Source organism: Haliotis rubra, unplaced genomic scaffold (genome assembly GCF_003918875.1).
Source record: "Haliotis rubra isolate DU_JTF1 unplaced genomic scaffold, ASM391887v1 Scf669, whole genome shotgun sequence".
Taxonomy (NCBI): Eukaryota; Metazoa; Mollusca; class Gastropoda; order Lepetellida; family Haliotidae; genus Haliotis; species Haliotis rubra.
The window spans coordinates 1-144,179 of record NW_025767378.1 but is presented as its reverse complement, the minus strand read 5'-3'; the positions used below and the strand labels follow the sequence as shown (position 1 = coordinate 144,179).

The 144,179-nt window shown below is 42.0% G+C and overlaps 3 protein-coding genes and 2 long non-coding RNA genes across 9 annotated transcripts in view; all 5 read left to right on the top strand.

Moving 5' to 3' along the window:
• Positions 1-2,779, top strand: part of LOC124257613 — an 8,686-nt gene extending 5,907 nt beyond the window's left edge. Inside the window, exon 3 of the long non-coding RNA XR_006893315.1 lies at positions 2,632-2,779. This is a non-coding gene — a long non-coding RNA (uncharacterized LOC124257613). The remainder of the gene's footprint in view (positions 1-2,631) is intronic.
• A 1,857-nt stretch (positions 2,780-4,636) lies between these two features.
• LOC124257612 (galactoside alpha-(1,2)-fucosyltransferase 2-like) lies at positions 4,637-36,677 on the top strand. Of its 2 annotated transcripts, XM_046691715.1 has the most exons (4): positions 4,637-4,790; positions 27,925-28,508; positions 30,500-30,990; positions 35,664-36,677. In XM_046691715.1, the coding sequence occupies exons 1-3, from the start codon at positions 4,769-4,771 to the stop codon at positions 30,971-30,973; spliced, it is 1,080 nt and encodes a 359-aa protein (XP_046547671.1). In that variant the 5' UTR covers positions 4,637-4,768; the 3' UTR covers positions 30,974-30,990; positions 35,664-36,677. The 2 variants fall into 2 exon arrangements, with proteins under 2 accessions (XP_046547671.1, XP_046547670.1); XM_046691714.1 differs by lacking the exon at positions 35,664-36,677 and having other exon boundaries at positions 30,500-32,237.
• Positions 36,678-45,092: 8,415 nt separating this feature from the next.
• On the top strand, positions 45,093-64,736 carry LOC124257618 (galactoside alpha-(1,2)-fucosyltransferase 2-like). 2 transcript variants are annotated; one of them, XM_046691721.1, is made up of 4 exons: positions 45,093-45,245; positions 61,943-62,012; positions 62,312-62,855; positions 64,251-64,736. In XM_046691721.1, the coding sequence occupies exons 1-4, from the start codon at positions 45,212-45,214 to the stop codon at positions 64,722-64,724; spliced, it is 1,122 nt and encodes a 373-aa protein (XP_046547677.1). In that variant the 5' UTR covers positions 45,093-45,211; the 3' UTR covers positions 64,725-64,736. The 2 variants fall into 2 exon arrangements, with proteins under 2 accessions (XP_046547677.1, XP_046547676.1); XM_046691720.1 differs by lacking the exon at positions 61,943-62,012 and having other exon boundaries at positions 62,242-62,855.
• A 1,407-nt stretch (positions 64,737-66,143) lies between these two features.
• Positions 66,144-136,163, top strand: LOC124257621. The gene is made up of 3 exons (XR_006893317.1): positions 66,144-66,213; positions 134,538-134,560; positions 135,857-136,163. It is a non-coding gene; the product is annotated as an uncharacterized LOC124257621 (long non-coding RNA).
• On the top strand, positions 101,528-134,492 carry LOC124257620 (galactoside alpha-(1,2)-fucosyltransferase 2-like). 3 transcript variants are annotated; one of them, XM_046691724.1, is made up of 3 exons: positions 101,528-101,709; positions 132,520-132,612; positions 133,845-134,492. In XM_046691724.1, the coding sequence occupies exons 2-3, from the start codon at positions 132,526-132,528 to the stop codon at positions 134,316-134,318; spliced, it is 561 nt and encodes a 186-aa protein (XP_046547680.1). In that variant the 5' UTR covers positions 101,528-101,709; positions 132,520-132,525; the 3' UTR covers positions 134,319-134,492. The 3 variants fall into 3 exon arrangements, 2 of the variants coding, with proteins under 2 accessions (XP_046547680.1, XP_046547679.1); XR_006893316.1 differs by lacking the exons at positions 132,520-132,612; positions 133,845-134,492 and adding an exon at positions 131,702-131,773; XM_046691723.1 differs by lacking the exon at positions 101,528-101,709 and having other exon boundaries at positions 132,034-132,612.
• Positions 136,164-144,179: the final 8,016 nt, after the last annotated feature.

Genomic DNA, 144,179 nt, shown 5'->3' with positions numbered 1-144,179 from the left:
CGGCCCGCTGATTCCTTAACTACGGGCCATTACCAGTTCTGTTGTCAAATGACGTCAAATGACGTTCTACAGAACGGCTTTGCTCGTCTCATCACGGGTTCCAGGAAGCACTGTGAAATCATACAAATCCTGCGTGTGGTACATTGGCTTCCTGTACAGCAACGAGTCACCTATAAGCTGCTTTCTCTGACATATTCAGTCCTGAATGATCCCACTGCCCCTGCGTATCTAAGACGCCTCATTTCGTACAAAACTTCAAATAGAACTTTTCGATCCAACAGTGCTTTGAATGATCTTGCCATCCCCAGAACCACTAATAAAATGGGGAAAGGTGTTTTCCAGTTGCCGCCCAAGTGTTGTAGAATGAACTCCCAGCTGAACTGAAAATTGCAAAATTATATCAAGGGATTCATTCCAGAAAAAAAACTTAAAACACATCTTTTCAGACAGTATTTTAGCTTTGAATCCTCGCTGATATTGCTGGAATATTGCTAAAGCTGCGTTAAACCATACTCCCTCCCTCCCTCCCTCCCTCCCTCCCTCACTAACCTTGTATAACCTCTGCTAGATTTGTGTGTTCACGTGGTTTCCAACAGGGGTGTGTATTAAAGGGGCACTGATCCGTGGCTTAAAACCCCGCAGTAGATCACGGCCACCCGTTAACCATGGCTGACTGCACTTGTAACCTAACCACAAGCAGCGGACGCATTGAAGTGTCCACCTGCCACCCAGATCTCATCCATCCGTATAACAAGTAAAGTTTTTGTTTGGAGTAATGTTTCTGCTGTTTTAAGGAAACGGAATTGGAATTTTAGAGTGCACGTTAAATGTTTTGATCTTGGTCTCCAACATTTTAATAACATACATGTTAACTATCATATTCCCTTTGTCGTTTCGGAAGTGACACGTAAATTATTTGATCGTTTTAACTCTTCTTGGAAAAATTCTATTTCAAATGTAAATGGTACAACGAGCAATGGAGGTAATAAGTTAAGAACATATGCTATCTTTAAGGATGAATATCATCCTGAATTTTATTTATTTAGCCACATGCCTCGCTCTTATAGACGTGCTTTAGCACTTTTTAGATGTGGTATTGCTCCTCCAAGAGTTGAAACTTGACGTTATAATTGTGCTCCTCTAAAGGAAAGAACATGTTTTTACTGTAATGATTTTATTGAAGATGAATTCCTCCATACATGAATCTATATTATTATCAGAAACCATTGCCTCAAAGTCTTCATAGCTCGTATCATTCATTCTAAAGCGAGGCTTTCGTACCATCGGTATGTCATTATGGGCATTTTCACATTGCTGGGTAGGTAAGATATTAGTGAAAGTACATACAAGTGGTAGGCGATTTGACTCGGTTCCGGTGAGGACTGACATATCCACCACATTAGGAAATAAACAAGAACTGATAACAAAGTAGTCTACTATACTTGTACCACTGTTGGAAATAAATGTCCAGTTAGCAGGGGTGTCACTGGTAGTACGTCCATTGACAATATGCATGTTCATGGTTTAGCAAAGGGTGAGTATCTCAAGACCATGCTTATTCACAACTGTATCACAGGAAAGTCTCGGTTTGACGTAGGAGTCTTCAGTATACAAGTCATTATCTACAGGTATGTAATTGGCATTATCATCAAAAATAAAATCATCGTCAGTTGCTGTTCTCGCAGTAAAATCTCCACATATAATGAAAGTTGAATTCACACCAAATTCTGTTTTTAGTTGGTGAAGGTTGTTCTCCAGCAAGTCGATCCCACTATCGTCCAGACCGTCGTATTCCGACGCCCCCGCCGGGTGTACGTACGTACATATATAGAAGGTAGGATAAGGGAAATCAATATTAACTAATTGAAGGACAACATAGTTGTCCCATGTATCTTTAATCCTAGAAAAATATATCTTGAACCGATCTCTAACACATACAACGACACCACCGGAATATCTGCCACGGTTGTGGCGGCGATCTGTTTCGCTTGCAAAGCAGAAATAGTTAGACAGTGATGTGCTAAGCTGGTTGGCTTCGTCTGATGCCTATGGCCTCTTGCAATCGTATGGGAAGCCACCAAAGCCCTATCTGTCAACAACAACAACTGGCGGCAAAGAAAATTGCAAGAGGCCACAGACATCAGTAGAAGCCAACCAGCAATCAATCGTGACCAGGGAACATATATGCCTAGCGCTTGGGACTTATTAATTTAAGTAACCATCACTGCTGGTCTCTTTGTCCTTGTATTTATTACTATTAGGCCTGGCTTCCATTTGTGTTCTTACCACCCTGTTATATGCCACTATTGTTACCTCATCAACTACGCCTGGATTAACAGCTGTGAGCGGTGACATGGGTTGGACTCCCCCTATCGTAAGCCAGTGGGGCAGTGTTGTCAGATTTTATAAACGTCTTTGTAACCTGGATCAATATCGACTAACGAGCAAAATCTTTCTTTGGGGTAACCACTGGGCTTTTAGAAGAAAAAGAAACCTTAATTTTAAAATTCATAAAAAGTTAGCCAATGTTGATCTTGATCACTTTATTTCCCCCACTAATATTTTTAACTCAAGGTTTATTGTACAAAGCGTTATACAGAAATTATTTGATACTTATAGACAGGAGTGAAGGAATCGGTAGGGAATACCTGTGGTCCATCTAAACAGGGGGCAAATAAGCTACGCTTTTATGGTACTTTTAAGGATGTTTATACGCCGGAATTTTACGTAACTCATCCCATGCCCCGCCCATACAGAAGTGCATATGCTAAGTTCAGATGCGGCACTGCACCAATTAATATTGAGCTGGGTAGATATAACAATATTCCACTTAACGACAGAAAATGTTTTTATTGTAAACACTGTGTTGAAGACGAAGTTCATGTTTTCATTAATTGTCCGGTTTATAGTGATGAACGTTTTAGTCTTTTAAATACATGTACTTGTGATAGCCTATGTCAGAATTTTATTAATCTTACTGATATACAAAAAACTGCTTTTATCCTGTCCAATAGCAATATCTGTTTTATAGCTGCCAAAACCTGCCATGTTATTTTAAAAAGGAGAAAATCCGTATTATATAACTTTTAATTATTGTTATTCATAATACATGTACATGCAATTTTTAAAGAATTTTAGTCTCTCATAATTCCGTATGGAATGGCCCTTATGTAAATATATGGTTAATTAGTTTGTATATATGTATAACAGGGGTGAGACTTTAATAAATAATCTGTCTGTCTGTCTGTCTGCTTTTGTCCATCCACCCAGTTAGTGCTAATTATACAGTACAGTATCAGCGTTTTCTAGTTTAAGGGTATCGCGAAGAAACTCTCTCACTTTGGCTTTACTATTCTCCCACAATTCACCCCTTTTTTCAGTGAGTCCATGAAATATCAGATTTGATCTACGTGACTGTGTCTCAATGTTGTCAGTTTAAGTTTCTAAATCAAACAGTTTCTGTTTCAAATCCTCATTTTCTGCCTTTAAGTGAACTAATTTATCTTTAAAGTCCTTAGAAAATCTATAAACTTTAAGTTCATAGATGATATCTCATCCTGAATCGTTTTCAACGTCTTTGCAATGACAGCCATACTAATCAGGTCGGACTGTGCGTGTTCACTCCCACCCGGTATACATTCGCCCGCCACGTTTTTTGTTGACAATCTTGTTTGAACTCCGTTCTTACTGGAGTCACTATTATAGTACTGTTATAGTGACTAATTTAGGACAGCCATCGTGCAAATATTTAATAAGTCAAAAACTATGTACTCAAGACATGTGAGACTTTATTGTAATATATAAATGACGCTAAGCTGTATTTTTAATCACTACTGTACATCCCTATCACTACCGCATTGTAAATTGATTTGTCAGCCCATTAATTATTGTATAAGACATTTATAACCTCCATTGGTAATCCCCCTTGGCCGTGTCTGCCATCACATCAACTGGTGTCAAGGAAGTACTATTGTTTTTCTGTCTGTCCATTGATGAGTCGTCGCCTGACCATTGTTGTCAAAAACTGTATATATATATACTAGGTATGCTCACATCTAGACAGCGAAGGAGTACGAGTCCGGTATTTGGACTGTCTGTTGGGACGACCACGAGCAGGATAATGCCGCTCGTTGGAAACGCCCTGTGGTTGAGCAGGTACTCCGCTCTCCCACATGTATGTCTTGTGCATTTGTTTGTCATGTACTAAAGAAGTTTGAACTCAACTATGCCTTCGTCTTCATCAACGCACACTTCATCTTAAAATATGAGCTAATTCCCCAGTCGACGCGTACACCACGCGTTGACAGTACCGAGCACCTGATCTGGGTCCAGGATTGCTTTAAGCGTCACCCGACACGACAATAAGCATAAACGAGTACACAAACAATCTCGCACCCATCTTTATACCCATATTTATAGCGTTATAACGGGGGCCCTCCAGTCACGTTTTGTCAATCTTTGACAAAACGTTCCAATTTTGGCCCTCCAAATATCAGTTGAAACTCCCATGGTACTCACTCATATATCAGACACGTCCTGACACCAAATATGTGGTAGTATGTACCCTATTTCCTGACTTAAATCAAATCACACACAGCTGTCAACACTGCTAGTCACGTGACCAGCGAACTATAACACTGCGATGTGTTTTGGGGGTACGTGGCTCTTTCTGGGTTACAGGACATACCCGACAGCTTCTACTTGCGAGGAGGACAAACACTTAAGTCGGAATAGTTAGATTCACTTTTACTTCCGTGTGAAAGACAGCATGTCACGCAAGAGGCAGATGTGTAAGTATATGTACCTTCATGGGCAGATCCAGGACTTGGGAGAAGGTGTGTGTGTGGAGGGTGTGTGTGTGTATGTGTGTGTATGAATGGGAGGGATGCACATAATAGTACATCATGACGTTCAAAGGTTACCGGGTAGGTGGGAATGAACTTTGTGTAGGCTGGAGGGTGGGCCATGTCACGGCGGCTACCTTGTACCTGTGCCAGTTCAGGGTCCCCTACTTCGGCTTAAGGTGAGGTGAGGTGAAATTGGGTTTAACGTTGTGCTTGAGAATATTTCGCTCATATGACGACTTGCATGCGCGTGTATGTGTATGTGCGGCTGCGTGAACTAGCCCAGGCTGAAGCTGGTTTTATAGTGCTAGCTCACTGAGATACCATGCCGCAGTGAAGCATGAATACGCCACTCAGACACATTGTACTGACTCCGAGCCGACCAGCCCTTGTTGTACCCATTAATGTCGAGCGCCAGGCAGAGACCAACAAGTACCATATTTTAACGTCTTTTGGTATGACGCGGTCGGGGATCGAACCCGCGACCTTCCGCTCTCCGGGCGAACGCTCTAACCACTACACCACGGAGGCGGCCACTTCGGCTTAAGAGCATTGTATACAGTTACGTAAATTTCACAGATAGTACTGTATATCAATGGCAACACCGTAGTTAATAATATATAGCAATGTGAAAAGCACAGACATTATTGTGTAACTACTTCAAAAGCGTGGTTTACATACTCTTCCAAAAAAGTAGGGGAACTTCATATTTAATTGGGAGAAATAATTGGGAGATATATCTGAGTGAATCAATGTTGATATGATAATGATGAATGTTTTGAGAATGCATCACTACTTGCACTTCCTTATGACCATAGTTGTTTGTACAGTAATAGCTCTTGAAATATGATTGGTGAATGACGTGAAATTTGCATGTGTACGATTTTCATTTTAAAACAACCCGGCTAGAAACAAACACCAACAACTATGTGATGCAAGATGATTGCCAAAATTAATGATCTACGGTGATTTATCGACATTCTTGAAAACCGTCAAAATTAAGAATGACACCCCATGCACGTGTATGGGGCTACTGCGTTGTGCAAGTTCATCCCATGCGTTGTGTTTAGGGGTGGTGATAAAGAGAAATGGTGGTGCCTGTTCATAAGATGTCTGTCTTTGAAAAGTTTGTTAACGCTTATACTTCCTATCCAAATTGAAAGGTCAGGTTCCCCTACTTTGTTATAAGAGAATAGTACATGTATACAGTTATGTAAATTTCACAGCTATCACTGTGTAACTATGGCAACACCGTCGTTAATAGTTTATATAGATATGTGAAAAGCACAGATATTACTGTCACTCCTCTTTTGTACTGGATTCCCAAACTACATAAATTCCGTACAAGGAGACGTATATTTGCTGGTGCCACCCAATCCCTGTCTCAAAGATTAACCACAATCCTCAATACTATCAAGGGATGACTTTCTCGATATTCACAGAAAGTGTTTGAGACAAACGGAATCAATACAATGTGGATTCTCAAAACCTCAAAGGATTTGCTTACATTTTACAATGGACAGAGGTCCGTTCTGTCAGCATTTGATTTTGCAACATTGTATACCACTATCCCACATGGCAAACTTAAGGAAAAACTTCCTTCCTTGATCCATAGGGCATTTGTAAACGACCGTGGTGAACAGAGATCTATTGGTCTAGAAGCCAGACCCCTGAAATGGTGAAAATGTGGTGCAGTTCTGGCGACCAAACGGGATGTGATTTTTCACAATTTGATTTGAAGCTGGTTGTCATCGGCTACCATGCGTGTCCACAGTGCAGGGGCCCTTTTAAGGTGCAACATGTCATGTCAGTTATTGCAATATTTTAACCGATAACTGGATTGTTAAATTTAATAACTTTGGTTTGGTTTGACCGATTTTCATCAAAATAGTAGTTTTGGAATGCTCAGATCATGACTTAAAATGTGGACAATAATATTACATATATGCTCATCGCCAAAATATTTTGGTAAGGCCAAAGGTCAATTTTAATAGAAAGGGCATTTGATGAGAAAATATGAGTTGAACTTTACAAATTAAATGTATTTTTTCAAAAATTATGTTTTCTGATTCAGCTTTATCATTTGAAGATCATATATACCGTTGGTTGGCACTGTGTTTATGAAAAACCATTGCAAGGAAACCAAGGTTGGTACTTTGTATTTAGATCAGCAAAATATTATATATTTATATCTACCTGCTTTAAAAAGTATCAACAATACTAAATAGGTCGAAGATAGTGTTGAACTATTATACAAATTTGCGTTTATTGACATTCTAGCAGAAACAACAATTCAGCTGATGTCAGAAGGAGATATGTTTTGGTAAGTGTCAGTATCGCACTGACATGCCGTGATACCCTTCAAGCTGATCGTCATATGAGCGAAATATTCTCAAGCACGACTTAAAACCCAATTTCACCTCACCTCACCTTAACGCTGATGGATAATAATATGACATCCTAATGGAAGGTTTACAATTGACATTATGGTGTGTCAATTGTCTGTTTACAATGTGAAATATTACGACTTTGGTTTTCTTGATGCATTTTTACACCGGCAATCATTAATACATTGTAAAAGATATGACACACATATCAGAAAGGCGTTGTGGTATCTTACCACCAAATATACACACCCCTTATTTACCCCTGAAATACACAGTATTTCCAATACATTCCTATTCTTTTCTAAGTTTACTTGGGTTCAAAATATGAATATTTCCTTAGGTGGGGAAACAATTGTAAATGTGTAAATTTTTCAAATGTTTTCATGGCTTGAAACCTTGTGCATCATTCCGGATATCAAGGGTATGTATTTGAACTCTTTTTATATATGCTCAGTTAACAGTACTAAAACAGAATGGTCATAAAAAATGGGTTCACATTGTGTTATTCACATATGCTGAAGCCTTTGAAATCAAGGCTCATACCTAGGGCCTGGCGAAGCAAAACATTGTTGTGCAAGCAGACAGGTTTCCATCAGGTCACCAGGGTTTATCCTCAATGTGCAGGCGGTTTATCGTCACACGTTTATTACTCAAAATATTTATATTTTCCGCAGCTAAACAGAGAGCATTAGTGACATGTTAAATGCTGTCATCAATTTTTGTGAATGCGTTATAACCTGATTTATCAAGTAATGATTGAACATGATCGGAAAACAGAATAAATTCTAATAATTCAAAACTCTAAATTGTTCTCAGCTTTTTGTTATCATTTTCCCAGAAAAATGTACTATATGTAAGCATTATTTGGATTTGAGTCACAAATATACCCTTGTCAGAATATCTAACATGATCTGTCTTTACTGATAGTCAATTATTGGTAAATGGTCTGACTGCTTTTCGATAACGAGATTGTATACTAAAAGCACCAACAAGGTCAAATAATATTGTTATGATGATATTAATGTTAATAATGCTGTAATTAGGCGATTGGAGCGGAACAATAATACCATTATTGCCTATGTATTATGTCATCAATGCCTGGTTATTTATTTTGTGAGTTTTAAGCATGTGTCTCAAAATCCCAACAAAGTTATCAGTATCATTATCTGTAAGTTCTAGACCGCTGCCACATCGCCCGTTCATAATATGGATATTCTAGGTAGAGAAGTGTTTAGAGTTCTTCAGTTTAAGCGAAAACGTTTTAGGATTTAATAAGTCAGTTAAAAGGTCCCAATAGGATTGCTTTTGATTTTCTGTGTATTCTAATAAATCATCCTCTACAAAGTCCGGGCACATTATATCGCACGAGATTGTTTCGTCTGCTACGTTGCTCTTGATCCTCGAATTTAGTGTCTAATTCTTCCAAATACTTCTCGATACCCACTGTCCTGTCATTCAAAGCCTCAATATCTAGTTTCATCACATCCTGCTCTTGTTTACTACTGTTTATGTCTTCTCTGAGCTCGTGGATGTCAGATTTAATGTCTCTAATGTCATCTTTTATAGATCTTATATTCCTAGATAATCTATCCTCACTCGCCTTTATCTGTTTCACAATGTCCCTCCTCATCCCCTCTAGACCATCAATAGGACCGGGATTGAGTTCTATATCTCCTGACAGATGTAACGTTGAAGGAATCAGTCTCTTTACAGGGAGAGTTGCAGTTATCATATGTTTATAGCACAAAACACTGGTCAGTCTTGAGCTATCTGTGACGTCACTATTGTCGCACAAATGTAAACAAACATTTTCCCCAGTCAGTAGATCAAACTCAAGAGGCTCAGTATCAGCACAAACTTCCACATATAGCACAAGGGAAAAGGACAAGATGAGATGTATAGAGAATAGCACAGCACAGAGAGTCAGTCTGCCGGGTACATCTGAGCTGGCGGTGTACGGGGTGTAGGTGTCACAATGGCCGACCTGTCGGCTACCCCTCGGGGGTGTAAAGAACCCGATCCTCGCTCTATAGAGCGTTAGGTCTATCATAATTAGTTTATATAGATGATCTAGTCCCCTATAAAGTAGTATTGACAGTTATTTGTCAAATTTCACGAGGCAGTTTGATAATGACCTTAATTTTCTCAGCTGCTGTTTTGCGTGACAGTGTTGATAGGGGCGTGCAACTCTCTCTATCAAATTATGAATCATAAACACATTATCTGTTGTAGAGAAGCCTTTTCGGAAACCGGATTGGGCATGCGATATTATATCATAATCATTACAAAATTTATTTAACCTCTCGTTTAGGATGCTAGTAAAAAGTTTACCAAAGCAACTTAAGATAGAGATTGGTCTGTATGAAGCCGGGTCCATACGATTTCCAGTTTTCTTATAGATAGGTTTAATAGTACCAGTAAGCCATGCTTCGGGCAAAATTCCAGTCTGAAGTACAGCGTTAAAATATTCAACATAAAAGGTAGCAGTTTTGGTAAGGCTGAAGATAAGTGCTCATTTGAAATCAAGTCTAAGCCAGGCGTCTTGTTTGTCTTCACTTTTTGAAGGGCAACGACGATTTCGTTTGAAGTTATTTCACCATTGAGTACACTAACATCATAATTTGGGGAGTCTGACATTCCATCCGGATCCACATCCTCATTAGTGGTACTTTCATTAACGTTTTTAAAATGATCATAAATTCATCTAATGGGATAGGGCAAATGCCTTCCGTTTCTTCTTCCAATCTGATCCAAACCATGGCTTAGAGAGCGTTCTTTTTACTACGAGTAGTGGTATTAGCCTTATAAAGAATATCACCAAATGTTTTTCGTGCAGAATCAATTAGCACGTGCGCGACTTCTTGAGCTATTTCATTCACAACCTCTACTGGGTTACCTTGACCTTCCCTTAGTGACCTTGCCTTCGTGCACAGTGTGTTTACACAATCATCTGGAATGTTTTCGAGGAATACAACAACTTTATCTTGCATGAAATTACCTGGTTTGCTGTCAGGAATGTCTGTGTGGGTATGAGCTGGCGTCTACTCATGGCATATGTTTTACCTTGGTGTTTATCCATACCAAGTCTACCATTACAGATAACCAAATTAGGAGTTTTACACAACTCAATCAAATCTAAATCCATAATTGTTTGGTTGGCCTCTGTCTTGAGATGTTCTCTTTAGTGGAATGCCAAGATCCTCAAGCATTGATTCCGAGTCCAGTTCAGGCTTCATGTCATCAAGATCTAGATCTTCAGAAAAATGTACAGAAATCTACCAAAGATGTAGCCCTAGCATTAAAATCACCAGTTAGGATGATGGTGTCGGTATGAGTAGATACTGATGCAAGATCGTGTTCAATTGACTCAAACATGTCATCACTAGAGAATCGGGAGCATTCTGGTGGTATATATACAATACCTAGGTATACATCTTGGGCTAGGTTGAACAAACAGCCTGCTAGTTTAACCCATAGGACTGCTTCATTATCTAAGTCTAATAAAGTGACATAAGGGAACAAGTGATCTTTGACTGCTAAACCTATTCCACCAGATCGCCTTATGAAATTTCTTCTATTCTTCTACTGAATATCATCTAATGAATCTGTTTTTGTTTCTTGTAAACATTTAAAGTCATGTTTTTCAATAAATTCAATGAAGTCAGGGTATTCAAGTCTTCTCCTTAGTCCACAAACGTTGAGACTAACACACTTAAGCTCTGTATCTGGACTTACACTGCCAGACTGATCCTGTGAGTCACTCTCACTACCACCGACGTCCCCCTAGCTCTGGGAGGGTCTGGCTGTCTGGGTGGAGGTCTTGAGGTGGGGTGGGACTCGATAGGATGGAGGGGTGGTCACAGGGTGAAGGATGTTATCCACATATAGCTTATCTATCACAATATGGGCCTGTTTATTTTGGCTCCTGGCTTCTCTCTGGAAGGGCATGAGTACTTCTTTCCTGTATGAACTTATCTCTTCTGGAAACTGTTCGAAAATTCTGTATGGTTTACCTTTCAATTTCTTTCCTGACTTCTTAACCAGGTCCTTCTGAGTTGCAATGTTAAACTTTGCTATAATAGAGCGGGGTCTTGTTGCTCCTCGTCTCTTTGGGCCAATCCTGTTGATCCTCCTGAAGCTGAAGTTGCTGGGGCCCAGCTCAAGCTGCTCCTGGATGAAGGTCTTCAGCACATCCCCTGTGTGTTCTGGTTCCTGTGCTGCAGCTGACTCTGGTATCCCAGTAAAGATCAAGTTGTCCCTCATCGATCTGCTGCACTGATCTATCGTGTGCTCCTTCATCTGTAAATGTTCTAGTTTGAGGTCAGAGATAGCTTTAGGAAGATCATCTACTTTAGCGTGAAGCGCCTTTAAATCATCTAGGATGCTTTGTTTGTCAACAATCCAGTCATCGAAACTGGCACTCACGAACTTGATGCTTGATTCGATGCTAGTCACTTTTTCTTTCAGACTATCCAATATTCAGCGACCTTAATTTCTAGTCCAGAAACTTTGACTTGGACGTCTGAAATAGCGTTCTCAATATCATCAAGCTTTGCCAGTTTCTGCTGCATATTTCGTAGAAGACTTATGACTGTTGTCATATCTGACTCACAAGGATTAGGAAAGTTGATACTGACCAGGATTAGACTGAGGTCCAAGGGGTGGTGAGGCGAAAAGCTGAGCCGGCATACAAGGCATACAAGGATGCATACAAAGACAGCAAAGCCTCTCTTACCGCAGATGTCAATGTTTTGGTGTGACGTGGCGATAGGTGTATTGGTGTTACTCACTCCGGAGCAGTTGTCAGGGGTGCTGGCGGGTCTTTTCTTCTTAGAACTGGGTTTATGGGTTGGTGTTTTCTTTCCAGAACTCATTTTGTGTGTTTAAGCGTGAGTTAGATGGTACAAACAAAATAAAATAGTCAGTCACCTCACAGTCACAAAACTATGCAGCCATCTTCCTCACTGTGCAGGCAGCCAGCAGAGGATTAGGATTAGTGATGTTGTTTTAAGGAAAGGGGTCGCCCCATGATTTAGCTGAACGTAACTCATGGCCAAGGGACAGATTCCAAGCTGATAGATTGTCAGACTGATATCAACTCACCAATTATCCATGTTCAAATAATGTCACTGAATAAAATCATCTTGTTCACAGTTATATATTACGCAGGAAAATGCTTAGTCACTATCATTCATCACCATGGCTAATGTTCAAGTAAATCTACAATTCATTCCGAATACGCAAGGTGGTCGTAACCTTGTCTATCAAGGTTATAATTTTACAATACAGAAGAGACGCAACATCAGTGTGCATTGGAGATGTTGCAAGACAGGCTGTCCCGCAACCATCAACACTGCCAATGATCGAAATATCGAAACACCCACAACCATCCGGCAAACCATAGCAAGATCACAGTGGACAAATTCCATGCCAATTTGAAGCATATGATCAAGTTTGATACCAGACCCATGTCTGCCCTGTACCAAGACGGTCTTCAACGTAAGTGACACGTTTTACATCTACAGCATTTGTTTATTTGCATGGATATCGATATTGATAAGAATACAAGCGAGATTTCCATGACAGAATTGAATCAAACCTTTACTTTTAACACAGTAAACACTTTAAACAAAGTAACATACTCAGTTGTAATAAAAGGTCAACAATGGCATTTGTTTGTTTGCATGGATATGGATACTGATAAGAATACAACCGAGATTTTCAAGACAACTTTATAACTATGCTTTGACATCTTATTTTAGGTCTCATTTCTGAGAAACTAGATGTTGCTGTTGTTGCTCCGACATTCTACAGCGCCGTGGCCAGCCTCTACAGATAACGAGCCAAAGAACTGCCACCTCTTCCCAGACGTCGATCAGACGTCAACATTTCCGACAACTACACTCAGACCTTGTCAGGTGAAAACTTCATCCTCCATGCTGACGACAAGATCACCATCTTCACCACAACCTCCAACCTCCAACACCTTTCCAGAGCTAACACCTTCTATTGCGACGGCACCTTCAGTGTAAGCCCTGGTATTTACCATCAGCTCTACACGATCCATGCCATGGTCAACAACAAGATGTTCCCTCTGATTTATGGACTTCTTCCAGGCAAGAAACAGGCCACCTACCATAGATTCTTCAGCATTATTAAAGAGACGTCATCAGAGCTGAATATCCATCTTCACTCTGCATTTGTTTTTACAGACTTTGACCCTGCAGCCCAGAACGCCATCCAAGACGTGTTTCGGTGTCAACTGAAAGGCTGTTTATTCCACTTCAGGCAGGCTATCTGGAGAAATGTTCAGGAATGTGGCTTGCAGATGAGGTTTATGTGTGGCTCAGTGCTGTGAACAATGTGAATTATCTGAATGACCCAAATGTGAACCAGTTTGTGGACTATGTGACACTGCAGTGGATTGAGGGTCCTGTTAGACAGGTGTGGAATCACTTCCACGCTGTGGGTGCCAGTACCACAAATCATGTCGAATGATGGCATGCAAGACTAAGCAAACTTGGCCAGAATTGCCCCAACATATATAGATTCATTGACCTTATCCGAAGAGAGCAGAGCCACACTGAGACAATAATGCTTAAGATCCTACACGGTGCTAAGCAGGCCCCCGGTGCGGCAGAATATTCTACTCGGAAATGGTGCGAAAACTCCAAATGGAATTTGCCGATTGCATGTCACATTTAGTTGGACTTTAGTTGTAACTCAGTGCTATCATGAAAGGTTGTCCATGCAGTCCTATTCCCAATCCAGTGCTTATTTCTTCCATTGTTGACCTGTTACTCTGTTTAAAGTGTTCACTGTGTTAAAAGTAAAAGTTTGATTCAATTCTGTGCCACTGCAGGGGTGGAAATAACTTTAAAATTGCTAGTGTACTCTGGTACAGTGGCACATGTAAAATCACTTGCCCTGATAATTATTCCACTATACCGGCCGTTTTCTTGTTGATTTTGTACATAAACAACATAATTAACATTGGAATATCAACTGGACACCGGTACAGTGTGATATACAAATTTGCTTGCCCGACAGAAAAAAAACACTGGACTCGGGCGTCGGGCAATGGGATATTTTCCACCCCTGCACTGTTGAGTGTGTTACTGTGTTGAAGAATTAAGGTTCTATTTTACTTTGTATCACTATTGCCTGTATGTTATTTTTCTGCCAGACAGAAAATACTGATACGGTCCCCCAGTAATCCCTTTGGTCGTTTAATACGCCTGGGTGCTTCTGTAAGTATGAACAAAAGGTGCCTGCACAGCGAAGAGACCCCGTCACCAGCTTATTCAATTTGGCCCAACCCACTGTCAGTTCTTTAGACAAATGTGAATGGGAGAAAAGGGCTACAGACGTTAAGACTTAAATGTTGTCATTCACATTGAGGTTTGAAAGTTGTTTAGGCTATGCAATATGTTTTCACTCTCTCCTGGTTTAGTGGGTGTTAACTGACAACATCATTGCAGTTTGCAACATGTTTAGCCCCATCCATTATACATGATTCATGCATTCAATCAATAACAAAACATCTGTTAAAATACTTGTGATCGGAACCTGCGTAAAGCTGCATTACTCACATGTACTTTCACACAGTGTTGTCTTATTTTTCAAAGTTATTTTAGGTAATTTTGTTTTTAAATGTATTGATTTAGTATTTCAAGCAACTCTGCAGGTTATCTGGAGGTCTGGAGGTATTAACGCAGTAACACCTTGAACAGATATCTCACATTTTCCTCTATTTTCACTACCCCATGGACAATTGGAGAAAATAATTATGCTATTTAACAGATCGCACAAGCAATTGTACATGCAATGTACTTGGATTAACCTTTCCATATTCCATAAAATCAAACAGCTATTCAATATAATAAATAGACAACGTCACTTGGAAATATCTGGAGCTTATGGTACAAGCAAAAATTAGGTCACTTAATTCGCTACTTCTGTGTTAGGGAGAAAATAATCAATTAATCCCGCTTAGGTGGATTTCATCTTGAATAGCCCCATCCCATACAAATGCAACAAAAACAAATAAACAAACAAACACACGCACAAAACCCAATGCCATAAAAAGGCTATGCTGCGTGCAATTTTAATATTGGATCTAACAACAGTTTTTTAATATGGGAGAAATTCAGAAATATAGATATAGTCTTGAAAAAACAATAAGCATATCAGGGGCATGTTTGGATCCATAATTACAGGATCCTGGCACGTTTAACAAAGCGTAAACCTCTGAAAATAGGAAATTTTGATATCAATATATAACTCCTTATATACTGAATTAGCCCAGTGAGCTCGGAGATTCAGAACCAGCGGGGGTCTAGACTGGCTTCATTTTGGATTATTGCATTACAGAAGGGGTTGGACCGAAAGTTTGGAGTATGAGACAGACTACTGGCATGTGTAAGGTCCCAGCGTTACAGAACGAAATGGTTCTTACAAGGAGGGAAACGCACATAAAATGCCTAATCTTCTAGTAATATTAGCATTCGTATCTCGGAAAATAAATATATAGATCTGGGCAAGCAGAAGATGTCCTTCATTTGAAACACGCTCTGCTGATCACAGCTGGTGGCTGCATAATTTCTGTTGCAACAATGCAGTTGACTACTGCCGATTTGGTTGTGTTCATCTAGCTGAGGTTTGTCAATATGTTAGCACTGACGTTGTATTGTCGACGTTCATCAGCTGATGAAGATAGTGATTCGCGTGAGCCAATTCGATGATGCGACAACTATTGTCAATTCATCCACTATCTGCTTGAACTACAACGTAGTCATGCGACAAACTGAAATTGGGAAAGGAACGGCAGTTGGTCTTTTAGTACCCATCTAGACGAGGTCACTCACTGCTGTCAATATGTATAGACGATTCAAGGTTTTTCACGCAAAATATAATTCTAAAGCGTCTATTAACGTATATACCAACTTCTGTGCGTGTATTGAATAGCTGATAGTAATTAAATGCAAACTAGCATATTTGGAATGATCTACGGTAGATATCATTAGACTGACTGTGCATTTATTCATTAACCATTCTCACAGGTTCACAAATATGTTGGGTCAAATTGATCTTCAGCAACACGTGTTGTAAGATCGGGTGGTCGTTTTCACTTACTTGTTTGATGCATGCCATCGTATCCCACTTGTGAAGATCGATGCTCATATTGTCATGACCATGTTATGTGTAACTCTTTTGTGTATATCATTATATATTACTAAAACCGAAGTATGCATATTTTTATGAACGTTACAGAAGAAGCAATATCTTTAGATGAATATTGTCTAGGAATTTCTTTGAGTTGTCCATAAACGTAGGCACTTATTGTTTTGTATTTAAAGCAGTACGTTTCTGTCGTAATAGATCTTCATCAAATATCTGTTTCTCTGTGATAAAGTTGCAAATAAGTTAACCCTAAAACGTATATCCTTGTTAACATCGTATTCCGTACACCATGGGCCTCAAAGGCCCAGTCATACCATACTTCAGGAAGGTGAACATTCTAGTGTTCTTTATATAGTGTGATGCACTTGCACTTTGGCAACATAACCATGGATCATCTTGAACGAAAGATTGTGTCCAAAGGTTATGTAACACTATGTTTTATTGTTATTTGGATGTGTAATTTGTCATTTTATATTTAAATCGAGATTTTTATATTTAAATCGAGAATGTTTTCAGGTTATACCACCGATATTGTGTGAGTAGTGAAAGACTGCATACCGTAAGCATACCGTAAGCTAGCAAATTCATCTATACATCGGTGAACGTGTTTGTGTGTGTGTGTGTGGTGGATGTGTGTGCGTTGTGTGGTGGACGTATATTGTGTGGAGGATGTATATTGTCGTGGGTGGTGAATGTGTGAGTTGTGTGGAGGAAGTGTGTGTCGTGGGTGGTGGATGAGTGAGTTGTGTGGGGAATGTGTGTGGAGGAGGTGTGTATTTTGTGTGAGACCGCCACCTAGTGGTCTAGTGGTCGTTGAGTCAGGACGTGTGCTGCAGAGCTCTGACGAAGGGATTTCAAAATACTGGCAAAATTACTTGCTTTGCAAATAATGGACAAAATACTGTAGATTATGTTTTTGTGCAGCAAATGCCTTTGAACTGTTTAACAGTTTTGATATTGCTGATGAAGTGGAATCTTCTCATCTACCTATAGTATATTCTTTTTCCGTTAACACAGAGAGTTCCAACCCTGTCACTTGTGAAGATAATATTGTTCCTAAGGTTAAATTCGTTTTGAAAAATGACACTAATAGTAATGATATTTATGTTGGAAATTGGGACAAAGTTAGTCCTGAAGATATTAATCTGTTCCACTCGTTGGTGGATCATGGTGAAATATCCCAAGCCCTGAGTTTGTTTCATTCTATCAGGGGCACTCTACAACTCTTATATAGTCTCCCTGATTCTATAATGCAGTCGTGTGCTGAGCATTGTAAGAAGGTTGTCTCTTCAGGTGAATGCGGTGATACCAGGGGAGGTAACTGGTTTGATAGAGAATGCATTGAAGCTCGTCGTGAGGCTCGTCGTTTTCTCCGTGCATTTCATGCAAGTAACAGTTTCAGTGATAAACAACGGTACATCGATGCGTGGACGTTTTATCAGCAGCTTTGTTCATCTAAAATGTCTTGTCAGTTTCAAGAGTATGTTGAAAAACTAAATAAAGCATTGTGTACGAGAGATAATAAATCATTCTGGGCAATCGTTAACCAGAAACGTGCCTTTAAATTTAACAAGATTAAAGTTCCGAGTGGGTTGATTATTTTGAAACGTTGTTTAGAGGTGTTTGCACGTCAAATGTTGAGGCAGAGTTTTATGAACTAGTTCAAATGTTTATAGATTCTATCGATGTTGATCTCATTACCCCTACTGTAGACCAGGAATATCTTGATAGGGAAATATCCATGCAGGAAGTTGTCGACGCTGTAGAGAGTATGCAGTCAGGTAAAGCGTCGGGTTTTAGTGGGATAAGTATAGAGTTCTTCAAAAATGCTCCAATCAGTTGCTTCCAAATGTTGCAGTTTCCGTTTAATGCCATACTATCTTCAGGGCTATACCCGTCAACCTCAGAGATAGTCTCATCATATAAATATTTCGGCGTCCATTACTCTTGCTCTGGAAATTGGTATCAAACCCCAAAAAACTTAGCAGAACAATCCTGGAAAGTACTGTCTATTGTGAGGTCCTCTATGAAAAACTTTACAAATTTACCACTGAAAGTCTGAAGGCGTTACCTATTCTCGCGGTATTACAAAAATAACATAAACAGTTCTTATCGTATGAATGGTTGTTGTTTGTAAATGAATGGCCTTCTCCTCTATCATCTACATCTATCAGCTGCTAGATTCAGATGTTAATAAACAATGCCATCCGCCATTGACGAAATGATTCTCCTATTCTCGCGGTATTACCAGGAATTAAAGTTATTGAGTGTATGTAAGAGTCATCCTGCCGGAAAGGGCGGGAAAAAGTAAGTCTTATTCGTGACACTGCAAGATTTTGATTATTCACCGACAACCAGTCGGTGATGTAAACAACCGCTAAGTGTCATCGTTTCGGCAGAAAACGTGCGAGAATAGGAAACCCGCGAGAATAGGAGACGGACCTATTTTGATGTTAAAATTTTCCAATCCTGAAGTTTTGGGTTTTCATCCTTCACCAAATGTACAAAATATTCATGACAAGTTTTGTAAGCAAATACTTCACCTACCTATTACTACTCCGAACATCATTGTACGTGGTGAAATAGGTCGCTATTCTTTGAAGTTAATATCTACTATCAAATTGTGAAATACTGGACCAGGTTAATAAGTCAAGATAAGAATATTAGTTTGTATAAAGTTTATAAATATCAATATTGTTTAGCTGAAAAGAATCGTGATTGTTGGGCTTTGAGAGTTAAGAAACTTCTCTTCAGCTATGGTTTTGGAAATGTTTGGGTTGATCAACAAATTACAAATGTAAACAATTTCCTCATACAATTTAAGCAGAGGTGTATTGATATTGATCTTCAACCGTGGGCTTCAGATCTTGAAATATATACTAAACTAGATGTAAAAATGACTGTGTCAGAAGAATATTACATCAGTGCTGTAAATGTGAAGGTATATTGTATTGCCCTTTGTAGATTAAGCTGTTCAAATCATATGTTAATGATTGAACATGGAAGACGTTTAAATCTTGCACGCAACGAACGGTTGTGTCCCTTGTGTGTTATTCCTATGATCGAATCAGAATACCAATTTGGCCTTGAATGTCCATTCTATGACGATCTGAGAGCATCTCTCATACCACGTTTTTATCATGTATATCCTTCTGAAAACAAGCCAGCTCTACTGTTTACTTCTCAAAATAATATTGTTATAAAGAACCTTGCTAAATATATATTTTTAGCTATGCAAAAACGTATGAAATATTTTGCATCCTGCTGATCTTGTGTTCACATCTCTGTACAATTATACCTCTATGTTCATTCCATCACTTTTATGGCGCTTCATGTTATATCTTGAATCTTTCAGACATGTAAGTGTATAAAGGGCCGGTGGCCCCCTTACTGAATAAACACACATCTCTCCCTTTCGTTGGTGGTGAATGAGTGAGTTGTGTGGAGAATGTGTGTGTCGTGTGTGGAGGAGGTGTGTGTCGTGGGTGGTGGATGAGTGAGTTGTGTGGGGAATGTGTGTGGAGGAGGTGTGTATTTTGTGTGATAGTTTGCAGGAACATCCGTCTCATAGTCCTCATCTTCAATCCCCATGCTGTGTGTGAAGCTATGCCAGGCAGATCCAACATGTTCAGCAACATCGCCAGTGACCACCGTTTGGCCTTTCGTTTTGCGGTGTAACAATGTGCCATTTGATCCATTGTGTAATTTATTGTTGTAATAGAGGAAGATCTCAGGCTTCTTCTTTGGGGATTGCCAACATCAGGTGTATTATGCATTGTGCTTAACAGAACCATCGCCATGTTTTTCTTGCATTGATAGCCGACTATGGTGATCTCTTCCTTTCTTTGTTTGAAACTTCTGACGGACTGTCCCAATCATATTCAATTCATTTGACAACAGTTCTAGTCCAAGACTGTAGTCAGCGAAGAAGTTGTCAGCAGTTACATTTCGGCTTGACCCAAATAATGGACGGCACAGATTCAGCGTCATCTGTTTACCCAATTGAACCTGGACTGTTCGACTTTGCTGTATCTGTCGGTAGCTGTAGTCAGAATCTATTTACTAGGCACATAAAGCAACTGTGCATACAAAAATTTACAATTTAAATGTATCAAACCTGTGTAGACACATAAGGATTTAAACTCAGAGATTAGTGACATGCCTGCACGTGCCACGTTCCGTGACGTCAGTGGGTTCGTCCTTGAGACGTGCAATACGTTGTAGCACGTGTATTCCGGGAAAGAGAAACCGAGCAAATTAATGCCACACAATACTGTCACTTTGGAAAGCTCAACCCCTGCCCTTGCGATCGTTCAAAAATTAAACGGCTATTGAAACGCATAGCATGCCAAGGCTCACGTCTGCACAACGTCATGAGGCCATTGGGATGGTCCGAGGGGGAATGTCTCAACGACAAGTGGCTGCACATTTCCACTGCCACCGGAACACCATTTCTGCACTGGTGAGACGCTACCAGAACACAAATGACGTCATCGATCGGCCACGTTCTGGACGTCCACGTGTAACAACGCCAAGACAGGACAGATGGATAAGGGTGACCCATCTTCGCCACAGGTTTCAGACTGCAGTGATGACTGCCCGAACCATCCTAGGACTTCGCCGTATCCACCCCAACACAGTTCGACAACGTTTACGTCATCACGGGATCAGACCACGACGTCCCACCATACGGCCTATCCTGACACAACGTCATCGACAATCTCGCCGAATGTGGTGCCGAAATCATGTCCGCAGACCCTTGTTTTGGTGGAGAAATGTTGTTTTTAAAGATGAGTCCAGGTTTACCATTTACCATAGTGATGGACGTCAACGTGCCTATAGACGCGTGGGAGAACGTTATGCACAGGCCTGTGTCTTGGAGAGGAATGGCTTTGGTGGTGGTTCCGTGATGATTTGGGGTGGAATAACAGCACGCCAAAGAACACCTTTGGTGATTGTTCAGGGCAACTTAACTGTTGTGGGCTACAGGGATCAGATTTTTCGACCTGTGGCAATTCCTTTTTCTGCAGCGTCATGGCCCTTGGTTAACATTCCAACAGGACAATGCCCGTCCTCATACGGCAAGGGTTGCTATGGATTTCTTGCAACTTCACAACGTTGACTTACTGCCTTGGCCTGCAAATTCACCGGATCTCTCCCCGATAGAGCATGTTTGGGACGAGATGGATCGACGTCTACGCCGTCTTCCTCATCCGCCAGATAACTTCCTTGACCTTGCAACAGAACTTGAGAGAATCTGGCGTGACATCCCACAAGCCTTCCTTGGACCTTTGATAGGCTCTATGCGTCGTCGAGGCACTGCTGTTCTCAATGCCGATGGTGGACATACCCGTTATTGAGCTTGTGACATGATCGTTTGACCCCTGTCCCGCTTGTGGACTCGTGACGTCATTGTGATTGACTTTTCAATTGAAATTCTCCCGACTTGTTATGGTTTCATGATCCCTCCATTAAAGTTTATATGTACCTTTGACATTGTTATCGTACTTATCAACTGGGATAATATTTTGACAATGCACAGTTTTTTTATGTGGCTAGTATACAATACAGAAAGTATTAAGGCCGTACTTGTCTGGTTTGCTGGCATGTACTGGATGAAATGATATCGACCATGCTCACCAAGAGTGAGGTTTTCACGTGGAATATAATATTTTAACAGAGCATTTTCAAACTCATCCCAGACATCTCTGATTTGGTGCCAACTTGTCTTTTGTGCATCTGAAACTTGTCTTTTGTCATCAAATATCAGTGTACTCATCAGGAACTTGAATCTGTTTTGAGACATGGTACCTCTCACAATAAGAACTCCATACTTTTTATCCAATATAACATTAGTGTCCACCATGTTTTGTTTCAGATGTCCACATGCCAGTAGAATTCCGATGAGTGTCAAAATTACTGTTTTGTCTGTATCGTTCCATTCTGCATTGCCTGTCCCCTTAAATGCTGTTACTTTCTTTCCTTGAATGTTAGCATGTTTCACAATGGTGTCCACCATCTTTCCTGTAATATACTTTGTAAACATGTCTTCATGGACAACGTTGTCTGCATTGATTACCCCTTGGATTCGACCATGGATGATATTTCGTTGAGGAGTATGACTAGATCCAGGAGGGGTTTTCGAACATCTTCCTCCGTCTTTTCCAAGATAAAAATCTTGGTCTTCTGAATGAGACGAATGCATTGAATCATCATCAGATGTTTCTGTAGATTCAGAATCTCTCGTGTAATCATCGGAACAGTCCAAAGACACAAAGTCACTATTGGTAGCACTGTCGTCAGAAAGTAAAATATCCCGTTCATCAATGTTACTTTCACCTTCCATTAGGATGTCATATTATTATGCATCAGCACGGCATGTCTGTGCAATACTGACACTTACCAAAACATATCAGCTGAATTATAATTTCTGCCAGAATGTCAATAAACGGAAATTTGTATAACAGTTCAACACTATCTTCGACATTTTTAGTATTGTTGAAACTTTGTAAAGCATGGAGCTAATATTACATAATATTTTGCTGATCTAAATACAAAGTACCAACCTTTGTTTCCTTGTAATGGTTTTTCATAAATACAATGCCAACCAACGGTATATATGATCTTCAAATGATATGGCTGAATCAGAATTTTGGAAAAATACCTTTACTTTGTAATGTTCAACTCATATTTTCTCATCAAATGCCCTTTCTATAAAAATTTACCTTTGACCTTACCAAAATGTTTTGGCGATGAGCACATGTGTAATATTATTGTCCATAATTTTAAATCATGTTTTGAGCATTCCAAAACTATATTTTTATGAAAATCGGTCAAACCAAACTAGAGTTATTAAATTAAACCATCCAGTTATCAGTTAAAATATTGCCATTACTGACATGACATGTTGCGCCATAAAAGGGCCCCTGCACGGTAGTCACGCACGGTAGCTGATGACAACCGGCTTTAAATGAAAGCTAAATCATTCCTAATTGTGAAAAATCACATCCCGTTCGGTCTCCAGAACTGCACCACATTTTCACCATTTGGGGGGCCTGGCATCTAGACCATATCTATCTCCAGAGGTTCAGGACAATTTGTCAAAAATGAAAAGCAAATGTCATTTGAAGTTTACCGATTAAAAACATATGTGAAATGCTGGACTTTCACATTAATAACGTCTTCGTGAAATCTTGGGGAAACATTTCGTCAAGAAGTAGACATCCCCACGGGCATCAATTGTTCTCCCCTCCTTGCGGATCTATTTCTTAATGCATATGAAACAGAATTTCTGCTTTGGTTGTCAAAGTCAAACCAATGTAATTTTGCCAAAGAAGTGTTACTTAAGTTTCTGGTACATCGATGATCTAATATCGTTCAATAACCAATTGCCAATTGACAAGTGAGATCGCCCCAACTGTTTCATATCTGGATCTAAATCTAAAAAAACTCTCCACAAGACTGTTTGACAAAAGGGGTGATTTCAACTTTCCAATAGTCAACTTCCCTCTCAATTGGAGCAATATTCCAACAGCTCCAGTCTTTGGTGTTTTCATTTCACAACTTCTGAGGTACAATATAGAACAAACTTTATGGATAACAACTTCTTTTTATTCGTGAGTGCGACGTTTCGATACAGATTCTTGTACCGTTGTCAAGCATAATGGAACATGAAGAAGGGGGAAGTACCAGGATATATATACTTCCCCCTACTTCATGTTCCATTATGCTTGACAACGGTACAAGAATCTGTGTCGAAACGTCGCACTCACGAATAAACAGAAGTTGTTATCCATAAAGTTTGTTCTATATTGTACTTCCCAACTTCTAAAATGCCACCCAAAGAAGTTCTGAGGTACAGTCGAGCGTGCTCATGTTAGCACGATTTTAAAGAGCGTCAAACCACTCTTGCTCAGCAGTTGTTTGATCAAGGTTACAACATTCCAGGCCTCAGTAAATCTTTCAAGAAGTTTTATGGCAGACAGTTATACATGAGAATCAAAAAAGGATTTATTCCTGGTAGATGTATTAGTGAAAACACCAGGGCCTAGATTTTCGAAGCTCTCTTAGCGCTAAGATAGTCGTAAGTTAATGTATGGCACTTACGGCTATCTTAGCGCTTAGAGAGCTTCGAAAATCTAGGCCCAGGAAACTAAACAATCAAACTAACCAGGTTTGCGTCTCTTAACTGACTTTGAAAAGCTTTTGATACTATCTCTAAATCCCTTTTGACAGGTACTGAACACATTTGGTTTCGGTCCAAATATTGTAAAATGGGTAAAAATCTTAACGTTAAATACAACAGCATCAGTTATTCAAAATGGCCATCTGTCATCTCTTTTTCAGACTTGAAAGGGGATGTAGACAGGGAGATCCAATTTCGCCGTATTTATTCATTATTGCAGCTGAAATATTAGGTATTATAAGGAAAGACACGGACAAAAAGGGCATAACGCTTAATGATACGGAACATAAACTAGGACACTATGCTGACGAAACTCAGTTATTTCTAGATGGATCTGAAAAAGTCTCAGTGCAGCAATTGAAACACTGAACAAATTTCACCAAATGTCAGGACTTAAAATGAACATACAGTGCACTCTGTCTAATTCAGGACCAGCTTGGGACCGACTAAAAAGTCGAATTACAGTAGTCCGAAGTACACAGATTTTAATGGAGTTATCTCCCTATTATCAGCAGAATTAAAATTATAAACTATTTTTTTTGCAATGTTATTGAAAAAACAACGATTCTCGGACACCTGCTTCGGCAGCGGGTCCACAATAACATAGTCAAAGAGCAAAGTAACGATGTTTCGAGGAATTCATGAATTAAATTGAATAAACTAATGAATGAAATCAACAACAACATTCATAAAAGTTGTCAAACGTGCATATGAAAATTACTATTTCCATCTTTTGTGCGATCATGTAATGTAAAGTCAAGTCACTGACAAGTGACATCTCGGCTCGGCCGCCTCAATCTTCACGCTCGGACGCTATGTTCAATGCGAAAATATATACATAAAAGCATTTTTTGTCACAGGTCATAGCCCACAAGCGCGGTAAGTCGAATACGTTCCATAATTTACGTATAGGTAGCAATTTCTTACTTAATATGTTCAGGGAATAGCATTATTTTACCCAATTTTTTTGTCTAAGATCTAAAAGTTTTCGTTTACGAGGACGGTATCCATTGCCGTAATATGATTGGCTGCCTTAGGTCATGTGTGTGATTTTGACCAATCGACCCTTATAGCAGACTGTGGCGAAAAAGCGTCATTAGAAACCAATCTTTATCCAATAAAATCGCTTCTTACAACTGATTGATATCACACTGTGTCTGATGGCATCTTAAATGCATAGTGACATTGACACCGAGTTGACATGATCGGCTTAATTATAGTAGATAAAACCAAGGCAATTTGGATAGGTTCAATGTCTGAAAGTAATAAAACTTTAGCCAATGACTTTAATCTTGACTGATACAGGAGAAATTGTAGGAATTCCCTTGAATGCGTCATTAAATGACCGGTGGGTGATTAACACAAGGAAACGCTTAGAACATATCAATAGATTACTCGCCATTTGGCGCGGAAGACATTTGACTCTTACTGGAAAAATCACTTGTTCTTAAAACTTTGGCAATCTCAACTCTTGTACATATTTTCTCTGCACTGTCCAACCCTTCTAAAACATTCATTAAATAACTCAATAAGATAATTTATATAATGATATAATTTATGCAATGAAAATGATAAATTTCGTTGTTTTATTAGGAAATGGCATCACTTATATACCATACTCTGACATTTTAAATTAGCACACATGCAATTTGACTTACTCAAACTATTGTGTCCACTACAGTTATAACATTTTCACCCAGCTCCTATTTATCTATATGTACACCCTCATATGTGTATACATTTTGTACTAACTTGATGATGTAACTGTATACACATATGTCACTCTTCTGTCTGGACATGCAACGTGAAATGGAATTAAAAATGAAAAAAAATGTTTTATGGTAGACACGTCGAGGAAATTTCCAGATATGATGCATCGGTGACACAAAATATGTCACCTTTTTGCGAACACCTGGTATCATCACTATTTCATAGGGATTCATAAACACATGCTCAGTCATCGTATCAATCAATCTTTATTCAATACTCATACGCCACAGACCTCCAGTACAATATATAGTAGTACAATATAGAACAGTTTTATAAATAATATTGATATTATGTTTTCATATACTTATGACGTTCAGACGATGTTCGATGGTGAATATTATTTTTTGAGTTTCATAGCTTGATATATCAACATAGCAACATTCTGAATCATATCATGGTTGTTGCAGCTTAATATGGAATAACATTTATCGATTGATGGATGGACATAAAATTCTTTAACGTACTTTGTACGTGGTTCATCATATAATGGACATACCAGCAAAAGATGCTATTAATTTTTCAAGACATTTATATTACATGATTTACATAATCTATCTTTTTCAATCAGATCATGTGATGGGCAGTGAAACACCACGTGCTAAACTTACTCTAAGTTTTGTTATCGTGACACATGATAGCTAATACTCAGTATAAATGTACGGTTTAACAGATGAATAGTAATCACATTTCGTAAAAAAAGGAAAGTTTTTCAGGCCAGTTTTGTTGGTATATATCTTTCCATCTTTGTGTAAATAAACTAATAAACGTTGAGGGAAACTCAACATACTGCTCATACCACATGTGATTAAAACCTGTTGTAAATAAAAGATTCTTTACATTCGTTAAGCAATTTGTGTGTCCATTTCTAACATATGAAAATCATCATTTCATAACATTTCTTCGGTAGACGATTAGAGGACATACTTAAAAGTCTTAACCAATATTTGATTAATTTAACTTGTGAATTTATATTAAGAGGAAACCTGCCACACTCACCATAAATCAATACACTAGGTGTGCTCATCTTTACCCCAAGAAACTTCTTATATGCAAATAAATGAACTCTTTCTATTCGCATGGTGACAATCACTGGATTGTCTGTCCTGACTCGATTTGTTTACAAACAACATCGTACAGCTGCAATACTGCTCAAACAAATATATGTACATGACATAGTCACAATTGTACAATCGATTCTACTCTGAAAAGGTTTTGTCGCTTTTATTATAGTACACAAATGTGTGAATATCACAGATATTACGGTGTAACTATGGCAACAGCGTCGTTAATAATATATAACTGTGTGAATATCACATATATTACGGTGTAACTATGGCAGACAGACAGACACCGTCGTTAATAATATATAACTATGCGAATATCAGGGAGGAACCGAACATGGCTTGTCCCACAGAAACATTTACTTTCCTTAACCTTGAGAAAAAACCTGGTTATTTCTAGAATGTTCGAGAACAGACTTGTCTATAAACAATCCCGGCCCCCTGAACAGCACATTCTCTGTCCCTCACGCTGATCTTCTTTTGTCTTTACATAGGTTGCATGGTAGCAGTCATTTGCCTTGGAACGACTCTGATGACCTTCCCCTTTTCATTACTGTCATGGTACCAATCAAGAATTGTTCGCAGGAGTCGGGTTAATGAAACAAAGGCACAACATGAGCAGGCATTACAACAGCTCTCTGCATCTACATCAACGACAAAACCAGCAAAACCTTGCCGCGATAATTTTAAAGAAACCTTTGAGAGAGAGAAACGTTATATGTGTTGTGGCATGCGTGGCGGATTGGGGAACTTCATGTTTGCATACGCCTCGGTGTATGGAATGGCGACAAAGGCCAACAAGTCAGTGGTGATACAAAAGAACAACCTTCTTCTGAAGTACTTCCGGATAAAGGCCAAGGTTGTCAATGACCTCTGTGTTTGCCAAACAGCCAAATTTGTGCACGAGGGTCCACCCGGCCAGTTCAATAAGGATTTCCTGAACTTGACCGAGAAAATAAATTATCGGCCTTTCCGGTATTTTCAGTCGTGGATGTACTTCCGGCATGTCACAGACGACATCCGCAAACAGTTCAGCTTCAAGGACGAACTGCGTGAGAAAGCCGTCAGTATTTTAAAGGTAAGTATACAAAGGGTCATCTTTCCCGACAACTTATACTGCATGATGTAGCAACCTCTGGAATACAACACACTCCCTAATAGAAACAAATGAGTCTAAGATCGATTTCTTCATTTTTCACTGTGTAAAAGTCACCATGGGGAAAGCACAATGTTCAGTTTAACATAGGACTAGTTCCCTTAGAGATGCAATACAATGCCATGTAAACACCTTTTCACAACCATAAAACATAGTGTGAGTGATTGAGTTCAGTTTTACGTCGCACTCAGCAATATTCCAGCTATATGGCAGCGGTCACAGAACATAAAACGCGAGAAGGAAATGTTGGTTAACGAAGTATAAGAGATTGCTTAAGACTTGTGGTGACACATCTGCATTAACTCCCACTGAGCATTGTATTCGTTCATCTCATAGTCAACAAAGACACGCACACTAGTAAAACTATTGTTAAACAACCGTGATTGTCATTGTATTGTACGTAAAAACTCACAAACACATGGCTCCTGTTAAACAACCGTAATTGTCATTGTATTGTAAGTAAAAACTCACAAACACATGGCTCCTGTTAAACAACCGTTATTTTCATTGTATTGTAAGTAAAAACTCACAAACACATGGCTCTTGTTAAACAACCGTGATTGTCATTGTATTGTAAGAAAAACTCACAAACACATGGCTCCTGTTAAACAACCGTGATTGTCATTGTATTGTAAGTAAAACTCACAAACACATGGCTCCTGTTAAACAACCGTGATTGTCATTGTATTGTAAGTAAAATCAATAACTGGCTCCAGTCAGTTTAGGACGTACGCACCAGGAACACACATCAAATATTCAAGCACATCCATTAAGTTGTCTGTCGTTGACCACAACTCTTTTCACCAAACATATTCGATGTTTAATATGTACCAATCGTGAACACCATGAGTATATGCATCGCGGGATGTCTGAACTACTCCCCGGTCTAAACACTGATAAGACTATTCACTACCTTGTCAGTGGATGCCCTGCGTTGGCACACATTATCATAAGCGACCTTATAATGAGGCCCGATGGTTTATTAGCGTCTTCGCCATGCTTGTGGTTTTGACTCTATCCATGGCTACACCCAGACTGTGTGGTGGGCGTCATGGAAACGATCATTATAATATCCTTTAAAATAGGCATCTGTCCCACTTGACTCTAATGTGATCGACAACATTCAGGACAAGTATTGTCAATATGAAACCAAATTTAATGTCACGCTTGTGTCCAAAACCCAAGTTGTCCATCACCCCATTCCCGGTGTCTCAGGTTTGGTAACTCCCAATCTTTACTAGCCCTATTCCTACGTGTAAAGGGGTCAAGGGCGATAACCTGATGATGAGTCTAACCAGGCTCACTGCAGTAATCTAATTTAGTCTGTATTAATAATAATAGCATAAAAGTTATAGATTGACATATTTACATCCTTTATATTTGTCTACGACCAATTTCAAAATAAATATCCGTAACATCCACCTAAACGCCATCTATTAATGACTGACATTTGCCCGACTCAGACAATATCGGAGGGTGAGATGGTAGAGGCTTTCGGTGCAGTGAGAAGTATGATAGTTCAATACAAAGGCATGACATAAGCAGAACTGAAAATAACATTGCATTTTCTTTGGCTACATATTTGTTTTCAAAGTTATATTTTGGAAAATGATAAGACATTTCGAGCCATCCTTTTGCAGACCCTATTGGCTGTAACTTTGTAACTCACTCAATCATGCACTCACTCACTAACTCAACCATGCACTCCCTCACTCAATCATGCACTCGCTCACTCACAAATAAGCATTTGTCTACACTCAAATCTCGTTTCAGTATTCAATACGTTTTAGTATAACCCGTTGGCGCCTCATAACTTGCCCCAGGCGAACTTTAAGACAAACTGAATATTAAAAAATGAGCCTCAAAAACGATGTGTATTAGCAACACTGAGTCAAAAGTTATATATGTTTCAGGGTTCTCGAGAAGCATTTGTAAAACAAGAAAGTGGCAGGGGCCATGACAACGTAACGACTGTCGGCGTACACGTGCGCAGAGGGGATATCGCCAAGTACCGGAAATTTATTGAGTACGGATATACGGTAGCTCCCCCACAGTACTTCTCCAAGGCAATGACGTATTACAGGAACAAATACAACACAACATTGTTCCTGGTGTGCTCGGACGACATTGCATGGTGTAAAGAAAACATAAACGGAAGTGACGTCATGTTCATGGAAGATAATTCATTCGAAGTAGATCTCGCTGTATTAACCCAATGTAATCATTCCATAATGTCGGTGGGAACATTCGGCTGGTGGGCCTCGTTCCTGGCAGGAGGCGAGACAATCTACTATAAACATCCAGCCAGAGACGGAAGTAGGTTCAGGCAGATCTTTTCAAAGGATTACTCAGACTTCTTCTACCCCGATTGGATTGGTATGGAGTGATGGACCACAATATGCAGGTGTGAGGTTGTGTATATAGCTGATGATTATGGTGCAGTGTGCGAGGTTTGGAGATGTTTGTTGCTTATTGGAAGGCGTCCGACTGCTATAATACCAGCACATCATCAAGTATATGTAAATATAACCATTTAAGAAAACCCTTACCCAATTTCGTTGTGGGAAGCTCAAAAGAACAATAACTTAGAAAATAGAAACGATAAAACGTTGTCAGTATCCATGAGATATCACTGTCAAATAGTGATGATACCATGTTTTCAAACAAAAGGCAATCGTAGCCTGCTTCCTACCGGGAATCCTCGTTTTAAATCCTGACGTTATTAAACCCGTGGGCATAATAACGAGTTTTGATTTTCAAATGGGCCCATGGGCTTAAATTTGAAATTACTTTTAGAGTGATCTCACTACTGAGATGGGTTCACTACTGGACACGTGATCTTAAAAAATCTTATGAACGTTTCAAAATGCGAAAATATTAAAAAAATATTGAACCCTTTGTTTCCAAAGGCGGATCAATGAGCGAAGCCCTGATTTCAACGCAACAGTTTGAATTTTAAAAGAGTTCTCTCAAATTATATCAGTTATGTTGAAAAGATGATTGAATTTGTTCATGGAATAAGATTCGTTCCATTAAAAGTTAAAAAGAACAAAGTTTTGTTGTATTTTACCTCTTCTCAAATTTAAGCCCAGGGATTAATTTCAGAAAAATATAAATGTTTCTTAGATGAAAAGGGTCAAATTCGAAATTAAGCCCATGATTTAGATACGAGGATTCCTGGTACATGCAAAGGTCAGTGTGTTGTTGACTTGAACAACACGTAACCGTCAGGTACAAGTCACGTGGGGGATGATGTCACTGAAGAGTTTAACATGGAAAGAACTTCCACGTCCTTCCTGAGGCCTTGAATGTTTTGTAACTATGATCAAACAACTTTGTGTGTCATAGGATGCGAATTGAAATCTTGATACAAAGAACATTCTCGATTGTACCTCAAATTTGTGAAATGTAGATCTTGTTTGGACTTGCCAACCCAAGCAGACATTCTGCATAGAGAAACAGATCTCAATGCTGGGAACACATTCGATATCAATGAGGACGCCTTCTTCTTGCCTAAAGGTTTTACCCCCACATGTTACGTAGATGTAATCAATGCAGAACTCCAGTATATCTCATATTGTGGTCTCAATATATACACAAAGAACTTAGTTAAGCGAACCTGACATATCTCACGATTGAATGAGCCCCGATGTTAAACCTTTGGAGCATATCTGGGACATGACTGGTAGTCGTGTGCAACAAAGGGATCTTCCTGTACAGAACCTGGGCCAATTGGAAGCTGCTTTACACGAGGAATGTCGTAGACTGCCCCTTCAGAGGATCAGGAGGCTGACAGGGGGTATGAGGAGGAGTCACATAGAGGTTACACTCGGTATTGACTTTGAATCATGTAAGTCACGCAAAATGACATTTGTAATGTTCGCTTTCACTAATAAATTCAACATTAAACATTCCAGGACCATACTTGTACTGACATGGTTTTGTATAAAACTCAGTGTGTGTTTTTTTTAAATCGGCAATTATCATCATAAAATCAACATTGCTATCATTATGTCGTGTTTTTTACGAGTCAAAGGATCAGAAAAACTCCATGTTTTTCCATCGTGGCCACTGCGAGATAGTTTTATGTACGTGTTGAAAACCTATCGTTGCACAAATACAGGGGGTGCTTAATTAGGTTCTTTGTGCACCCATCAGATGACATTTGCTTCAGTTTTGGACAACTTGTCCTGAACCTCCATGCTCACCATGTGTATCACCAAATGCCCCAGGGATCAGTGAATGGCATATTTTCTTACTTTTGTAATGTGGGAGAGTGGTGTTCAAAGTTGCAAAATAAAATAAAAATCGGTCCGTTTCTGGAATTGTAAAAAAATAACCACATTCATTTTTGGAAATCCTCTTGGTACTAATTCCGCTGGTCTCAAATACTGTCTGTAAATGTACAGAAAGTCCTTCCTTGATAGTGTCTTCTTCGAGACAAAGGTTCGGTGGTACCTTTATTGGGCCCAGCAATAGATCTCTCTTAGTACGAATTTCATGTAGCTTTGAAATCCAGGAAAAAGAGGAATGGATATGTCTTCGGGTTTTAGAGTTAAGCCAAAGGTTGATACAACTTATGAATGGTTTTGTCAGATTTCTTCCTCAGTGAACACACTGGCCTGTTGTTGGCACAAGCTTCGACAGCATCCACAAATTGTAACCCCAATTTGTAAGAGTCTGCGCATGTTACTCTGGGACATATCTAAATAGCTGAAGAAGGTATTTTATGTCATGAAGTAAAGAAAGTCACCTGTGATTTCATGACCTGCCGGCAGGTATATTGTATATCATTGTTGGAACAATAGTGGATGACTCTTTCTCAATATATTAAATCAGTAACATGTTAAAGTGTTAAGATGGCTAAGTGATAATATGCCAAAGTGTTCAGATTTTATAGCAGTAAAATGTTACATTGTTAAGATGGTTAAGTGATAATATGTTAAAGTGTTAAGATAATAAAGCAGTAATATGTTAAACTGTTAAGATGGTTAAGTGATAATATGTTATAGTGTTAGGATATTAAGGCATTAATATGCTAAACTGTTCAGATGGTTAAGTAATATTATGGCTAAGTGTTGAGATATTAATGCAGTAATATGTTACATTGTTAAGATTGTTAAGTGATAATATGGTAAAGTGGTAAGATATTCGAGCGGTAATACGTTCAAGTGTTAAGATAGTTATGTGATAATATGTTAAAGTGTTAAGATGGTTAAGTGATAATATGTTAAAGTGTTAAGATAATAAAGCAGATATGCTAAAGTGTTCACATGGTTAAGTGATACTATGGTCAAGTGTTCAGATGGTTCAGTGATAAAATGCTAAAGTGTTAAGATGGTTAAGTGATAATATGTTAACGTGTTAAGATAATAAAGCAGTAATATGCCAAAGTGTTCAGAAAGGTTAAGTGATAATATGTTCAAGTGTTAGGGTAATTAAGCAGTAATATGTTCAAGTGTTAAGATAGTTAAGTGATAATAAGCTATAGTGTTAGGATATTAAGGCATTAATATGTTAAAGTATTCAGATGGTTAAGTAATATTATGGTTGAGTGCTAGGATATTAATGCTGTAATGTGTTAAATTGTTAAGATTGTTAATATATGTTAAGATGGTTAAGTGATAATGTCCTGAAATGTTCAGATGGTTAAGTAATAATATGGCAAAGTGTTAAGATGGTTTAGTGATAATGTCCTGAAATGTTCAGATGGTTAAGTAATAATATGGCAAAGTGTTAAGATGGTTGAGTGATAATGTCCTGAAATGTTCAGATGGTTAAGTAATAATACGGTAAAGTGTTAAGATATTAAAGCTGTAATATGTTCAAGTGTTCAAAATGATTACGTAAAAATATGGTAAAGTGTTAAAATATTAAAGCAGTGATACGTTAAAGTGTTATCATAGTAATTTGTTAAAGTGGTAAAATGACAAGCAAGTAATGTAGTGGGTTTTATGAGTGAACAGCGGTTAGTTTATTCAGTCAACGTATTTGTGCAGTTTAACACAGTGCACTTTACATCTGTTGTCAGTGCCCCGGTCCCCACATGTGCCACCAGGTTCTTAAAATGCATTTGGATAACAGCTTCATTTATGGGCACGTAAATAATTGCGTGATACACAAAAAGCGACAGATAATGAAGCAGTATTTTTATGTAGTAGCCGATGTAAAATGAATATATAAATGAAAGATTGTTAACCTATTGCCTGTGTATGACTCATGAGATAAGACAGCCTCCGTGGTGTAGTGGTTAGAGCGTCCGCCCGGAAAGCGGAAGGTCGCGGGTTCGATCCCCGACCGCGTCATACCAAGAGGCGTTAAAATATGGTACTTGTTGGTCCCTGCCTGGCGCTCGGCATTAGTGGGTACAACAAGGACTGGTCGGCTCGGAGTCAGTATAATGTGTCTGAGTGGGGGTATTCATGCTTCACTGCGGCATGGTATCTCAGTGGGCTAGCACTATAAAACCAGCTTAAGTCTGGGCTAGTACAAGCAGCCGCACATACACATACACGCATGTACGTCGTCATATGAGCGAAAAATCCTCAAGCACGACGTTAAACCCAATTTCACCTCACCTCACCTCACCTCACCTCATGAGATAAACATGATACTATACCATTCAAACTCCATTTCTGACAAATATTCTGTAGGTTATCAATGTTCTGCTTATTGCTAAAGTGTATCAATGTTCTGCACAACGTTGAGAGTGTTTTATGTTTTGCTAAGTGAACAGTTCTCTAAAGCATAGTTAGACATACGTTTTTAACATATACCCACATTAATACTATCCCTCTGTTATATATTTGTTGAGAACCTAATTTCTCCTGTGGTATTACTACTTGAATGAATAGAAAATATTACGCTGCTAAAATGGGAATGCAAATTTGAAATATCTGACGGACTTTTGCTGATATTCATACAATATGAATGCCAAATATGACTTTCTTATATCTGCTGCCTCGGGGACGATTTTGCGGGCAGAATGTAGTACGGCAAAAATATACCGTAAAGAACGTGTGACATGAATTGGTTGGCTATAAAACGATGTTTTTTTTCATTTGTCTGTCATCTCAGTGGTACAGTTAGTGAAAACATACAACGACTGGTGGCAAAGCTCAACCCAATAACGCCATCGTCCACCTCTACAGCTACGGTAACACCAGGATTGCGGTGGAATTCATCCCCAACAATGAGGAACCGTCAACGCTCCGCAGGGCTTCACCCGAGACGACCAGCTCCATCCGCCATTCTCACTGATCAGTATCGTCGGCTGCAGCGACGTCAGTGGTGTCACAACAGCGATGCAGACAACAGTGTTTGCTTCAGTTTCAGTTTGGATTGAAGCATACATGAGGGTGAGCTTGTGCATGCGGCAGTATATGAAGAAGATATGTTTCAAAGGTGCGGCTTCATACGATCTGAATAATTCCACTCACTTCCTGACTGAACAAATCCAGACTTATCAAAGTATTGTAGACCTGTTTTAGGAATTGACAGAAAATTGATACTAGACAATACAGGTGTCGAGTAACCAGATGCAGCTCTCTGAATATACATTTAGACTTGTGGTTTCTCACTCGTTCGAGAGTTGAACCCCCACCGGAGGTATAACAAAGCACAGTCTATGTTTGTATTACGGTACCTATCTTCCATTTAGGACAGGTAAGAGTGTCGTCGTATGAAATGGACATGGCACATGGTAATACAACATGTGAACATTTACACAAATCACACATTTTCACGAATTTTGTGATAACTTCTGAAATATTTCATATATAGCAACAATAAAATATTACAAATTAAAAGACATTGTTTTGTATTTTTCAGCATAGATATATGTGTTGAAAGTTTTTAACAGTTGCATTGCATTCACCAAAATGTAATTTTTGCCCCAAATTACAGATTCGTGTTTTTGGATTGTCTGGTCCAGACACGATTTGTTCTAAAATAACGTCGTACAGCTGTAATACTGCCAGAAACAAATGGGTACTCATGAAAATTTCCACAATTGTACAATCGACACTGCTTTTGGCGGAGATTTCTAATGGATGTGGAAAGTTTTTTGTCGCTTCTATTTTCAAAACTCACCGCAAGGAAAGTTTAACAAAAACATCGTGAACAAAAGTCTTGATTGTGGATCATTTCCAGGGATTTTTAGAACAGCTCTTGTCAAGCCTTTCCTCAAGAAGGAAAACCTGGATCCATCAAACTTCAAAAAACTTCAGACCCGTCTCAAACCTGACATTCCTGTCTAAAATCATCGAAAAGACTTTTCATATTAGTCTCAAATGTCACCTTGCAAATAATTATCTTCTAGAAAAGTTCCTGTGAGCTTGCTGTGAGTTCCATAGTACTGAAGCAGCCTTGCTAAGAGTCATCAATAACATTACCCGTGCAGTTGATCATGGCAACATTCAGCCTTCGATACGATCGATCACAACGTTCTTCTGGATGGACCCCAGCATCAGTATGGACAGTGCTGCAGTGGATACCTTCATACATTCATGGAAGATCACAATTTGTAATGATTGGAAATGACAAGTCATCCACTGTTAACTGGCAATATGATGTCCCACAAGGATCTGTTCTAGGTCCAGTGCTATTCGTCCTTTACTATGGCAGTACTTCAAACATCATCTCACAACACCGTCTCCTTCATCCCTCCTATGCTGATGACTGTCAATTGTGCAACCAATATCGTCCTCAGAAGTCACCTGAAGCTCTCTATGACATAGACGATTGCACCAACTCCTTGAAATCTTGGATGACCACAAACAAACTCAAATTGTATAGTGATAAAACTGAGGCGATCCTTTTCGGAACCAAGCAGCAGCTCCAAAAGGTGGATATACACACCATAAATGTTTCAGACACGGAAGTCCAGTTAGCAAAGACTGCCAAAGACCTTGGTGTCCTGCTGGACCCAACGCTCTCCATGGAAGCTCAGATTAATAACATCTGCAAGACTTGCTACTAGAATCTCCGAGTGATTGGGAATGTCCGTCCCTTGATCACCATGAAAGCCGCTAAATGTCTAGCTAGAAGACTGATACTGTAACAGCCTCTATGTAGGACTCCTTGATGTCCTCTTTGACAAACTATAAAAGGAGCAGAATACGACAGCACGAATCGTGACCCGCACCTCCAAGAAATCCCACATCAGTCCTGCTCTTAGAAATCTCCACTGGTTTCCATAGATCTCTGCACGAGCAATCTCCTTCATACATATCAGAACTGACACCAGCCTATGTCCCAGCGCGGGAACTGAGATCACAACACCAGAACCTACTGACAGTGCCACAATAGAAACTCAAGTGCTTTGGTCATAAATGTGCACTATCATTATGTTTTACAGATTAAGATGAAATATGCAAAAACAGAGAGGGTTTCGGGTGATCCTGGCACATTCACGCTGGTAAGGTCAGGGCCTTTGCCCCCTCTACACCCAGCCAGCGAATGGGACTTCTCCCAGGAAACGCTGCCTAGTCGAACCCACCAAAAACTTTGTTGAGAATATGTAGACTCCCCAACACTGCAGCCTTCTGCATTATCCAGAGTGTCAGAAGGGCTATGCTCCCGGTGGAGAACCCCGGCACTCTTTGTGCAGATCAGGAGGTACCAATTAAAAGCATCGAGAACAATGGGGAGCATGACGACAGTGTACTTGGGATGCAAGCGAGACATTTCAAAGGCGAGGTCCGCATACTTAGCATGCTTTTGCTGAATCTTACCAATCACTTTGCTGTCAAAAGGGACAGAAAATGTAATGATATAAATAAATTCATTGGCTTTATCGAAAAGGACAATATCAGCTTTGTTGGCTGGAGTTCTTCTAAGGTTGTATATGGGCCTATTCCAAAGATGTTTGAAAGCATCATTTTCCATGACGCCCTGGACATGGTCAGGGTCGTACTATGGATGGACCTCGGAGTCAAAACCACAGGCATGGCGAGGACGATAGTAAAAGCAACGAGCCATGCCATCATATCTTTTAAGATATGCAGTTTGTGCCAAAGAAGGGCATCGACTGACAAGGTGTTGGGGAGTCTTTGTAAATCCATTGCAAAGTCGACATTTCATATTGATATTTTCTTTTAAAATCACATTTAGGCGATTGCAAGTGGGAAGTGACTGGTCTTGAGCAGCAAAAAAGGAAGCCCTCAGTTTCACATTTAAGACCAGGCGGTTCGTCGAAGGAGTCGGTTGGATTGCTATTCTGTTCCACGCACTGCATGTACACACGATGCGATGGTTTCTCGGAGAGGTTCTCCACAAATGACCGACTCTGAGCAGACTTGGTAAATAACTTAACCTGGTTTACTCCCATCGCTGTACCGTCCAGCAGTACATTGACATCTGAACATATACATAGACATCTGAACATACAGGATGGTATCTGCTGAAAGGACACATAAAATATATACTGAGTCAAAAAAAAGAAACTTCACATTCTTTCTTCAGGGCACTATAAAAGAACAAGAGATGGTAAGATGGTTAAATTGTTATTATTTCATTGCTGAGATCTGTGTGATGTACTCGATACACTGACAGTGCCATAATCAGTTCCATTAGGCTACACCGCCCTTCCAAAACATGGGTTTACAGAATGTCAAGTCACAAGAATAAAAATGCGAAATTTCTCAGTTCAATATCGTGTATGGCCGCCCCGCGCATTCACCACTGCCAAACATCGCCTCCTCATCGACTGCCTGATGCTTGTGAACACGTGGCTCGGGATTCTGCGCTATTGCTCTTGCAGGGCAGCGCCAAGTTCCTGCAAATTCTGAGGTTGGTTCCTAAGACCACGAAGCCTTCTCCCAAGTGCATCCCAAACGTACTCTATTGGATTAAGGTCAGGGCACCTCGATGGCCAGTCCATGACGTTGATTCCAGCGTTTTGAAGGAAATTTCGTGTCAACATCGCGGTATGCGGCCGAGCATTATCATGCTGGAACTGTAGACCTGGGCAATGAGCCGCCATGAAAGGAACGAGTTCAGAGGTGAGCACCTGGTCGCGGTAAGCAGCAGCTGTGAGGTTTCCACGGATGACCAGAAGTCGGGAACGGTTGTTCCCACAGAAAGCACCCCACACCATGCAACTTCCGCCCCGAATCTGTCGACTTCATGAACACAACATTGGGCATACCGTTCACGACGTCGTCTCCAGACTCTATGCCTGCCGTCCGCGAATCTGAGGCTAAACCTGGATTCATCGCTAAAGACGACTCGATTCCAGTCTCTCTGGGTCCATCGGAGGTGACGTTGGGCCCACAGCAGACGTTGACGTTGATGAAACGGCGTCAATATTGGCCCACGATATGGACGTCGAGAATGGAGATTGGCAACCCGCAACCGATTTCGAATGGTCTGTGAGGACAGTCGACCTCTAAACATCTCAGCCCTGGTTTGTGTAGCCGGCAGAAATCTGTCACGTAGGTAGCGTAGGACGATTTGACGATCTTCTGCTCGTGACGTCACACGTGGACGACCCGACCTTGGGCGATCAGAAGTGGTGCCAGTTTGTTGTAGACGACCTCGCAAGTCATACACAGGACGATGGCTGCATCCCATTGCTCTTGCGACGTCAATAACTGATCTTCCCGCTTGCAACATGCCAACGGCACGTTCACGTTGCACATTTGACAATCATGGCATTTGAAGTACCGTTAGAACTGTGGTTTAAAAGTGTGTTTTTTTCAATTCTTGAGGCCAATGCAAACACGTGCATATGAAGAAAACTTCGATGCGAATATCACGTGATCGACTGCACGTGCAAAACCTGATTTGGCACTAACGTCATTTGCACGACGAATGGATGGGTTTGAGTGGGTTTTGCTAACGTGTTTCTAGAGTCGAAAGATAGGGATCCCATTTCGAATACATAGATGTATCATCAGAGAAAAATTATTCATTATTTTTCAAATTACATTTTGTGAAGTTTCTTTTTTGACTCAGTATACATTGACATCTGAACATGCCCTTTCACAATACATCTATAAAGCTTTTAGGGCGATATACCAAAGCGAGAAAGTGAGAAAGCGATAGAGCGAGAAAGCAAGACAACGAGAAAGCGATAGAGCGAGAAAGCAAGGCAGCGTGAAAGCGATATAGAGGGAAAGCAAGTTTCCACTTATTGCATGTGAATCGTTTTGATATGAGTTTATGATTATGAACATGACTCATACATATACTTCAATATATTGAACGGCCTTCAAGTCCTCCTCTGGAAACATAAAATGTTACACACAAAAATGTGTATTGATCAAACCCTACGCGGCCATGTACAGCTGTAACCTTTGAGGTGTATTGATACATGCAACGTTTAGTCATAGGTATATCAGTATTATAAGTTACGGTGGCAGTCGCAAACCGACAGCTTTACAAAGCAACATTCAATAATATACTTATTAACATGTATTTACTGATGTTATGTATGATAAGAGATCAACATGTTACAGAGAAACGGTTGTTATGTACGTAGAAATATGACGTTGTCATTTGATTTCATCCTAAATGTCTCATAGTCAGATGCGTATAACAACGGTTATAACAAACTAAACTTACTGATCCCTTTGAGTTTATTACAACAGTAGGTTACTGTAGGTAGCTTACACACGCCTCATCTCGCCTTACTTTGCATGTAGTTTGTTCAATACGTGTTTCATGTCAGGTTGGTCCTACAGAAGTTCTTCCGCTGAAGAACTCAAACGGACAACAACTTGTGGTTCGTTATAACTTTTGTTCGTTATACGCATTTCGACTATAATATGAAGCATATAGCCGAGACAAAAGCCTTGTATCCCTCACTTCCGTATAGACGAGGTCGTTATAAGCGCAGCCTGTCTCTCCCAATGACTGGTGACTATGGTGGCAGCAATTTGATAATGTACAAAGAGTGAATGTCTAACGTTTCTGTTGTTCATGTACATACTATTGTTTGTGGTGGTGTGTGGTCCTGTGCGTAGAGCCCAGGTCACAAATCAGTTGAAGGTAAGCAACGAGTCCTTGGATGGGTGACCGTGTTTGGCAGCTTTCAAAACTACTGAGCAAGTGAGTTTGTTCAAGATTGCCTCTGTTCACCCAGCAGAAAATGGGTACCCGGGGAGATAAGTCATGTGACTATTAACCTTCTATCACCTCACAGGCAGCTTAGGTTATCCGGGGTAATAATAATCAGATTCTGATTACAGAGTCCAGTGAGCAACTAGTCAGATGGATACTTGGCGCTATATAAATAAATTATCATTATTGTCATCATGCCACAAAACCTTGTTTCCTTGTACATCTTTCAGTTGACGTCATCCTTCCATTAACCATGGTGCAATGATAGTTTGACAGCATCCTGTTCTCAGCTTGATCAGACGAGAGGTCAACAGCATCTTAATGTTGGGCTGCGGCATGTTTTCATCTTTGATTAGACGAACGTTTGACTGCATCTTTTCATTTGCTTATATTAACCAATAGTTTGACTGTTGCATGGTTCTGTTACTACAGTGAGGTACCAAGGTGCGTTACTATGCGCGCCTCGTCTATCCGTGGGTATTAGCAATTTCGGTTCATGTTGATGAAAATGTTTAGTTATTCAATTTCATCAGTTTTGTTAAGTTAAAGAAAGTACAGCTGCATTTTAGATCACCCTGAAATACAATATAATGTTACAAACATGAATGTAGTATTTTCAATACCTCATTTCTGATTTCTCCACCTATAACCAGACAACAAGAAATGATAGTAAAATATAGAGTTGTCTACATACGGCCCGTTTCTAGTATCACAAACTTCACAATTCAATGAATGTGATCTATATATAATACATTGCGGTGCAAAGGAAACGCAAGTTCCAATTTGTTTGGAACGTTGTAAGCATGACTAACCTCTCCATGAGTCGGAGCGAGTAGGACAGTTCACCATTATAACAATCCTTGAACAACGAGGCCGTTATACAGAGTCAGTTGTTGAACGTTGTTGTGACCTACCTAGAGTCACAACACATAGGTCCCACAAGGAGCAACAAGCACGTCAGCTGTTGGGGCCAAGCAGAGCAGGATCAGCAGACGCTGTCAGATGACGTGTCAGTGGCGTCAGGCATCTCTTTGAATGAGTCCCGCTACCATCTTTCTCCTGTTATCCCCATGTTTGTTGTTCAGCTTCAACTTCAGTTGTTGCACCAGGACAACGCACAGTGAGATACAGGTGGGTTGTCGATGGATCACCTTGACTCCAAAGAAACATGTTTGGGATTAGCTCCAACGTAGGACTGCAGCGAAAGCATACATTACATTTGATAAAAGATTATTTCCCATATCATTTTATAACCTTCCAATATTCGTTGATGACATACACTATCATTTTTCACATTGAAGTGTAGGTCTCTTTGGAAACATCTGTGATTCAGCTGTTAGATCTTTAACTGACAACACTTTCTCCATATTTTGTTTCATTTCACAATATTGAGTTTGACTATTGTTAAATAGTTTGACGTTTCTTTTGCTGTTCATTATATGTTACTGTATCATTTGACACGAATGATAGTTTTAAATGACTAGAAATATAATATTTATATTTATTTAGTTGATAGATGCGGGATAATGTGGGATGTACGAGATGTGGCGATGGTACGGGATAGGATTCGTTTTGCATTTAACTAAGCAACGTTATGAGATCGGATAATGTCATTGAATGTGGTATGGTATCGCGGGCATTGGATAACAGAATGCTGCTTTGGAAGTGTTTGATTGTACACTGTTAGATTGTTTTAAAGCTAGCCACTCATGATGGAAATCAACATGAGTGAGTGAGTTTAGTTTTACGCTGCACTCAGCAATATTCCAGCTATATGGCGGCGGTCTGTAAATAATCAAGTCTGGGCCCGACAATCCAGTGATCAACACCATGAGCATCGATCTGCACAATTAGGAACCGATGACATGTGTCAACCAAGTCAGCGAGCCTGACCACCCGATCCCGTTAGTCGCCTCTTACGACAAGCATGGGTTACTGAAGATCAATATTCTAACCCGGACCTTCACTGGTCAAAATCAAGATGAAAAGATGCTTATCGAAACGCCTTATTTGACACAGGTCCCTTCAGCCGTCACCTCCGACACAATGGGTACACAATGTCATAATATTAGTGGTTGGATGGCCGTGTGTGTCATAATATTAGTGGTTGGATGGCCGTGTGTCATAATATTAGTGGTTGGATGGCCGTGTGTCATAATATTAGTGGTTGGATGGCCATGGCCGTGTATTGATGTCATAATATTAGTGGTTGGATGGCGTGCAAGCCCGTGTCATAATATTAGTGGTTGGATGGCCATGTGTGTCATAATATTAGTGGTTGGATGGCCGTGTGTGTCATAATATTAGTGGTTGGATGGCCGTGTGTCATAATAATATTAGTGGGTTGGATGGCCATGTGTGTCATAATATTAGTGGTTGGATGGCCGTGTGTGTCATAATATTAGTGGTTGGATGGCCGCCGTGTGTGTCATAATATATTAGTGGTTGGATGGCCGTGTGTGTCATAATATTAGTGGTTGGATGGCCGTGTGTCATAATATTAGTGGTTGGATGGCGTGTGTCATAATATTAGTGGTTGGATGGCCGTGTGTCATAATATTAGTGGTTGGATGGCCGTGTGTCATAATATTAGTGGTTGGATGGCCGTGCCCATGTGTGTGTCATAATATTAGTGGTTGGATGGCCGTGTGTGTCCGTGTGTCATAATATAGTAGTGGTTGTGGTTGGATGGCCGTGTGTGTGGCATAATAGTATGGCCAATATTTGTGGTCATAATATTAGTGGTTGGATGTGTGTGGATGGCCGTGTGTCATAATATTAGTGGTTGGATGGCCGTGTGTGTCATAATATTAGTGGTTGGATGGCCGTGTGTGTCATAATATTAGTGGTTGGATGGCCGTGTGTGTCATAATATTAGTGGTTGGATGGCCGTGTGTCATAATATTAGTGGTTGGATGGCCGTGGTTGTCCGTGTGTCCTAATATTAGTGGTTGGATGGCCGTGTGTGTCATAACAGTATTGGTTGTTAATTGAGAAAATCCACATCCAGTCATTTTATAGAATAGGATAGTAAAGGATAGCCTCCACCTGTGCTATATATTCTCTAAAAGTGAAGTCATACAACGCCATTCCTGAACATTACTGATGAGCATGTAGTACGATTCAGGAACTGCGAGTGGCGAATGTGCTTCTGTTTGTAGTCGATCAGGCGCAGACAGGACTGAATTGTGCCTTTTATCGCTTTCTCGCTTTCTTCCTTTCTTGCTTTCTCATGTTCTAGGTCTTTCTCGCGCAATGATATCGCTCTGTAGTTCGCGACCGTATTTAATGCGAGCAGGCGATGGCCCTTCTCAGCCACCATACTCAGGCGTATTGAGTGGTGAGCACCTGGCGAAGGAGAATGTGTCGTCATTGACAGGGGACCAATGCAAGCAGACTCTTTGTCTTGAAATCGACACCACTGTTACATGTAGTCCATAGTGGTGTGAACAGGCTCCACAAGTACAGAAGTCTCCACAAATACAGAAACGCTGCTCTCTACAGACAGGTTCCAGTGTTACAGACAGGCTCTACAACCAGGCTCCACTGTTAGAAGTACCATGAAAGTGTGTTGGGTGTCCAAGTACTATCGACGTGAGTTGACAACACATATTGATCATAACTATAGTAGTATGTGATACGACTTAAGATTGACTATATTCAAATCAGGTAGAAGTGTTTTCGACCTCATTCTACGACTGGGTACAAATAGTGGGAGATCGTTACTTTAAAGTTTTACATTTGTTGCCTTCCGTGAAGTTACTTTAACGTTTTACATCAATTGCCTTTCGTGAAGTTGTTTTTTTTGTATATTTTGTATTCACTTCAGTTGGATACAATCGTCATTTTGTGAGCCTTTAAGGCGACATGCATAGAAAGACATATTTACATACTGAATTACAGTATGTGATGGGACTAGTAGACTATGCAAGATCGTGAATCACCATGGAATGGAAGTACTGCATCTTCGTAAGATGAAGTCATAACATTGGCAATATTACATCCCATTTTCTAATAAATGAATCTATGTTGATATTTTTCGAACAAATATATTTTTCAATTTGATATACATCTTTTAATACTGCTTTATAGGTATTAAGACTGGGTTTCAAACCCTTTATGTTCATTACATATATATGGCGTTTGGCCAATGAAATCATGTGGTTGAGTAGGCGGTTGCTAGTGCAGCAAAATAAGATATCTATAGTAGAAAGCTCATATGTTTTGTTCAATAGTCTATTAACAAGATTGGTGAATTCTTTCCAAAACACTGTAATAGTTGGACATTCAATATATACATGATAGATGTTCTCACTTACCGAACCACACGATGAACATAAATCGTTATTAACCAGTTTCATTTTTGTATAAATGGCTTTTTATATAAATTTATATTGAAACTCTAGGAGTTTTGTGTCTTTGTTAGATTGTCTATATTGTAGAAATATATTCTTCCAATTTAAATGATCACTCAATTCGCTGTCCCATTTCTGACAGACTTTGGGAAAATTATTTTCAGATATGAAATTATCGTAAAATAATCTTGAGCCTTTACTGTGGAGGATCAAATCATTCCAAGGGGAACATATTGACAATTTAGATTTATTTGGATGTTTTGGCGTTCGTATAACCTCTTTCCATTTTTGGGGAATACTGAGAAGAACACGATTTAGGTCAAGTATCGTACCCCTAATATCAAATTTTGTTTTAAGTTCTGAAAATGTAAGGAAATCATGGTCATTACAAATATCATTAATGTGTACTATTCCCTTTTGGAACCAGTTCAATATAATCAAATTAGGGTGGTAACACAGGTGGTTCAACCAAATGGGTTGCATAAGAATTTCATTTATATCATTGTTCCATTCATAGCCCTTAATATATCTACCCCATGCATCGAGTGCGTCTTTCCAAAACGGGTTTTCAATTTTGTATTGTTTACTAATATTTGCGCCTAATAGAAGAATGTCTTTTACAGGAAAACCAGCTAAACTATAACACTTAGAATTTGACACGTATCTCTTTAAACATGCAATTTTTTGTGAATCAATACAAGTTTTGATGTCAACCATTCTCAGACCACCATCTTCATATTTTCGCATTAAATTAATTCGCTTTATCTTGTCTTTCTTATCATTCCATATGAAATTAAAAAATATATTATTCAATTTTATGATGACATCCTTCGGAGGATTGGGAAGAGACGTAAGAACATGAACTATAGTTGCTAAAGCTAAACTTTTAATAACGGTTATTTGTCCAATCAGAGTTAAGTTTCGTTTTTCCAGTTCAAAAGACCATGTGTTCTAGTCTCTTCTTTGTATTGATCACCCACAAGTTTTCTAAATGAGCATTAAGCTTTATTCCCCGAAGTTACTATAAAGCTTTACATTCATTGCCCTTCGTGAAGTTACTTTTAATGCTTTTACATCCATTGCCTTTGGTCAGGTTATTAGTTTAAAGTTTTACATTCATTGCCTTGGAAGACAGAAAGTTTTACATTCATAGCCTTTCGTAGGTTTCCTTTAAAGTTTACATTCATTGCGCTTCGTGAAGTTACTTTAAAGATTTTACATTCACACCAGTGATGTTTACATTCATTGCCTTAGTGACCAGTTATGTTTTGGCATATCATTATTATTAAGTAGGTCACCTGTATGTCTGATGCAGTACCAGGAGAAACAATCTGTTGGTAGACAGATTAGTTACCAGGGTACACAGGTATGTTGGTAGACAGATTAGTTACCAGGTATACAGGTATGTTGGTAGACAGATTAGTTACCAGGCATACCGGTATGCATGGTTAGACAGATTAGTTACCAGGTATACCGTTATGCTGGCAGACAGATTAGTTACCAGGTACACCGGTTATGCTTAGTAGACAGATTAGTTACCAGGTACACCGGTTATGCTGGCAGACAGATTAGTTACCAGGTACACCGGTATGTTGGCAGACAGATTAGTTACCAGGTACACAGGTATGTTGGTAGAGAGATTAGTTACCAGGTACACCGGTATGTTGGTAGAGAGATTAGTTACCAGGTATACCGGTATGTTGGCAGACAGATTAGTTACCAGGTACACCGGTATGTTGGTAGACAGATTAGTTACCAGGTATACCGGTATGTTGGCAGACAGATTAGTTACCAGGTACACCAGTATGTTGGTAGACAGATTAGTTACCAGGTATACCGGTATGTTGGCAGACAGATTAGTTACCAGGTACACAGGTATGTTGGTAGACAGATTAGTTACCAGGTATACCGGTATGTTGGCAGACAGATTAGTTACCAGGTACACAGGTATGTAAGTAGACAGATTAGTTACCAGGTTACACCGGTATGTTGGTAGACAGACAAGTTACCAGGTACACTGGTATGTTGGTAGACAGATTAGTTACCAGGTATACCGGTATGTTGGTAGACAGATTAGTTACCAGGTATACCGTTATGCTGGCAGACAGATTAGTTACCAGGTACACCGTTATGCTGGCGGAACAGACTAGTTACCAGGTATACCGTTATAACTGGTGAGACAGATTAGTTACCAGGTATACCGTTATGCTTTGGCAGACATACTAGTTACCAGGTACACACTGGTATGCTTGCAGACAGATTAGTTACCAGGTACACCGAGTATGTTGGTGAACAGATTAGTTACCAGGTACACACAGGTATGTTGGCAGCCAGATTAGATACCAGGTACACCAGTATGTTAGTAGATTGATTAGTTACCAGGTACGCACTGGTATGTTAGTAGACAGATAAGTTACCAGGTTATGACCGTTATGCTGGCAGACAGATTAGTTACCAGGTATACCGGTATGTTGGCGGACAGATTATTAACCAGGTACACTGGTATGTTGGCAGCCAGATTAGTTTTATCTCACCGGGTACCCAATTTCTGCTGAGTGAACAGAGGCAATTTTGAACAAACTCCCTTGCCTAAGGTCAGAAGTCCTAGAAACTCTCAGGAGTCAAGCTACCAAGCACGGTCACTCATCCAAGGACTCTCCGTGACTTAACGTCAACTGATTTGTAACCTGGGCTCACAGGACCACACCTCTTGTGAGCATTGAGGTGAACAAAGTGAGTTGACATCCAATGATGAATCTAGCTACACAATCCACAATCTTCTGTACGCTAGCAACAGAGGACGGTCTGCGCTGGTCTCAGCTTGTGACAGATCAACGAAGTCGAGCGGGAGACAGGTTTCGTTATTTGTCACCCTGTTATCGCTTGCCCACTTCCGACTGTCTTACTCGCAAATCAATAGGTTTGAATCCAACACTTATCCGTGCATTGGGTGCAACATATTAAGCACTTTATTTTGTACTAGGGCTGAGTTTCATGTTCCCTCATCCTATAAACATTATTCATGTATGGTGGGCACAGCCTTGTGACATGTTTTGTTTTTCAGTTTATGAAGCGACATACGGTTTGTGGTTTGGGATATTTCTATGTACAATACTCTGTACATCTGAATGCGTTTTGGAGTATGGAGGGTGCATGGGACCTTTTCCCCCTCTATTTTGCAAAATCTTCATAAGTACGACTGATAATATTTAACTAAAGGGTAAATGAACATAATTCCAGTTATGTGTGTCCGTCTACAAGACACTGGTTGCTGAAGCTGAAGTATTGTCAAGGCGTACATGTCGACGGGGGAACTAGATCGGAATTCGGTCTTAAAATAAATTGTGTCCAAACTTCTTCGGTTTTACTACACTAATTACAGTTACGAACAGAGAAATAAGCAGTGGTTCTTCTCTACTGCGACAAATGCAGCAAGCGAACGTGTCCTACTCACGGCTGTAAATACAGGTATAGTCGGAATATCAGTCTGGCTGACTGTATACATATAAACATACATGTAGTTAAAGACAACGTGAGTGAGTGAGTTAAGATGTATAGTCACATCGGCAATATTTCAGCCATATCGAGATTAAAAAGTTATAAATTGATAATAATGGAATTAAATTACAATAACCTGTCGACGAAGGACAGTAAAGCTAGATTATAACAGATAGTGAGTGGGAGAGTTAAAATGTAAAGTCACTTTGGCAATATTTCAGCCATATCGCGACTGAAACAGTAAATGCTTTATAGTTTAACATTTCAAATCTGTCGTCAAAGGACAATAAAACAACTACTATATCACAGTTAGAGATTAAAAACTAACATGTAACTTAAAATTATAGCGTATTTGGGACATTGCAACATAACAATGGGCTATAGATAGCCAGCAAATGAAGGTAGATCAACATAGTTAATAATTCTTCATGGCTTTTACAGCTTCCATGCGTCTGTGTATTCTTTCCAAGCAGAGTTTGGAAGAAACGTCCTCCGGAGTCAATTTTCCATCCATAAGTCCATCATACAGTGAAACAGCTTCAGTAATGTCTTCATTTTCATGCCTATCAGTGACATCTGCAGATAATTCTTCATGGCTGTGAGAGGGAGGGAGGGGCACATCAAAAAGCCCTGGCAACCAAGAGGGCATTCAAGGCTGTGTCAACCAACATGTGAGCTCTAACAGCTCTAGCAGCTGCTTTTCCACTAAGCATATGTCCAACTGAATTTGTTGCATATACTGTTTCAAACAGTTCTTGGAGTCCTGGTCCTGCCATTAGATGCCCAATACTACCAAGAAAGCTCGTTTCAATGTGAAAGCCTCCTAGTTGTAAGACAAGAGAACGAAGGTCACTGTCACCTGGTTCACTGACAACTATAATTTGTGCCTTCCACCAAAGAGGTTGGTCAAATGTCAACACTGGTGTCACAGTATATTTTCTTGCTTGTTAGCAGACAAACTTCAAGGTGGAAAATATGCAGGACATGCTCGTTGGATCCATGTCAATCATGGGAAGGAACACCACTGATGACTTACCAGGAAACTGTCCATGATAAATTGTTTGCATCATCCCTGAATATGATGGTCTAACTTGATGTCTCAGCAGCCAGGATGTTTTCCTAAGGAGATCAATATTTGCTGTAGGGTCCTCTTATGATAATTCTTCTAGTGGCTTATAGTGAAGAATTCCAGGACTAGTGGGTTTATAATGGAGTAGTGTGATTCGTCAAGCTGCAACAGATCTTCTGCTTTACATTAGTCTTCACAATTGGCATAATTGTCTTTGTTCCTGGTGTGACCGCTGCAATCATGCCCATACCATGAAATGTGTTTGATCCATCAAGAGTACAGGTGTTGGGGTCCACATTGTCTGCAACATACTGAATGACATTTCCGAAGCTTCCTGGACATATTATTGGGATGTCAGTTCCCTTGCTGACAGCAGCACTTCTCTCAAACCTTTTTACCTCATCATAAGAACTGCAGAAACCACGAGTATTGAGAGAATCCACAAGAAATCTGAAACCAAACTGATGATGCATTTGCACAGCAAGTCCAATCTGAAGTTGGGCTGTGAGAACTCTTGGCCTACAACATTGCATTATTGATTGTCCCAAAGAAGCTATCTTGATATCAGCATGTTTTCTTGGAATCAGTTCTCTTAGGAAACATCGTAACATCTCTGGAACAAATTCCAAATTTGCCTCTAATGATGCCATTTCATCACATGAAGGGTATCTATCATTGTTGTCCCTCTACTGACTTAATGTCCTGCTTTATGAGCTTGGCTGCTGTTTGAATAATTTGGCGCTTTTCTATGTCTATGTCTTCTTTTTGGGTTCCTGATAGAAATCATGGAGAATGGATGAGGCCGTACTTGTAAATGTTACAACATTATGTTTTCCACTGACATCAGTTATGATGATTCGGTCTCCAAAATGCTCATGCAAACGCTTCTTCATGTAGGGATGGCTGTATGATTCAATGTCAGTTCCCTTCAAGATATCCTCCATGTGATTAACCAAATCCGTTATGGAAATCTGTTCATCATCATTTTCCTCAAAGGAAATCAACTACAGATTCAAAAGCTGCTGTCCTTTCAAAATCTTCTGGTCTTCCCTGCTTACTTTTCTTGGAGGTGTGAACACATTTGTCAAATTGAGATGGAATCTGTTTTCCAGTCCTGAAATTTACACTACATGTCTGATGGTATACTGCATCTGCTGCGTGTAGATCACAGGTGTAGAGTCGGCGAGTTTGTACATCATCTGACCAGTTGTCCCTCGTTCTTTACATGTAGCTTTAATTGACTCTTCAAAATCCTTTGTTTTAACAGGATATACATCATGAGCTCTTTTTGTCCTGTTGATTGATAACTCCAGCACAAAATAGACATTGGTGTTTAAAATCAAAATTTGTATTTGGTGAATAGACTGGTTGTTCTTCGTGATTTCATTCCTACCACTGTTGAATTTCTTTATTTGCTGCGGATTGCAGTAGTGTCGACGACAATCAACATGAACAATCTGTCCCGGTCTGGTTTTGATTGAGTCACCACATGCTTCGCTTGATTCATTTACACCTCTGCTGCCTTTCTCTCTCAGAACAACTGAACCTCCGCCTGTCTTCGCATGAATATGCAGCTTGCATATTACACAAACATCCATTGTGCCATGTTTTGATCCTAAAAGGAAAAGTAAGAATTTGTAAGCGAATATTAAAATAAATTTCCAAATATCTATATTACCATAGCAATTACATGAAATTAATACCCTAAAATTTTGAAAAATCAAAATATCTATGTAAGTCAGGTAATATATATATATATATATATATATATATAGCATATAGACAAATTCAGAAATATTTTCAAGCTCATTTATGATACATAACCTGAATTTATGTAAATTGATGTATAACAACTACACCTTTTTGATACAATGATCTGTGTTATTACAAAATAAGCAAAAAATTTTTGGAATGTTAGTCTTAATGACAAGTGTACAAATTTTGAAATCTTAATAAAAACACAAAACTAGATAAGTAATTATATTATCATATCAATAATATGAAACAAACAATTTCGTATTCTTTTCTGTATTCATCATTAGTACCTATAATACTATCTCATTCATGAATATTAAAACCAAATATATTGACTTTAGAATGAAATAATCAACAGGTCAATGTTTTCAGTTTTGAACATATGTTATGTATGTGACATTTCTGGAGTCATACAAAAGAGCAGTTTTATGGAAAATAGTATACACTGACAACTTCTTTTCCTAGGTCATAGTGACCTTGGGGGGTCATAATACCACAAACATAAGTATTACATATAAAAAGCAGCATATGATAACAGAGATAGTCCACATAATTCATTTGGAGTGAAGCAAAGCCTATAGATCAAAGTTAAAATGCTTATAAGTCCCTCATTTAAAATGCTATAGATATGTCTAGTGATGACATGCAGTTCTTGAAAACAGTGCTGGCTTGAGGTAAGAAAGATCAAGTATGCATTTACAGAATTAACTCTGTCAATTACAGTTGGGTCAAGAACATCTATAAACACTTGCCTCTCTTCTGTGAAAAATGTCTTGAAGACCGTTGCAAAGCACAAGAAATGCTATGAAGTCAGGCTGCAACTCTCCAAGGAAATGGCAATGTTGTGAAAGGGAGATAACTCTCAACATCATTTTTTTCCTGAAGACTGTCTATTATGCACAATCTTCGTTTCAAAACATGAGACGATATGAAAGTAAAATTTCGGTTATGTTAGAAAAATTAGACAACGATGGACTGGGTACAAAGAACAACGATGGTTTTCTGACAAAGAGACAATCATATGGACTGACAAAGAGACAACGATGGACTGACAAAATAGACAACGATGGACTGACAAAGAGACAACGATGGATATATAAAAGAAACAACAATGGATAGATAAAGACTTTTAAACAATGGATAGATAAAGGGAATTAGAAACAAACAATGGACAGATAAAGGGACAAATCAATGGCCTATAAAGACAAGATAGACAAAGAGACAACAATGGACAGACAAAGAGACAACGATGGACAACAAAGAGACAACACTGACAAAGAGAAACGATAGAGACAACGATGGACAGACAAAGAGACAACGATGGACAGATAAAGGGACAACGATGGACAGACAGAGAGACAACAATGGACAGATATAGAGACAACAATGGACACAACAATGGAGAGATAAAGAGACAACAATGGACAGATAAAGAGACAGCAATGGGCAGACAAAGACAACAATGGACAGATAAAGGGACAACAATGGACAGACATGAGACACTACATTGCCTTGGACTTATTTATAGGATGACAGCCAGCCAGTCGTGGCTATATATTGCACATGCCAATAATTATTAGCATGAGTGTATGTTCAGCATTCGTATGTTCAGACACTCTTCATTCACAACTTGTTCCTAACTTAAAGAACAACCACGAACAGTTCTCTATGAGTGAGTGAGTTTAGTTTTACGCTACCTGTAGCACTACTCTAGCATTATCGCGGCAAGGGAGACTTGAAATGGGCGTCACAAATTATACCCATGTGTGGAATCGAACCCGGGTCTTCGTTGTGACGGGCAAACGCTTAAACTGCTGGGCTACCCAACCGCCTCAAATTTTTATAAGACAATTGAGCATTAAAGTTGCAGTACTCGTCTGGACGTATGCAGGTTTAATAGTGCCTTTGGTCAGGTGTTATAGTGATTTTGGTCAATTTATCTGTGCGGAAATGATGGCTGGTAGCCATACGACGAGGTGAAGGAAAGGTTTTCACCGTATTTTGTAACATCGTCCCCTGACATGGTTGATGTGATCCTCATGGATCACTGGATTGTCTGGTCCTGATTCGATTGTTTACAGACCGAGTAAGGCGTTAAACAATAAACCAAATAAACAAATCATTGAAACAGCTAGTATATTCCAAACTAAGATTGGATAACGTGTAGCTAGCTGAAAGGTAATTCTATAAACTGTGACGTTATCTGAGAAATGAAGGACATAATGCATGTACATGTGTATTGGATACCTACTTCTGATCTGGCAAATTACGAATCAGCCGAGGACTTGACTCATTAATACCTTTACCTGGATTAATATTTCCCATGCGACAAGTCCACTGAAATGTGCAAACAAATCTGTGTTTACCCAAACAACCTACACATGTATGAAATATATTTTCATAAACGATCTGTTAACATCTCCAAGTAAAAACGGCAGTTTTGGGGGGCGCGTTGATGGAGAATAGCACTCGCTGCTGTTCAGTGATGGAGACACCTCTAACAAGGTGCAGTTCAATACATAAGATGAATTCCTGAAACGTCCACAAGAAAACTTTTGCCTGAATCTTCAAATGAATTAACGCCATGAATTACGTGCTACAACCTCCGAAAAGTCGCAAGTAAGTTGTAGATACGGCTTTGTCACTAACCTTGTCAAGAGGTGAGTATTGGTATGACGCTATGGTTAGCGTCAGAAATGACACACAGATTTAAAAAACAAATAGAACCGTGAAACAAACGCATAGAACAAAAAGGCCTGAAATAAAGCCATATATAAGGCGTCTGTCTGCTGATAACACACGTGTGAGGTGACAGAGGACACAAGAGCCACAATGGTAGATGATACCAGTGTTCTCAGATGAACCGGGTGCTTTCTTCCTTCGCGTTACCAATTTGTTTTCCCATCCCTAAAACATCTCGTTGTTTGGATTCATACGTCATTCACTAATCTCTCTTCTGATGACATAAAGTAACTGCAGTGCCTCTTCTGATGACATTGTGTAAAGTAACCGTAGTGCCTCTTCTGATGACAAAGTAACCGTCAGTGCCTCTTCTGATGACATAAAGTAACTGCAGTGCCTCTTCTGATGACATAAAGTAACCGCAGTGCCTCTTCTGATGACATAGAGTAACCGTAGTGCCTCTTCTGATGACAAAGTAACCGTAGTGCCTCTACTGATGACATAGAGTAACCGCAGTGCCTCTTCTGATGACAAAGTAGTGCCTCTTCTGATGACATAAAGTAACCGCAGTGCCTCTTCTGATGACATAGAGTAACCGCAGTGCCTCTTCTGATGACAAAAAGTAACCGTAGTGCCTCTTCTGATGACAAAGTAACCGTAGTGCCTCTTCTGATGACAAAGTAACCGTAGTGCCTCTTCTGATGACATAGAGTAACCGCAGTGCCTCTTCTGATGACAAAGTAACCGTAGTGCCTCTACTGATGACATAGTGCCTCTTCTGTAACCGCAGTGCCTCTTCTGATGACATAAAGTAACCGCAGTGCCTCTTCTGATGACATAAAGTAACCGCAGTGCCTCTTCTGATGACATAAAGTAACTGCAGTGCCTCTACTGATGACATAAAGTAACCGTAGTGCCTCTTCTGATGACATAAAGTAACCGCAGTGCCTCTTCTGATGACATAAAGTAACTGCAGTGCCTCTTCTGATGACATAAAGTAACTGCAGTGCCTCTTCTGATGACATAAAGTGACAGAAGTAACCGCAGTGCCTCTTCTGATGACATAAAGTAACCGCAGTGCCTCTTCTGATGACATAAAGTAACTGCAGTGCCTCTGATGACTGATGACATGACAAGTAACTGCAGTGCAGTGCCTCTTCTGATGACAAAGTAAAGTAACTGCAGTGCCTCTTCTGATGACATAAAGTAACTGCAGTGCCTCTTCTGATGACATAAAGTAACCGCAGTGCCTCTTCTGATGACATAAAGTAACCGTAGTGCCTCTTCTGATGACATAAAGTAACCGCAGTGCCTCTTCTGATGACATAAAGTAACCTCTTCTGTAGTGCCTCTTCTGATGACATAAAGTAACTGCAGTGCCTCTTCTGATGACATAAAGTAACCGCAGTGCCTCTTCTGATGACATAAAGTAACTTCTGATGACCTCTTCTCTTCTGATGACATAAAGTAACCGCAGTGCCTCTTCTGATGACATAGTAGTAACTGATGACAGTGCCTCTTCTGATGACATAAAGTAACCGCAGTGCCTCTTCTGATGACATAAAGTAACTGCAGTGCCTCTTCTGATGACATAAAGTAACTGCAGTGCCTCTTCTGATGACAAAGTAACCGCAGTGCCTCTTCTGATGACATAAAGTAACTGCAGTGCCTCTTCTGATGACATAAAGTAACTGCAGTGCCTCTTCTGATGACTTAAAGTAACTGGAGTGCCTCTTCTGATGACTGAAACTGAGTGCTGTAAACAGCAGTGCCTCTTCTGATGACTGTAACTGCAGTGCCTCTTCTGATGACATAAAGTAACCGCAGTGCCTCTTCTGATGACATAAAGTAACCGCAGTGCCTCTTCTGATGACATAAAGTAACCGCAGTGCCTCTTCTGATGACATAAGTAACTGCAGTGCCTCTTCTGACTGCAGTGCCTCTTCTGCCTCTACTGATGACATAAAGTAACTGCAGTGCCTCTTCTGATGACATAAAGTAACCGCAGTGCCTCTTCTGATGACATAAAGTAACCGCAGTGCCTCTTCTGATGACATAAAGTAACCGCAGTGCCTCTTCTGATGACATAAAGTAACTGCAGTGCCTCTTCTGATGACATAAAGTAACTGCAGTGCCTCTTCTGATGACATAAAGTAACCGCAGTGCCTCTTCTGATGACATAAAGTAACCGCAGTGCCTCTTCTGATGACATAAAGTAACCGCAGTGCCTCTTCTGATGACATAAATGACTTAAGTAACTGCAGTGCCTCTTCTGATGACATAAAGTGCCTCCTCTAATGACTACAGTGCCTCTTCTGATGACATAAAGTAACTGCAGTGCCTCTTCTGATGACACAAAGTAACTGCAGTGCCTCTTCTGATGACATAAAGTAACTGCAGTGCCTCTTCTGATGACATAAAGTAACTGCAGTGCCTCTTCTGATGACTTAAAGTAACTGCAGTGCCTCTTCTGATGACTTAAAGTAAGTGCCTCTTCTGATGACAAAGTAACTGCAGTGCCTCTTCTGATGACTTAAAGTAACCGCAGTGCCTCTTCTGATGACATAAAGTAACTGCAGTGCCTCTTCTGATGACATAAAGTAACCGCAGTGCCTCTTCTGATGACATAAAGTAACCACAGTGCCTCTTCTGATGACATAAAGTAACCACTGAGCCTCTACTGATGACACAAAGAGTAACCGCAGTGCCTCTTCTGATGACTTAAAGTAACTGCAGTGCCTCTACTGATGACACAAAGTAACTGCAGTCCCTCTTCTGATGACATAAAGTAACCGCAGTGCCTCTTCTGATGACATAAAGTAACTGCAGTGCCTCTTCTGATGACATAAAGTAACTGCAGTGCCTCTTCTGATGACATAAAGTAACCGCAGTGCCTCTTCTGATGACATAAAGTAACCGTAGTGCCTCTTCTGATGACACAAAGTAACCGTAGTGCCTCTTCTGATGACATAAAGTAACCGCAGTGCCTCTTCTGATGACATAATAAAGTAACCGTAGTGCCTCTTCTGATGACATAAGTAACCGTAACCTCTAGTGCCTACTGATGACACAAAGTAACCGCAGTGCCTCTTCTGATGACATAAGTAACCAGTGCCTCTACTGCAGTAACTCTTCCTCTGATGACATAAAGTAACCGTAGTGCCTCTTCTGATGACACAAAGTAACCGCAGTGCCTCTTCTGATGACATAAAGTAACCGCAGTGCCTCTTCTGATGACATAAAGTAACTGCAGTGCCTCTTCTGATGACACAAGTCACTGCAGTCCCTCTTCTGATGACATAAAGTAACCGCAGTGCCTCTTCTGATGACATAAAGTAACTGCAGTGCCTCTTCTGATGACTTAAAGTAACTGCAGTGCCTCTTCTGATGACATAAAGTAACCGCAGTGCCTCTTCTGATGACTTAAAGTAGTGCCTCTGCTCTTCTGATGACATAAAAGTAACCGTGCCTCTTCTGATGACATAAAGTAACCGTAGTGCCTCTTCTGATGACATAAAGTAACCGCAGTGCCTCTTCTGATGACATAAAGTAACTGCAGTGCCTCTTCTGATGACATAAAGTAACCGCAGTGCCTCTACTGATGACATAAAGTAACCACAGTGCAGTGCCTCTTCTGATGACATAAAGTAACCGCAGTGCCTCTCTTGACTGATGACATAAAGTAACTGCAGTGCCTCTTCTGATGACATAAAGTAACTGCAGTGCCTCTTCTGATGACATAAAGTAAAAGCAGTGCCTCTTCTGATGATATAAAGTAACTGCAGTGCCTCTTCTGATGACTTAAAGTAACTGCAGTGCCTCTTCTGATGACTAAAGTAACCACAGTGCCTCTTCTGATGACATAGTAACCGCAGTGCCTCTTCTGATGACATAAAGTAACTGCAGTGCCTCTTCTGATGACATAAAGTAACCGCAGTGCCTCTTCTGATGACATAAAGTAACCGTAGTGCCTCTTCTGACCTGCAGTGCCTCTTCTGATGACATAAAGTAACCGCAGTGCCTCTTCTGATGACATAAAGTAACCATGCAGTGCCTCTTCTGATGACATAAAGTAACTGCAGTGCCTCTTCTGATGACATAAAGTAACCGCAGTGCCTCTTCTGATGACATAAAGTAACCGCAGTGCCTCTTCTGATGACATAAAGTAACTGCAGTGCCTCTTCTGATGACATAAAGTAACCGCAGTGCCTCTTCTGATGACATAAAGTAACCGCAGTGCCTCTTCTGATGACATAAAGTAACCGCAGTGCCTCTTCTGATGACATAAAGTAACCGCAGTGCCTCTTCTGATGACATAAAGTAACCGTAGTGCCTCTTCTGATGACATAAAGTAACAGTGCCTCTTCTGATGACATAAAGTAACCGTAGTGCCTCTTCTGATGACATAAAGTAACCGTAGTGCCTCTTCTGATGACAAAGTAACCGTAGTGCCTCTTCTGATGACATAAAGTAACCGTAGTGCCTCTTCTGATGACATAAAGTAACTGCAGTGCCTCTACTGATGACATAGAGTAACCGTAGTGCCTCTACTGATGACACAAGTAGTAACTGCCTCTTCTGATGAGTGCCTCTACTGATGACATAAAGTAACTGCAGTGCCTCTACTGATGACACAAGTAACTGCAGTGCCTCTTCTGATAACATGCCTCTTGTGATAACACAAGTCACTGCAGTCCCTCTTCTGATGACATAAAGTAAAAGCAGTGCCTCTTGTCATGATATAAAGTAACTGCAGTGCCTCTTCTGATGACTTAAAGTAACTGGAGTGCCTCTTCTGATGACTTAAAGTAACCACAGTGCCTCTTCTGATGACTTAAAGTAACTGCAGTGCCTCTTCTGATGACATAAAGTAACTGCAGTGCCTCTTCTGATGACATGATGACATAAAACTGTAACCGTAGTAACCTGCCTCTTCTGATGACATAAAGTAACCGTAGTGCCTCTTCTGATGACATAAAGTAACCGCAGTGCCTCTTCTGATGACATAAAGTAACTGCAGTGCCTCTTCTGATGACATAAAGTAACTGCAGTGCCTCTTCTGATGACATAAAGTAACCGCAGTGCCTCTTCTGATGACATAAAGTAACCGCAGTGCCTCTTCTGATGACATAAAGTAACTGCAGTGCCTCTTCTGATGACATAAAAGTAACCGTAGTGCCTCTTCTGATGACATAAAGTAACCTGCAGCTCTCTTCTGATGACATAAAGTAACTGCAGTGCCTCTTCTGATGACATAAGTAAACCGCAGTGCCTCTTGATGATGACATAAAGTAACCGCAGTGCCTCTTCTGATGACATAAAGTAACCGCAGTGCCTCTTCTGATGACATAAAGTAACTGCAGTGCCTCTTCTGATGACATAAAGTAACTGCAGTGCCTCTTCTGATGATGACAGTGCCTCTTCTGATGACACCAGTGCCTCTACTGATGACATAAAGTAACCGCAGTGCCTCTTCTGATGACATAAAGTAACTGCAGTGCCTCTTCTGATGACATAAAGTAACCGCAGTGCCTCTTCTGATGACATAAAGTAAAGTAACCGCAGTCTGCCTCTTCTGATGACATAAAGTAACCGCAGTGCCTCTTCTGATGACATAAAGTAACCGCAGTGCCTCTTCTGATGACAAAGTAACCGTAGTGCCTCTTCTGATGACATAAGTAACCGCAGTGCCTCTTCTGATGACATAAAGTAACCGCAGTGCCTCTTCTGATGACATAAAGTAACCGCAGTGCCTCTTCTGATGACATAAAGTAACCGCAGTGCCTCTTCTGATGACATAAAGTAACCGCAGTGCCTCTTCTGATGACATAAAGTAACCGCAGTGCCTCTTCTGATGACAAAGTAACATAGTAACCGCAGTGCCTCTTCTGATGACATAAAGTAACCGCAGTGCCTCTTCTGATGACACAAAGTAACTGCAGTGCCTCTTCTGATGACATAAAGTAACCGCAGTGCCTCTTCTGATGACATAAAGTAACCGCAGTGCCTCTTCTGATGACATAAAGTAACCGCAGTGCCTCTTCTGATGACATAAAGTAACATAAACATGCAACTGCCCTCTTCTGATAAACATAAAGTAACAGTGTAGTGCCTCTTCTGATGACATAAAGTAAACTTTGCCGTTAGTTTTTACACTTGTATTTATCTCAAATCAATACAGTCAAGCAGGAGTGCCTCTTCCTTGTATAATAAGTACGATGTAATGTGACAGATCTTCACGATATCCTTGTATAATAAGGTACTCTGTAAGGTCACATATCTCCCCGATATCCTTGAAAAATGAAGTGCTATGTAAGGTCACAGATTTTACGATATCCTTGAATTATAAGTACGATGTAAGGTCACAGACCTTCACGATATCCTTGTATAATAAGCACCATGTAAGATCACAGATCATCGCGATATCCTTGTAGAATAAGTACTATGTAAGGGCACAGATCTTGACTATATCCTTGTATAATAAAGTACAATGTAACGTCACAGATCTTCACGATATCCTTGTAGAATAAATACGATGTAAGGGCACAGATCATCCCGATATCCTTGTAGAATAAGTACTATGTAAGGGAACAGGCCAGTACAATCTCCTTGTATGAAATTGCAGCATGTAGTTTCAGAGATTAACCCACACTCCACTGAATGAGTGAATGAGGGAATGAGTGAATATGTTTTTACGCCGCTATTTACTCCAATATTCCAGCAATATCACGGCGGGTGACACCAGAAATGGGCTGCGCACATAGTACCCATGTGGAGAATCGAACCCAGGTCGATGACGTGACGAGAAACGCTTTAACCTATGGGCTACCATCCCAAAACACACACACACCCCCACCCCACCCCACCCCTACCCTACTCCCCCACTGAATAGCAAATGTTTGACACAGTATACTGATGTTTACTTTATGTAGGTAGCGTCGTAGCAGTCATATGCCTTGGCATTATCCTGATGACCTTCAAAAAGACTTCACCGTGGTCAAGGTCGCAATTACAGTATTCCAGCAATATCACGGCGGGGGACACCAGAAATTGGCTGCATACATTGTACCATGTGGAGAATCGAACCCAGGTCGCCGACGTGACGAGCGAATGCTTTAACCTCTAGGCTACCATCCCACAACACATCCCCCAACCCACCCACCCCTCCCCCACCCACCTCCTACTGAATAGCAAATGTTTGACACAGTATACTAATGTTTACTTTATGTAGGTGGCGTCGTAGCAGTCATTTGCCTTGGTATTATCCTGATGACCTTCACAAAGACTTCACCGTGGTCAAGGTCGCAATTACAGAATGATCTGGGTCCTGAATTAGAGGCACAGCGAAAGCAGGCATTCAAACAGATTTCGACACCTACATCAACGACATTCAAACAGATTCCGACAGCTACATCAACGATGACGACAACAACACTAAAACAATGCCGCGATGATTTTCAAGAAATATTTGAGAAAGAGAAACGGTATATATGTTTTGACATACCGGGCAGATTGGGGAATTTCATGTTTGCATACGCCTCGGTGTATGGAATGGCGACAAAGGTCAACAAGTCAGTGGTGACCAAAACGAACAACTTTCTGAAGTACTTCCGGATAAAAGCCAAGGTTGTCAATGACTTTTGTGTTTGTGAAACAGCCAAATTTGTCTACGAGGACAAACATTGTCAGTTTAGCAAAGATTTGCTGAATTTGACCGAGAAAATAAATTATCGGCCTTTCCGGTATTTTCAGTCGTGGATGTACTTCCGGCATGTCGCAGACGACATCCGCCAACAGTTCAGGTTCAAGGACGAACTGCGTGAGAAAGCCGTCAGCATTATAAAGGTAAGTAAACAAATGGTCATCTTTCCCGACAACTTATACTGCATGATGTAACAACCTCTGGAATACAACACACTCCCTAATAGAAACAAGGTGTCAAGGACGATGACCTGATGATGAGTCTAACCAGCCTGATTGCAATAATCTGTTTTAAATCTGTATTAATAATTATAACAAAATAAAGTAATAGAATGACAAATTTATACACCCGAGAAGATCCGGGTTAGAATTGGTCTTCAGCAACCCACGCATGTCGCAAAAGGCGAGTAACGGGATCGGGTGATCAGGCTCGCTGACTTGGTTGCCACATGTCATAGTATCCAAGTTACGTATATCGATCCTCATGTTGCTGATCATTGGATTGTCTGGTACGAACTTATTTCAGAGCGCCACCATATAGGTGGAATATTCCTAAGTGCGGCGTAAAACTAAACTCACTCACTCACTCAAATCTCGCTTCAGTATTCTGCAATACGTTTTAGAATAAGCCTATGTATGGCGCCTCCCAACTTGCCCCAGGCGGACTTGAAGGCAAACTTAATACTAATGAGCCTCCAACACGATGTGTATTAGCAACACTGAGGTTACCTTCCTGTTTCAGGGCTCTCGAGAAGCATTTGTAAAACAACTAAGAGTCCAGACTCGATTATTTACAGACCGCCACCAAATAGCTGGAGTGCGGCGTTAATCAACAGCCAACCAACCAGCATACTTACTTCTTTTGTATTTATTTACGATCAACTTCAAAATAAATATCCGTAACATCCACCTAAACGCCATCTATTAATGACTGACATTTGCCCGACTCAGACAATGTCGGAGGGTGAGATGGTAGCGGCTTTCGGTGTAGTGAGAAGTATGATAGTTCAATACAAAGGCATGACGAAAGCAGAACTGAAAATAACATGGCATTTTCTTTGAGTACGTATTCCTTTTTCAAGCTATATTTAGAAGGATGACAACAAATTTCGAGCCAGCCATTTGCAGACAAAACACTTTCCATATTCATAAGAAATATGTGCCAAACGCAGAGTCCATTGTACAATGTGACTATATCATGAGCAGATATTTGTTTCAGCAGTATTACAGCTGTATGATGCTGTTTGTAAACAAATCGGTTCTGAACCAGAGAATTCAGTGATTGTAGTGGGTGTTCGCGAAACAGTGGGCGTATCCTGCCCCACCGGCCACTCAATCAGTCAATCATGCACACAATCACTCACACATAAGCATTTGTCTACACACAAATCTCGCTTCAGTATTCTGCAATACGTTTTAGTATGAGCCTATGTATGGCTCCTCCCAACTTGCCCCAGGCGGACTTTAAGGCGAACTGAATACTAATGAGCCTCAAACACGATGTGTATCAGCAACACTGAGGTTACCTTCCTGTTTCAGGGTTCTCGAGAAGCATTTGTAAAACAACAAAGAGGCAGGGGCCATGACAACGTAACGACTGTCGGCCTGCACGTGCGCAGAGGGGATATCACCAACAACAGGCACTATGTTGAGTACGGATATATGGTAGCTCCCCCGCAGTACTTCTCCACGGCAATGACGTATTACAGAAACAAATACAACACAACATTGTTCCTGGTATGCTCGGACGACATTGCATGGTGTAAAGAAAACATAAACGGAAGTGACGTCATGTTCATGGAAGATAATCCATTCGAAGTAGATCTCGCTGTATTAACCCAATGTAATCATTCCATAATGTCGGTGGGAACATTCGGTTGGTGGGCCTCGTTCCTGGCAGGAGGCGAGACAATCTACTATAAACATCCAGCCAGAGACGGAAGCAAGTTAAGAATGCAGTTTTCAAAGGATTACTCAGACTTCTTCTACCCCGGATGGATTGGTATGGAGTGATGGACCACAATATGCAGGTGTGAAGGTGTGTGTGTGTGTTGTGTGAAGGTGTGTGTGTTGTGTGAAGGTGTGTGTGTTGTGTGAAGGTGTGTGTGCTGTGTGAAGGTGTGTGTGTTGTGTGAAGGTGTGTGAAAAGGTGGAGAACTAATGGTCCATAAGAAATGTCAGGATGTTTGTACATGATAGCAGATGATTGTGGTGCAGTGTGTGAGGTTGGCAGATGATTGTGGTGCAGTGTGTGAGGTTGGTAGGTGATTGTGGTGCAGTGTGTGAGGTTGGTAGGTGATTGTGGTGCAGTGTGTGAGGTTGGTAGGTGATTGTGGTGCAGTGTGTGAGGTTGGTAGGTGATTGTGGTGCAGTGTGTGAGGTTGGTAGGTGATTGTGGTGCAGTGTGTGAGGTTGGTAGGTGATTGTGGTGCAGTGTGTGAGGTTGGTAGAGGTGAGTTGTGGTGCAGTGGTTGCAGTGTGTGAGGTTGGTAGGTGATTGTGGTGCAGTGTGCACAGGTTGGTAGGTGATTGTGGTGCAGTGAGGTTGGTAGGTGATTGTGGTGCAGTGTGTGAGGTTGGTAGGTGATTGTGGTGCAGTGTGTTGGTAGGTGATTGGTGCAGTGTGTGGTAGGTGATTGTGGTGCAGTGTGTGAGGTTGGTAGAGTGATTGTGGTGCAGTGTGTGAGGTTGGTAGGTGATTGTGGTGCAGTGTGTGAGGTTGGTAGGTGATTGTGGTGCAGTGTGTGGTAGGTTGGTAGGTGATTGTGGTGCAGTGTGTGAGGTTGGTAGGTGATTGTGGTGCAGTGTGTGTGGTGTGGTGATTGGTGCAGGTGATGATTGTGGTGATTGGCTGGTGCAGTGTGTGAGGTTGGTAGGTGATTGTGGTGCAGTGTGTGAGGTTGGTAGATGATGGTAGTTGGTAGATGATTGTGGACGAGATAGCTGGTGGTGATTGTGGTGCAGTGTGAGGGTTGGTAGGTGATTGTGGTGCAGTGTGTGAGGTTGGTAGGTGATTGTGGTGCAGTGTGTGAGGTTGGTAGGTGATTGTGGTGTGCAGTGTGTGTGAGGTGTGGTGGTAGATGATTATGGGGTGATTGTGGGTGGTGATTGTGTGTGAGGTTGGTAGGTGATTGTGGTGCAGTGTGTTAGGTTGAGGATTGTGGTGCAGTGTGTGATTGTGGTGCAGTGTGTGAGGTTGGTAGGTATGATTGTGGTGCAGTGTGTGAGGTTGGTAGATGATGATTGTGGTGTGACAGTGTGTTAGGTTGGTGATGATTGTGGTGCAGTGTGTTAGGTTGGTAGGTTGGTAGTGTCAGGTTGGTAGTGATTGTGGTGCAGTGTGTCAGGTTGGTAGGTGATTGTGGTGCAGTGTGTTAGGTTGGTAGTGACGAGGTTTGGTAGGTGATTGTGGTGCAGTGTGTGAGGTTGGTAGGTGATTGTGGGACGACGTGTGGTGCAGTGTGGTTGGTGGTGATTGTGGTGCAGTGAGTGAGGTTGGTAGGTGCGTCAAGTTTGAACTCAGTCCTCCTAGTGATTGTTAATTCAGAACATGCTTCTCCATAAAATTGATCACAAAGTTAGTGCTTTAAAATATCAGTGCGACATTTCGCTGCAGAACCGTGTGTATGGTTCCTGTGGTGGAAGACACACACTTACACGCCTGTTAACCGGCGTTATGGACCATAATTTATGGCTATGAGCCATTGATTTTACTGCAGTTTTGTTTGGGGGCTCATCGGTTCACATTGAACATGCATCGGAAGCAAAGTTGTTTTCCTTCCGGTAACACAGGACACACACACACACACACACACACACACCACCCAGTAAATGAGCCATTCCACTGAGATTTCTGGCTCAGTCCGATTGAAACCCAATTATGTGATGAACCCGTTGTCGACTAGCAGGTCCGTGTTCGACGAGTCGGGCGTGATCCGATGAGGCTAAATCGTCCGATGAAATAAGCTCAGAGCTTAGTTCGCCATCGGACGATTTGGACAGTAGCTGTAAATGTTTTCACTATAAGCAATTCAAATCTTTGAGCTACTTGATAAATATTGATATCCAATTCAATATTTAAAAATTACATATGCCCGATTTCGGTGTTGTAATTTTAAAGTAGCAGTTGAAACTGGTAGATACATTAATGTTGTACATAATGAAAGGCATTGCCTGCTTTGTAAATTAAATGGTATCTTCGTTGCTGAAGATGAATGGCATGTGTTTTATATCTGTGATGCATATTCTCATATCAGAAATAAGTACATATCAAAATATTTTAGTAAATGTCCATCAATTATTAATTTGATATCTATATTACAGAGTAAAAATGTTAATATCATCAAGGATGTATGTCTATTTTTATACTTTGTTGACAAGAAACACAAATCTAAATGAAATACATATGTGCTCTAATTATCCATCAATTTATGTATATGTATTTTGGGCCGGAGACCTGTTACTGAAATAAAATTTCTGTTCTGTTCTGTTCTGTTAAATCGTCCGATGAAGGAACTAATCTCAGAGCTTAGTTCACCATCGGACGCTGTTTCCGGTCGTAAATCGAGTCAGTGTCGGATGAAAGTCCAGTCAGTCCGATGTGTGTCGTGTTGTGCAACTATCGGACGTGTCTAACCGACGTCTTACGGCAATCTGATAAGTGTCCGGTGATTAACAGTCATCTGACGCTCATCTGATTGCAGTCTGCGATGTGCCCGACGCGCCTGATAGTCGCCCATCACTAATTCGATTCTCCTCGGAGAGTAACATGATATTTAGCACCGCCCGATTGCTCTCCGTTGTGACATCGGAGGTAATCGCTCATTAACTCAACTGCCATCCGACACATATAGCATAGCAAGCGGTGACATCTGACGGCCAACGGACTACAAAAGGAGGGTCAGCCGACAATCACTTCGCAGAGTTTCATGGGACACTACAGCACCAAGATCCCACTCTGGTGGGACACTAGATCACTTCATCAGCATACCCATCCACTATGGCTTGACAGACTTCGTGGATATAATTGCAAATGGTTTCTCGAACAACCCTGAAGCTGTAAGCTGTATGACAGTGATGGATACCGATCGCCAGCTGTAAGGTGCCTTAGGGTGCAGGCTGACTTGAGACCAGGTTCAAGGGCTCTCCTGGCATTGATATCACCCTTCATGAGTCTTGGTGCGAGTCTCTGGAGTAGTTCATCAAAAGATTCTGGCGTAACTCTCAAGAAGAATGTCGTTGTATCCTCCCCTTTTATGCCAGAGAAAAAGATGCTTGACAATTCTACACAAAGGGCAGATCATTCTGGAATAAGCTCCTTGTAGTGCGTTACGGGTATTTCTATCTGAGTCTAGTACAAGTCTAAATATATCAAATATGACGTGTGGTGTCATTGGATTGTCTATGGATAACTGATATCCACGTTATGGGCTTATACAGAAACCTTGAATCCAAGGGTGTGTGCATGTGACGTCAGAGCAAAACGTCACAATTAGAAATTGTATTCTAAAATTAACTAAGCTTACAAATACAAATTACTACAAAGTTATTACAATGGCAGTACAAACCCAAAGTCAGTATGATACAACAACAGTGATTATAACAACATAGACAGAGATGCTTAATCCGCTTCCTGCAACAATGGTGAAGTTTGAAAAATAGGCCTAGGCTAAGTATCTAGGGTAAGAAGGCCTCCATACAATAGCTGGTCTACTTTTTACTTGATATGTAATGTAAGATGAGATGCAAGAGTTAACTCCTTCTATATAACTATGAACAAAATCCAGAAGATTCTCCAAATCACTGGGTCAGAATATAGTAGAAAGGCACAAAGGTTGAAGTAACCTTCAGTACCTTCCCCGTGCATTCCCGAGGGGCTGTGGGGTAGCCTAGTGGTTAAAGCGTTGGCCCGTCACGCCGAAGGCCTGGGTTCGAATCCCCACATGGGTACATTGTGTGCCCATTTCTGGTGTCCCCCGCCGTGATGTTGCTGGAATATTGCTAAAAGCGGCGTAAAACCAAAACTCAGTCAGTAGTACCTTCCCGGGATCTAAACATAGCACACGTCTAAATATACATCAGTACCCTCTACTAAACGTCAGCAGGTACAATACATTACACTTGGAACATTATTTCACAACGAATAACACAGTGAAAATAATTTGTCAATAACATCAAGTCTATTGAACCGTTTCTGAATACATGATGTTCATGTATCTCTGTATCACGTTCTCTATTGATGACTCCAAAACCACTCTGGTGCTTTAAATGCCAGAAGTATGGACAAACTCGCAGAAATACAACTGTATGCTCCCGTTGCAGTGGTGACCATGAAAGCACTGAGTGCACAAATGTTATCAAGTGTGCTAACTGCAATGGAGAGCATTTGACCTCATCTAAAAATGCCCATGGTTTGAAAGAAAACCCCAGATTCTTAAAATCAAATATACCCAAAATATTTCAACAGAGAAGACAGAGGAATTGTCGCAACTCATAATTGACGTCCCATCTGAGACAGAATTGCCAAAGGATAAGGATGAATCCAAAAGTGACAATAAGAAAGTAAAAGGACCAGGGCCCTCCAGCACGTGGAGGTGCCTTCTTTTGAGTCAACCCCGTAAAGGATTAAAATCAGTTTTAACCTTTGGAAATGGAAGTTAGTCCTTCACTCCAATTCCATGGGAGTCGATCCCACTCCCGATCAAGAACTCCGTTTGAGCCTCCATGAGCTCAAATGCCATTATTTAGTGGAATTGTAGAGGGCTTAAGAATAATTGTAATAATTTACAATTACTTATACAAAAGTGAAAATCATCTCTCTCTCTCTCTCTCTCTCTCTCTCTCTCTCTCTCTCTCTCTCTCTCTCTCTCTCTGTCTGCTCTCTCTCTCTCTCTCTCTCTCTCTCTCTCTCTCTCAAATATCTGTGAAAAGTCCCCTTGCTCTCTCAACACTCTCTCTTACACAGTCTCTCTCTAGCAAAGCTCAGAACGATGCAAGATTTTCTCGAACATATGACCGGAAGTCAAAACAAAATAATAGCAAGCCAAGGGAGGCAACTCTGAAGTGCTATCAAAAAGGCGTACCGCTAAAAATACTATTGCCATGCGACCCATAAAAACTATCACTTAATCGATGATAATACAAATTACAAAAAAAACACTGTCATAACAATATTTGCATCCTGGGACCGGCACATACTCTTCTCTCGATTTATCCATGACAGACTCTCCTGAATGAGTTTGACTGGTCAGTCCATGACGACCTGTGTGGAAGTGACCATTTTCCAACCATTCTCAAAGCTATAACTCCGTCTGATGACCCTCCGACATCAAGATGAACTTCTCTGAAGCCAATTGGCCGTTGTTTGAAATACTGTCATCAAACAAATTAAAACCTGAACTGTTCATGAATGTTTCCGACCCTGTGATATTACTTTCTGATGAACTTAACGAAATAGCTGATGAATGTATTCCTAAGTCCTCTACAAATCCTCACATACGTAAACCATAGTTTAACTTTATTTGGCATAAAACAGTATGTTGCATTTGATGGATCGCTTTTAGTGGATGATTTTGGTATTTCTTGTTGCGGGAAAAATATGGGCACTATTGAAAGTCAGCTGCAGCTATTTTTAAATAAAATGCAGAAATAAAAGAACGCTTGATTATTTTGTAGCCTCTGCAGGTTGTGTAAAACACGATAAGTTCAACCTAAACTGCGCGTACGTTATGCCACGGCTTACAGAAAATCCGTCATAATACAGAATCTGTATCGAAACGTCGCACTCACGAAGTTGTTATCCATAACGTTTGTACTATATTGTACTTCCCAACTTCTAAAATGCCACTCAAAGAAGTCATAATACAGATGGTAGGGCAAGGGTGTACAAACGGCGAGGTGAACGGTATGCTGACGCGTGCGTTTTTCTCATGGTCGGACACAACTTGTCATTGTCAAAGGCAATGTGACAGGTCTGCAATACAGGGATGAGGTCATTGGACCTCATGTGCAGCCGTTCAGTTTAGGACAGAGACGTAAGTAACTTCACGCTTCAGCAAGATAATGCCTGTCCACATGTCGCTCGTGTTGTGACTGATTTCCTGAGACAGCAGAATATTCCGGTACTCCCCTAGTCAGCTGTTTCTCTGGACCTGTCCCCTATCGAGCATGCGTGGGATGAAATGGAGAGACATTTACGTCAAGCCCAGAATCGGCCATTGACCTAAGTTGAATTTGGACAGCATTCCCCGAGCTTTCTTCAGTCGCTTAGTGTCGTCTATGGGTCGTCGTTGTCAAGCCTGCCAGTGGTAGACGCACAGGATACTGAATTTGTGAACTGACTTTTTACACCACATCTGTTCAAGGGCGTGTCACGATACCTAGTGGCAAATAATACCGATTTCGATATTATGATGTCAACAGTTAAACAGTGATTAAGGAAAACACCACAAATCATAGTATTATCCTTTTGCAATAAATAATGGTATATCATCAAATAATGCACAATTACTTTATTTCAGTAGTAAAAGGATAATTTTAATTATGTTGTTCTTCATTTAATCCTTGGAAATTTAAAAGAAATTGAATTAATTAATAAATTGTGACATTGTGTCGATAGTGGATTTTGAATATTTGTGGAGTTTAATTTGCAACTTTGATGGTCAGTGGCTTAATCCTCGAAGGGGGTTAAAGCAGTGTCCAAATATTGCCCCACTGTGGGGATATAGGTAAGCGTACATGATTCCAAGTATTTTGTTCCTACCACGTTTAGGTCGTGGTATATTTGTCAATTGTAAATGCTGGCTAAAATAGCATTCAAATGTCAGCTGCTGAACGGATGATGTAAATCCGACTGGGGAACTGTGCAGGAAGCAGAAGAAGTCCTCGTGGTCTCCTGTATGGTGGCCTTACTTTGGTTGCTGGCGGTGTATAACCTAATGTTATATTGTGTTGTGGAATGATAAGTCATATGGTCTCAAACAAGTTTTACATTTACTCTGTTATATGCTTTCACACCGAATATATTTTAAAACTTATTTGACGCCCAAATCCAACCAATTCTGTTATATGGGTCAGAAGTATGGGGATTCCAACGTTACAATAATTGTCTCGAAAAGCTACATCTCCAAGTATGAACCAAATTCCTAAGCGTTGCCCCAACAACACCCATTTGCATGGTATATGTCGAATGTGGCCGATACCCTTTATACATCAGCTCCCAAGTTAGAGGCTTGAAATGCTGGTTAAATATTCTTGGAATGCATCAACGCCAAATCCCCAAACTTGCGTTTAATATGTTTCTACATTTAGATGTGGGGCGGTGGGGTAGCCTAGTGGTTAAAGCGTTGGCTCGTCACGCCGAAGACCCTGGTTCGATTCCCCACATGGGTTCAATGTATGATGCCCATTTCTGGTGTCCCCGCCGTGATATTGCTGGAATATTGCTAAAAGCGGCGTAAAACCAAAACTCACTCACTCACTCACTACATTTAGATGTTTGTTTGTTTGTTGTTTAACGCCACACTCAGCAGTATTCCAGCTATTGGAGGCGGTCTGTAAATAATCGAATTTTGACCAGACAAACCAGTGATCAGCATCATGAGAATCGATCTACGTAATTGGGATGCGAAGGCATGTGCCAACTAAGTCAGCGAGCCTGACCACCCGATCCCGTTACCGATTTTACGACAAGCAATTCTAACCCGGATCTTCACGGGTCGTACATGTAAATGATATTACATGCATGAGCATCACATGTAAGAAACCATATTTTCGCATGGATTCGGCTTTGTATGGTTAAACCAAACAGTTGGTGATATTAAATTCTTCTTTAAACAATTTCGTGAGCGATCTATAAATATGTTTTACCAAGAATGGCATTCCACTCCAGAAACTATTAAATTTTCGAGGTATGACTTGTAGAGAACGTCTTCAATTTATCCAGTTTAGACATGCATTGTTAGATGATAAATGAGGGAAGAAAAGTTTTCATTGAAAGATCGAAGGGGTTATGCCCAATGTGTCATTCTGCTATTGAAAATGAAATTGATAATCCTTTCGTATGTCCATTTTATTGCGATATAAGAAACAAGTATATACCACAAGGATAACTGGCAAATTGTCCTGTATCTCTGAAACTATTATATTAAAATTAGCTATATATGCTAAAATGCAATTTCTCTTAGAAACAAACTGTTGAAGATTAATGTTATAACGGGATATGTAAAACGTGTTTGTAAATGGCAATATGTAAAGCTCCTTTGTATACGGGCCGGAGGCCTTACTTGCAATAAATATTTGAATAGTTGCTATACTTCGAAGACAGGTTTTAAAAAAAGTATGAATATATTCATTTTCAGTGTGTGACTTTTTGTCAATGTGACGTAAAAGTTTAACTCACTCTATTGATGACACCAGATGTTTGCAATAAGCTGATTATATCGCGGTCACCGTTGGCACCCGACTCAAACAAGGTATGTCAGTTGTTCACCTGACCAAAATACGGTAGCACCGAGACAGTCTTGACTGTACCTCACATGTTGGGAAATGAGAGCACCAAATACTGGAACAACTCCTGTAATATTGTTGTGTGTAGTGAGTGAGTGGGTGACTTGGGGTTTTACGCCGCTTTTAGCAATATTCCAGCAATATAACGGTTGGGGACACCAGATATCGGCTTCACACATTGTACCCATGTGGGGAATCGAACCTGGGTCTTGGGCGTGACGAGCAAACGCTTTAACCACAAGGCTACCCCACCGCCCCTCTGTTGTGTGTAACAATGGCCCTTATGTTGTTTCTGCGCCACTGACTCGTGAAGGTCCGGGTAAGAATATTGATCTTCAGTAACCCGTGCTAGTCGTAAGAGGCGACTAACGGGATCGGGTGGTCAGGCTCGCTGACTTGGTTGACACATGTCATCGGTTCCCAATTGCGAAGATCGATGCTTATGCTGTTGATCACTGGATTGTCTGGTCCAGACTCGATTATTCACAGACCGCCGCCATATAGCTGGAATATTGCTGAGTGCAGCCTTAAACTAAACTCACTCACTCCCTCACTCTGGCGCCACTGGTCTGGCTTATTGTACACTGCTGTCCCAGGTGACCCAGCCTTGGCACCAACAGTATATGTGTTTCAGATTTGGTTTTTACAAAATATCAACGTCTGCTGGTTTTGTCCATATCTTCGTGTTTAAAAAATGCATTACCTCCTTCAGCTCACACCCTGGCCAACTGATGTACACCTATTAAAGGTCACATCAACCCTAGGGGGTACAAATACATAAATCACTAACTGGCATCGTTATAAATGAAACCCCGTCATTAAAACTACTCATTTCGACCTTTAATTGACTTAAATCGACCTTTTTGACAACAGTGCACAATTCTCACCCGCGAACGAAATTTCAACCAATCAGAGCTGCGCGCCTCTGTGACGTCATATGAGGAATAGCTTTGAGGGCCGATGCAGAATTCATCTACATTTTAGGGGTTAAATTATCTTGTTTACAGGCTTGTATAAACCTGAAATCGTGACAATTGTTGTGGAAAATGAAAGCTATATGTTCTCACAATCTACTGTCATTTAATTTTGTCTCCTGCTTTGCCTAGTTTCCGAGTTACAACTTGTTTTCATAGACGATTCTGTCAAAATCGATTGGTGTCGTTAGGCCCTATTTGTATAATGACTGATCCAAATTGATCCCATTTCTGTGGTTTTTTACCTCGATATTTAATCATGTCATGTAAAAATCTGTTTGTATTCTCAAAACAGTGTCGGCCCATAAGTTTTCACATGCAATACAGCAATTAATACTCCCTTGTTGTAACCCGTGTTAGGTGGTATAAACCTACACATGTTATTTGTCATCATTCTCTTGATGGTCAGTTAATGAATTTATAACAGGTATAATTAGTGGTAACACACTTAGATTATCCGACAAAGGTTCCCATTTGGCATTTCTTGTGTCTGGAGTAAATATTCAACATTATAAACATCGATCAAAGGATTAACCGATAACACGCTGATTGATTAATTACTTTTATCTTACACAGCGGAATTGTCAAAAGGTAGTGTTTATTATGTAGATTTACTAATCTATACTGAATACACTCTGTCGTGTCGGTGTCTGCGTAAAAACAACGTCCTTCTTTCAAAGGATTAACCGGCAATACATTGATTGATTGCCCATTATTGGCTAACTAAATTACTGTTTTAAAGAAAGGCGGACATTATGCAATTAGTTGCCAGGTGTGCTATCTTGGGTGACCAATGAGACTATACACCAATACCTGAAAAGATTTATCACTTTTTCGTATATTAAACTGTTAAAAGACACATCATTTGGAACAGTTTTGTGGATATTGATGGATACATTCCTCGAACAAGGTAATGGCCTGATATTGTTCCTATAACTTTAATCTGTTTTAATTTTAATATTTGCATTTTGTTTTTATTCATTTGTCGTAGCATTCAACAGAATCATTGTTTTCGCCGTGAAGTGTAATGAGACAGACAACATGCACTAGGGTTTGTGTGCAAATTATGATTCACATTGGCAAACTATAAAATGTCTAGATATTACAGTTCTGTTATAAATTCACTATAAGTATCAGCAGATCGTCTGCTTTTTATTTAGTTTCAAAATGCATACAAGTATGATAATAAACTAATTAGGATTATAAGACCAAATATAAAGACGCACATTGACTAGTATCTACATACTGGTGAGTGGACATTAACCATGGGAATGTAGCAAGAAATTTATCGCGCAGTATTGTGACTTCGACCCCCACCTCGCTTCCGTGGAAGAAATCGTTATGTTATAAGTTGTGTCATGCAAAATCCGTTTGGTTATGATTCCAATACATATTTAACTACGAGTAGAAAGTAGTCTTGATTTTCTAACTTGATGAAAACAAACCGTAATCTCATTAATTCTAACAGATTTTTTTATTTTTAAAATTGGCGGCGCCCTGTCGGGAACATCCGCCAGTCTGAGGATAAATGGTATTTAGGTTTGTTTTCACCGAGTTACAAAATCAAAACTACTTTCTACTGGTAGTAAAATATGTATTTTATTGATGGCCAATAGGATTTTGCATGACATAGCGTATAACATAACAATTTCTCTCGTGGCAGCGAGGTGGGTGTCAATATAATACTACTTACAATATTATTGTTACTTCGACCACAACTTCACTTCGGAGGAAGAAATCGTTATCTTACAAGTTGTGTCATAGAAAATCTTTATGGTCATCAATCATATGCATATTTTACTACAACTAGTAAGTAGTTTTGATTCTTTAACTTCCGTGAAGCGATCTGAACACAAGTAAGATATCGTTTCAGGCTTCCACAACGCTCGCTTCGCACCCAGAAACATAACCCATTTAGCACGAACTGCGGGGTCCTGTGGAAATCTGTGCATGGGGACACCATCGCCCGACCCCCTAGGAGCAATTGACGACAAAGCAACGATTCGGCATGTCGTCGTTGATGTCGAGAAATCATCAAAATGATGAGCGTGCTACACATTTTCTATACAACTAACTGAAAATCGTTCCTCATATGACGTCACTGCAGTGCTCTGGCGACAGAGTTACGTAACCTGTCTGTGGTTTCGTTGGCGGGCGAGAGGGAAGCAGGCGACTTTTTGGCCACTTTTAATCGCTCGGTATTAATTAACCACAAGTTTTTAAAGAATAAATTTGGTGTTCCGCATAAGACTAACCACAAATCTTTCATATGTAATGGTTAAAAGAGTAATAAAAAACAAAGTTTATTGGTTCTTTAATGCCCTCATCTTGCAGAAATTCTGCTCCTGTAATTTTGCCGTGTCCATATGATTGAAACCGCCCAAATTTTGTTGTTATTCTATACGTAAAAAATGTTTTCCTTTAGGTAATTAGTTGTTTCTGCATTTCGGACATAATAGTTATGAAATATAAGAGCTTTGTACCGACAAAAGTCAGACATTGTATAAACTGGCCCACAGAACAGATACATGCACTCCTGGAAGGGGGAGAACTCAATGCTGAATACTTCAAGCGCATGTAAAATCTAGTCTGTTACTCAAGTTTCACTGACAGCCTGACTGGCTTATCAACAGACAGGAAGTATCCATTTAGAACTGTTCCCTTGGGCGTGTGATAAATTCACGTTTACATGTCCAAACCCAAGGTATGTTGTCTTTTCTTATGCAAGTATGTGAACAAGATATGATGTTCGAACTACGAGATTAGAAAACAAACAAATGATTATGAACTGTAATTACACAATGCCATTTTAGAAAGTGGTTAAATGTAAATTATGTTATATTTGAGATTACACTTTCTTAGTAAAGTAAAAATTCTTCTACTTTATAGATTGAGTCCCATCCGAGATTCGAACCCACACCCTCAGAGTCAGGCACCTAATCGCAGCACACAAAGTCAGTCCCCGGAATCCCGGATGGGGCTCAACCTAAAAAGTACTAGAATTTGTACTTTACTAAGAAAGTGTAATCCCAAATATAACTTAAGTTAGATTATGATATCGTCTTGTGCCGCTAGTAGTGAGGCATTGGGTTTGTATGACTGCAAGTTAACGTTGTGTTAGTGGAAAAGGTGTTGCAGACTTTTGTCACCATTGAATCGTGTGGTGAGGGTTTTGTTGCCCGGGTGTGTGACGGGTGGTTCAGTAGGCCAGAACCAAACTACACAGCATGTGCAGGATATACGTGATAATTTATATGTACTAGGTACTGTACATTCATGCTAACAATTTGCATCTGAACCAATACACGAGCAAGCATCATATTTCTGCATGCAAGGTATTCCATGGCGATGCTATTAGTGAAATATCTCACCCGCGCTGCCATCTTGTTTGTCATCTATTATGTTCAACAGCCTGCATCCACACAGGCTTCAGCGTATTGGTCTGATGCTCCCGTCTTTGCCACTGTTTCGACGTATGCTGATGAAGTGATCCAGTGTCCCACCACTGAACAAGAATGGCATGAAACTGCTGAAGAATACGAGAGGCATGGGAAGGTTCCACATGTGATGGGGGCATTTGATGGCAAGCACCTGGCACTCAAGAAACTGAAGAACTCATGCAGTCTCTACCGTACATTTCATCTCAGTGGTCAACATGGCACTTGTTGATGCGAACTAACGGTTCTTGTGGTTAGACACCGGTGGTCAAGGACACATGTCTGACGCTCAGATATATATAATGCATTTGAGCACAAAGAGACAATAGAAAGTGTTCAAATGGGATTCCCCCACCTGAGCCAATGGCCAATGACAACCAGAACATGCCATACTTCATGATCGCGGATGACGCCTTGTTTTGCGAACCCACATGATGAAGCCCTACTCTAGAAAGAACTTGACTCTTACAGAGCGGATATATAACTATTGCATAAGTAGAGCCCGAAGAATCGTGGAGAACGCTTTTGGAATACGCTTTTGGAATACTGGCAGCCAAACCTGTGTCCTCCTCCACAACCTGATCCGAATACGGCACCCAGCCATGCACAATGGTCAGCTGGATACAGGGGATGTCAACCACAACATCATACCAGGAGAATGGGAGGTCGTTTTTTTCCCTTCTGTCATTTCTGTTCTTTCTTGGACCCATCTTCAGGATCTTGGTGCTGTAGTGTCCGATGAAACACAAATCGGATTCATCGGACTGTGATTCAATACCCTTCGGTGGGTTACCGGAAGGAAAAGACCCGATGAGTGACCGATGAGCCAGAAATCTCTGTGGAATGGAGGTGTTACCGCCCACCACAAAGAGAAACATTCTTGACTGGTGTCTGCATCAGCACTATCGGTCTTGGGGCCAACACTATCATTCTATCAGTATTGACATCAGGACTATCAGTTTTGGGGTCAACACTATCATTCTTGGGTCAACACTGTCAGTATTTTCATCAGGACTATCAGTTTTGGGATCAACACTACCATTCTTGGGTCAACACTGTCAGTATTTTCATCAGGATTATCAGTTTTGGGGTCAACACTATCATTCTTGGGTCAACACTGTCAGTATTTTCATCAGGACTATCAGTTTTGGGGTCAACACTATCATTCTTGGGTCAACACTGTCAGTATTTTCATCAGGACTTTCAGTTTTCAACACTGTCAGTCATTCTTAACTGTCAGGACTATCATTCTTTTGGGTCAACACTGTCATTCTTGGGTCATTTTCATCAGGACTATCAGTTTTTGGGGTCAACACTATCATTCTTGGGTCAACACTGTCAGTATTTTCATCAGGATTATCAGTTTTGGGGTCAACACTATCATTCTTGGGTCAACACTGTCAGTATTTTCATCAGGATTATCAGTTTTGGGGTCAACACTACCATTCTTGGGTCAACACTGTCAGTATTTTCATCAGGACTATCAGTTTTGGGGTCAACACTATCATTCTTGGGTCAACACTGTCAGTATTTTCATCAGGACTATCAGTTTTGGGGTTAGCACTATCATTCTTGGGTCAACACTGTCAGTATTTTCATCAGGACTTATCAGTTTTGGAGTAAACACTATCATTCTTGGGTCAACACTGTCAGTATTTTCATCAGGACTATCAGTTTTGGGTCAACACTATCATTCTTGGGTCAACACTGTCAGTATTTTCATCAGTATCAGTTTCACTATCATTCTTGGGTCAGGATTATTATCAGTTTTGGGGTCAACACTACCATTCTTGGGTCAACACTGTCAGTATTTTCATCAGGATGATCAGTTTTGGGTCAACACTATCATTCTTGGGTCAACACTGTCAGTATTTTCATCAGGACTATCATTCTTGGGTCAACAGTTTTGGGGTCAACACTATCATTCTTGGGTCAACACTGTCAGTATTTTCATCAGGACTATCAGTTTTGGGGTTAGCACTATCATTCTTGGGTCAACACTGTCAGTATTTTCATCAGCACTATCGGTCTTGGGGCCAACACAATCATTCTATCAGTAATGACACCAGGACTATCAGTTTTGAAGTCAACACTATCATTCTTGGGTCAACACTGTCAGTATTTTCATCAGGACTATCAGTTTTGGGGTTAGCACTATTTTTGAGACCACCAGTGTCAGCGACAAACTAAACAACAACCATAACATCCCACGTCAGCTGTCGAGGTGACTACTATGGTTTTGAAGGTACTGCTACGCGGGGACTGAAGGTTACAGGCTTCCGAAACCCGAGCTGAGCTCATATCCAGGAGACGTTCAAACGGCAGTGCAAACATGTGGTGAAAATGCATCAAAGCCGACACTCGGCGATAACACATGGCGTAAACACGTGAGCTGTCCAACGGGTGTGAACGGTCCACCATATTTTATAGGTCTATATGTTATCAGTCAGAACATAACAACAAGACAATTGACTTGATATGCAAACAATTTAGATAACCTGTGGTAGTTTTTGCCTGTGCAGTAGCAGCGAGACTGAAAAGGATATATGTGTGTATTGTCTTGACAGCCGATCGTCCACTACTGAATATCTAAGGTTGTACTGTTTAGTAAAGGCGTTCGAAAGTTCAACAGCTTAGACGTCAACGATCAAGAAATTTATTTTCATTTATTAGCATTTGTAATTAATTTCCAGGACAATAATATGAAAACTGGCTTTGTTAACCTCACATACCACCAGCTACCTCCTCCTCACAAACACCTACCAACCTCACACACTGCACCACAATCACCAGCTATCTCGTCCCCACAATCACCTACCAACCTCACATACTGCACCACAATCACCTACCAACCTCACACACTGCACCACAATCACCTACCAACCTCACAAACTGCACCACAACCACCTTCCAACCTCACACACTGCACCACAATCACCTACCAACCTCACACACTGTACCACAATCACCTACCAACCTCACACACTGCACCACAATCACCTACCAACCTCACACACTGCACCACAATCACCTACCAACCTCACACACTGCACCACAATCACCTACCAACCTCTCACACACTGCACTCCTACCAACCTCCTACACAACCACCACAATCACCTACCAACCTCACACACTGCACCACAATCACCTACCAACCTCACACACTGCACCACAATCACCTACCAACCTCTCACACTGCACCACAATCACCTACCAAACTCACACTGCACCACAATCACCTACCAACCTCACACACTGCACCACAATCATCTACCAACCTCACACACTGCACCACAATCTCCTACCAACCTCACACACACACACTGCACCACAATCATATATCAACCTCACACACTGCACCACAATGCACCACAATCACCTACCAACCTCACACACTGCACCACAATCACCTACCAACCTCACACACTGCACCACAATCACCTACCAACCTTACACACTGCACCACAATCACCTACCAACCTCACACACTGCACCACAATCACCTACCAACCTCACACACTGCACCACAATCATCTACCAACCTCACACAATGCACCACAATCTCCTACCAACCTCTCACACTGCACCACAATTATCTAACAACCTCACACACTGCTCCACAATCACCTACCAGCCTCACACACTGCATCATAGTCATCTACCAACCTCACACATTGCACCACAGTCATCTGCTATCATGTACAAACATCCTGACATTGCTTATGGACCATTAGTTCTCCACCTTTTCACACATTCACACTCCACACACAGCTTCACATAACACACACACCTTCACACAACACACACACATTCACACAACACACACACCTTCACGCCTGCATATTGTGGTCCATCACTCCATACCAATCCATCCGGGGTAGAAGAAGTCTGAATAATCCTTTGAAAACTGCATTCTTAACTTTATAGTAGATTTTCTCGCCTCCTGCCAGGTACGAGGCCCACCAACCGAATGTTCCCACCGACACTATGGAATGATTACATTGGGTTAATACAGAGAGATCTACTTCGAATGGGTTATCTTCCGTGAACATGACGTCACTTCCGTTTATGTTTTCTTTACACCATGCAATGTCGTCCGAGCATACCAGGATCAATGTTGTGTTGTATTTGTTCCTGTAGTACGTCATTGACGTGGAGAAGTACTGTGGGGGAGCCACCGTATATCCGTACTCAACAAATTGCCTGTTGTTGGTGATATCCCCTCTGCGCACGTGCAGGCCGACAGTCGTTACGTTGTCATGGCCCCTGTCTCTTTGTTGTTTTACAAACGCTTCTCGAGAACCCTGAAGAGTGTGATGTATTCCAGAGGTTGTTAAATCATGCAGTATAAGTTGTCGGGAAAGATGACCATTTGTATACTTACCTTTTTAATACTGACGGCTTTCTCACGCAGTTCGTCCTTGAACCTGAACTGTTGGCGGATGTCGTCTGCGACATGCCGGAAGTACATCCACGACTGAAAATAGTAGCCAGGCCGATATTTTATTTTCTCGGTCAAATTCAGCAAATCTTCGCTAAACTGACAATGTTTGTCCTCGAAGATAAATTTGGCTGTTTCACAAACACAAAAGTCATTGACAAGGTTGGCTTTTATCCGGAAGTACTTCAGAAAGTTGTTCGTTTTGGTCACCACTGACTTGTTGACCTTTGTCGCCATTCCATACACCGAGGCGTATGCAAACATGAAATTCCCCACTCCGCCGATTATGTCAAAACATATACAGTATAAACCTGATAAGTAAAATTTCAAGGGACTCGCCAAAATTGTTTACTTATCAGGTATTTTACTTATCCAAACTTATCAAAACCCGGAAATGACAGCAGAACAACAGACAACATTTGTAAGTAATATGACATGTTTTATTCCCTAACATTTCATTGCGTTAAGTTATACATTTATAATACAAAGTAATAAAAATCAAATTCATTGCGTTAAGTAATACATTTATAATACAAAGTAATAAAAATCAAACATAATGAAACAAAATATTTTAGTCTAACAGTCTAACATTTTACTCCACAAAGATGTCATGAGGGATTGTCTCTGTGGTAGCATTCCTTAATTTTGTCCGAATTTCTGATCCAGTTGTACAAAGTAGCAGTGGGTATGTTGAATGTCTTTGCAACATCTGACTTTGACACACCATTTTCAATTTCTATAAGTACAGCGAATTTGTCCTCAATAGACTTTGCCACAAGTTTGCGTTTACCTTTGACAGAACGATTTGATCTCGGTATCCCCCCAGTCACGCTAGGTCCTTCGCGAGATTGCTCAGACATTTTGCCAGACTAGACTGACGATACATATTTTTTCCCTCTGTTTTATCCGATAGCATTTGTGTTAAATAAACAAGCATTTTTTCCAATTGATCTTATTCCGATATCGCAGCGAGATTGTACTTGTCACGTGACCGTAATGGCGGCCTGCTTCATGTCATTCACAATGTAAACTGGATAAACTCACTGTCATTGCTGATTGGTGTAATCACTGATACTCGCAAGCTACCTAAAACAATGAACAACTTATCAGGGCTGGCTTCCAGTTGTCAGTGTATTGTTAACTGCATGACGACAGCGAGCTGTAAGTAGGATGTTTGTTTGACTGGAGACTGACACGTGCCCCTCATGTCGGATTATGTGGTGATCGCTAATTTAGTTATCCGGTCTCTTTTGTTAAGGAATTTACTTCCAGGGATCGTGAAAAAACCTTTAGTTAAGCGGTATTGTTTACTTATCCGAGTTTAGTTAACCGGACTCTAATAATGATAATTAATGAAGAAATTTGCCGGGACCAAAGAATAGTGTTTACTTATCCGGTATGTTTAGTTAAGCGGTCTTTACTTAAGCGGTTTCCACTGTATATCGTTTTTCTTTCTCAAATATTTCTTTAAAATCATCGCGGCATTGTTTTAGTGTTGTTGTCGTCATCGTTGATGTAGCTGCCGGAATCTGTTTGAATGTTGTTGATGTAGGTGTCGAAATCTGTTTGAATGCCTGCTTTCGCTGTGCCTCTAATTCAGCATCGAGATCATTCTGTAATTGCGACCTTGAGCACCGTGAAGTCTTTGTGAAGGTCATCAGGATAATACCAAGGCATATGACTGCTACGACGCCACCTACATAAAGTAAAACATCAGTGTACTGTGTCAAACATTTGCTATTCAGTAGGAGGGGGTAGGGGGTGGGGAGGGAGGTGGGTGGGTTGGGGACGTGTTGTGGGATGGTAGCCTAGAGATTAAAGCATTCGCTCGTCACCTCGGCGCCTTTTTTTCGATTCTCCACATGGTACAATGTAAGTAGTCTACCATGTCACCCTGGCAGGATTGTCAAGATGGCGGCACTTCCGGTCACGTGATCCAAGATGGCGGTCAGTGGAGGTAGTTCCGGTTCTTCCGGTTCCGCTGTGTGCGTGCGCATCCCGATGACGTCACCTCCGGGCCAAGATGGCGGACGAGTTTCAAGATGGTGGCCCATCCGGTGTGGTGGCGTGAGATCTCGCGGGATCTCGTGGAGTCTCGCGGGATCTCGCGAGCGTACACACCATGCAAGATGGCGGACGGACGGGAAGGATAAGGAAGGGAGGGAGGAAGGGAGGGAGGGAGGGAGCGAGGGTGGTGAGAGAACGATGGCGTGCGTGCGGTGACGATGATGTAGTCCTAAAGTGTGTTTATTGTGGTACCAGCCTCAACGATACCTATATTCGCCGGTTGACGCATGGGAGTAAGTGTGTAGTGAAACGAAAGCTGGGCATTCACCCATGCCAATGTATGACCCAGCTGTGGTCCCTGTGAGTGAGGTACGCAGTACATCCACACTCTACAACGGCCCTTTTCAGGACCACTCATCTCTCTCAAAAGAATGCTACATCCAATGCAAACAACACTAATAACAACGATAGGTTGACATTTTTTCAAACGTTTATTTTTTCCCTCGCTAACAAGAACACTTTGACAAAAGATGCAGGATTAGGGGCGTCCCTGATCTTTTGTTTACAAACAGTATGAACTGTAACATCAGAACATCAGAACTGTAACATGAGAACATCAGAACGATAAGGTAGTGTCCTTTGGCAGGGTTGTGGATCATGGCCATCGTTGTTCTCTGTCAGGCGTGTCGGTTGAAACCAGCGTCTTACACGTTCTTCATTGACGAGGGTATCGTAGGGATGAAACTGTTCCATCACTTCGTCAAAAGACCATCCACGGGCACGTTGAGCCAGTACATACAAGCAGTACATCCCACAAGAGGCACTGAACCAGGGTTGAATTGACTGATGATTCCACTGTTGTTGGAGCCATCTGGCGAAGGTAATGACATTCCAAAAGTCTGGATGCTGTTGGTAGGGATGGAGTCCATTACTGTCAAAGTAATCAATGGCACCTGGTGCAGCACGATACACGCACACCCAGTGTTGTCCTGGAAGATGGCTGGGGTCCGTGTTGACAATGTAGGCTTTAGGATAATGTACCTGCTGTTCACACAGCACGGTGGTTGCAAAGTGATCTCGGGCAAAAGGTACTTTGGTAGAGGGGCTGCAGCAGGGGATCCTGTTATACGTGGTCGTTCAAGTGTATGGTCGTCAAGTGACTGTCGTCCATCCTTAGACCATCAGAGCATTGCGGAACCAATTAAATTTCCAAAACACTTTCGTATTCCTCGTAGCAGACGAGCGTGACGGGACGTGGTAGCGGTTCTGCAAACTGAAGTTCAAGTCCCAACTTGCCCGTCTGTCGTGGGTTGTTATACCCTTCATCTGCGCCCAGATCCGCCGTCAGATCCACCACCCACACAGTGAATCCGTTCCTGAACTCATCCAGGGTGAGGTTGCAGGGATGTTCTTGTCACAGGTGTCCCGTGTTGCGGAACAGGTTCATGTACAACTGTTTGAGCGAGGCACTGTTGTTCTGAATGTCGCTTTTGATTTCAGTGCCCATTGAGTTTCAGCTTGAGGCTGGTCACGTTGTTGTGCTTGAAATGGTAGGGGTTCTTTTCCTTGCTGCCAGCAAAAGCATCATTGTCCGCCAATCCCAGCACCACTCGTTTGGGCAGGTAGCCTCCAATCAGTTGATCTTTGTGGAAATCGCGTCCTCCTCCTGAAATGTAATGGGCTGTGACTTGGACTCGGGTCAAAGTATATTTGACCATGACTTCTGGTGACACGTGTTTCACATGTTGTTCCCATATGGCAGGATCGATGTTGACTTGGCGCACGTAGAACTCGGCTTTGGTCAGTTCAAATAGACACTCAGCATCTCCAGCACTCGGGCTGCGAATCAGTTCTAGTTTCATGGGGACTCCATCCACCAGGTACCGGTCTTGGAGAAACAGGTCACAGTGGAGACGTCCTCTCAGTTCCACTTCTCAGGTGGGCAGAATGACCCGTCGTTGTGCAACAAGTCCTGCGTTAGCATTCTGGGTGACAGCATTAAAGTGATTCCTTTTTCCAGCTTCATTTGTGTACCATCCTGGGCACTGGAGATGGGTCCCTTTGGCTGCCTTCCCATAACTCAGTAACGTTTCCAAATAGGCTCGGTAAGGATAGGTACCGATGGAAGGAGTAATTTCCAGTTGGTTGTGACCCACTTACACACGCACTTCATGAAAGAGGGAATGCATCATGTTGTTCACCGTGGACACGGCGAGTGTGTGATTGCCATCATGAACTGCATCCGTACCATTTGTATTCTTGATTTTGAAGCAGATGCGGAGGTAACACTGGCTCAAATTGATGTAGGCATTGACAGGGTTAGCAATGTTAAATTGGAGGGGACCCGCAACCGAAGGGAGTGCAAGAGGACTGTATCGAATCCACTGACCTTCTTGGACCGAGGTCACCACAGGGGGCACAGAAAAGAGATCCAGTTGTGCCTTGGAACATTCGCAGGCATCCGGGCGCATCATTTTGACAGCTGATCTGGACAACGGGTCTGCACAACAGGTTTGCACAACAGGTCTTGACCGTACGGTGTCTGGTGTTGAACTGAACCCCTTTTCCATCTGGGTGGTCCTTTATTATGCTGCTTGATCAGGGACATCTCGACCCCAACAACTACAGGTGGTTGGTGGTAGTGTACCGTGTTCAAAGCACATTGCTCTTCTCTTGCATTCTTCTTCAGCCACCAGTCGTCTGTAGTTGTCATTCATTTCTTCCTCAGGATAAAACAGGCACAAGTATTCACAGGGGACTTTGGTACATTAAATTGTATTGACAGGGTTAGCAATGTTAAATTGGAGGGGACCCGCAACCGAAGGGGGTGCAGGAGGACTGTATCGAATCCACTGACCTTCTTGGACCGAAGTCACCACAGGGGGCACAGAAAAGAGATCCAGTTGTGCCTTGGAACATTCGCAGGCATCCCGGCGCATCATCTTGACTGCTGATCTGGACAACAGGTCTGCACAACAGGTCTCACAACAGGTCTCACAACAGGTCTCACAACTGGTCTTGACCGCACGGCGTCTAGTGTTGAACTGAACCCCTTTTCCATCTGGGTGGTCCTTTATTATGCTGCTTGATCAGGGACATCTCGACCCCAACAACTATAGGTGGTTGGTGGTGGTGTATCGTGTTCAAAGCACATTGCTCTTCTCTTGCATTCTTCTTCAGCCACCAGTCGTCTGTAGTTGTCATTCATTTCTTCCTCAGGACAAAACAGGCACAAGTATTCACAAGGGACTTTGGCATGCTTCAGGTGTTCTCGCCAGGATTGGTCTGTGGCTTCCCATTGATGAATTTTCAGCCCACAGCAATAACAGATCACACTATCACCTCGTCCATGATAGAAATAGCCAGCCATGGCCAAGTCATAAGGCGACTGTGCCATCTGTTTAGGCCATGTTCGAAACGACCTCGCACATTGATAAAACTTGGCATACTCGGGGTGAGTAGGATTCTTCAAGCTGTATCCAAGTTGTGTCCACGAGGATGACAGAGGAGAAGGAGTATCCCCAGAGGGTCTCCATGGGGATATATCCACATACAACTTCTTGTGCCTGGTCTTTTGAGACACCCATTCCGTATCGGGGACATCGAATGCACTCATGCTGATACGTCTGCACTGTCTGACGAGTTGAAACCAAATGATGCCTTCTCTCAAAACAATGCTTTACGTTTCTTGGTGAATCCAACGGCCTGTTTTCGTTTTCTTTTGTGCGCTGGTGATCCTGGAGCTTGCTGTCAGAATATTCTGATTTGGTACGTTGTCGAACAAGATCATTGATGAGATCCACCATGTGAGTCCCAGCCATGGGTTCCCCTTCCACCACCGTGGAGCATTCCCATTCCAACCCAAGTCGGGGTGAGCTTGAATACGTGCCATCAGCTGCTTGGCCTTGGCTTGTAGCGTTTTGGGAACCGTTTGCACGACTTCATTCAGAATGGCTTCGACATCGGGTTCTGAAACAAAGAACAAAAAAACATGAGCCACTGCTCTACAACCAGCTTCGCGGACTCATTCTTATGAATGCGACCTCTACGCAGGCTTATGCAGATACACGCACGTAAGTCAACCGTACTTACGGTGAGCTAGGGGAGTTCCAGTTCTGGGGGCTCCAGTCCTGGGGGCTCCAGTCCTGGGGGTGCCAGCTGCGTCTAAAAGTCGTGGTTTGGCAGCTGCTTGGTCTTGAAACGCCAAGGTGCGTTGCAACAAGGTGTTATACTGCTGCTCTCTGTCCCTAAAGGGAACCGTGTCATCACGGACGAGGGTATCCATATCGTGAAGCGTGTGCACGCATTTCTGTTCCAACAGGTTGCACTTGAGCAAATGCCGTTGACGTTTTTCTTCTTGCAGACTTTGCCATACCTCTTCTGGGACCATCACCATCTTCCGTGTATGCTTCATCTTGGTGGTAGGACGGTGCAGATGCAACTAACCCCAATCTAGGATGCATCTTCTATTTATGATCTTCCTTGAGGATCATCTACCCAACAGGCCAGACACCAAGGGACCCATCACTGATGCCAAGGCAGACAAGAGACCCAATCCCCTTTCTTTCTGCTGTAATAGTTTACGTTTCTTGGACACAGACACCTTCTTTTTCATCAACGTATGCATCAGTGGCCCATGCTTTTGTAAACGTTGACGTTGCTGTGTTGTCATACGAATGTTGCCTCCATACAAATTCACCACGCATTCACAGATGGCTTGAATCAGTTCAGATGGGGCATGTTTCAAAATAGCCTGTCGCTTGGACTACACACATGACAGAGAGCTTCTTTGTGACGTTTCAAACGTGCAGACATGATGGTGTCTCGCAGCTGCTACCGTTGAACTGACCAGGATGGGGTTGGAGGCCTCTATTTATGGTAATGTCGCTTCTTTTGAATTCTTAACACCATCTGGGTCAAGGCTGCACCTGGGGCTGAGGGTGAAGTGGCCCTTTTCTTCTTCTTGTTCAATTTCCGGGTGGGTGACTTGCGACGACGTCCCTGGGGTTTCTTTTGGGCATGGCAGCAACGAGGTGTTGGGTGCTGTTGCCTCTGCTGTTTTTCCTGTAGGTAGGACTGTCAGTTCAGCAAGATACAGGTCAAAACACTAGCCAACGTACCACTTCCACTGCGTTTCATCAGATAATTCAGACGTTCATCCATAGGTAGGCGTGGATTCGCAATCTTGGTCAGCAGGTCTTGGTGCCTCAACAGCCAGGTCTTGTGCTGAGTCTTCAAAGGAACACGTCCTGCTCGCAGATTTCTCACGGCAATGACAAACCATTGCAACAGCCGATGACGTCCTTTGACAGCCACGCTCTCCGCCGAAGTCAGTCGTTTACCAATGATGGGTTTGACTTTTCTGCAGGCGGGCATGCTTCTGTGGCTTCTTTTGCGTGGGGTGCCAGGGCTGGGGCGTTTAGCATCAGTGCGTTTGTTGCCAGTGCGTTTGGTGCTGGTGGTACGAGGTTGGGTCAAGGGTTGAAAGGGTTGAATCATGGTGGGAGAGAGAGGAGACGATGGGAATGAAGGGGGAGAGGACGTAAAAGAAGAAGGGTGAGAGAAGGCGGCAGGAGAGGCACGATGCGTACTCACAGGGACAAACATGTTCATGGTGGGTGCTGTGGGGTACAACTGCTTTAAGGAAGGTCTTTGTTTGGAGGAGGAAGCAGAGGGAGGAGACTTTCGTACAACCGTTTTGCACACCCGATCGATGTTGTTCGGTGGGATCACGACCCAAGGTGGTCAGACGTGTTTTATGGATCGGTTTAAACAACCCTGTGGCAACAACACGTTTTCGGGGCTGGGTCTGTTTCCATCTGTCTCCCATGGCAGCTCTGGGTCAACTGACTGTAGGGTAGATGGTCATCTATATTTATCACTACTTGGGAATGTTAAGGGTGGTGGGGTTACGAAAGAGATGGGTACGTACACTGTGCTCTTTGGCCGTGGTAGGTTTCAAGTCTAGGAACAAATAGGAATAAGGAGCCAAAGTGGCATCCTCATAGGCTTCCCGAAGGAAGGCCGTCTGTCCTGGAAAGATTTGTCTGGCCAAGTGATCCATTTGCGAGGCGTCCTTCTGGTTTTTAAACAGCACCATGTAGTGGGCATTTAAACTAATGGTGCGATGATGAGGCGATGAAGCAAAGAGGTTTTGTGTCAAGTACAACATGGACGTGTTGCGATGATGGCTTTTCTTTGTAAATCATCGCAGGACATCTGCCTCTTCCTCTTTGGTATTGTCGCCCAGCAAATCATCAATGATCAACCAATGGGGTGTAGGCAAACCCTCCTCTGCCTTACCCCCAGCCCCTGCAGGTAACTGAGTGTTGGCTTCCCCCATGGTTTGCACAAACGTCAGGGGTATCCCTAACCTCGAGGTAAGAACTTCCAAGTGCTCATGCATGGGTTGCCATTCACTATACACCCACACGATGCCCTGAGGTTGAAGATCAATGATCCCCGGTTGAAACACATGTTCCATGAAGGCTTTGACAAACGATGTTTTACCCGACCCTGTAGGGCCCGCAATCAACATGGTAAAGGAATGACGTAATGTGAGTGGGGTGACCATGGCCTCCACCAGGTCTGTCCCTAACAGTGTCCCTAATATAGTCCCTGGCATAGTCCCTGACATAGTCCCTGACATAGTCCCTGACACACGTCTTACCACCCTGCAGGTTCCACCGGAAATGACCTCCAGGAGCTAAGATCCCTGAAGATATAGAAGACCCAACCCATTAAAATTGAATTCACATTTTATTGAATCACCACCAGTTCAGATGATCCTCGGGATTGCAAATAGAACAACGCAAAAAGTCCATTTGTCCTGGATGAAAATGTTAAACATGGGGATGTCGATGATGCCCTCTGGCCCCTCTGGAGCCATCACTGAAGCCATCATCGGATCCGCCTGCAGAGCCATCACTGGAGTCGTCTCTGGAGCCATCTCTGGAGCCATCACTGGAGCCGACTGCTCTGCTTCCATTGTGATATACATCGGGAGTAGATCATACAGGTGTTGAAGATCTGGAGGTAACTCTTCCCGGACCATCGTGGAGACCTTGGGGGGTGCCTCCCTTTTTGGCTTCTTCTTCTGTTTCTTTGGAGAAGCCGTGGCAAGGGTAACCTTGGGAGGTGACGTCTTCTTAATGGGTGTCTTGGGAGGGGCTGTCTTGGTGGGTACCTCATTCTTCGGCTTTGTTTGTTTCTTCTTCTTCTTTGATAGGCACGCATATACAGGCTCGAGGGGGGGTTGAGGGATGTCTAGAGAGGAGGGCTTTACCGTCATGGCTGTGACCACTTAATCATAGGGTGGCGGCTTACAAACTTCGTAAGTGATACAGAAGTCCTCATTGATGGGCTCTAAGTCCCACAATTGATAGCGCTCTTCCTCCCGGAAGATTTCCCGCAACTTCAGAGGGGAATCCAAGTATCCTGTCACTATGATGTTGTGTTGGTAATATCCGTTGATAGAAGGCATCTCCCTTGCCCAGGAGGAAGAAGAGAGGTCGTCTGGGGATCTGTTCTTTGGATCTTTGGATTCAGGCTTACGGACAACGTAACTGATGCAAAAGTCCTCATCGAAGATGCCCCAGTCCTTCACCTGCTACCGTTCTTCCTAGAGGATTTCAAGGAACCACTCAGTGGCTGTATCCGATGTATCGAGGTATTCTGTCACCAAGATCTTGTGCCAATTGTCGATGAGAGAATCCTTGTACTTCTTTACTGCCAGCCAAACCATGATGTCAATAGAATTGGCACAAGAAGAACAAAAGGGTTTGCCTGGAGATGTCATCTTCAACGGCTGAGCTGCTGCGACTGATGACCCACTCGACGGATCCTGTGGTTTTATAGGGAGAGCAGCGCGAGCTATGACGTCACTTCAAATTGCATCACAATCGTGTTGCATCTACACAGCGTCTTGCACCGCTTCTCTGAACCGTTCTAGAAAGTATCTTTCTTCTAGATACGTTGCAACCACAACGAGCAGCGTGAATATACACACAGGGTGACGTCACGTGGGTCGTGCATGGATGACGTCACTGAGTCTCAAGACCCAGTAATGTCATGGCTTCTGTCTCTCCACATTCCTCCAAAGCTTTGCAGAAGAGGGAGTAAGCTTTGGGCCCACGTCTAGGTAATATATGTAACAGTTCTCTGACACGGTCAAAGGAGGTTCGAGGTTTTTCAATAATGTCAGCCTCCACGAAACAAGTTAGGACTTTAAACTCCACCAGTTTGTCGACCACGGCTTCTACCTGCTTGATAGCTACCACAAGGCCACAACGATTCGTCCTAAGCCTATCATGGTGAACGGCTTGCATCATTTTCTTAGACAACAGAACCTGTAGAGTAACAACTCTGACAGAAACTCCTCTTTATATACACAGGGTGACGTCACTTGAGTCGGCCATGGATGACGTCAACCAACCTCAGGGCGTTGTATTTGCAACATAGAAAGAAAAGAAATACATTGTCGTTAGCAGAGTGTGGTTTCGATCCACGGGCCTCTGGGTTATGAGCCCAGTACGCTTCCACTGTGCCACTCTGCTCTCCCTTCTCCTCCCTTTTGTTACAGTACATATACATTGTAAACGTGACCATGGCATCCACCAGGTCTGAGTCTAACAGGGTACAACATGGATGAGGGTGACCATGAACTCCACCAGGTCTGGCCCTGAAGAGAGAGACGACGCAACCTATTTTATTTGAATTCACATTTTCATGAAAGAACAAGGCAATCCCATTGAATGAATGAACAAGGCAAACATTGAATGAATGAACAATGATGCATCAATTAAACATTAACAACAGTACATCAACAGAGGATGTCAGCAACAAATGTTCATGGGTATTTGTTCACTCTTTGTACCCATAAGGGAGAGTTTCCACGGGCACACCTTGTGAGTCGTACTGGACTCGACGTTTGGTGTAGACCGGGCAATACACTTTGGTGGAGTCCTTGGACAGCAACGCGTTGCCCTGGAGAAGTCCTCCGCGAATGATTTTGTGCGGGTCCAGGACAGTGATGCTGCCTTGATCCCTCTCACAGACGAGGTTCTTTATGTTGTCAAAGTGGACATATTGGTTCGCCCTGTGATTCAGAGTAAATCCCCGGACTTTGCTGGTGCCCACACTACCGTAAGGTTGAGGATGGCAGAGCTTGTAGGCGTAGTTCTTGGGTCCTCCCAAGACAAAGGTTTGAATGGTGTTGCCTCCCAGTTCATCGGTCAACTCCCCCCAAGGTATCTCCCAGTGGAGGGTTGTAGATGTCAGGGTGGTCGCTGTTCTGCGCACGGTGAATGTAGATGATGCTGTCCGTGTCAAAATAGAGGACGCCAGTGGGAATACAGCTTAAGACGGGCTTGTGCTGTCACCCAGGCTACAATGGCCACATTGTGGGCTGGATGCGGGTCGTGAAATTCTGCCTGAGGTTCGTAAATGACACACACAAGCTCCTCGTTGGGGAAGTGCACATCCTTTACCACACAACGTTCATCCTGGAAGAGGGCAAAGAATCTCTCAGGGGAACTGATGTAGTCCATTTTGTCAAACCCGACGCATTGGCCAAACTTACCCCAGTGGCTGTTCAGGTAACCTTTAGCCATGGCACGTAGTCCTGGGTTTTTGCGGATGTGAGCAGGATCCAAGGTGACTCCTTCTTTTCGCTGAATCTCCCTGGTGTAAGTGTCTGGGTCTGAACAACCTTCGAGTATCCGCTGGCCTCTTCCTTGATCTTGAAGAAATTGTTCACATACTTGGCAAACAGGCCTCCCTCTTGAGTGTCAGGGTCGTAGGTGGCAAGAGTGTCAAAGTGGCAAGCCTCAAAGATGTGAATGGCATACTCTCGAACGGCATACTGAAGCTCCTTGCTGACGTATGTGCCAATCCATGCACGGTCTTCATCCTCGTGGGGGCAGGAACCATCCCACTGTGCTTCTGCACATGTACGGCACAGAGGAAATAACAACTTGCCCTGACCATGGTAAGGAAGAACAGGATGGTAGGAGTCAGTGGGTGGCAAACGCGGCATTGGATGAGGTCGTGGAGGTCGAACAAGTCTGACACGGGAGGATGATCTTTGATCTCAAGATGCCCCACGGGGTAAGTGCCATACTTGTAGATGTAAGGGTACAGCGAACAAACGTCCACATATTTGATTTCTTCATCTTCTTTGGCTTCGTAGTACAACTTGGTGGTGTTGGTGCATCCTCCATAGAAGGCTTCTCTGGGATCCAACGGGTCAGGCATGTAGGCATGAGGGCCTTGCAGTGTGGTCAGGAACGCTCTCAGATCAGCGTTGTCTTTCTGTTCTTTCCAAAAATCACATTCCCACAGGGTCACCACTTGGGCGATGTCAGGATGTTGACGTAACACCCCCAGTCGGTACCTTGTATGATGGTATCGTTCCCAAGGTGTTGTACCCAAGGTCCTGTGGGGTACACCTCGCTCTGTCTTGTTACAGCAAGTACATCCGTGCCAGAAACAGCCCAAGTATTCGTACATGGTGTGTGTCTCAGCATTGTAGCCGTCCACCATGTAGCAACTGCCGTCAGCACAGTCAAAGCCTACTTCTCCGCAATTCCGGGCATGCTGGATGTGGAGGTCGGGCTGTTGCTGCGTGACCCAGTTGAGCCAGTGGAGACACTGCAGAGAGTAGCGGCACTGGGGACGGTAACCTTGCGGAGGTATGACGGCGATGGTGCGGGGTTCCAAAAACAGTTTTCGGAAGGTGTGCATGCAAGCCATGGGTAGAGTCACTGCTTCATAGAAAGGGTCCACGTCGTTTTGTTGGATGAACATATTGCGGAATACAGCACAGCCTCGACGCAAAATGTCCACATCACTCTGGCAGTAAGTCAACAATTCCTCATCCAGATCAAAGACAGCTACAGTTCATCGTACCAGGCCAAGAAAGCTTTGCGTTCGCCAGAAAACATACCGTCAGGATCGTAGGTAGAAACGGCAGGATAAGGACCCACATAGCCTTGGTGACCTTCGGTGTTGAAGAAGTGATGGAAGTAACCTTTCTTGAGGCAAACGTTTTGGGCTTCAGAGCCATCATGAGGAAATTGAGTGAATCTTTGAAGACGAAAGAATGAGATTCCCTCGAAGCATAATCTGGGGTGGTTTCACTAGATGTTGATGGAAGTACTGTAGGAGCAAGTGCCCATCATAGCCACGGTAGTTGTGTGCAATGACCAACACATCGTCATCATCAATGGAAGGGGAAATGTCTTCATTGTCGTCATCTTGTTCCTCGTTGTCTTGTTCTATTCCTACATCATCATCGAATTCTGGTGATGGTGGTTTGGATTGTTTGGAGGCGCGCCCTGATGGCTGCTGGTGTGGTGCCTTACGTTTCTTCTTCTTCTTCTGTTTCTTTTCCGCCAGACGCATCAGCCAGTGGCCCACGTCCTTCAAGGTCGTAGATCCCCGAAACACTTTGATGCGACTAGGTCCTTCTCCTTCCTTCCGCCAGGGACACTTTTCGCACAGTTGATCCAAAGCCTCGGAAATACATTAACCACATCCCAGATGCACCACGTACAAGTTGTGAACATGAGTCTCTTGATCTTGGGTACATTCAAAATCGTAGAAGATGAACTGACGCTGTTGTCGTTCTTTGTCTTCCTCCTTGTTTTCACCGTCTTCATCTTGAGTGGGTGGTTTGATGACAGTCATGTAGCACTGGTGGTTGGGTTCCAAGGGTTCTTTGCAGTTCTTGCAGTGACGATTCGTGCCACACTGGTGGTTGGCCATGCCCTGGATTTTTCTCACGTTGACCTTGGCCATGCATCGATGACACGTGTGGATGGTGGAACAGGTGCTGGGATGCTTGGCGGAGGCCGTCAGATGCTGTTGAAAGCAGTAAGGGTTTCGGAACCACCCGCCACATTGGAGACAGGAGAGTCCTTCACTGTCCACGTCGCCGCGTATCCAGGACATTGGCACCAGTGGCATCGGAATTCTCGGGTGCAGCGATGATCACAGGATCGGCTTTGTGTGCGTGGTGACTGACCACGACCAGGCCACGGGAAAAGCAGAGTTGATCCTCAATCTTGATTTGTACGATGCATTGTTTCTTTTCCAGGAGAGTGTTTAAGCAGAAGATGTGCCTTGGCCATCCGTGTCCCTGCCCTATACATTCAGGATCGTCTAAATGCAGTAAGCGTATTTCCATGGTCTCATCGATATTCAAGTTGCGGTTACTTTGCTGTACTTTTTCCACTTGGGCCAGGATGTGTTCCCCCTGGAGGTCCTCCATGCGCTGATGGGTGAATCCAGGGCTGGATGATCCTGGATCAATCCCACGCGTTCACCATCCTGACCGTTCACATTGTTTCTCAGGTCTAACAAGACAGCATCAAACTGCTCTCTGAGAAATGACAGGGAGGTCTTCAGGTTGTTGACGCTGTAACCAAACTGGATTGAACTTCAGCTGATAGCGATGAGTGTTGCCCCGGAACTTCTTGTGTGTAATTTGGGTCGTCCGCTCCAACTGATAAGGCACAGGCTCCTCTTCAAGTTCATCTTCGTTCATTCGTGGTGACTGCATGGTGAGAACTGACAAGACCCACGCTGAGCCTGGTTTATATAGCCAACGTCACCCTATGACGTCACAATAGGTCGTCCTAAGCGTGGCAGTGCGCACCAAGAGCTCACTTGGTATTGAATGACGTCACAGGCTTTGTTTTTTCCATGGGTATGCCCATGGGTTTATCCATGGGCATGCCCATGGGTATGCCCATGACGTCACACCCTATGACCTTAAACTAGTCTGTCGACCCATGAGACGTGACGCGTCAATGTGATACGATTCGCGTCAAAGTGACGCCATCAACCCCAGCTATAAAAACTCGAGGTTTTCCAGCTCTCCCCATTACTTGCTCACTGAAACTGGGAGCATGTAGACGTCTCCCACCTTCCATTGCCGCCTGTGCGAAACAGATGACCCCAGTTATCTGCACTGTCCCTCACAATGAGTATCCTTCAACACTGTAGAGCAATAGATACACTGAAAAGTGGTATTATAAGCTGTTGTACCATCGGCGTAGACAGGAAGACCTGCACCACCTTAGGTCACAGTCTCCTCCAATTTAACATTGCTTACTCTGTCAGTGCTTACATCAATTTGAGCCAGTGTTTGCGCTGCATCTGGCTCAAACCAACAGTGCCCAGGATGGTATACAGATGAAACTGGAAAAAAATGGATGACTTTAATGCTGTCGCCCAGAATGTCAGCGCAGGGCTCCTACGTTAAAGATTATTTGAATGAGCAGTTCTCGGAAAATACCCAGTTCTAGGAATTCCACATGAGCTGTGAAGTCATCGATGACGTCACAGTTAAATGTCTAACGTAAACACAACAGCGGTAGCCATTTGCCATGGGACCGTCACTTTCAAAAGAATGGTCTTATGACCACTCTTCACAGTTAAATCTCGGGATCGCCTTAGTGATAGTCACGATCGTAACACGGGTTACGAAGGACTGCAAGCAATTCCCCAAAACAAATGGATCAAGAGTATTGTAGACAGGAAAGTCCATTGAATGAAAACAACATGTGTGAGTACCGTTACTGGGCATTGTGTTGCAAACTTTACAGACATTTGAACCATTTAATAGTAGAGACAATAAAATCACAACGTTGCTAAGATCATTAGGTGAATATATTGTGATATGTTACAGTTATGATGTTACAGTTCATACCGTTTGTAAACAAAAGATCAGGGACGCCCCTAATCCTGCATCTTTTGTCAAAGTGTTCTTGTCAACCTTGTCAATGTCAACCTATCCTTGTTATTAGTGTTGTTTGCATTGGATGTAGCATTCTTTTGAGAGAGATGAGTGGTCCTGAAAAGGACCGTTGTAGAGTGTGGATGTACTGCGTACCTCACTCACAGGGACCACAGCTGGGTCTTACATTGGCATGGGTCAATGCCCAGCTTCGTTTCACTACACACTTACTCCCATGCGTCAACCGGCGAATATAGGTATCGTTGAGGCTGGTACCACAATAAACACACTTTAGGACTACATCATCGTCATCGCACGCACGCCATCGTCCTTCCGTCCGTCCGCCATCTTGCATGGTGTCTACGCTCGCGAGATCCCGCGAGTCAACGAGATCCCGCGAGATCTCACGCGACCCCAACGGATGGGCCACCATCTTGAAACGCGTCCGCCATCTTGCCCCGGAGGTGACGTCATCGGGATGCGCGTGCATATCGGAACCGGACGTGACGTCATCGCGATGCGCACGCACATACCGGAACCGGTAGCACCGGAACTACCTCCCCAGACAGGAAGTGACGCCATCTTGGATCAAAAGGGCACACATGGACGCCGCCATCTTGGATCACGTGACCTGAAGTGCTGCCATCTTGAAAATCCCGCCAGGATGACATGGTAGACATAGATAAAGTGGACATCAAAGCCGAGGAGCCAAACTTGTACTACTTGAAAGATGGGCCAGGGAGAGGTTTCGTCAGAGAGGAATTATTGGTCATACCATACGGCACAATGTTGCCACCCAAGCAAAATATTTAACACTTACCTTGTCGAGTGATTCACATTAAACTGTTTCCTGTCAACAAGACATAGAGCCATCACATGTACAGGAAAGTGTTGGTTCGCGGTCATAGGAAGTTAACTGGGGATTCAAAAGTAGTATATACAATGGTGGCGAGATCTAAGGGCCTGACAAAAGCTTTATTTATGAAATAAAGCTTTACAGCGACCTTTCTTGAAATTGATCTCGGACTGTCATTGTATTGCAGGATCAGCAGACGCTGTCAGACGACGTGTCAGTGACGTCAGTCATCACTTTGAATGAGTCCCGCTACCATCTTTCTCCTGTTATCCCCATGTTTGTTGTTCAGCTTCAACTTCAGCTGTTGCACCAGGACAACGCACAGTGAGATACAAATGGGTTGTCGATGGATCACTTGGCTCAACATCCACATTCTTAACAGCAATGAGTCCAAAGAAACATGTTTGGGATTAGCTCCAACGTAGGACTGCAGCGAAAGCATACATTACATTTGATAAAAGATTATTTCCCATATCATTTTATAACCTTCCAATATTCGTTGATGACATACACTATCATTTTTCACATTGAAGTGTAGGTCACTTTAGAAACATCTGTGATTCAGCTGTTAGCACTTTCTCAATATTTTGTTTCATTTCACAATATTGAGTTTGACTATTGTTAAATAGTTTGACGTTTCTTTTGCTGTTCATTATATGTTACTGTATCATTTGACACGAATGATAGTTTTAAATGACTAGAAATATAATATTTATATTTATTTAGTTGATAGATGCGGGATAATGTGGGATGTACGAGATGTGGCGATGGTACGGGATAGGATTCGTTCTGCATTTAACTAAGCAACGTTATGACATCGGATAATGTCATTGAATGTGGTATGGTATCGCGGGCATTGGATAACAGAATGCTGCCTTGGAAGTGTTTGATTGTACACTGTTAGATTGTTTTAAAGCTAGCCACTCATGATGGAAATCAACATGAGTGAGTGAGTGAGTGAGTTTAGTTTTACGCTGCACTCAGCAATATTCCACCTATATGGCGGCGGTCTGTAAATAATCAAGTCTGGGCCAGACAATCCAGTGATCAACACCATGAGCATCGATCTGCACAATTAGGAACCGATGACATGTGTCAACCAAGTCAGCGAGCCTGACCACCCGATCCCGTTAGTCGCCTCTTACGACAAGCATGGGTTACTGAAGATCAATATTCTAACCCGGACCTTCACGGGTCAAAATCAACATGAAAAGATGCTTATCGAAACGCCTTATTTGACACAGGTCCCTTCATCTGTCACCTCCGAAACAATGTCATAATATTAGTGGTTGGATGGCCGTGTGTGTCATAATAGTATTGGTTGGATGGCCGTGTGTGTCATAATATTAGTGGTTGTGTGGCCGTGTGTGTCATAATATTAGTGGTTGGATGACCGTGTGTGTCATAATATTAGTGGTTGGATGGCCGTGTGTGTCATAATATTAGTGGTTGGATGGCCGTGTGTGTCATACTATTAGTGGTTGGATGGCCGTGTGTGTCATAATATTAGTGGTTGGATGACCGTGTGTGTCATAATATTAGTGGTTGGATGGCCGTGTGTGTCATAATATTAGTGGTTGGATGGCCGTGTGTCCCGCGTAATATTAGTGGTTGGATGGCCGTAGTATTATTGTCATAATATTAGTGTGCTTGGATGGCCGTGTGTCATAATATTAGTGGTTGGATGGCCGTGTGTGTCATAATATTAGTGGTTGGATGGCCGTGTGTGTCATAATATTAGTGGTTGGATGGCCGTGTGTGTCATAATATTAGTGGTTGGATGGCCGTGTGTCCGTGATAATATTAGTGGTTGGATAGCCGTGTGTGTCATAATATTAGTGGTTGGATGGCCGTGTGTGTGGCTGGATGGCCATGTGTGTCATAATATTAGTGGTTGGATGGCCGTGTGTGTCATAATATTAGTGGTTGGATGGCCGTGTGTGTCATAATATTAGTGGTTGGATGGCCGTGTGTGTCATAATATTAGTGGTTGGATGGCCGTGTGTGTCATAATATTAGTGGTTGGATGGTCGTGTGTGTCATAATATTAGTGGTTGGATGGTCGTGTGTGTCATAATATTAGTGGTTGGATGGCCGTGTGTGTCATAATATTAGTGGTTGGATGGCCGTGTGTCATAATATTAGTGGTTGGATGGCCGTGTGTGTCATAATATTAGTGGTTGGATGGCCATGTGTGTCATAATATTAGTGGTTGGATGGCCATGTGTGTCATAATATTAGTGTGTGTCATAATATTAGTTGTTGGATGGCCGTGTGTGTCATAATATTAGTGGTTGGATGGTCGTGTGTGTCATAATATTAGTGGTTGGATGGTCGTGTGTGTCATAATATTAGTGGTTGGATGGCCGTGTGTGTCATAATATAAGTTGTTGGATGGTCGTGTGTGTCATAACAGTATTGGTTGTTAATTGAGACAATCCACATCCAGTCATTTTATAGAATAAGATAGTAAAGGATAGCCTTCACCTGTGCTATATATTCTCTAAAAGTGAAGTCATACAACGCCATTCCTGAACATTACTGATGAGCATGTAGTACGATTCAGGAACTGCGATTGGCTAATGTGCTTCTGTTTGTAGTCGATCAGGCGCAGACAGGACTGAATTGTGCCTTTTATCGCTTTCTCGCTTTCTTCCTTTCTCGCTTTCTCATGTTCTAGGTCTTTCTCGCGCAATGATATCGCTCTGTAGTTCGCGACTGTATTTAATGCGAGCAAGCGATGGCCCTTCTCAGCCACCATACTCAGGCGTATTGAGTAGTGAGCACCTGGCGAAGGAGAATGTGTCGTCATTGACAGGGGACCAATGCAAGCAGAGTCTTTGTCTTGAAATCGACACCACTGTTACATGTAGTCCATAGTGGTGTGAACATGCTCCACAAGTACAGAAATCTCCACAAATACAGAAACGCTGCTCTCTACAGACAGGTTCCAGTGTTACAGACAGGCTCTACAACCAGGCTCCACTGTTAGAAGTACCATGAAAGTGTGTTGGGTGTCCAAGTACTATCGACGTGAGTTGACAACACATATTGATCATAACTATAGTAGTATGTGATACGACTTAAGATTGACTTTATTCAAATCAGGTAGAAGTGTTTTCGACCTCATTCTACGACTGGGTACAAATAGTGGGAGATCGTTACTTTAAAGTTTTACATTTGTTGCCTTTCGTGAAGTTACTTTAACGTTTTACATCCATTGCCTTTCGTGAAGTTACTTTACAGTTTTACATTCATTGCCCTTCGTGAAGTAACTTTTAATGCTTTACATCCATTGCCTTTCGTCAGGTTACTTTAACGTTTTACATCCATTGCCTTTCGTGAAGTTACTTTAAAGTTTTACATTCATTGCCCTTCGTGAAGTTACTTTTAATGCTTTACACCCATTGCGTTTAGTCAGGTTACTTTAAAGTTTTACATTCATTGCCTTTCGTGAAGTTACTTGAAAGTTTTACATTCATAGCCTTTCGTGAGGTTTCTTTAAAGTTTTACATTCATTGCCCTTCGTGAAGTTACTGTAAAGTTTTACATTCATTGCCTTTCGTGAAATTACTTTAAAGTTTTACATTCACAGCCTTTCGTGAGGTTTACATTCATTGCCTTTCGTGAAATTACTGTAAAGTTTTACATTCATTGCCCTTCGTGAAGTTATGTTGTATTATTATTATTAAGTAGGTCACCTGTCTGTGCAGTATAGAGGAGAAACAATCTACTGCAGGAAGTGGTTCAGGTCAACTTGTCCGGGTACAAGTGTGTCAAAAAGATAGTTGTGTTTCTCTGTATGTCAATCACACACTTTTCACAATGAAGGATATATACTGAAAGCCATTAGAAACGCATCACTGATAGATTAGCATATTTCTTAGGTGCGTTTTGGCATCCAAGAATTTTTTAGAGAACGATGTGATAAGTGACCATTTAAGAAGAGAATGAAATGCGTTATGAAGTTGCACTGCATTTATTGACCAAGGCAACGTGGGTTAAACAGAGACGGGTCAAATCAAAAGTTCACACAGGTAAACAACAAGAAGGAAGACAACGTCAGTATCACGTGTGTCCACCATCAGCATTAATAACAGCCACACACCTCCTCCTGAGAGAAAAGATTACCCTCCTGAAGAAATCCTGAGGGATCTGTTGCCATATCCTGCGGAGAGACGCTTCCAGCTGCTGCAAGTTGAGTGGTGGCGCCATATTGGCAAGTCTCCTCCCCATCTCATCCCAGACATGCTCGATGGGTGCAGAATCAGGAGACAACGATGACCATTGCATGGCATTGATGTTGTTCTATAGCAAGAAGTCCATGGTATGCCTTGCGATATGGGGTCTGGCGTTATCTTGTTGCAGAGTGTGCAGAAGTCGATGGGTCATCATGTGAGGGACAACGATAGGCCTTAAAACGTCCTGCGTGTACGTTTGGGCGGTAACAAGGCCTCGAAAGACATGCAAGGGGGTCCTGTCAAACACACAGATCCCGCCCCAAATCATCAAACTTCCTCCGCCCCAGCGATGAGCCTCCAAAACACAGCAATTGGCGTAACGCTCACCGCGTCTACGCCACACATGCAAACTTCCATCAGCGTGACTGAGGTGGAATCTGGATTCGTCGGTAAACAGGACTCCTGTCCACTCTCTGTGTGTCCATCTGCGATGATGTCTACACCAAGCGAGACGTGCCTGACGATGTCTACGTGTCAGAACTCGACCAACATGAGGTCGACGTGCACGTAGCCCTCTCTCACGTAAACGACGTCTCACAGTTTGAGGACTGATTCTTCCCATTCTCCCACGGATTGATGAAGCAGTCCTCGCTGCTGGCTGGAACCGGTTCCTCAAATGGGTGACTTGGATGTAGTGGTCTTGATATGGGGTTGTGACGCGTGGTTGTCCCGGACGTTGACGGTCACGTGTGCTACCTGTTTGTTGAAGACGCTGGGAGATTTTAACAATTGCCGACATGTGACAGTTGAACTGTGCGGGCACTGCACGGGTGGATAATCCAGCATTAAGCAAACCCACTGCTCGCTCTCTCTTAACAGCCGATAATCGAGGCATCGTTACAAATTCAGCAATGGAATTAAAGACCAAAAACCATGTGATTCTTACAGGAAAATTGTCAAACTTTAACCCTGTTTGAATTTCGGATCAGTTGGGTCATCTGTCCATGCTCTACATGACAATTCGTGGTTATGTGATCATCATGTGTCACGTGACCGCACCTGCATGCATGCTGCTCTCACTTTGCATGCTTTTCAGGTGACATGGTTAGTTGATTCACACAACAGTTTGGGTTCGAACCATTCATGTCAGTGAAACTTATGTCATCAGAATGGGTGATGCGTTTCTAATGGCTTTCAGTATATATAATCACAAGATCTTGCATGAGTTACTCAGATTAGTTAACAGGTACACAGGTATGATGGCAGACAGATTAGTTACCAGGTACACAGGTATATTGGTAGACAGATTTGTTACCAGATACAAAGGCATATTGGTAGACAGATTAGTTACCAGGTGCACCAGTATATTGGTAGACAGATTAGTTACCAGGTACACCGGTATATTGGTAGACAGATTAGTTACAAGGTACACAGGTATATTGGTAGACATATTAGTTACCAGGTACACCGGTATGTTGGTAGACAAATTAGTTACCAGGTACACAGGTATATTGGTAGACAGATTAGTTACCAGGTACACAGGTATGTTGGTAGACAGATTAGTTACCAGGTACACCGGTATATTGGTAGACAGATTAGTTACCAGGTACACAGGTATGTTGGTAGACAGATTAGTTACCAGGTACACAGGTATATTGGTAGGTATTTGTTACCAGACACAGATTAGTTACCAGGTACACCGGTATGTTGGTAGACAGATTAGTTACCAGGTACACCGGTATGTTGGTAGACAGATTAGTTACCAGGTACACCAGTATGTTGGTAGACAGATTAGTTACCAGGTACACAGGTATATTGGTAGACAGATTATTTACCAGGTACACCGGTATATTGGTAGACAGATTAGTTACCAGGTACACAGGTATATTGGTAGACAGATTAGTTACCAGGTACACAGGTATATTGGTAGATAGATTAGTTACCAGGTACACCGGTATATTGGTAGACACATTAGTTACCAGGTATACAGGTATATTGGTAGACAGCTTAGTTACCAGGTACACAGGTATATTGGTAGACACATTAGTTACCAGGTACACAGGTATATTGGTAGACAGATTAGTTACCAGGTACACCGGTTTGTTGGGAGACAGATTAGATAGAAACTTGATGATATACTAGGTGATGAGATTACACACGACTTATTTATAACTTCAACAAGATATAGGAAAAGAACGGCAAATCCCCTGGGGCAGATGGCATTGGTCTACTCCCATTTGTGAGAACTCCCAGTTGTGAGACTCCCAGTTATGAGACAGTGGAGTAGGTAATTAACAACGAAAACGCACCATACTCCCCTGTCTGATAGAATGGATTCACCCTAGCTAATCACTGATTTGCTATGTAACTGAATCTTGTGGAGGTAACTTAATCAAACTTTATAAGATAAATTGATTAACATACTCAGGTAAATGTCTTTAATAATTAAACACTTTCTTTAGGTAACTTCGTGATCAAAGAGAAATAAATTTACCTACTCAGATTTACTCCGTCTCCGAAACTACAAGCTATAGTTTAAGAAATAACTCTGAAATAACTCTGAAATTTACAGTCGAAATGCCCCTTATGGCAAACCCTTTCTACCCGACACAATAAATTTATGGAATGCCCTACCAAATTCCAAAGAGTCATGCAGTCTCAAAGAATTTTAAAACCTAAAACCGAAAACAAGATTTATATTGATCTTAATTATGGCTCTTGTTTATGTCAAATCGTTCATTGCTGCCTCAGGCTCGGATCTAGCGACCCAAACGCCGATAAGTATAACAGACATTTAATAGACAGTGCATTTTGCTCTTGTGGATATCAACTACCCGTTATAACCTGGATAATTTCTTGAACGGAAACATAGAATTTACTCCTTGTGTAAACCAGAAAATAGTTGAATCCGTCCACGATTATATCATCATTACACAACCTTCAAATTTTCACAGGGAAATATCGAAATTAACTCAACCTTCTCGTGGTTGATTTATATTCCTACAATAGATTGTTAGACACACACAACTGTAAGTCTCTAATTATGACTACTTAGAAAACAGTTGTATTTGATGTAATCTGTATATATTTATATGTACTTAAAAACATATTTAAACCAAAATGACTTTCAAACTTCATAATAGTCAATAAAAATGTGTTATCATAATTACATATACTTCTGAATAAATACAATATTCATGAACTATGCCTCCTGTGAGAACTGGGCTGGGCTGATCCCACTTTCATTGTAGGGATGTGGAAACACCACCTTTGTGCACTGAACCATTAATTAATGTGTCTCACAACTGGGAGTTCTCACAAATGGGAGGACACATTGACATTCCCACAGAGGCTATTGTTAAATCGTGCCAATTACCATTCTAGAAACAAATTTCAATGTAGTACCTAAAACTTAACCGTGAATAGTGGCACGGGTACGACGTTAAAGCCACACATGCGTTTGCTGTGGCAATCATTTCCTATTACTTTGGAATAAGTGACTGGACAAAGCAAGACCTCCAGTCTTCAATTAACGGGGAAGCTTATCACGACAGCATTTGATTGTGTACTGTTGCATATATTTATTTACCTGATAATCCTCCGTTGATGCAAATCAGGTTGTTGAACAGAATGTCAAGTTGGTGTTGAATTTGTTGATGGCAATGTACTGTTGGTACAACAATGGGAACACACCAGGTGAAGTCATTCACCTTGTCCTCCCTGGGTTGGTCACTTTTATACTTTCTGGGAACCCACCGCATTATCTATACATGCAATGTTTGGAATAGAATAGCAATTTTTCGCCTGGATGAAGTCGTTGAACGAAAACATGAAGCGGAAGGCTTTCTTTTAACTGTCCAGGACCAGGCACTTGTCACTCAAAATCGCCAAAGTATGATTTTTAAATATCATCTTAACATTAAATGTCGATTGTGCATCGAATTCACCGAGACGGATCAACACCTTGTCAGTGGATGTCCTCGCCTGTGAAATGTCTAGCCGGATTGTTTTGAATTCTCTGGAGTCAGAAGAGACTCTACTGATACTCTGTACAGTAGACTAATACAAGAGACAGCACGGGAGGTGACAAAGGCATCACCAAGAGTCTTCAGAGCTGATATTGTCTTAATGTTCCTGATCAAGCTGCTGTTTCTAAGGTCGAAATAACATGTTTTGCAGACAACATCAGTATTTCGCTCCATTGCCAGGGATGACGCGAAAATGATTCTTAGATTTTTTGCATGCGTGCTGGGGCCAACGTCAGAGTCACCACGTTTCAGTAGAGGAAACTGTAATTTAATCAGTGTTGATTTTGAAGCAAAGATAATAATATTAAGGCCACTTATTTAGCGCTGAACTCCACCCCCATGCCCTAAGCACATACAACACTATGAACATTATTACCCCGGATAACCCATGCTGCCTGTGAGGCGCTAGAAGGTTAATATGCATGTGGCTTATCTCACCGGGTACCCATTTCCTGCTGAGTGAACAGAATTAATGTAAGCAGAAAAACTGCCAAACATTTCAGTATAAGCATACATTGTGTACTTTATGTCGAGAGATATGTCTTGTGCACACAAGTCCAGTCAAAGCGAGGTCTGTATGGAGACTTATAGTCCACCCTCCCCTAACATTCAGATTCACATGTTTGGTAATGCTGTAAATATCGAGACACATTGTCAAACATATTACAAATATCTTTATTCCGAATATTGAGATATGCATGGCATTAAGTAACTCTTCTCACGACATAAAGTAACTGCAGTGCCTCTACTGATGACAAAGTAACCGTAGTGCTTCTTCTGATGACAAAGTAACCGTAGTGCTTCTACTGATGACATAGAGTAACCGGAGTGACTCTTCTGATGACAAAGTAACCGTAGTGCCTCTACTGATGACATAGAGTAACCGCAGTGCCTCTTCTGATGACAAAGTAACCCTAGTCCCCCTACTGATGACATAGAGTAACCGTAGTGACTCTTCTGATGACAAAGTAACCGTAGTGCCTCTACTGATGACATAGAGTAACCGCAGTGCCTCTTCTGATGACAAAGTAATCGTAGTGCTTCTTCTGATGACAAAGTAACCGAAGTGCCTCTTCTGATGACAAAGTAACAGTAGTGACTCTACTGATGACATAGAGTAACCGCAGTGCCTCTTCTGATGACAAAGTAACCGTAATGCCTCTACTGATTACATAGAGCAAAAGCAGTGCCTCCACTCCTGACATAAAGTAACCGGAGATCGAGTCTCTTCTGATGACATAGAGCAACCGTAGTGCCTCTTCTAATGACATAGAGCAAACGTAGTGCCTCTACTGATGACACAAAGAAACCGTAGTGCCTCTTCTGATGACATAAAGTAACCGCAGTGCCTCTTCTGATGACATAAAGTAACTGCAGTGCCTATACTGATGACATAGAGTAACTGTAGAGCCTCTACTGATGACACAGAGTAACCGCAGTGCCTCTCCTGATGACATAAAGTAACTGCAGTGCCTCTACTGATGACACAAGTCAGTGCAGTCCCTCTTCTGATGACATAAAGTAACCGCAGTGCCTCTTCTGAAGACATAAAATAAAAGAAGTGTCTTTTCAGATGATATAAAGTAACCACAGTGCCTCTTCTGATGACTTAAAGTAACAGGAGTGCATCTTCTGATGACTTAAAGTAACTGCAGTGCCTCTACTGATGACACAAGTAACTACAGTGCCTCTTCTGATAACACAAGTAACTGCAGTCCCTCTTCTGATGACATAAAATAAAAGCAGTGCCTCTTGTCAATATGTAAAGTAACTGCAGTGCCTCTTCTGATGACTTAAAGTAACTGGAGTGCCTCTTCTGATTACTTAAACTTACCACAGAGCCTCTTCTGATGACTTAAAGTAACTGCAGTGCCTCTTCTGATGACATAAAGTAAGCGCAGTTCCTCTTCTGATGACATGCAGCAACCGTAGTGCCTCTTCTGATGACATAAAGCAACCGTTGTGCCTCTTCTGCTGACATAAAGTAGCTGCAGTGCATCTACTGATGACACAAGTCACTGCAAAGTCACTGCAGTGCCTCTTCTGATAACACAAGTCACTGCAGTCCCTCTTCTGATGACATAAAGTAACCGCAGTGCCTCTTCTGGTGATATAAAGTAACCACAGTGCCTCTTCTGATGACTTAAAGTAACAAGAGTGCATCTTCTGATGACTTAAAGTAACAGGAGTCCATCTTCTGATGACTTAAAGTAACTGCAGTGCCTCTACTGATGACACAAGTAACTGCAGTGCCTCTTCTGATAACACAAGTCACTGCAGGCCCTCTTCTGATGACATAAAACAAAAGCAGTGCCTGTTGTCAATATATAAAGTAACCGTAGTGCCTCTTCTGATGATATAAAGTAGCCACAGTGCCTTTTCTGATGACTTAAAGTAAGAAGAGTGCATCTTCTGATGACTTAAAGTAACTGCAGTGCCTCTTCTGATGACATAAAGTAACTGCAGTTCCTCTTCTGATAACACAAGTCACCGCAGTCCCTCTAACGATGACATAAAGTAAAAGCAGTGCCTCTTCTGATGATATAAAGTAACTGCAGTGCCTCTTCTGATGACTTAAAGTAACTGCAGAGCTTTTTTTGGTGACATAAAGTAACAGCAGTGCCTCTACTGATGACATAAAGTAACCGTAGTGCCTCTTCTGGTGATATAAAGTAACCACAGTGCCTCTCCTGATGACTTAAAGTAACAAGAGTGCATCTTCTGATGACATAAAGTAACAGAAGTGCAACTTCAGATGACTTAAAGTAACAAGAGTGCATCTACTGATGACACAAGTAACTGCAGTGCCTCTTCTGATAACACAAGTCACTGTAGTTCCTCTTCTGATTGCATAAAATAAAAGCAGTGCCTCTTGTCAATATATAAAGTAACTGCAGTGCCTCTTCTGATGACTTAAAGTAACTGGACTGCCTCTTCTGATTACTTAAACTTACCACAGTGCCTCTTCTGATGATTTAAAGTAACTTCAGTGCCTCTACTGATGACACAAGTAACTGCAGTGCCTCTTCTTATAACACAAGTTACTGCAGTCCCTCCTCTGATGACATAAAGTAACCGCAGTGCCTCTTCTGATGATATAAAGTAACCACAGTGCCTCTTCTGATGAATTAAAGTAACAAGAGTGCATCTTCTGATGACTTAAAGAAACAGGAGTGCATCTTCTGATGACTTAAAGTAACTGCAGTGCCTCTACTGATGACACAAGTAACTGCAGTGCCTCTTCTGATAACACAAGTCACTGCAGTCCCTCTTCTGATGATATAAAATAAAAGCAGTGCTTCTTGTCAATATATAAAGTAACTGCAGTGCCTCTTCTGATGACTTTAAGTAACTGGAGTGCCCCTTCTGATTACTTAAACTTACCACAGTGCCTCTTCTGATGACTTAAAGTAACTGCAGTACCTAATCTGATGACATAAAGTAAGCGCAGTTCCTCTTCTGATGACATAAAACAACCGTAGTTCCTCTTCTGATGACTTAAAGTAACTGCAGTGCCTCTACTGATGACATAGAGTAACCGTAGAGCCTCTACTGATGACACAGAGTAACCACATTGCCTCTTCTGATGACATAAAGTAACTGCAGTGTAGTTACTGATGACACAAGTCACTGCAGTCCCTCTAGCGATGACATAAAGTAAAAGCAGTGCCTCTTCTGATGATATAAAGTAACTGCAGTGCCTCTTCTGATGACTTAAAGTAACTGCAGTGCTTCTTTTGGTGACATAAAGTAACAGCAGTGCCTCTTCTGATGACATAAAGTAACCGTAGTGCCTCTTCTGATGATATAAAGTAACCACAGTGCCTCTTCTGTTGACATAAATTAACCGCAGTGCCTCTTCAGATGAGAAAGTAACCGTAGTGCCTCTTCAGATGAGAAATTAACCGTAGTGTCTCTTCTGATGACAAAGTAACCACAGTGCCTCTTCTGATGACTTAAAGTAACAAGAGTGCATCTTCTGATGACTTAAAGTAACAAGAGTGCATCTACTGATGACACAAGTAACTGCAGTGCCTCTACTGATAACACAAGTCACTGTAGTTCCTCTTCTGATTACATAAAATAAAAGCAGTGCTTCTTGTCAATATATAAAGTAACTGCAGTGCCTTTTCTGATGACTTAAAGTAACTGGAGTGCCTCTTCTGATTACTTAAACTTACCACAGTGCCTCTTCTGATGACATAAAGTAAGCGCAGTTCCTCTTCTGATGACATAAAACAACCGTAGTTCCTCTTCTGATGACATAACGTAACTGTAGCGCCTCTACTGACGGCATAGGGAAGACGTAGAGCCTCTACTGATAACATAAAGAAACCGTAGTGCCTCTTCTGATGACATAAAGTAACCGCAGTGCCTCTTCTGATGACATAAAGTAACTGCAGTGCCTACACTGATGACATAGAGTAACCGTAGAGCCTCTTCTGATGACACAGAGTAACCGCAGTGCCTCTTCTGATGACATAAAGTCACTGCAGTCCCTCTACTGATGACATAAAGTAAAAGCAGCGCTTCTTTTGATGATATAAAATAACTGCAGTGCCTCTTCTGATGACTTAAAGTAACTGGAGTGCCTCTTCTGATGACTAAACGTAACCACAGTGCCTCTTCTGATGACTTAAAGTAACTGCAGAGCCTCTACTGATGACATAGAGTAACCGTAGAGCATCCACTGATGACACAGAGTAACCGCAGTGCCTTTTCTGATGACATAAAACAACCGTTCTTCCTCTTCTGATGACTTAAAGTAACTGCAGTGCCTCTACTGATGACATTGAGTAACCGTAGAGCCTCTACTGATGACACTGAGTAACCGCAGTGCCTCTTCTGATGACATAAAGTAACTGCAGTGCCTTTACTGATGACACAAGTCACTGCAGTCCATCTAGCGATGACATAAAGTAAAGGCAGTGCCTCTTCTGATGATATAAAGTAACTGCAGTGCCTCTTCTGATGACTTAAAGTAACTGCAGTGCTTCTTTTGGTGAGATAAAGTAACATCAGTGCCTCTACTGATGACATAAAGTAACCGCAGTGCCTCTTCTGATGATATAAAGTAACCACAGTGCCTCTTCTGATGACTTAAAGTAACAAGAGTGCATCTTCTGATGACTTAAAGTAACAGGAGTCCATCTTCTGATGACTTAAAGTAACTGCAGTGCCCCTACTGATGACACAAGTAACTGCAGTGCCTCTTCTGATAACGCAAGTCACTGCAGTCCCTCTTCTGATGACATAAAGTAACCGCAGTACCTCTTCGGATGATATGAAGTAACCACAGTGCCTCTTCTGATGACTTAAAGTAACAAGAGTGCATCTTCTGATGACTTAAAGTAACAGGAGTCCATCTTCTGATGACTTAAAGTAACTGCAGTGCCTCTACTGATGACACAAGTAACTGCAGTGCCTCTTCTGATAACACAAGTCACTGCTGTCCCTCTTCTGATGACATAAAATAAAAGCAGTGCCTCTTGTCAATATATAAAGTAACTGCAGTGCCTCTTCTGATGACTTAAAGTAACTGGAGTGCCTCTTCTGATGACATAAAGTAAGCGCAGTTCCTCTTCTGATGACATGCAGCAACCCTAGTGCCTCTTCTGATGACAAAAAGCAACCGTAGTTCCTCTTCTGATGACATAAAGTAACTGTAGTGCCTCTACTGATGACATAGAGTAACCACAGAGCCCCTACTGATCACTCAGAGTAACCACAGTGCCTCTTCTGATGACTTAAAGTAACTGCAGTGCATCTACTGATGACACAAGTCACTGCACTTCCTCTTCTGATGACATGAGGTAAAAGCAGTGCCTCTTCTGATGATATAAAGTAACTGCAGTGCCTCTTCTGATTACTTAAAGTAACTGGAGTGCCTCTTCTGATGACATAAAACAACCGTAGTTCCTCTTCTGATGACATAACGTAACTGCAGCGCCTCTACTGATGGCATAGGGAAGACGTAGAGCCTCTACTGATGACACAAAGAAACTGTCGTGCCTCTTCTGATGACATAAAGTAACCGCAGTGACTCTTCTGATGACATAAAGTAACTGGAGTGCCTCTTCTGATTACTTAAACTTACCACAGTGCCTCTTCTGATAACTTAAAGTAACTGCAGTGCCTCTTCTGATGACATAAAGTAAGCGCAGTTCCTCTTCTGATGACATGCAGCAACCGTAGTGCCTCTTCTGATGACTTAAAATAAAAGCAGTGCCTCTTGTCAATATATAAAGTAACTGCAGTGCCTCTTCTGATGACATAAAGCAACCGTAGTGCCTCTTCTGATGACATAAAGTAACTGCAGTGCCTCTACTGATGACATAGAGTAACCCCAGAGCCCCTACTGATCACTCAGAGTAACCACAGTGCCTCTTCTGATGACTTAAAGTAACTGCAGTGCCTCTTCTGTTGACATAAAGTAAGCGCAGTTCCTCTTCTCATGTCATGCAGCAACCGTAGTGCCTCTTCTGATGACATAAAGCAACCGTAGTGCCTCTACTGATGACATAATGTAACCGCAGTCCCTCTACTTATGACAAAAAGTAAATGCAGTGCCTCTTCTGATGACTTAAAGTAACCATAAAGCCTCTACTGATCACACAGAGAAACCGCAGTGCCTCTTCTGATGACATAAAGCAAACGCAGTGCCTCTTCTGATGACTTAAAGTAACTGGAGTGATTCTTCTGATGACATCATCTAATTGCAGTCCCTCTACTTATGACAAAAAGTAAATGCAGTGCCTCTTCTGATGACTTAAAGTAGCCATAGAGACCCTACTGATGACACAGAGAAACCGCAGTGCCTCTTTTGATGACATAAAGTAACCGCAGTTACTCTTCTGATGACATAGAGCTACCGTAGTGCCTCTTCTGATGGCATAGACCAACCGCAGTGCTTCTTCTGATGACATAAAGTAAATGCAGTGCCTCTTTTGATGACATAAAGTAACCGCAGTACCTCTACTGATGAGAAAAGTAACCGCAGTGCCTCTTCTGATGACAAAGTAACCGTAGTGCCTCTACTGATGACATAGAGCTACCGTAGTGCCTCTTCTGATGGCATAGACCAACCGCAGTGCTTCTTCTGATGACATAAAGTAAATGCAGTGCCTCTTTTGATGACATAAAGTAAGCGCAGTTCCTCTTCTGATGAGATGCAGCAACCGTAGTGCCTCTTCTCATGACATAAAGTAACTGTAGTGCCTCCTCTGATGACATTAAGTAACTGCAGCGCCTCTACTGACGACATAGAGTAACCACAGAGCCCCTACTGATCAATCAGAGTAACCACAGTGCCTCTTCCGATGACTTAAAGTAACTGCAGTGCCTCTTCGGATGACTTAAGGTAACTGCAGCGCCTCTTCTGATGACTTTAAGTAACTGCAGTGCCTCTTCTGATGACATAGAGCAACCGTAGTGTCTTTTCTGATGACTTAAAGTAACTGGAGTGATTCTTCTGATGACATCATCTAATTGCAGTCCCTCTACTTATGACAAAAAGTAAATGCAGTGCCTCTTCTGATGACTTAAAGTAGCCATAGAGACCCTACTGATGACACAGAGAAACCGCAGTGCCTCTTTTGATGACATAAAGTAACCGCAGTTACTCTTCTGATGACATAGAGCTACCGTAGTGCCTCTTCTGATGGCATAGACCAACCGCAGTGCTTCTTCTGATGACATAAAGTAAATGCAGCGCCTCTTTTGATGACATAAAGTAACCGCAGTACCTCTACTGATGAGAAAGTAACCGTAGTGCCTCTTCTGATGACAAAGTAACCGTAGTGCCTCTACTGATGACATAGAGCTACCGTAGTGCCTCTTCTGATGGCATAGACCAACCGCAGTGCTTCTTCTGATGACATAAAGTAAATGCAGTGCCTCTTTTGATGACATAAAGTAAGCGCAGTTCCTCTTCTGATGAGATGCAGCAACCGTAGTGCCTCTTCTCATGACATAAAGTAACTGTAGTGCCTCCTCTGATGACATTAAGTAACTGCAGCGCCTCTACTGACGACATAGAGTAACCACAGAGCCCCTACTGATCAATCAGAGTAACCACAGTGCCTCTTCCGATGACTTAAAGTAACTGCAGTGCCTCTTCGGATGACTTAAAGTAACTGCAGCGCCTCTTCTGATGACTTTAAGTAACTGCAGTGCCTCTTCTGATGACATAGAGCAACCGTAGTGTCTTTTCTGATGACATCAAACAACCGTAGTTCCTCATGTGATAACATAACGTAACTGCGGCGCTTCTACTGATGGCATAGGGAAGACGTAGAGCCTCTACTGATGACACAAAGAAACCGTAGTGCCTCTTCCGATGACATAAAGTAACCGCAGTGCCTCTTCTGATGACATAAAGTAATTGCAGTGGCTCTACTGATGACATAGAGTAACCGTAGTGCCTCTTCTGATGACAAAGTAATGTAGTGCCTCAACTGATGACATAGAGTATCCGTAGAGCCTCTACTGATGACAAAATAACCGTAGTGCCTCTTCTGATGACATAGAGCAACCGTAGTGCCTCTTCTGATGGCAGAAACTAACTGCAGTGCCTCTATTGATGACATAGAGTAACCATACAGCCTTTACTGACCATACAGAGTAAACGCAGTGGCTCTACTGATGACATAAAGTAAAAGCAGTGCCTCTTGTCAAGATATAAAGTAACTGCAGGCTTCTTCTGATGACTTTAAGTAACTGGAGTGCCTCTTCTGATTACTTAAACTTACCACAGTGCCTCTTCTGATGACTTAAAGTAACTGCAGTGCCTCTTCTGATGACATAAAGTAAGCGCAGTTCCTCTTCTGATGACTTGGAGCAACCGTAGTGCCTCTTCTGATGACATAAAATAAAAGCAGTGCCTCTTGTCAAGATATAAAGTAACTGCAGTGCCTCTTCTGATGACTTAAAGTAACTGGAGTGCCTCTTCTGATTACTTAAACTTACCACAGTGCCTCTTCTGATGACTTAAAGTAACTGCAGTGCCTCTTCTGATGATATAAAGTAAGCGCAGTTCCTCTTCTGATGACATGCAGCAGCCGTAGTGCCTCTTCTGATGACATAAAGCAACCGTAGTGCCTCTTCTGATGACATAAAGTAAATGCAGTGCCTCTACTGATGACATAGAGTAACCACAGAGCCCCTACTGATCACTCAGAGTAACCACAGTGCCTCTTCTGATGACTTAAACTCACTGCAGTCCCTCTTCTGATGACATAAAGTAACCGCAGTGCCTCTTCTGATGATATAAAGTAACCACAGTGCCTCTTCTGATGACATAAAGCAACCGTAGTGCCTCTTCTGATGACATAAAGTAACTGCAGTGCCTCTACTGATGACATAGAGTAACCACAGAGCCCCTACTGATCACTCAGTGTAACCACAGTGCCTCTTCTGATGACTTAAACTCACTGCAGTCCCTCTTCTGATGACATAAAGTAACCGCAGTGCCTCTTCTGATGATATAAAGTAACCACAGTGCCTCTTCTGATGACTTAAAGTAACAGGAGTCCATCTTCTGATGACTTAAAGTAACTGCAGTGCCTCTACTGATGACACAAGTAACTGCAGTGCCTCTTCTGATAACACAAGTCACTGCTGTCCCTCTTCTGATGACATAAAATAAAAGCAGTGCCTCTTGTCAATATATAAAGTAATTGCAGTGCCTCTTCTGATGACTTAAAGTAACTGCAGTGCCTCTTCTGATGACATAAAGTAAGCGCAGTTCCTCTTCTGATGACATGCAGCAACCCTAGTGCCTCTTCTGATGACAAAAAGCAACCGTAGTTCCTCTTCTGATGACATAAAGTAACTGTAGTGCCTCTACTGATGACATAGAGTAACCACAGAGCCCCTACTGATCACTCAGAGTAACCACAGTGCCTCTTCTGATGACTTAAAGTAACTGCAGTGCATCTACTGATGACACAAGTCACTGCACTTCCTCTTCTGATGACATGAGGTAAAAGCAGTGCCTCTTCTGATGACAAAGTAATGTAGTGCCTCTACTGATGACATAGAGTATCCGTAGAGCCTCTACTGATGACAAAATAACCGTAGTGCCTCTTCTGATGACATAGAGCAACCGTAGTGCCTCTTCTGATGGCAGAAACTAACTGCAGTGCCTCTATTGATGACATAGAGTAACCATACAGCCTTTACTCATAATACAGAGTAAACGCAGTGGCTCTACTGATGACATAAAGTAAAAGCAGTGCCTCTTGTCAAGATATAAAGTAACTGCAGGCTTCTTCTGATGACATAAAGTAAGCGCAGTTCCTCTTCTGATGATATTGAGCAACCGTAGTGCCTCTTCTGATGACATAAAATAAAAGCAGTGCCTCTTGTCAATATATAAAGTAACTGCAGTGCCTCTTCTGATGACTTAAAGTAACTGGAGTGCCTCTTCTGATGACTTAAACTTACCACAGTGCCTCTTCTGATGACTTAAAGTAACTGCAGTGCCTCTTCTGATGACATAAAGTAAGCGCAGTTCCTCTTCTGATGACATGCAGCAGCCGTAGTGCCTCTTCTGATGACATAAAACAACCGTAGTGCCTCTTCTGATGACATAAAGTAACTGCAGTGCCTCTACTGATGACATAGAGTAACCACAGAGCCCCTACTGATCACTCAGAGTAACCACAGTGCCTCTTCTGATGACTTAAAGTAACTGCAGTGCATCTACTGATGACACAAGTCACTGCAGTCCCTCTTCTGATGACATAAGGTAAAAGCAGTGCCTCTTCTGATGATATAAAGTAACTGCAGTGCCTCTTATGATTACTTAAAGTAACTGGAGTGCCTCTTCTCATGACTTAAAGTAACCGCAGTGCCTCTTCTCATGACTTTAAGTAACTGCAGTGCCTCTTCTGATGACATAAAGCAAACTGCAGTGCCTCTTCTGATGACATAAAGCAACCGTAGTGTCATTTCTGATGACATAAAACAACCGTAGATCCTCTTCTGATGACATAACGTAACTGCAGCGCCTCTACTGATGGCATAGCGAAGACGTAGAGCCTCTACTGATGACACAAAGAAACCGTCGTGCCTCTTCTGATGACATAAAGTAACCGCAGTGCCTCTTCTGATGACATAAAGTAACTGCAGTGCCTCTACTGCTGACATAGAGTAACCGCAGAGCCTCTACTGATCACACAGAGTAACCGCAGTGCCTCTACTGATGACAAAAGTCACTGCAGTCCCTCTACTGATGACATAAAGTAAAAACAGAGCTTCTTTCGATGATATTAAGTAACTGCAGTGCCTCTTCTGATGACTTAAAGTAACTGGAGTGCCTCTTCTGATGACTAAACGTAACCACAGTGCCTCTTCTGATGACTTAAAGTAACTGCAGTGCCTCTTCTGATGACATAAAGTAACCGCAGTGCCTCTTCTGATGACATAAGTAACCGTAGTGCCTCTTCTGATGACATAAAGCAACCGTAGTGCCTCTTCTGATGACATAAAGCAACCGTAGTGCCTCTACTGATGACATAATGTAACTGCAGTCCCTCTACTTATGACAAAAAGTAAATGCAGTGCCTCTTCTGATGACTTAAAGTAACCATAGTGCCTCTACTGATGACACAGAGTAACCGCAGTGCCTCTTCTGATGACATAAAGTAAACGCAGTGCCTCTTCTGATGACTTAAAGTAACTGGAGTGCCTCTTCTGATGACATAATGTAACCGCAGTCCCTCTACTTATGACAAAAAGTAAATGCAGTGCCTCTTCTGATGACTTAAAGTAGCCATAGAGACTCTACTGATCACACAGAGAAACCGCAGTGCCTCTTTTGATGACATAAAGTAACCGCAGTTACTCTTCTGATGACATAGAGCTACCGTAGTGCCTCTTCTGATGGCATAGACCAACCGCAGTGCCTCTTCTGATGACTTAAAGTAACTGTAGTGCCTCATTGATGACATAAAGTAACCGCAGTGCCTCTACTGATGACAAAGTAACCGTAGTGCCTCTTCTGATGACAAAGTAACCGTAGTGCCTCTACTGATGACATAGAGTATCCGTAGTGCCTCTTCTGATGACATAAAGTAACCGCAGTGCCTCTTCTGATGACATAAAGTAACTGCAGTGCCTCTTCTGATGACATAAAGTAACTGCAGTGCCTCTTCTGATGACATTAAGTAACTGCAGTGCCTCTACTGATGACATAAAGTAACCACAGTGCCTCTACTGATGACATAAAGTAACCACAGTGCCTCTTCTGATGACTTAAAGTAACTGCAGTGCCTCTTCTGATGACTTAAAGTAACTGCAGTGCCTCTTCTGATGACTTAAAGTAACTGCAGTGCCTCTTCTGATGACATAGAGCAACCGTAGTGCCTCTTCTGATGACATAAAACAAACCGTAGTTCCTCTTGTGATGACATAACGTAACTGCAGTGCCTCTACTGATGACATAGGGAAACCGTAGAGCCTCTACTGATGACACAAAGAAACCGTAGTGCCTCTTCTGATGACATAAAGTAACCGCAGTGCCTCTTCTGATGACATAAAGTAACCGCAGTGCCTCTACTGATGACATAGAGTAACCGTAGTGCCTCTTCTGATGACAAAGTAACCGTAGTGCCTCTACTGATGACATAGAGTATCCGTAGTGCCTCTACTGATGACAAAATAACCGTAGTGCCTCTTCTGATGACATAGAGTAAACCGTAGTGCCTCTTCTGATGACATAAAGTAACTGCAGTGCCTCTTCTGATGACATAAAGTAACCGTAGTGCCTCTACTGATGACACAGAGTAACCGCAGTGCCTCTTCTGATGACATAAAGTAAAAGCAGTGCCTCTTGTCAAGATATAAAGTAACTGCAGTGCCTCTTCTGATGACTTAAAGTAACTGGAGTGCCTCTTCTGATTACTTAAACTTACCACAGTGCCTCTTCTGATGACTTAAAGTAACTGCAGTGCCTCTTCTGATGACATAAAGTAAGCGCAGTTCCTCTTCTGATGACATGGAGCAACCGTAGTGCCTCTTCTGATGACATAAAATAACCGCAGTGCCTCTTCTGATGACATAAAGTAACTGCAGTGCCTCTTCTGATGACATAAAGTAACTGCAGTGCCTCTTCTGATGACTTAAAGTAACCACAGTGCCTCTTCTGATGACTTAAAGTAACTGCAGTGCCTCTTCTGATGACATAAAGTAACCGCAGTTCCTCTTCTGATGACATAAAGTAACCGTAGTGCCTCTTCTGATGACATAAAGTAACCGCAGTGCCTCTTCTGATGACATAAAGTAACTGCAGTGCCTCTTCTGATGACATAGAGTAACCACAGTGCCCCTACTGATGACATAAAGTAACCGTAACTTCTGATGACATAGTGCCTCTTCTGATGACTTAAAGTAACTGCAGTGCCTCTACTGATGACATAAAGTAACTGCAGTGCCTCTTCTGATGATATAAAGTAACCGCAGTGCCTCTTCTGATGACTTAAAGTAACAAGAGTGCCTCTTCTGATGACTTAAAGTAACCGCAGTGCATCTTCTGATGACTTAAAGTAACTGCAGTGCCTCTACTGATGACACAAGTAACTGCAGTGCCTCTTCTGATGACACAAGTCACTGCAGTCCCTCTTCTGATGACATAAAATAAAAGCAGTGCCTCTTGTCAATATAAAGTAACTGCAGTGCCTCTTCTGATGACTTAAAGTAACTGCAGTGCCTCTTCTGATGACATAAAGTAACCGCAGTGCCTCTTCTGATGACATAAAGTAACCGCAGTGCCTCTTCTGATGACATAAAGTAACCGTAGTGCCTCTTCTGATGACATAAAGTAACTAACCTCTTCTACTGATGACATGTAGTGCCTCTTCTGATGACATAGAGTAACCACAGTGCCTCTACTGATGACACTAAAGAGTAACCGCAGTGCCTCTTCTGATGACTTAAAGTAATCTACTGATGACAGTGCCTCTTCTGATGACATAAAGTAAAAAGCAGTGCCTCTTCTGATGACATAAAGTAACCGTAGTGCCTCTTCTGATGACATAAAGTAACTGCAGTGCCTCTACTGATGACATAAAGTAACCGCAGTGCCTCTTCTGATGACATAAAGTAACCGTAGTGCCTCTTCTGATGACATAAAGTAACCGCAGTGCCTCTACTGATGACATAGAGTAACCGCAGTGCCTCTTCTGATGACATAAAGTAAACTGCAGTGCCTCTACTGATGACATAGAAAACCGCAGTGCCTCTTTTGATGACATAAAAGTAACTGCAGTGCCTCTTCTGATGACATAAAGTAACTGCAGTGCCTCTTCTGATAACAGTGCCTCTTCTGTAACCGCAGTGCCTCTTCTGATGACATAAAGTAACTGTAGTGCCTCTTCTGATGACATAAAGTAACTGTAGTGCCTCTTCTGATGACATAAAGTAACCACAGTGCCTCTTCTGATGACATAAAGTAACCGCAGTGCCTCTTCTGATGACATAAAGTAACTGCAGTGCCTCTACTGATGACACAAGTAACTGCAGTGCCTCTTCTGATGACATAAAGTAACCGCAGTGCCTCTTCTGATGACATAAAGTAACTGCAGTGCCTCTACTGATGACATAGTAACCGCAAAATAGTGCCTCTTCTGATGACATAAGTAACCGCAGTGCCTCTTCTGATGACATAAAGTAACTGCAGTGCCTCTTCTGATGATGACATAGAGTAACCGTAGTGCCTCTACTGATGACTAGAGTAACTGCAGTGCCTCTTCTGATGACATAAAGTAACTGCAGTGCCTCTTCTGATGACATAAAGTAACTGCAGTGCCTCTTCTGATGACATAAAGTAACTGCAGTGCCTCTTCTGATGACTTAAAGTAACCACAGTGCCTCTTCTGATGACATAAAGTAACTGCAAAGTAACTGTAAGCGCAGTGCCTCTTCTGATGACATAAAGTAACCGCAGTGCCTTCTGATGACATAAAAACTGAGTGACATACAAAAGTAACCGCAGTGCCTCTACTGATGACATAGAGTAACCACAGAGCCTCTACTGATGACATAGAGTAACCACAGTGCCTCTTCTGATGACATAAAGTAACTGCAGTGCCTCTACTGATGACACAAGTCACTGCAGTCCCTCTTCTGATGACATAAAGTAAAAAGCAGTGCCTCTTCTGATGATATAAAGTAACTGCAGTGCCTCTTCTGATGACTTAAAGTAACTGGAGTGCCTCTTCTGATGACTTAAAGTAACTGCAGTGCCTCTTCTGATGACATAAAGTAACTGCAGTGCCTCTTCTGATGACATAAAGTAACCGCAGTGCCTCTTCTGATGACATAAAACAACCGTAGTGCCTCTCTCTGATGACATAACGTAACTGCAGTGCCTCTACTGATGACATAGAGTAACCGTAGTGCCTCTTCTGATGACAAAGTAACCGTAGTGCCATGACATAAAGTAACCGTAGTGCCTCTTCTGATGACATAAAGTAACCGCAGTGCCTCTTCTGATGACAAAGTAACCGTAGTGCCTCTACTGATGACACAGAGTAACCGCAGTGCCTCTACTGATGACAAAAGTAACTGCAGTGCCTCTACTGATGACATAGAGTAACCGCAGTGCCTCTACTGATGACATAGAGTAACCGCAGTGCCTCTTCTGATGACATAAAGTAACTGCAGTGCCTCTTCTGATGACACAAGTAACTGCAGTGCCTCTTCTGATGACATAAAGTAACCACAGTGCCTCTTCTGATGACATAAAGTAACTGCAGTGCCTCTTCTGATGACATAAAGTAACCGCAGTGCCTCTTCTGATGACTTAAAGTAACCACAGTGCCTCTTCTGATGACATAAAGTAACCGCAGTGCCTCTTCTGATGACATAAAGTAACCGCAGTGCCTCTTCTGATGACATAAAGTAAACCGTAGTGCTCTTCTGATGACATAAAGTAACCGCAGTGCCTCTTCTGATGACATAAAGTAACCGTAGTGCCTCTTCTGATGACATAAAGTAACCGCAGTGCCTCTTCTGATGACATAAAGTAACTGCAGTGCCTCTACTGATGACATAAAGTAACCGTAGTGCCTCTTCTGATGACATAAAGTAACCAGTGCCTCTTCTGATGACATAAAGTAACTGCAGTGCCTCTACTGATGACAAAGTAACTGCAGTCCCTCTTCTGATGACATAAAGTAACCGCAGTGCCTCTTCTGATGAAAGTAACTGCAACCTCTTCAGTGCCTCTTCTGATGACTCTAAAGTAACCGTAGTGCCTCTTCTGATGACATAAAGTAACCGCAGTGCCTCTTCTGATGACATAAAGTAACTGCAGTGCCTCTTCTGATGACATAAAGTAACCGCAGTGCCTCTTCTGATGACATAAAGTAACCGCAGTGCCTCTTCTGATGACAAAGTAACTGCAGTGCCTCTTCTGATGACTTAAAATGTAACCGCAGTGCCTCTTCTGATGACATAAAGTAACTGCAGTGCCTCTTCTGATGACATAAAGTAACTGCAGTGCCTCTTCTGATGACATAAAGTAACCGTAGTGCCTCTTCTGATGACACTAACAGTGCCTCTTCTGATGACTGATGACAAAAGTAACTGCAGTGCCTCTTCTGATGACATAAAGTAACCGTAGTGCCTCTTCTGATGACATAAAGTAACCGCTTCTGTGCCTCTTCTGATGACATAAAGTAACTGCAGTGCCTCTTCTGATGACATAAAGTAACCGCAGTGCCTCTTCTGATGACATAAAGTAAACCGCAGTGCCTCTTCTGATGACATAAAGTAACTGCAGTGCCTCTTCTGATGACTTAAAGTAACTGCAGTGCCTCTTCTGATGACATAAAGTAAACCACAGTGCCTCTTCTGATGACACCGTAGTGCCTCTTCTGATGACATAAAAGTAACTGCAGTGCCTCTTCTGATGACATAAAGTAACTGCAGTGCCTCTTCTGATGACATAAAGTAACCGTAGTGCCTCTTCTGATGACATAAAGTAACCGCAGTGCCTCTTCTGATGACATAAAGTAACTGCAGTGCCTCTTCTGATGACATAAAGTAACCGCAGTGCCTCTTCTGATGACATAAAGTAACCCGCAGTGCCTCTTCTGATGACATAAAGTAACCGCAGTGCCTCTTCTGATGACATAAAGTAACCGTAGTGCCTCTTCTGATGACATAAAGTAACCGTAGTGCCTCTTCTGATGACAAAAGTAACCGCAGTGCCTCTACTGATGACATAAAGTAACCGCAGTGCCTCTTCTGATGACATAAAGTAACCGCAGTGCCTCTACTGATGACATAAGTAACCGTAGTGCCTCTACTGATGACATAAAGTAACTGCAGTGCCTCTTCTGATGACAAAGTAACCGCCAGTGCCTCTACTGATGACATAAAGTAACCGTAGTGCCTCTTCTGATGACATAAAGTAACCGTAGTGCCTCTCTCTGATGACATAAAGTAACCGCAGTGCCTCTTCTGATGACATAAACTGTAACCACAGTGCCTCTTCTGATGACATAAAGTAACCGCAGTGCCTCTTCTGATGACATAAAGTAACTGCAGTGCCTCTTCTGATGTGCCTCTTCTGATGACTGATGACAAAGTAACTGCAGTGCCTCTTCTGATGACATAAAGTAACTGCAGTGCCTCTTCTGATGACATAAAGTAACCGCAGTGCCTCTACTGATGACATAAAGTAACCGCAGTGCCTCTTCTGATGACATAAAGTAGTAACTGCAGTGCCTCTTCTGATGACATAAAGTAACTGCAGTGCCTCTTCTGATGACATAAAGTAACCGCAGTGCCTCTTCTGATGACATAAAGTAACTGCAGTGCCTCTTCTGATGACATAAAGTAACCGTAGTGCCTCTTCTGATGACATAAAGTAACTGTAGTGCCTCTTCTGATGACATAAAGTAACTGCAGTGCCTCTACTGATGACATAAAGAGTAACCACAGTGCCTCTTCTGATGACTTAAAGTAACCACAGTGCCTCTTCTGATGACTTAAAGTAACTGCAGTGCCTCTACTGATGACACAAAGTAACTGCAGTCCCTCTTCTGATGACATAAAGTAAAAGCAGTGCCTCTTCTGATGATATAAAGTAACTGCAGTGCCTCTCTTCTGATGACTGCCTCTTCTGATGACTTAAAGTAACTGCAGTGCCTCTTCTGATGACTTAAAGTAACTGCAGTGCCTCTTCTGATGACATAAAGTAACCGTAGTGCCTCTTCTGATGACATAAAACAACCGTATGACATAACGTAACCTGCAGTGCCTCTCTGATGACATAAAGTAACTTCTACTGATGATGACATAGGGTAACCGTAGTGCCTCTTCTGATGACATAAAGTAACCGTAGTGCCTCTTCTGATGACATAAAGTAACCGCAGTGCCTCTACTGATGACATAAAGTAACTGCAGTGCCTCTTCTGATAACCGTAACCGTAGTGCCTCTTCTGATGACATAAAGTAACTGCAGTGCCTCTACTGATGACATAAAGTAACTGTAGTGCCTCTTCTGATGACATAAAGTAACCGCAGTGCCTCTTCTGATGACATAAAGTAACTGCAGTGCCTCTTCTGATGACATAAAGTAACCGCAGTGCCTCTACTGATGACAAAGTAACCGCAGTGCCTCTTCTGATGACATAAAGTAACTGCAGTGCCTCTCTTCTGATGACATAGTAGTAACTGCAGTGCCTCTTCTGATGACAAAGTAAAGTAACCGCAGTGCCTCTTCTGATGACATAAAGTAACCGTCTTCTGATGACTTAGTGCCTCTTCTGATGACATAAAGTAACTGCAGTGCCTCTTCTGATGACATAAAGTAACTGCAGTGCCTCTTCTGATGACATAAAAGTAACCGCAGTGCCTCTTCTGATGACATAAAAGCAACCGCAGTGCCTCTTCTGATGACATATAAAGTAACTGCAGTGCCTCTTCTGATGACTTAAAGTAACTGCAGTGCCTCTTCTGATGACATAAAGTAACTGTAGTGCCTCTTCTGATGACATAAAGTAACTGCAGTGCCTCTTCTGATGACATAAAGTAACTGCAGTGCCTCTTCTGATGACATAGAGTAACCAGTGCCTCTGATGATGACACAGAGTAACCGCAGTGCCTCTTCTGATGACATAAAGTAACTGCAGTGCCTCTACTGATGACACAAGTAACTGCAGTGCCTCTTCTGATGACATAAGTAACTGCAGTGCCTCTTCTGATGACATAAAGTAAAATCAGTGCCTCTTCTGATGACTTAAAGTAACTGCAGTGCCTCTTCTGATGACTAAAGTAACTGCAGTGCCTCTTCTGATGACATAAAGTAACTGCAGTGCCTCTTCTGATGACATAAAGTAACCACAGTGCCTCTTCTGATGACATAAAGTAACCACAGTGCCTCTTCTGATGACATAAAGTAACTGCAGTGCCTCTTCTGATGACATAAAGTAACTGCAGTGCCTCTTCTGATGACATAAAGTAACCGTAGTGCCTCTTCTGATGACATAAGTAACTGCAGTGCCTCTTCTGATGACATAAAGTAACCGTGGTGCCTCTTCTGATGACAACCGCAAAGATGACATAAAACAACCGTAGTGCCTCTACTGATGACATAAAGTAACCGTAGTGCCTCTTCTGATGATGACACAAGAGTAACTGTAGTGCCTCTTCTGATGACATAAAGTAACCGCAGTGCCTCTTCTGATGACATAAAGTAACTGCAGTGCCTCTTCTGATGACATAAAGTAACCGTAGTGCCTCTTCTGATGACATAAAGTAACCGCAGTGCCTCTTCTGATGACATAAAGTAACTGCAGTGCCTCTTCTGATGACATAAAGTAACTGCAGTGCCTCTTCTGATGACATAAAGTAACCGCAGTGCCTCTTCTGATGACATAAAGTAACTGCAGTGCCTCTTCTGATGACATAAAGTAACCGTAGTGCCTCTTCTGATGACATAAAGTAACCGTAGTGCCTCTTCTGATGACATAAAGTAACTGCAGTGCCTCTTCTGATGACATAAAGTAACTGCAGTGCCTCTACTGATGACTACAAAGTAACCGCAGTGCCTCTTCTGATGACTTACTGTAACTGCAGTGCCTCTTCTGATGACATAAAGTAACTGCAGTGCCTCTTCTGATGACATAAAGTAACTGCAGTGCCTCTTCTGATGATGATAACATAAAGTAACTGCAGTGCCTCTTCTGATGACTTAAAGTAACTGCAGTGCCTCTTCTGATGACATAAAGTAACCGTAGTGTCTCTTCTGATGACATAAAAGTAACCGTAGTTCCTCTTCTGATGACATAAAGTAACTGCAGTGCCTCTTGATGGCTGATGATATAAAGTAGACTGCAGTGCCTCTTCTGATGACATAAAGTAACCGCAGTGCCTCTTCTGATGACATAAAGTAACCGCAGTGCCTCTTCTGATGACATAAAGTAACCGCAGTGCCTCTTCTGATGCATAAATGTAACTCTCTACTGATGACATAAAGTAACCGCAGTGCCTCTTCTGATGACATAAAGTAACTGCAGTGCCTCTTCTGATGACATAAACCGCAGTAACTGCAGTGCCTCTTCTGATGACATAAAGTAACTGCAGTGCCTCTTCTGATGACATAAAGTAACTGCAGTGCCTCTTCTGATGACTCTAACTGATGACATAAAGTAACCGCAGTGCCAGTCTTCTGATGACATAAAAGTAACTGCAGTGCCTCTTCTGATGACATAAAGTAACCGTAGTGCCTCTTCTGATGACACACAAAGTAACCGCAGTGCCTCTTCTGATGACATAAAGTAACTGCAGTGCCTCTTCTGATGACATAAAGTAACAGCAGTGCCTCTTCTGATGACATGAAGTAACCGCAGTGCCTCTTCTGATGACATAAAGTAACCGCAGTGCCTCTTCTGATGACATAAAGTAACCGCAGTGCCTCTTCTGATGACATAAAGTAACTGCAGTGCCTCTTCTGATGACATAAAGTAACTGATGACAGTGCCTCTTCTGATGACTTAAAGTAACTGCAGTGCCTCTTCTGATGACATAAAGTAACTGCAGTGCCTCTTCTGATGACATAAAGTAACAGCAGTGCCTCTTCTGATGACATAAAGTAACCACAGTGCCTCTTCTGATGACATAAAGTAACTGCAGTGCCTCTTCTGATGACATAAAGTAACCGCAGTGCCTCTTCTGATGACATAAAGTAACCGCAGTGCCTCTTCTTCTGATGACATAAAGTAACTGCAGTGCCTCTTCTGATGACATAGAGTAACCGTAGTGCCTCTTCTGATGACATAAAGTAACTGCAGTGCCTCTTCTGATGACATAAAGTAACTGCAGTGCCTCTACTGATGACATACAAGTAACCGCAGTGCCTCTTCTGATGACTTAAAGTAACCGCAGTGCCTCTTCTGATGACATAAAGTAACTGCAGTGCCTCTTCTGATGACATAAAGTAACCTCAGTGCCTCTTCTGATGACATAAAGTAACTGCAGTGCCTCTTCTGATGACATAAAGTAACCGCAGTGCCTCTTCTGATGACATAAAGTAACCGCAGTGCCTCTTCTGATGACATAAAGTAACCGCAGTGCCTCTTCTGATGACATAACAGTAACCGCAGTGCCTCTTCTGATGACATAAAGTAACCGTAGTGCCTCTTCTGATGACATAAAGTAACTGCAGTGCCTCTTCTGATGACATAAAGTAACTGCAGTGCCTCTATTGATGACATACAGTAACCATAGAACCTCTACTGATCACTCAGAGTAACCGCAGTGCCTGTTCTGATGACATAGGTAACTGCAGTGCCTCTTCTGATGACATAAAAGTAACTGCAGTGCCTCTTCTGATGACATAAAGTAACTGCAGTGCCTCTTCTGATGATATAAAAGTAACTGCAGTGCCTCTTCTGATGACATAAAGTAACTGCAGTGCCTCTTCTGATGACATAAAGTAACTGCAGTGCCTCTTCTGATGACATAAAGTAACCATAGTGCCTCTACTGATGACATAAGTAGTAACCGCAGTGCCTCTTCTGATGACATAAAGTAACTGCAGTGCCTCTTCTGATGACACAAAATGTAACTGCAGTGCCTCTTCTGATGACTTGCAGTGCCTCTTCTGATGACATAAAGTAACCGCAGTGCCTCTTCTGATGACTTAAAGTAACCGCAGTGCCTCTTCTGATGACTGAAAGTAACTGCAGTGCCTCTTCTGATGACATAATGTAACTGCAGTGCCTCTTCTGATGACACATAAATGACTAAAAGTAGTAACCGCAGTGCCTCTTCTGATGACTTAAAGTAACTGCAGTGCCTCTTCTGATGACATAAAAGTAACCGCAGTGCCTCTTCTGATGACATAAAGTAACCATAGTGCCTCTTCTGATGACATAAAGTAACTGCAGTCCCTCTTCTGATGACATAAAAGTTCTGATGACATAAAGTTACTGCAGTGCCTCTTCTGATGACATAAAGTAACAGCAGTGCCTCTTCTGATGACATAAAGTAACCACAGTGCCTCTTCTGATGACATAAAGTAACCGCAGTGCCTCTTCTGATGACATAGAAGTAACCGCAGTGCCTCTACTGATCACACATAGAAACTACACTGCCTCTTCTGATGACATAAAGTTAAATCAGTGCCTCTTCTGATGACATAAAGTAACCGCAGTTCCTCTTCTGATGACATAGAGCTACCGTAGTGGCTCCTCTGATGACACAAAGTAACCGCAGTGCCTCTACTGATGACACAAGTCACTACAGTGCCTCTTTTGATGACATAAAGTAACTGCAGCGCCTCTACTGATGACACAGAGTAACCGTAGAGCCTCTACTGATGACAAAGAGTAACCGCAGTGCCTATCCTTATGCCATAAAGTAGCCGTAGTGCCTCTTCTGATGACAGAGTAACCGCAGTGCTTCTACTGATGACATAGAGTAACCGCAGTGCCTATCCTTATGCCATAAAGTAGCTGTAGTTCCTCTTCTGATAACAGATTTACCGCAGTGCCTCTTCTTATGACAGAGTAACCAGATTGCCTCTTCTGATGACAGAGTAATCGCAGTGCCTCTTCTGATGACAGAGTAACCACATTGCCTCTTCTGATGACAGAGTAACCGCAGTGCCTCTTCTGATGACATAAAGTAATCACAGTGCCTCTTCTGATGACAGAGTAACCAGATTGCCTCTTCTGATGACATAAAGTAACCGCAGTGCCTCTTCTGGTGACAGAGGAACCAGATTGCCTCTTCTGAAGACATAAAGTAACTGCAGTGGCTCTTCTGATGACCGAGTAACCACAGTGACTTTTCTCATGACATAATGTACCAGTACTTCAATCCCCTTTGAAGTATTGCCATTTCACTCAAAGTTATTTATTCACTCTAGCAAATTAAAATTCATTTATTAATTAGAATAGAAATTCAAAATGTATCAATTAAATCAATTTTCTTTAAAAATCCTATAACTAACTGAGGATAAACTTTGTTAAAAAGATCCGTTAACGTTTTTACACTTGTATTTATCCCTTGTGGTGGACAAATCAATAAAGTCAAGCAGGACATGCTTGACCGTGATCCAGGACAGTAACACAGCTTGTAGTATGTATTAGTCTTCGCCGTATTCAAGTACAGTAACACAGCTTATAGTATGTTCAAACCTTCGAGATGATATAGCGGGAACCACTCGAGAGCAATAAAGCATTATGAAATGCAACATCTCTTCACTATTTTCTAGTTCAGTTGATATCTTCAGATAATATCTTCACAATATATTTGTATAACATGCACTATATTCACGATATCCTTGTATTATGAGAATATATTTGTATAATAAGTATCATGTAAGGGCACAGATCTTCTCGATATCCTTGTATAGATAAATTATTATGTAAGGTCACAGATCTTCACGATATCATTGTATAATAAGTACGATGTAATGTGACAGATCTTCACGATATCCTTGTATAATAAGGTACTCTGTAAGGTCACATATCTCCCCGATATCCTTGAAAAATGAAGTGCTATGTAAGGTCACAGATTTTACGATATCCTTGAATTATAAGTACGATGTAAGGTCACAGACCTTCACGATATCCTTGTATAATAAGTACGATGTAATGTGACAGATCTTCACGATATCCTTGTATAATAAGGTACTCTGTAAGGTCACATATCTCCCCGATATCCTTGAAAAATGAAGTGCTATGTAAGGTCACAGATTTTACGATATCCTTGAATTATAAGTACGATGTAAGGTCACAGACCTTCACGATATTCTTGTATAATAAGCACCATGTAAGATCACAGATCATCGCGATATCCTTGTAGAATAAGTACTATGTAAGGGCACAGATCTTGACTATATCCTTGTATAATAAAGTACAATGTAACGTCACAGATCTTCACGATATCCTTGTACAATAAATACGATGTAAGGGCACAGATCATCCCGATATCCTTGTAGAATAAGTACTATGTAAGGGAACAGGCCAGTACAATCTCCTTGTATGAAATTGCAGCATGTAGTTTCAGAGATTAACCCACACTCCACTGAATGAGTGAATGAGGGAATGAGTGAATATGTTTTTACGCCGCTATTTACTCCAATATTCCAGCAATATCACGGCGGGTGACACCAGAAATGGGCTGCGCACATAGTACCCATGTGGAGAATCGAACCCAGGTCGATGACGTGACGAGAAACGCTTTAACCTATGGGCTACCATCCCAAATCACATCCCACCCCACCCCCACCCCTACCCCTCCCCACTGAATAGCAAATGTTTGACAGAGTACACTGATGTTTACTTTATGTAGGTAGCGTCGTAGCTGTCAAATGCCTTGGCATTATCCTGATGACCTTCAAAAAGACTTCACCGTGGTCAAGGTCGCAATTACAGTATTCCAGCAATATCATGGCGGGGGACACCAGAAATTGGCTGCATACATTGTACCATGTGGAGAATCGAACCCAGGTCGCCGACGTGACGAGCGAATGCTTTAACCTCTAGGCTACCATCCCACAACACATCCCCAACCCACCCACCCCCCCCCACCCACCTCCTACTGAATAGCAAATGTTTGACACAGTATACTAATGTTTACTTTATGTAGGTGGCGTCGTAGCAGTCATATGCCTTGGTATTATCCTGATGACCTTCACAAAGACTTCACCGTGGTCAAGGTCGCAATTACAGAATGACCTGGGTCCTGAATTAGAGGCACAGCGAAAGCAGGCATTCAAACAGATTTCGACACCTACATCAACGACATTCAAACAGATTCCGACAGCTACATCAACGATAACGACAACAACACTAAAACAATGCCGCGATGATTTTAAAGAAATATTTGAGAAAGAGAAACGGTATATATGTTTTGACATACCGGGCAGATTGGGGAATTTCATGTTTGCATACGCCTCGGTGTATGGAATGGCGACAAAGGTCAACAAGTCAGTGGTGACCAAAACGAACAACTTTCTGAAGTACTTCCGGATAAAAGCCAAGGTTGTCAATGACTTTTGTGTTTGTGAAACAGCCAAATTTGTCTACGAGGACAAACATTGTCAGTTTAGCAAAGATTTACTGAACTTGACCGAGAAAATAAATTATCGGCCTTTCCGGTATTTGCAGTCGTGGATGTACTTCCGGCATGTCGCAGACGACATCCGCCAACAGTTCAGGTTCAAGGACGAACTGCGTGAGAAAGCCGTCAGTATCATAAAGGTAAGTAAACAAATGGTCATCTTTCCCGACAACTTATACTGCATGATGTAACAACCTCTGGAATACAACACACTCCCTAATAGAAACAAGGTGTCAAGGACGATGACCTGATGATGAGTCTAACCAGCCTGATTGCAATAATCTGTTTTAAATCTGTATTAATAATTATAACAAAATAAAGTAATAGAATGACAAATTTATACACCCGTGAAGATCCGGGTTAGAATTGGTCTTCAGCAAACCACGCTTGTCGCAAAAGGCAAGTAACGGGATCGGGTGATCAGGCTCGCTGACTTGGTTGACACATGTCATAGTATCCCAGTTACGTATATCGATCCTCATGTTGCTGATCATTGGATTGTCTGGTACAAACTCGATTATTTCAGAGCGCCACCATATAGGTGGAATATTCCTAAGTGCGGCGTAAAACTAAACTCACTCACTCACTCAAATCTCGCTTCAGTATTCTGCAATACGTTTTAGAATAAGCCTATGTATGGCGCCTCCCAACTTGCCCCAGGCGGACTTTAAGGCAAACTTAATACTATTGAGCCTCCAACACGATGTGTATTAGCAACACTGAGGTTACCTTCCTGTTTCAGGGCTCTCGAGAAGCATTTGTAAAACAACTAAGAGTCCAGACTCGATTATTTACAGACCGCCACCAAATAGCTGGAGTGCGGCGTTAATCATCAGCCAACCAACCAGCATACTTACTTCTTTTTATATTTATTTACGATCAACTTCAAAATAAATATCCGTAACATCCACCTAAACGCCATCTATTAATGACTGATATTTGCCCGACTCAGACAATGTCGGAGGGTGAGATGGTAGCGGCTTTCGGTGTAGTGAGAAGTATGATAGTTCAATACAATGGCATGACGAAAGCAGAACTGAAAATAACATAACATTTTCTTTGAGTACGTATTCCTTTTTCAAGCTATATTTAGAAGGATGACAACAAATTTCGAGCAAGCCATTTGCAGACAAACCACTTTCCATATTCATAAGAAATATGTGCCAAACGCAGAGTCGATTGTACAATGTGACTATATCATTAGCAGATATTTGTTTCAGCATTACAGCTGTATGATGCTGTTTGTGAACAAATCGGTTCTGAACCAGAGAATTCAGTGATTGTAGTGGGTGTTACTTTAAGGCGAACTGAATACTAATGAGCCTCAAACACGATGTGTATCAGCAACACTGAGGTTACATTCCTGTTTCAGGGTTCTCGAGAAGCATTTGTAAAACAACAAAGAGGCAGGGGCCATGACAACGTAACGACTGTCGGCCTGCACGTGCGCAGAGGGGATATCATCAACAACAGGCACTTTGTTGAGTACGGATATATGGTAGCTCCCCCGCAGTACTTCTCTACGGCAATGACGTACTACAGAAACAACTACACCACAACATTGTTCCTGGTATGCTCGGACAACATTGCATGGTGTAAAGAAAACATAAACGGAAGTGACGTCATGTTCATGGAAGATAATCCATTCGAAGTAGATCTCGCTGTATTAACCCAATGTAATCATTCCATAATGTCGGTGGGAACATTCGGTTGGTGGGCCTCGTTCCTGGCAGGAGGCGAGACAATCTACCATAAACATCCAGCCAGAGACGGAAGCAAGTTAAGAATGCAGTTTTCAAAGGATTACTCAGACTTCTTCTACCCCGGATGGATTGGTATGGAGTGATGGACCACAATATGCAGGTGTGAAGGTGTGTGTGTTGTGTGAAGGTGTGTGTGTTGTGTGAAGGTGTGTGAAAAGGTGGAGAACTAATGGTCCATAATCAATGTCTGGATGTTTGTACATAATAGCAGATGATTGTGGTGCAGTGTGTGAGGTTGGTAGATGATTGTGGTGCAGTGTGAGGTTGGTAGGTGATTGTGGTGCGGTGTGAGAAGATGGTAGGTGATTGTGGTGCAGTGTGTGATGTTGGTAGGTGATTATGGTGCAGTGTGTGAGGTTGGTATGTGATTGTGGTGCAGTGTGTGAGGTTAGTAGGTGATTGTGGTGCAGTGTGTGAAGTTGGTAGGTGATTGTGGTGCAGTGTGTGAAGTTGGTAGGTGATTGTGGTGCAGTGAGTGAGGTTGGTAGGTGATAGTGGAGCAGATTGTGAGGTTGGTAGGTGATTGTGGTGCCATGTGACAGGTTGATAAATGATTGTGGTGCAGTGTGTGAGGTTGGTAGGTGATAGTGGTGCAGTGTGTGAGGTTGGTAGGTGATTGTGGTGGAATGTGTGAGGTTGGTAGGTGATTGTGGTGCAATGTGTGATGTTGGTAGGTGATTGTGGTACAGTGTGTGTGAGGTTGGTAGGTGATTGTGATGCAATGTGTGAGGTTGGTAGGTGATTCTGGTGTGGTTTGTCAGGTTGGTAGGTGATTCTGGTACAATGTGTTAGGTTGGTAAGAGATTGTGGTGCATTGTGTGAGGTTGGTAGGTGATCGTGGTGCGGTGTGTGAGGTAGGTAGATGATTGTGGTGCAGTGTGTCAGGCTGGTAGGTGATTGTGTGGACGAGATAGCTGGTGATTGTGGTGCAGTGTGTTAGGTTGGTAGATGATTGTGGTGCAGTGTGTCCGGTTGGTAGATGATTGTGTGGACGAGATAGCTGGTGATTGTGGTGCAGTGTGTTAGGTTGGTAGATGATTGTGGTGCAGTGTGTTAGGTTGGTAGATAATTGTGGGGACGAGATTGGTGGTGATCGTGGTGCAGTGTATTAGGTTGGTAGATGATTGTGGGGACGAGATTGTCGGTGATTGTGGTGCAGTGTGTTAGGTTGGTAGATGATTGTGGTGCAGTGTATTAGGTTGGTAGATGATTATGGGGACGAGGTTGGTGGTGATTGTGGTGCAGTGTGTTAGGTTGGTAGATGATTGTGGGGACGAGATTGTCGGTGATTGTGGTGCAGTGTGTTAGGTTGATAGATGATTGTGGTGCAGTGTGTCCGGTTGGTAGATGATTGTTTGGACGAAATAGCTGGTGATTGTGGTGCAGTGTGTTATGTTTGTAGATGATTGTGGGGACGAGATTGGTGGTGATTGTGGTGCAGTATGTTAGGTTGGTAGATGATTGTGTCACAGTGTGTCCGGTTGGTAGATGATTGTGTGGACGAGATAGCTGGTGATTGTGGTGCAGTGTGTTAGGTTGGTAGATGATTGTGGTGCAGTGTGCCCGGTTGGTAGGTGATTGTGTGGACGAGATAGCTTGTGATTGTGGTGCAGTGTGTTAGGTTGGTAGGTGATTGTGGGGACGAGATTGGTGGTGATTGTGGTGCAGTGAGTGAGGTTGGTAGGTTGTCAAGTTTGAACTCAGTCCTCCTATTTGATTGTTAATTAGAGTTAATTAAAGTTAGTGCTTTAAAACCCATATCAGTGCGACATTTCGCTTGTGGTTCAGTATACATTGGAACCCTAGAACCGGATCTGTTCACAGTAATATGGTTCCTGTGGTGGAAGACACGTTCGCTTAGTTTTCTACGCCTGTTAACCTTGGCGTTATGGACCGTTCATAATTTATGGCTATGGGGGTGATTATGATTTTAGGGGGATCACCCAGTTTTGTTCTGGGGAGGCAGGGGGGGGGACATTCACATTGAACATGCTTCTCCATAAAACTCATCTCTCACACACACTCACACACTCTCTCACTCTCTCTGTCTCTGTCTCTGTCTCACTCACTCACACACACACACACACACACACACACACACACACACACACACACACACACACACACACACACACCACCCACCCAGCCAAATGAGCCATTCCACTGAGATTTCTGGCTCATCGGTCACTCATCGGAAGCAAAGTTGTTTTCCTTCCGGTAACCCACCGAAGAGTATCATAGCACAGTCCGATGAACCCGATTTGTGTTTGTCGACTAGCAGGTCCATGTTCGACGAGTCGGGCGTGATGCGATGAGGCTAAATCGTCCGATGAACTAAGCTCAGAGCTTACTTCGCCATCGGACGATTTGGACAGTAGTTGTAAATGTTTTCACTATAAGCAATTCAAATCTTTGAGCTACTTGATAAATATTGATATCCAATTCAATATTTAAAAATTACATATGCCCGATTTCGGTGTTGTAATTTTAAAGTAGCAGTTGAAACTGGTAGATACATTAATGTTGTACATAATGAAAGGCATTGCCTGTTTTGTAAATTAAATGGTATCTTCGTTGCTGAAGTTGAATGGCATGTGTTTTATATCTGTGATGCATTTTCTCATATCAGAAATAAGTACATATCAAAATATTTTAGTAAATGTCAATCAATTATTAATTTGATATCTATATTACAGAGTAAAAATGTTAATATCATCAAGGATGTATGTCTATTTTTATACTTTGTTGACAAGAAACACAAATCTAAATGAAATAATATGTGCTCTAATTATCCATCAATTTATGTATATGAATTTTGGGCCGGAGGCCTGTTACTGAAATAAAATTTTGTTCTGTTCTGTTCTGTTCTGTTCTGTTCTGTTCTGTTCTGTTCTGTTCTGTTCTGTTCTGTTAAATCGTCCGATGAAGGAACTAATCTCAGAGCTTAGGACGCTGTTTCCGGTCGTAAATCGAGTCGGTGTTGGATGAAAGTCCAGTCAGTCCGATGTGTGTCGTGTTGTGCAACTATCGGACGTGTCTAACCGACGTCTTACGGCAATCTGATAAGTGTCCGGTGATTAACAGTCATCTGACGCTCATCTGATTGCAGTCTGCGATGTGCCCGACGCGCCTGATAGTTGCCCATCACTAATTCGATTCTCCTCGGAGAGTAACATGATATTAAGCACCGCCCGATTGCTCTCCGTTGTGACATCGGAGGTAATCGCTCATTAACTCAACTGCCATCCGACACATATAGCATAGCAAGCGGTGACATCTGACGGCCAACGGACTACAAAAGGAGGGTCAGCCGACACTCACTTCGCAGAGTTTCATGGGACACTACAGCACCAAGATCCCACTCTGGTGGGACACTAGATCACTTCATCAGCATACCCATCCACAAACTTCGTGGATATACTTGCAAATGGTTTCTCGAACAACCCTGAAGCTGTAAGCTATATGACAGTGATGGATACCGATCGCCAGCTGTAAGGTGCCTTAGGGTGCAGGCTAACTTGAGACCAGGTTCAAGGGCTCTCCTGGCATTGATATCACGCTTCATGAGTCTTGGTGCGAGTCTCTGGAGTAGTTCATCAGATTCTCAAGAAGAATGTCGTTGTATCCTCCCCTTTTATGCCAGAGAAATAGATGCTTGACAATTCTACACAAAGGGCAGATCATTCTGGAATAAGCTCCTTGTAGTGCGTTACGGGTATTTCTATCTGAGTCTAGTACAAGTCTCAATATATCAAATATGACGTGTGATGTCATTGGATTGTCTATGGATAACTGATATCCACGTCATGGGCTTATACAGAAACCTTGAATCCAAGGGTGTGTGCATGTGACGTCAGAGCAAAACGTCACAATTAGAAATTGTATTCTAAAATTAACTAAGCTTACAAATACAAATTACTACAAAGTTATTACAATCGCAGTACAAACCCAAAGTCAGTATGATACAACAACAGTGATTATAACAACATAGACAGAGATGCTTAATCCGCTTCCTGCAACAATGGTGAAGTTTGAAAAAATAGGCCTAAGCTAAGTATCTAGGGTAAGAAGGCCTCCATACAATAGCTGGTCTACTTTTTACTTGATATGTAATGTAAGATGAGATGCAAGAGTTAACTCCTTCTATATAACTATGAACAACATCCAGAAGATTCTCCAAATCACTGGGTCAGAATATAGTAGAAAGGCGCAAGGTGAGGTGAGGTGAAATTGGATTTAACGTCGTGCTTGAGAATATTTCGCTCATATGACGACGTGCATGCGTGTGTGTGTGTATGTGCGGCTGCTTGTACTAGCCCAGACTTAAACTGGTTTTATAGTGCTAGCCCACTGAGATACCATGCCGCAGTGAAGCATGAATACCCCACTCAGACACATTATACTGACTCCAAGCCGACCAGTCATTGTTGTACCCATTAATGCCGAGCTCCAGGAAGGGACCAACAAGTACCATATTTTAACGTCTTTTGGTATGACGCGGTCGGGGATCGAACCTGCGACCTTCCGCTCTCTCCGGGCGGACGCTCTTACCACTACACCACGGAGGAGGTAGAAAGGCACAAAGGTTGAAGTAACTTTTAGTACCTTCCCGAGATCTAAACATAGTAAACGTCTAAATATACACCAGTACCCTCTACTAAACGTCAGCAGGTACAATACATTACACTTGGAACATTATTTCACAACGAATAACACAGTGAAAATAATTTGTCAATAACATCAAGTCTATTGAACCGTTTCTGAATACATGATGTTCATGTATCTCTGTATCACGTTCTCTATTGATGACTTCAAAACCACTCTGGTGCTTTAAATGCCAGAACTTTGGACAAACTCGCAGGAATACAACTGTATGCTCCCGTTGCAGTGGTGACCATGAGTGCACAAATGTTATCAAGTGTGCTAACTGCAATGGAGAGCATTTGACCTCATCTAAAAATGCCCATGGTTTGAAAGAAAATCCCAGATTCTTGAAATCAAATATACCCAAAATATTTCGACAGAGAAGACAGAGGAATTGTCACCACTCATAATTGACGTCCCATCTGAGACAGAATTTCCAAAGGATAAGGATGAATCCAAAAGTGACAATAAGACAGTAAAAAGGACCAGGGCCCTCCAGCACGTGGAGGTGCCTTCTTTTGATTCAACCCCCGTAAAGGATTAAAGTCAGTATTAACCTTTGGAAATGGGAGTTAGTCCTTCACTCCAAATCCATGGGAGTCGATCCCACTCCCGATCAAGAACTCCGTTTGAGCCTCCATCAGCTCAAATGCCATTATTTAGTGGAATTGTAGTCCCCTTTGAACAGAACACAGACAAGTCTAAAATTTTCTATAATATATTGAACTAACCATAAGCAAGCTACAATGATTAGCAATAAGGATCTCTAGTACAATGCAGTTGAGTCACAAATCTAAATTATTGGGTCACAAATATAAAATATCAACTCACCAGACATTCACGGTGAGAACAAATATACTGATTGGAGGTTGTCATGTGAAAAGTCCCCTTGCACAACTCAACAACCAGCCCTTATACAGCTCTTACACAGTTCTCGAGCATTCTAGCAAAGCTAGGCTCCCTCATTATTCTCTCAGAACGATGCAAGATTTTCTCGAACATACGACCGGAAGTCAAAACAAAATAATAGCGAGCCGAGGGAGGCAACTCTGAAGTGCTATAAAAAAGGCGTACCGCTAAAAATGTTATTACCTTTAAACATGATGCGAGATGCGAGCCAAAACCTACACTCAAAACTTTAAACATTGTGACCCATAATAATTATAACCTAATCAATGATGATACAAATTACAAAAAACACTGTCATAACAATATTTACATCCTGGTACGGGCACATACTCTTCTCTCGATTTATCCATGACAGACTCTCCTGAATGAGTTTGACTGGTCAGTCCATGACGACCTGTGTGGAAGTGACCATTTTCCAACCATTCGCAAAGCTATAACTCAGTCTGATGACCCTCCTTCATCAAGATGAACTTCTCTGAAGCCAACTGGCCGTTGTTTGAAATACTGTCATCAAACAAATTAAAACCTGAACTGGTCAGTGGCTCAATCCTCGAAGGGTGTTAAAGCAGTGTCCAAATATTGCCCCACTGTGGGGATATAGGTAGGCGTACATGATTCCAAGTATTTTGTTCCTACCACGTTTAGGTCGTGGTATATTTGTCAATTGTAAATGCTGGCTAAAATAACATTCAAATGTCAGCTTCTGAACGGATGATGTAAATCCGACTGGGGAACTGTGCAGGAAGCAGAAAAGGTCCTCGTGGTCTCCTGCATGGTGGTCTTACGTTGGTTGCTGGCGGTGTATAACCCTAATTTTTATATTGTGTTGTGGGAATGATAAGTCATATGGCCTCAAACAAGTTTTACATTTACTCTGTTATATGCTTTCACACCGAATATATTTTAAAACTTATTTGACGCCCAAATCCAACCAATTCTGTTATATGGGTCAGAAGTATGGGGATTCCAACGTTACAATAATTGTCTCGAAAAGCTACATCTCCAAGTATGAACCAAATTCCTAAGCGTTGCCCCAACAACACCCATTTGCATGGTATATGTCGAATGTGGCCGATACCCTTTATACATCAGCTCCCAAGTTAGAGGCTTGAAATACTGGTTAAATATTCTTGGAATGCATCAACGCCAAATCCCCAAACTTGCGTTTAATATGTTTCTACATTTAGATGTGGGGCGGTGGGGTAGCCTAGTGGTGAAAGCGTTGGCTCGTCACGCCGAAGACCCTGGTTCGATTCCCCACACGGGTTCAATGTATGAAGCCCATTTCTGGTGTCCCGCGCCGTGATATTGCTGGAATATTGCTAAAAGCGGCGTAAAACCAAAACTCACTCACTCACTCACTACATTTAGATGTTTGTTTGCTTGTTGTTTAACGCCACACTCAGCAGTATTCCAGCTATTGGAGGCGGTCTGTAAATAATCGAATTTTGACCAGACAAACCAGTGATCAGCATCATGAGAATCGATCTACGTAATTGGGATGCGAAGACATGTGCCAACTAAGTCAGCGAGCCTGACCACCCGATCCCGTTACCGATTTTACGACAAGCAATTCTAACCCGGATCTTCACGGGTCGTACATATAAATAATATTACATGCATGAGCATCACATGTAAGAAACCATATTTTCGCATAGATTCGGCTTTGTGTGGTTAAACCAAACAGTTGGTGATATTAAATTCTTCTTTAAACAATTTCGTGAGCGATCTATAAATATGTTTTACCAAGAACGGCATTCCACTCCAGAAACTATTAAATTTTCGAGGTATGACTTGTAGAGAACGTCTTCAATTTATCCAGTTTAGACATGCATTGTTAGATGATAAATGAGGGAAGAAAAGTTTTCATTGAAAGATCGAAGGGGTTATGCCCAATGTGTCATTCTGCTATTGAAAATGAAATTGATAATCCTTTTGTATGTCCATTTTATTGCGATATAAGAAACAAGTATATACCACAAGGATAACTGGCAAATTGTCCTGTATCTCTGAAACTAAACTCAAGTACAAAAAGAAACGCTACCAACTTTTCAAAATTACCCTGTGAAGAAACCACAAACACTAGAAACATGCAATAAAGTTTATTGAGACGACTGACATAAAAAGTTTTTTGATGATTGTCAACAATTATAAATAACGATATGGTACCAATGTTACAGAGGATTCTTTTAACGACACTTCAGCAATTTCATTTTCATTTTTTTACACATAAACTTCTGCTAAAGAAAAGTCTATAGCAATGACTATGGTGAACTCTAGTAGCGAGTATGGCCTCCTCGCGCCTCAAGACATGCATAGACCCTTCTACGCATTGATGACGTCAGTCGTCTGACGTCAGCAGGTGGAATGTTCCGCCATTCTTCTTGGAGGGTGTCAGCGAGTTCTTGACGGTTTGTTGGGGGATGTTGACGGCGCCGAACACGACGATCAAGAGCGTCCCACAAGTGCTCGATTGGTGACATGTCAGGGGAGCATGCTGGCCACGGAAGAACATTAACGTTGTTTGCTTGAAGGAAGTTCTGTGTAATTCTTGCCACATGGGGTCTTGCATTGTCATGCTGAAGCAGGATGCCCTGTTGGCGATTGCGCATAAATGGCAGTACTGTGGGGCGAAGAATGTCATCGATATACCGTCTGGCCGTCAGGTTGCCATTGACGATGACCAGTGGCGTCTTTTGTTCTCCACAAATGCCTCCCCACACCATCACACTTCCCATTCCATAGGGAACGACCTCCTGAACGCAACAGGCGGCCTGTCGTTCTCCAGTACGACGATAAACCCGTGCCCTGCCATCGTTTCGGTACAAGAGAAATCTGCTCTCGTCGCTAAAGAGCACTCGCTGCCATTGACGTCGCTGCCATCGTCGTACTCGCCGTACCCACTCCAGTCGTCTCTGTCGATGTGCCTGGGTCAGCCGCTGTCCCCGGAACGGTCTGTAAGCCCTGATGCCAAAAGCTCTAAGCCGCCTGGTCACTGTGTGTCGACTGACACGACGACCTAACGCCAACGCCGCCGATGACGTCACCGTCAGGAAACGGTTGCGCAAGTGCAATGTGCGCAGGTACCGGTCCTCGCGTGGTGTTGTAACCCTGGGTCGGCCAGTTCTGGGTCTATCAGTAGTCTGGCCAGTCTGTCGATATCGTTGGACGAGTCTGGACACTGTTACGCGGTGACAGCCGAGGGTTTGAGCGACGTGGTCGTGGTGGCGCCCATCTCCAACATTCCCAATGCTCTTTCTCGCTGCTGCGCTGTCAATCTCGGCATTCTTCTGGTGTCGTTTTGAGACAATGATGCTGTGCTTGCCTTCTGCATCGAATTTATACCCCAGTCAAACGAAAATTGTATTTTAATGACTAAAAACGTGCATTTCATGTTTTTGTTTGGAAGTGTACAAAGCAAGGATTCTGTTCCAATTTTTGTTTGTAAACACCTAAGATGTGTTCGGGTGATATAGTTCCTGTACCTGGAAACTAAAATTTTTTTTTAGTAATTCATATTTTATAATTTTTTTGTTTGTAGCGTTTCTTTTGTACTTTAGTTTATTATATTAAAATTAGCTATATATGCTAAAATGCAATTTCTCTTAGAAACAAACTGTTGAAGATTAATGTTATAACGGGATATGTAAAACGTGTTTGTAAATGGCAATATGTAAAGCTCCTTTGTATACGGGCCGGAGGCCTTACTTGCAATAAATATTTGAATAGTTGCTATACTTCGAAGACAGGTTTTAAAAAAGTATGAATATATTCATTTTCAGTGTGTGCCTTTTTGTCAATGTGACGTAAAAGTTTAACTCACTCTATTGATGACACCAGATGTTTGCAATAAGCTGATTATATCGCGGTCACCGTTGGCACCCGACTCAAACAAGGTATGTCAGTTGTTCACCTGACCAAAATACGGTAGCACCGAGACAGTCTTGACTGTACCTCACATGTTGGGAAATGAGAGCACCAAATACTGGAACAACTCCTGTAATATTGTTGTGTGTAGTGAGTGAGTGGGTGACATGGGGTTTTACGCCGCTTTTAGCAATATTCCAGCAATATAACGGTTGGGGACACCAGATATCGGCTTCAGACATTGTACCCATGTGGGGAATCGAACCTGGGTCTTGGGCGTGACGAGCAAACGCTTTAACCACAAGGCTACCCCACCGCCCTCTGTTGTGTGTACCAATGGCCCCTTATGTTATTTCTGGCGCCGCTGACCCGTGAAGGTCCGGGTAAGAATATTGATCTTCAGTAACCCGTGCTTGTCGTAAGAGGCGACTAACGGGATCGGGTGGTCAGGCTCGCTGACTTGGTTGACACATGTCATCGGTTCCCAATTGCGCAGATCGATGCTTATGCTGTTGATCACTGGA

Bases quoted from the DNA above. Each gene is read 5' to 3' on its own strand.
- LOC124257612 (XM_046691715.1), top strand. From the start codon at position 4,769: ATGTCACGCAAGAGGCAGATGT. The intron at 4,791-27,924 runs GTAAGTATATGT...GTCTTTACATAG, and splicing joins GTCACGCAAGAGGCAGATGT to GTTGCATGGTAGCAGTCATT. The intron at 28,509-30,499 runs GTAAGTATACAA...TATATGTTTCAG, and splicing joins AAGCCGTCAGTATTTTAAAG to GGTTCTCGAGAAGCATTTGT.
- LOC124257618 (XM_046691720.1), top strand. From the start codon at position 45,212: ATGAAAGTGTGTTGGGTGTCCAAGTACTATCGAC. The intron at 45,246-62,241 runs GTGAGTTGACAA...TACTTTATGTAG, and splicing joins GGTGTCCAAGTACTATCGAC to GTGGCGTCGTAGCAGTCATT. The intron at 62,856-64,250 runs GTAAGTAAACAA...TTCCTGTTTCAG, and splicing joins AAGCCGTCAGCATTATAAAG to GGTTCTCGAGAAGCATTTGT.
- LOC124257620 (XM_046691723.1), top strand. From the start codon at position 132,037: ATGACCTTCACAAAGACTTCACCGTGGTCAAGGTCGCAATTACAGAAT. The intron at 132,613-133,844 runs GTAAGTAAACAA...TTCCTGTTTCAG, and splicing joins AAGCCGTCAGTATCATAAAG to GGTTCTCGAGAAGCATTTGT.